The 144,179-nt window shown below is 44.0% G+C and overlaps 1 protein-coding gene across 1 annotated transcript; it reads left to right on the top strand.

Annotated features, from left to right (window-relative positions):
* The first annotated feature begins 42,377 nt into the window (after positions 1-42,377).
* On the top strand, positions 42,378-126,351 carry cib2 (calcium and integrin binding family member 2). The gene is made up of 5 exons (XM_060853907.1): positions 42,378-42,421; positions 77,876-77,987; positions 106,006-106,153; positions 118,446-118,641; positions 126,322-126,351. Exons 2-5 carry the CDS (start codon positions 77,898-77,900, stop codon positions 126,341-126,343), a joined length of 456 nt encoding a protein of 151 aa, XP_060709890.1. The 5' UTR covers positions 42,378-42,421; positions 77,876-77,897; the 3' UTR covers positions 126,344-126,351.
* The last annotated feature ends 17,828 nt before the right edge of the window (positions 126,352-144,179 follow it).

Below are 144,179 nucleotides of genomic sequence, written 5' to 3'. Positions count from 1 at the left end.
ATTCTGCCAAGCTTCCCTCTGTCATTACTTTCTGTGGATTCTTCGCTGAGTCAGCTCTTGATAGCAACACTATTGCAGCTATAATCAAACATTTTGCCAGCTGCTCTTTCACCATTGGATAGGTATTGCAGTCCTGTGGTGTTTAACATCATTTCCTTCCCAACACATATACTTGTTTGGATAAATTCAGAATGAAGCTGTAAAGAAGATATATAGCTCCGATTAAATTCAGTTGTCTGGTTTAATGAGATGTTTTCGGGCATTAACTTTTAACAGACTCCACGTGATGCGTTTACTCTCAAAGCTGAGGGTTTATGTGACTTAATCTGTTTTAGTCAGTATTCAACTGTATTTAAGGAGGTTGTTTAGTAATCATTCCTGCCCATTGCACAAAGTCCAAGGGAGAAGGCTACTGTAAATCCGTGCGTTCAAGTCAGGGTCTGCCATGCGATGCCAATTTTCTGTTTGACAGGGCACTTAGTTTCATTGTTCTTGTCCAGAGTTGGGTCTTTGTTCTCAGTGATGTAAACCATCCCAGCCTCTGAAATCTGTAAAACTGGCATGACATAATGCCAGCATTCCACTCCATCCAATTAGATTCTGCGAGTAGAGTTATAATCATTCAGTATGCCATCAACAGCACCTCTCAACTACCCACAGATGGCACAGATTGGTGGATTTAAAAAAAAATCCAGTGACACCTAGTCACCAATTTCTGGCATTTTATTTACTGCTTCACTTCAAATTCTCTCTTGCTCGGTGAAGGCAGTGTCTTACATTCGTGTAGTGACTTTTGTATCCTTGCTACCTTAGTTAATGAGTGCTTTCTTTTCTGGCATGTTGTAGACGATAGGTCATAGGACTTAGGAGAAAGCCATTTATATGATCATGGCTATCAACTGATCTTTCCTGTCTGTTTCCCAGAACCTTTGACTCACTTAATCTGTCAAAAATCTATCTAACTCAGCCTCAAATAAATTCAATGATCTAGTGTCTGGTCTTCTTTGGGGAAGAGAAATCTGCAGACTCATGTCTCTTGGAAAGAAAGAATTTCTTCCTGTCTCCATGTAATAAGGGAGACTTTATGCTCTGAAACTGTAGTACTGCCCTATTGTTCCAGTCCCTCCCACAAGAGGAAGCCTCCTCCCAGAATTCACCCTGTCATGTCCTCTTGGACATGTTCGATAAGATCACCTCTCATTCTTCTAAACCTAATCGGTAAAGACTCACTGTTTTCAACCTTTCTTCTTGAATTAAGGCGTTCATTCTACAAATAAGTCATGGCTGCCAATTGAAGCACAAAAGGAACCTCAAATATCAACTTATTTTTCGATGATGTTGATTGAGAATGGGGGAATCAATCCCTTCCTCTTCTTCAAATAAGTTATTATGCCACTTACACAAGATGGTAGATGGACGTCGATGTAAACTGTCAGAAAGGCAACATCACTGATAGCGCAGTGCATCCTCAGTTTTGCTTTGACAGAGTTGGCCAAGATTTGTGAACAGATTGTGACTTTAACCTGGAATCCTGTTAATCACAGAGAAGAGTGTTTCCAACTGAGTATACTTGAACCAGGCAGTATGACATAAACTCATTCTTCCATTTGTCAAAAGCATGTTTGAAATTGGCTTCAGCTGATGTGAGGAATTCAACAATAAAGAACAAAGAACAATACAGCACAGAAACATGCCCTTTGGCCCTCCAAGCATGCGCTAACACATTTTGCCCTTCACCTACAGGATCCGTATTGCTCTATTCCCTTCCTATACATGTATTCATCCAGGTGCTTCTTGAATGCTGCTCTTGTGGCTGCTTCCACCACCTCCTCTTGCAGCATGTTTCAGAAACTCATCACCCTTTGTGTGAAAAACATGCCTTACACATCTCTCGAAAACTCCTCCACACCTGGAATATTGTGCACAGTTTTGGTCCCATTATTTGAGGAAAGATGTAGTGGCATTGGTAGCAGTTCAGAGGAGGTTCGCTAGACCGATCCCAGAGATGAGGGGTTTGTCATATGAAGAGAGATTGAACAGTTTAGGCCTATACTGTCTGGAATTTAGGAGAATGAGGAAAGATCAAATTGAGGTATTCAAGATTATTAAATGTGTTGATAAAATAGACGTAGAGCAGATGCTTCCTCTTGTGGGGCATTCTTGACCGAGAGGTCACGTCATAGTCTTAGGATAATGGGGAGCAAATTTAAAACAGAGTTGAGGAGAAACTACTTCTCCCAAAGATACGTGAATCAGTGGAATTCACTACCCCAAAGTGTGGTGGATACTGAGACAGTGAATAAATTTAAAGAGGCTTTAGACAGATTTTTAATTGGTAATGGATTGAAGGCTTATGGGGAGAGGGCAGGAAAATGGGGGTGAGGAACATATGATCGAATGGTAGAGCAGCCTCGATGGGCCAAATGGCTTAATTCTGCTCCTATATCCAATGAACTTATGAACTCCCCCACTCCTCCCCACTTGCATCTTGAATCTGTGTTCCCTCATAATTGACCCCTCCACCCTGGGTAAAAAGCCTCATACTTTCCACTCTATCCATGCCATTCACAATCTTGTAAACTTCTATCAGGCCACCCTCAAACTCCTGCATTCCAATGGAAACAAAGCCAGTTTATCCAACTCTTCTTCATAGCTAAACTCTCCCATATCAGGCAACATCCTGGTCAACCTTTTCTGTACCGTCTCCAAAGCATCCACATCCTTCTAGTAATGTGGTTCACAATATTCCAAATGTGGCCTAACTAAAGTTCAATAAAGCTACAGCATAACTTGTTTATTTTTTTACTTAATGCCCCTCTCAATGAAGGCAAGCATGCCATCAGCTTTTTCTACTACCTTACCCACCAGCACTGCCACCTTCAATGATCTATGGACTTATACACCCAAATCTCTCCGCATATCAATACTCCTAAATGTTCTGCCATTCACTATAATTTTAACCTGGACTTGACCTTCCAAATGCATCACCTCACATTTGTCTGGATTAAACTCCACCTGCCATTTTTCTACCCATGCCTCCAACTGATCTATATTTTACTGTATCCTCTGACAATCCTCTTCACTATCTGCAAGTCAACCAATCTTTGTATCATCCACAAATTTACAAATTAGGACAGCTACATTTTCCTCCAAATCATTTATGCAGACCATGAACAACAGACCACGAGTCACAAACCTCCGTTCCGAAAAGCATCCTTCCACTGCTATCCTCTGTCTCCTATGAATAAGATAGTTCTGTATCCATCTTGCCAATTGCCTCAGTCTATTTTTGCCAGAGCCTGTCTACTGATATTGAAATTGGCTTTTCCCTAATTGAGAGACAACTTCTGTATTATCCGTATCCCTTTCCATAATGACTTTGAAACTTTGTTCTGTTTCTGATCAGATGGTGCAGGATCAGTGGATTCATGACTGCTGTCAGTGAGGTTGCTTTTGGGGAGCAGAGACCCTGATTATACCTGTGAAAACGTCAGCAGATCTCTGGGTTCTCCTGGCCTTCCAAAAATACTCTTCCGGAGCAGGAAGGGGAAACTCCTTGATAAAACATCCTGATTCTCAAAGAGCAATAGGGCAATGGGCATTGTGCCCTTGACTGCTTGGTGATAGATCCCTATCGTATTAACGGCATGATTTGGAGATGCCGGTGTTGGACTGGGGTGTATAAAGTTAAAAATCACACAACACCAGGTTATAATCAAACAGGTTTAATTGGAAGCACTAGCTTTTGGAGTGCCACTCGTTCATCAGGTGGTTGATAACCTCCTGATGAAGGACTATAACCTGGTGTTGTATGACTTTTAACTGAGTATTAACAACAGTATGACTACGAGACAAAACTGGGAGTATTCATGGTACGTGTGTCTTGCCTTGAAGTGAATGCACCTTTAAAGACTCCATGTAGTGTATGTATATAATGTTGGCAAGCCTCACATACATAAATCAGTTAAGACCATAAGACCATAAGACATAGGAGTGGAAGTAAGGCCATTCGGCCCATTGAGTCCACTCTGCCATGCAATCATGGCTGATGGGCATTTCAACTCCACTTATCCGCATTCTCCCTGTAGCCCTTAATTCCTTGTGACATCAAGAATTTATCAATCTCTGCCTTGAAGACATTTAGCATCCCGGCCTCCACTGCACTCTGCGGCAATGAATTCCACAGGCCCACCTCTCTCTGGCTGAAGAAATGTCTCCGCATTTCTGTTCTGAATTTACTCCCTTTAATTCTAAGGCTGTGTCCACGGGTCTTAGTCTCCTCACCTAACGGAAACAATTTCCTAGCATCCACCCTTTCCAAGCCATGTATTATCTTGTAAGTTTCTATTAGATCCCCCCTTAATCTTCTAAATTCCAATGAATACAATCCCAGGATCCTCAGCCGTTCCTAGTATGTTAGACCTACCATTCCAGGGATCATCCGTGTGAATCTCCCCTGGACACGCTCCTGTGCAAGTATGTCCTTCCTGAGGTGTAGGGACCAAAACTGGACACAGTACTCCAAATGGGGCCTAACCAGAGCTTTATAAAGTCTCAGTGGCACAACGGTGCTTTTATATTCCAACCCTCTTGAGATAAATGACAAAATTGCATTTGCTTTCTTAATCACGGACTCAACCTGCATGTTTACCTTTAGAGAATCCTCGACTAGCACTCCCAGATCCCTTTGTACTTTGGCTTTAGAAATTTTCTCACCGTTTAGAAAGTAGTCCATGCTTGTATTCTTTTTTCCAAAGTGCAAGACCTCGCATTTGCTCACATTGAATTCCATCAGCCATTTCCTGGACCACTCTCCCAAACTGTCTAGATCCTTCTGCAGCCTCCCCACTTCCTCAGTACTACCTGCCTGTCCACCTAACTTTGTATCATGGGCAAACTTCGCTAGAATGCCCCCAGTCCCTTCATCCAGATCATTAATATATAACATGAACAGCTGCGGCTCCAATACTGAACCCTGTTGTTACCAGCTGCCATTCCAAAAAAGAACCTTTTATGCCAACTCTCTGCCTTCTGTCAGACAGCCAATCCTCAATCCATCCCAGTAGCTCACCTCGAACACCATGGGCCCTCACCTTGCTCAGCAGCATCCCATGTGGCACCTTATCAAAGGCCTTTTGGAAGTCTAGATAGACCACATCCACTGGGTTTCCCTGGTCTAACCTACTTGTCACCTCTTCAAAGAATTCCAACAGGTTTGTCAGTTACGACAAAATCCATGTTGACTTGTTCTAGTCCGACCCTGCTCTTCCAAGAATTTAGAAACTTCATACTTAATGATGGATTCTAGAATTTTACCAACAACCGAGGTTAGGCTAATTGGCCTATAATTTTCCATCTTTTGTCTTGATCCTTTCTTGAACAAGGAGGTTACAACAGCGGTCTTCCAATCAGCTGGGACTTTCCCTGACTCCAGTGACTTTTGAAAGATCTCAACCAACGCCTCCGCTATTTCCTCAGCCACCTCTCTCAGAACTCTACGACAGGGAGTTTGCTAGTGCTCTTTGGGAGGGTTTAAACTAACTCCGCTGGGGCATGGGAACCTGGACTGTAGCTTTAGGGTACAGGACCTTGAGTGTAGGGAGGTTATGAATAATGCAGCGATCTCGAAGGAGGGTGCCTGTAAACAGAAGGGTGGATTGAAGTGTGTATACTTCAATGCCAGAAGTATAAGAAATAAGGTAGGTGAACTTGCAGCGTGGGTTGGTACCTGGGACTTCGATGTTGTGGCCATTACAGAGACGTGGTTAGAACAGGGACAAGAATGGCTGTTGCAGGTTCCAGGGTTTAAATGTTTTAGTAGGATCAGACATGGGGGTAAAAAAGGGGGAGGTGTGGCATTACTTGTCAAAGATAGTATTACGGCAGTGGAATGGACGATGGAAGAGGACTTGCCATCTGAGGTAGTTTGGGCTGAGGTTAGAAATAGGAAAGGTGAGGTCACCCTGTTAGGTGTTTTCTACAGGCCTCCTAATAGTCCTAGAGAAGTAGAGGATAATATTGCGAGGATGATTCAGGAAAAGAGTGAAGGTAGCAGGGTGGTTGTTATGGGGGACTTTAACTTCCCAGATATTGACTGGGAGAGCTATAGCTCGAGTTCATTAGATGGGTCGGTGTTTGTCCAATGTGTGCAGGAGGGTTTCCTGACACAATATGTAGACAGGCCAACAAGAGGTGAGGCTATACTGGATTTGGTTCTAGGTAATGAACCAGGCCAGGTGTTAGACTTGGAGGTAGGTGAGCACTTCGGGGACAGTGACCACAACTCGGTGACTTTTACTTTAGTGATGGAGAGGGATAAGTGTGCACTGCATGGCAAGAGTTATAGCTGGGGGCAGGGAAATTATGATGCAGTGAGGCATGACTTAGGATGTGTGGATTGGAAAAACAGGCTTCAAGAGAAGAACACTAATGAGATGTGGGGATTGTTCAAGGAGCAGCTACTACGTGTCCTCGATAAGTATGTACCAGTCAGGCATGGTGTAAAGGGCCTTGTGAGGCAGCCGTGGTTTAGTAAGGAATTGGAATCCCTTGTGAAAGGGAAGAAGGCGGCCTATGTAAAGATGAGGCGTGAAGGTTCAGTTGGGGCGATAGAGAGTTATAAGGTAGCCAGGAAGGATCTAAAGAGAGAGCTAAGAGAAGCGAGAAGGGGACATGAAAAGTCTTTAGCTGGTAGGATTAGGGAAAACCCAAAGGCTTTCTATAGGTATGTCAGGAATAAAAGGATGACTAGGGTAGGTATCGGTCCAGTCAAGGATAGTAGTGGGAAGTTGTGTGTGGAGGCGGAGGAGATTGGAGAGACACTAAATCAATACTTTTCATCAGTATTCACTCAGGAACAGGACACTGTTGCTGATGTGAATATGGAGTCACAAATGATTAGAATGGATGGCCTGGAAATATGCAGGGAAGAGGTTCTGGGAATATTGGAGAGGATGAAAATAGATAAGTCTCCTGGGCCTGATGGCATTTACCCTAGGATCCTATGGGAAGCTAGGGAGGAAATAGCAGAGCCATTGGCCTGGATTTTTATGTCGTCATTGTCAACGGGAATAGTACCAGAGGACTGGAGGATAGCGAATGTGGTCCCCTTGTTCAAGAAAGGGAGTAGGGATAGCCCTAGTAACTATAGGCCAGTGAGTCTGACTTCAGTGGTGGGCAAAGTCTTAGAGAGAATGGTAAGGGATAAGATTTATGAACATCTGGATAGGAATAACGTGATCAAGGATAGCCAGCATGGTTTTGTGAAGGGCAGGTCGTGCCTCACAAACCTTATTGAGTTCTTTGAGAAGGTGATTAAGGAAGTGGACGAGGGTAAAGCAGTAGATGTTGTGTATATGGATTTTAGTAAGGCGTTCGATAAGGTTCCCCATGGTAGGCTAATGCTAAAACTACGGAGGTATGGCATTGAGGATACATTAGAGGTTTGGATTAGGAATTGGCTGGCTGGAAGGAGACAGAGGGTAGTAGTTGATGGACTATGTTCATCTTGGAGTGCAGTTACTAGCGGTGTACCACAAGGATCTGTTTTGGGACCATTGCTTTTTGTTATCTTTATAAATGATCTAGAGGAAGGGCTTGAAAGCTGGGTCAGCAAGTTTGCAGATGACACAAAAGTCGGTGGAGTTGTGGATAGTGAGGAAGGAAATGGTAGGTTACAGCGGGATATAGATAAGTTGCAGAGCTGGGCAGAAATGTGGCAAATGGAATTCAATGTAGCTAAGTGTGAAGTCATTCACTTTGGCAGGAGTAACAAGAAGATGGATTACTGGGCTAATGGTAGGCTACTTGGTAGTGTGGATGAGCAGAGGGATCTTGGTGTCCGTGTACACAGATCTCTGAAAGTTGCCACCCAGGTAAAAAGTGCTGTGAGGAAGGCATATGGTGTACTGGGCTTTATTGGTAGAGGAATTGAGTTCCGGAGTCCTGAGGTCATGTTGCAACTGTATAAGACTCTGGTGCGGCCTCATCTGGAGTATTGTGTGCAGTTTTGGTCGCCATACTATAGGAAGGATGTGGAGGCATTGGAACGAGTGCAGAGGAGGTTCACCAGGATGTTGCCTGGAATGGTAGGAAAATCTTATGAGGAAAGGCTGAGGCACTTGGGGCTGTTCTCATTGGAGAAGAGAAGGTTTAGGGGAGATTTGATAGAGGTGTATAAGATGATTAGGGGTTTAGATAGGGTCAACACTGAGAACCTTTTACCGCTAATGGAGTCAGGTGTTACTAGGGGACACAGCTTTAAATTAAGGGGTGGTAGGTATAGGACAGATGTTAGGGGTAGATTCTTTACACAGCGGGTTGTGAGTTCATGGAATGCCCTGCCAGTAGCAGTGGTGAACTCTCCTTTATGGTCATTTAAGCAGGCATTGGATAGGCATTTGGAAGTTATTGGGCTAGTGTAGGTTAGGTAGGATTCGGTCGGCGCAACATCGAGGGCCGAAGGGCCTGTACTGCGCTGTATCTTTCTATATTATGTTCTAAGTTGGTTTACTGTCATGCCTGTTTCACAATTTGTAATGTGTTTTATTATGTTAAATTAACTAACTTGCAGAGCTAATCAATCACTGACAAACAGTTAAGTATTCTACCCTTATTGTCAATGTGATCGTAGGTATGTCATCATAATTTTATCAGCTGTTTTGTACCAGTTAGAACTAGTTATAATCACTTCCCTTGGATTCTTATGCAATAAGGCACAAGAAATCGAAATTAATAATTAATACATTAGCCTTAAAATAACCACTGGTGTTTAAATCCTGAGGATCAGATCTCTCCCTCTGCATGGGGACAACAGAGCAATGATTCGCTTGTTGATGGACTGGCCTTTATTAATTTAGCAGAGATCAGAATGTGTACGATATCCCCAACGACAATCATGACTAATGGGAATTAATAGTGGTTTCCACTATTAATCAGGGCTGATTACTTTCCATACAGGCATTTTGACGAATTACTCAGAATCACTGGAAGCAGCTTACATGATCGTCATCACATTGCTAATGTGGGATATTGCTGTGTGCAAATCGGCTGTCTTTCTGTTGTCACAACACTGTCTGCACTTCGAAAGTACTTTTTTGATCTCAAAGTGTTTTTGGGTTATAGAGTCATAGAGATATACAGCACGGAAACAGACCCTTCGATCCAACTCGTCCATGCTGACCAGTTATCCTGACCCAATCTAGTTCCACCTGCCAGCACCTGGCCCATATCCCTCCAAACCCTTCCTATTCATATACCCATCTAGATGCATTTTAAATGTTGCAATCGTAATAGCCTCCACCACTTCCTCTGGCAGCTCATTCCATACACATGCCACCCTCTGCATGAAAAAGTTGCCCCTTAGGTCTCTTTTATATCTTTCCCGTCTCACCCAACCTATGCCCTCTAGTTCTCTCACCCCAGGGAAGAGACTTTGTCTATTTATCCTATCCATGCCCCTCATGATTTTATAACCGTCTATAAGGTCAACCCTCAGCCTCCGATGCTCCAGGGAAAACAGCTCTAGCCTATTCAACCTCTCCCTATAGCTCAAATCCTCCAACCCTGGCAACATCATTGTAAATTTTTTCTGAACCCTTTCAAGTTTCACAACATCCTTCCGATAGGAAGAAGACCAGAACTGCACACAACATTCCAAAAGTGGCCTAATCAATGTCTTGAGCAGCCACAACATGACCTCCCAACTCCTGTGATCAATTCTCTGACCAATAAAGGAAAGTATACCAAACGCCTTCTTCACTATCCTATTGATGCGCGACTCCACTTTCAAGGAGCTATGAACCTGCACTTCAAGAACTCTTTGTTCAGCAACACTGCCTAGGATTACCATTAAATGTATAAGTCCTGCTAAGATTTGCTTTCCCAAAATGCAGCACCTCGCATTTATCTAAATTAAACTCCACCTGTCATTTCTCAGCCCATTGGCCCATCTGATCAAGATCCCATTGTAATCTGAGGTAACCTTCTTTGCTGTGCACTACACCTCCAATTTTGGTGTCATCTGCAAACTTACTAACCATACCTCTTATGCTCACATCCAAATCATTTATATATATGACTAAAAGTAGTCATTGTCTCAAGCTGCTCCTGCCCCACTGAACTCATCTCTGCATACCGCGACACGGTCCTGTCCCCCTTAGTCCAAGAACTCCCCACCTACGTTCGGGACACCACCCACGCCCTCCACCTCCTCCACGATTTTCGCTTCCCCAGTCCCCAACGCCTTATCTTCACCATGGACATCCAGTCCCTGTACACCTCCATCCCCCATCATGAAGGACTCAAAGCCCTCCGCTTCTTCCTTTCCCGCCGTACCAACCAGTACACTTCCACTGACACCCCCCTTCGACTGACTGAACTGGTCCTCAACCTGAACAACTTCTCTTTCCAATCCTCCCACTTCCTCCAAACCAAAGGAGTAGCCATGGGCACCCGCATGGGCCCCAGCTATGCCTGCCTCTTCGTAGGATATGAGGAACAGTCCATCTTCCGCAACTACACTAGCACCCCACCTTTTCCTCCACTACATCAATGACTATATCGGCACTGCCTTGTGCTCCCACGAGGAGGTTGAGCAGTTCATCCACTTCACCAACACCTTCCACCCCGATCTCAAATTTACCTGGACCCTCTCAGACTCCTCCCTCCCCTTCCTAGACCTTTTCATTTCTATCTCGGGCGACCGAATCAACAAGGACATTTACTATAAACTGACCAACTCCCACAGCTACCTAGACTACACCTCCTCCCATCCTGCCCCCTGTAAAAACACCATCCCATATTCCCAATTCCTTCGTTTCTGCCGCATCTGCTCCCAGGAGGACCAGTTCCAATACAGTACAACCCAGATGGCCTACTTCTTCAAAGACCACAATTTCCCCCCAGATGTGATTGACGATGCCCTCCACCGCATCTCCTCCACTTCCCGCTCCTCCGTCCTTGAGCCCCGCCCCTCCAATCACCACCAGGACAGAACCCCACTGGTCCTCACCTACCACCCCACCAACCTCCATATACATTGTATCATCCGCTGTCATTTCCGCCACCTCCAAAGGGACCCCACCACCAGAGATATATTTCCCTCCCCTCCCCTATCAGCATTCCGAAAAGACCACTCCCTCCATGACTCCCTCCTCAGGTCCACATCACCCACCAACCCAACCTCCACTCCCAGCACGTTCCCCTGCAACCGCAAGAAATGTAAAACTTGCGCCCCCACCTTCCCCCTTACTTCCCTCCAAGGCCCCAAGGCATCCTTTCATATCCGCCACAAATTCACCTGCACCTCCACACACATCATTTACTGCATCCGCTGCACCCGATGTGGCCTCCTCTATACTGGGGAGATAGGCCGCCTACTTGCGGAACGTTTCAGAGAACACCTCTGGGACACCCGGACCAACCAACCCAACCACCACGTGGCTCATCACTTCAACTCCCCCTCCCACTCCACCAAGGACATGCAGGTCCTTGGACTCCTCCATCACCAGACCATAGCAACACGACAGCAGGAGGAAGAGCGCCTCATCTTCCAACCACAAGGGATGAACTCAGATTTCTCCAGTTTCCTCATTTCCCCTCCCCCCCACCTTGTCTTAGTCAAATCCTTCAAACTCAGGACTGCCTTCCTAACCTGCAATCTTCTTCCTGACCTCTCCGCCCCCACCCCCACTCTGGCCTATCACCCTCACCTTGACCTCCTTCCACCTATCGCATTTCCAACGCCCCTCCCCCAAGTCCCTCCTCCCTACTTTTTATCTTAGCCTGCTGGACACACTTTCCTCATTCCTGAAGAAGGGCTCATGCCCTAAATGTTGATTCTCCTGCTCCTTGGATGCTGCTGACTGCTGTGCTTTTCCAGCAACATATTTTCGGCTCTGATTTTCAGCATCTGCAGTCCTCACTTTCTCCTCCTAAAAGTAGTGGACCCAGAACCAAACCTTGTGGCACACCACTGGTCACAGGCCTCCAGTCTGAAAAACAACCCTCCACCACCACCCTCTGTCTTCGGCCTTTGAACCAGTTCTGTATCCAAATGGCTAGTTCTCCCTGTATTCCATGAGATCTAACCTTGCTAACCAGTCTCCATGGGGAACCTTGTTGAACGTCATACTAAAGTCCATATAGGTCATGTCCACTGCTCTGCCCTCATCAATCCTCTTTGTTACTTCTTTGTTACTCAATCAAGTTTGTGAAACATGATTTCCATGCTCAAAGCCATGCTGACTATCCCTAATCAGTCCTTGCCTTTCCAAATACATGTACATCCTGCCCCTTAGGATTCCCTCCAACAACCTGCCTACCCCTGACATCAGGCTCACTCATCCATAGTTCCCTGGCTTGTTCTTAACACCCTTCTTAAACAGTGGCAGCACGTCAGCCAACCTCCAGTCTTCCAGCACCTCACCTGTGACTATCGATCTGCCCCCAATCAGCTTTTGAAAGTTCTTCCCTAATACCTTCAAAATTCTCCAATTCTTCCAATTTTGAACTTCAACTTTTAGATCTGGTCTATCCTTTTCCATCACTGTTTAAAACTAATAGAATTATGGTCGCTGGCCCCCAAAATACTCTCCTACTGACATCGCAGTCACCTGCCCTGCCTTATTTCGCAAGAGTAGGTCAAGTTTTGCAATATCCGCATATTGAATCAGACAATTTTTTTATACACACTTAACAAATCCCTCTCCGTCTAAGCCTTTAACACTATGGTAGTCCCAGTCTATGTTTAGAAAGTTAAAATTCCCTACCATAACCACTCTTTTATTCTTACAGATAACTAAGATCTCCTTACAAATCTGTTTCTCAATTTCCCTCTGACTATTTGGAGGTCTATAATACAATCCCAATTAAGTGATCATCCCTTTCTTATTTCTCATTTGAACCCAAGTAACTTCCCTGGATGTATTTCCATGAATATACTCCCTCAGTACAGCTGTAATGCTATCCCTTATCAAAAATGCCACTCCCCCTCCTCTCTTGCCTCCCTTTCTGTCCTTCCTGTAGCATTTGTATCCTGGAACATTCACCTGCCAGTCCTGTCCACCCCTGAGCCATGTTTCTGTAATTGCTATGATATCCCAGTCCCATATTCCTAACCATGCCCTGATTTCATCTGTCTTTCCTTTGGGCCTCGTGCATTGAAATAAATGCAATTTAATTTTTCAGTCCTACCTTGTTCTCTGCTTTATTCCTGCCTGCCCTGACTGTTTGACTTGCTTCTTTTCTCAACTGTAACAGTCTCAGATTGATCTCTTTCCTCACTATTTCCCTTGGTCCCACAGCCCCATCTTAATTGTTTCAATCCTCTTGAGCAGCTCTAGCAAATCTCCCTGCCAGTGTATTAGTCCCCTTCCAAATTAAGGTGCAATCCATCCTTCTTGTACAGCTCACTTCTCCCCCAGAAGAGATTCCAATGATCCAAAAATGTGAACCCTTCTCCCCTGCACCAGCTCCTCAGCCATGTATTCATCTGCTCTAGCCTCCTATTCCTACCCTCACTAACTCGCAGCTCCCGGAGTAATCCAATTACTACTCTCGAAGATCTCCTTTTTAAATTCTGCCTAACTCTCTATATTCTCCCTTCAGAATCTCATCCTTTTCCCTTCCTATGTCATTAGTTCCAATGTGTACAACAACCTCCTGCTGGTCCCTCCCCCACTTGAGAACATTCTGCACCCTCTTTGAGACATCCTTGATCCTGGCACCAGATAGGCAACACACCATTCTGATTTTTCACTGCTGGCCACAGAAACGTCTGCCTGTGCCTCACACTAGAGAGTCCCCGAACACAATTGGAACCCGACATACCCCTCATTGCATTAGAGCCAGTCTTGATACGAGAAACTTGGCTGTTCTTGCTACATTCCCTAGAGAATCGATTCTCCTGCTCCTTGGATGCTGCCTGACTGACTGCAGCGGTCAGCGCCACATTCTCGACTCCGATCTCCAGCATCTGCAGTCCTCACTTTCCCTTATGAGATGTTATAGTTTAATCCTCTGTTTAGCAACCACTTTCAAATGATCGATGGGATTATGTTTGGGAGGATTATCTATACCCTGCCATGTTTCAATGGGATCTTGTAGGATAATGGAGAGCAGTTGTGATAAATTGCATTGCCTGCCACTGTTGGCTGGCATTGAAGTTGTTCACACAATTTGAGAATTCCAATTTGGGAAGAATATTGTTGCCATGCGCAATAAAATAATTGTCAAGGCTGGTAGCAAATGTCGCCCCAGAGCTTACAGAGGAAGAAGTATTCCAACAACCTGTTGTAGAAACGTGAAACCAAAGCATCAAACTGTAAATAGTTGATGGAACACACAAAAAGCTTCATTTAAATTAACAGGACAACTGAGTATCTGATTAATATTCGGATAGTGAAACCTCTGCTCCCTGTCAATGCATTTACAAAATAAAATTGTTGTGTTTCCGTGTCTGGAAAATAAGACAAGTTGGCACTTAGTGACATCTTGGGAGAAGATAGAATTTGGAATTTTCTTCCTGAGGGTTGAGGGCCTTGTTGGCTGTTATCTTTGTTCTTTAGGGATACTGTCAAAACATCCCTGAACAGGTGGAACATTATCACTGACTCATTGAAGTCTCTGGCTCGTGACCAAACAGAGTGGTTTATTTGGAAAAGTAATGAACATGTTGAGGGACTTAATCGGGAATATACAATCGGCAGACAGTATTGCCATATAAATGATAATGGTCTAACAATCAATCACTCATTAGGGATTGTTTAACACTGTTAAGCCATAGTCAATCTGAGTCTGTACAGTAACTGTTATAGCCACAGGCTGCCTTCCAACTCCATTGCAATGGGACTTTCGCAGCTGTGGTCAGTTATTTTTGCAAAAGCTTTACTCAGTGTGCTAAGAGGAAGTCTCCATCTCCCCTCCGTTTTTGTGACAATTGGCAAAGGTACATGGCCACCATTAGACTGGCTTTTATTTCAGATTTTTAAAATTTCACCTGTCAAGGTGGGATACCCAGATTATTAGTCTTGGCTTCTGGGTTACTTGCCCAGTGACATTACCACTACATCCCTCCTTCTTTACCTGACCTTCCTTGATAAATCTGTGTTTTACTTTATTTGTTCATGGGATGAAGGCTTCATTGGTTTGGCTAGTATTTACTGCCCATTCCTTAGTTGCCCATTGAGCAGTTTTTTAAAAAATAGATATTTTTATTGAAAATTTAACATGTTTTTACAAACTTACAAAATAATACACACAAATACAAATATTAATATATAATTAAATATTAAATAAATAATAGCCAAAACCTAACAGTCAAAAGGAAGAGATAAAGAAAAAAAAGGAGAAAACAAAACTCAACAACTACTAATCTAACCTATAACTAACTAGAGCATATAATAAAATATCTTACATTACTCAAGAGAAAAGAAAAGGATAACATAAGTAATTAAATAGTGAAGTAAATGCTCGGAACGAATTAACATCAAGTCAAAATAAAACCCGTATTCATGCGGGATTCCTCCCCCGAGGGCCCCTGGACCAGCCAGAACCGCTACCACAACTAGATGAAAGCCCTTGACAAAATGGCCGAAATTTCTGTATGTATATAATTCAGGAAGGGCTGCCATATCTTATAGAATAATTCAGTTTTTTGGTGCACCATATTTGTAAGGAAGTCAAGGGGAATACATTCCATGACCAACCTATACCAATTCGAAAGTCCTGGAGGGCCCTCAGCTACCCAGTTTACTAAGATAATTTTCCTTGCACAAAAGGAGAGAATGGAAAATAATTTCCTCCCGTGCACATCCAAGGAAGGCAAGCTCGAAAAGCCCAGGAGAAGAGATACTGGATCTACTCTAATTTCCGCTCCCAAGATTTCTGTCAAAGCATTTGCTACTATGATTCAGTATTTATGGATCTTATGACACGTCCATAAGCAGTGTGTAAGAGTGCCCACCTCTATTTTACATTTGGAACACATTGGAGATGCTCCTGCCCTAAATTTTGCCAATCGTTCCAGTGTTATATGAATCGTATGGAGTATCTTTAATTGAATGGTTTGGGTTCTATTACAGATGGAGATTTTTCTGGCATTTTCCCACATTCCTGATCCCATGTTCTAAGCAAATGTTCCATGTCTTCCGAAACTTCATTATGTAATAAATGATAGAGAGTGCTGACCGAGGCTAAACCATTGGCCACAACACTCTACATTCCCTATCTGATTTATAAAGGCTATCTAATAACCTAGTCTTCTTCTGTATGTAATCTCGAATTTGGAAGTATTGAAAGATGTCTCAATTAGGTAGTCCAAATTTCTTGTGCAGCTGTTCAAAAGACATCAAGACCCCCTCATCGTTTGTGAGAAGATTTGTAGCTCGGGTGCTCATTGTTGTGGTTCTATTTGCCGAGCTGGGAATTTGTGTTGCAGACATTTCGTCCCCTGTCTAGGTGACTTCCTCAGTGCTTGGGAACCTCCTGTGAAGCGCTTCTGTGATGTTTCCTCCGGCATTTATAGTGGCTTGTCTCTGCCGCTTCCTGTTGTCAGTTCCAGCTGTCTGCTGCAGTGGCCAGTATATTGGGTTCAGGTCGATGTGTTTGTTGATAGAATCTGTGGATGAGTGCCATGCCTCTAGGAATTTCCTGGCTGTTCTCTGTTTGGCTTGTCCTATAATAGTAGTTTTGTCCCAGTCAAACTCATGTTGCTTGTCCTCCACATGTGTGGCTTCTAAGGATAGCTGGTTGTGTCGAGTTTACTGGTCCTCGGATGCTGCCTGAACTGCTGTGCTCTTCCAACACCACTAATCCAGAATTTTGTACACTACGTTGGTTTTGCTCATGCTGGGTATCGCGTCCTTTGTTCTGGTGAGTTGTCTGAGAGTGGCTGTTGGTTTGTGTGCTGTTATGAGTCCTAGTGGTCGTAGTAGTCTGGCTGTCAGTTCAGAAATGTTCTTGATGTATGATAAAGTGGCTAGTCCTTTGGGTTGTGGCATGTCCTCATTCCGTTGTCTTTCCTTTAGGCATCTGTTGATGAAATTGCGGGGATATCCGTTTTTGGCGAATACATTGTCGAGGTGCTCTTCTTCCTCTTTTTGCAGTTCTGGTGTGCTGCAGTGTGTTGTGGCCCTTTTGAACAGTGTCTTGATGCAACTTCTTTTTATGTGTTGGGGTGGTTGCTTTCGTAGTTCAGAACTTGATCTGTGTGTGTGGCTTTCCTGTATACCTTTGTGGTGAATTCTCCATTCGATGTTCTCTGTATCATCATGTCTAGGAATGGGAGTTGGTTGTCCTTTTCTTCCTCTCTAGTGAATTTGATTCCTATGAGTATGGCATTGATGATCAGGTGTGTTTTCTATTTCTGTGTTTTTAATGATTACAAAGGTGTCATCCACATATCTGATCCAGAGTTTGGGTTGAATTTGTGGTAAGACTGTTCGTTCTAATCTTTGCATTACAGCTTCTGCTATGAGTCCATGATGGGTGAGCCCATGGGAGTGCCATTGATTTGTTCATATATTTGGTTGTTGAATGTGAAGTGTGTTGTGAGGCACAGGTCCAGTAGTTTGAGTATGCAATCTTTGTTGACAGGTTCCCCATTCTGTTGTCTGTTCTGTATGTCCAGAACCCGCTCATTAAACAGATCCCCTAAACAGGAGATACCCCTGGACCTTCAGATTTAAATGTGGCATCTGTGAGTCCTGGTTGAAAACCCCATGCCCCCACTATAGGAGTACCAGGGAAGGTTTTGTATGAATTACCCTCGTTTTGCTGCATTATCTTCCAGGCTTTAATTGTGTTTTTAATACTATAGGGTTTTTACAATGGTCCATAATGACTTTCATCTTATCTAAAAATAAGAGGTTGATAAGAAGACACTTTGCTTGAGAAGCCTTGATGTCCAACCAGATTGATTGCCGGTCAGACGAGACCCAATTGGCTATGTAGCTTGATAGGGAACTCAGCTGATACTTCCTAAAGTCTGGAAAATCCAGCCCTCCCCTTGCTTGTGGAAGCTGTAGCTTCTTTAACTTAATGAGGGGCCTTCTATGACTCCAGATGAAAGAACCAAGCCAACCATACAATTTGCGCAGTGTCAGCTTCGGCAGCATCACCGGGAGCATTCTCATAGGGTATTCATAGGGCAGAACATGCATTTTAATTAGAGCTATTCTACCTAGCCAGGAAATTGGAAGATCCCCCCAACATTGAAGGTCCTGTCTTATCCTTTCCAGTAGATGCACGAAATTGACCTTGTACAGCTGACCAAATACTGGGGTGATAAAAATACCTAAATATAAAAAACCCTCCAGAGACCACCAAAGGGGAAAATGAGATCCGTCCAATAAGTGGGACAAACTAGCGAGACCACCCATCGGCATGGCCTCTGATTTTGAGAAATTAATTTTGTAACCTGAGAATGCACTAAATAAATTAATAACTTGGATCAGGCAGGGCATGGATATCAAAGGATTACTAAGAAAAAGGAGAACATCATCTGCATAAAGGGTAATTTTATGTTTACCCCTGCCAACCCTCAGAGCCATTATATTAGAATCAGCCTGTATAGCTTCCGCTAATGGCTCAATTGTTAGTGTGAATAGTAATGATGAGAGAGGACAACTCTGATGGCAGCCCCTACGCACACTGAAGCTATCCAAGCCTAAACCATTGGTGATCACAACTGCTTTGGGATCATTATACAATGTTCAGTCCCATTTAGCAAATACCTTTCCAACGCCAAACCTTTCTAATGTATAGAACCCTGTCGAATGCCTTCTCCGCGTCCAATGAGACTACTATTCCCGGTATTCTTTCCTGATGACAGACTTGAATCACATTCAAAACCCTTCTAATATTAATAGATGATCTACGTCCCTTGATAAACCCCATCTGGTCCTCTTTTATGATATATGGCAATATCCTCTCCAGCCTCAATGCTAATGTTTTAGAAAGAATTTTAAAATCTACATTTAGCAAAGACATTGGTCTGTATGGGTCCTTTCCTTTTTTGAGAATGAGAGAGATATTCGCTTCTCTCAATGAAGGTGGGAGGCAGCCCCAACTATATGAGTAGTTGTACATGTCCATAAGTGGACCAGCTAATACTCCTGTAAACTCTTTGTAGAATTCAACCTGAAATCCACCTGGGCCAGGTGCCTTACTGCTCTGAAATTGCCTGATTGCGTCAGGTATTTCCTGGGTTGTTAGGGGAGCATTCAGGACCGATACCTGTTCTGGGGTTAAGTCCGCAAAGGCCAGGCTTTTAATAAAGAACTCCATCTTCCTGGCTCTATCTTCACAATCCTGCAATTTATACAAATCAAAGTAAAACTTTCTGAAGATTGTGTTGATCCTTTTATGATTATGAGTCAGAGTATCAGCACTTTCCCTAATGAACGTGGTAGCTTGAGGGGCCTTTTTTCCCTTGCGAGAAATGCTAGGTTTCTACCAGGCTTATTGCCATATTCATATAATCTTTGCTTTGCAAATAATATTTCTGTCTTTGCCGTTTGGGTAAGCGTGGTATTCAGGGCTGTCCTAAGGGCCGTAATCCTTTGTAATTTAGCAACAGAGGGCCTATCGACGTACACTGTCTCAGCTGCCTTTAAGTGAGCCTTGAGTAGACGCTGTTGTTCTCCCTTTTGTTTTTTCTGGGTTGCCGAGTATGAAATGATCAGACCTCACGCATAAGCCTTAATGGTCTCCCACATCATCAATGGGTTACTAGCCGTGCCTGAATTAATTTCCAAAAAAGTTTTGAATTCGAAAAAAATATTTTACGAATTTACTATCCTTCATTAAGAAAGAATCCATACGCCAATGTCGGGGGACCATCTCATTGTTCTTAGTCTTGATTTCCATATACACTGCAGCATGATCAGAAATTATTATATTACCTATTTTGCAGGATAATATGGAGGGGGCAAAAAACATCAATTCTAGTGTGCCACTTATGTGGATTAGAATAAAAAGAGAAACCTCTGCCTTGCGGGTGGAGGCACCTCCACACACCTACTAATCCTGTCTCTTTATTCAAATCCACCAATTGCCTGAATCTGGGGGATATACCCACAGTACTCTTGGGTATCCTGTCTATCTCTGGATCCATAATGCAATTAAAATCTCCCGGAGAGCCATCAGTTTGGAGAATGCTTCCATTATAAATTTGAAAGGATTTGCTGGGGGACAATAATAAGATTCAAAATCCCATATTCCTTTCCATTTATAAGGGCTTTAATCAGTATGTACTGTACAGATTCATCTTTTATCTGACTTAACATTTTGAAAGGGAGATTCTTCCGAATGAGAATGACTACCCCCCTACTTTTTAAACTGAAAGATGAAAAGAAGGCCTGATCAAATCCATTCTCAATTTCAAATGCTCTTTATCCAGTAAATGTGTCTCCAGTAAGAGAGCTATATCAACCTCTCTTTTTTGAGGTTTGATAGTATTTTCTTCCTTTTGATTGGCGAATTACTCCCCTTGACATTCCAGGTGCACCATTTAATTGAATGACTAACCATAATCATCCAGGCAAGTCTGAGACACCCCGGGAGGAAGAACCTCATCCAAAGCACCCCGAGCATAGACCATAGAAAATTCACAAAAATCGAAATTCTTTAATACACTCACACCAATATAGTAAAAAAACTATTTCTAAATAAAAACATATATATTTAAAAGGAGATTTTCCCCCTTGCTTGCAGGGGGCATCACTTCCTATCTCTGAAAACCCATCGTATCCTCTCCCAACTAGTGCCCCACCCTCGACCCAGGCACCCCATAATGAAATAGAAAAATTCAAGCGTACTATAAAACTAAAGTTAACAGTGAGTACCTTACCCCCCCCCACCCATACCAACACCTAGATGCATTTAGTAATGATAATATCACATATAAACAAATAAAAGTATAAAGTTACAGTCTCAGCAGGTAATAATTAAGTATAATAACACAAAAAAGGGAAAAAAAACCCTGCTGTAAAAGAAAGAAATAAGGTAGGACAAAGCAAACGTTCCCCCCACCCTCACCTGAATCAACTAAACCAGCTGGCCTATATAAGGAAAAAGGAGATTGCATAGTGGAGAACATATAAGCCCCCCTCCCCAACCTCCAGAGATGATATTTAACAATAAAGGAAATAAGGGAATAAAAAAGGGTAAACCGGAGGGGGAGTGCAGAGCAACATCATTAACCACATGATTAATTCTTACAATCTATTTAAGAAAATCCAAAAATTCCTTGACCTTCTCCGACGATCCGAAATTATAGATTTCAGATTATATGGTTAAAACGCAGCATCGCTGGGTAGCACAAGGAGTACTGAATGTTTAAGTCCCTTAGATGCTTCTTCGTTTCATCAAATGCCCTTCTCTTGCGGACCAAAACTGGGGAAAAATCCTGAAACAGCATAATCCTAGATCCCTTATATGTCCATTGCGCAGTTTAAGAATCAACCACATTGGCTATGGCTCTGGAGTTACATGTAGGCCAGACCAGGTCAGGACTGCAGTTTCTTTCCCTAAAGGACATTAGTGAATGAGGTAAGCTTTTCCTGACAATTGATAATGGATTCACGGTCATCATTAGATTTTTAATTCCCCATTTTTATTGAATTCAAATTCCATCATTTGGCAAGGTAAGACTCAAACCCAGGTCTCCAAGGATGTTATCTAGGTGTCTGGATTAGTAGTCTAGTGATAATACTGCCAGGCCATCACCTCCCCGAGGTGTGAAGACACCAATTGGCATTTTCTTGGAAAATTATGTTGTATTCCAACCCGGTGCAAGATTAGAACATGGGTTTGACCCCCAATTTGAGAATCCAACCCAGAGAATATGTTTACTTGTAGCGAAGGCTATAAGAATAAAAGGCAATTAATGAGATAGTCACCTAGAAACCCAATATAAAATTTAGGAAAACCTCTTTATCTAAAGAGTCACAGGAATATGGAACTTGGTCCCAAAGAGAATGTTTGAAGCAAATAATTTGGATATATTGAAGAGGAAGTTCAACAAATGAAAGGGTGAAGGGAATCATGGGTTACAATAACTGATTTAGATGAGAAAGAATGGGAGGAGTTTCACGTGGAGCGTAAGCATCCACAGGGAGAGCTTGGGCTGAATGGCCTATTGCTGTGTCATATAGGAAAAACTGCAGCCATCTTGTCTACAACAAGATTCCACAATCTGGAACACAGTCAATTAGTTTTTCCTGACCTTGTGTGAGGTATAGAATATCAACCAGGATTCTGGAGAGAATCCCCCTGTTTGTTCCAAAACAATGCCCCCACCCAAGAGGGCAGTTTAGCATTGCACTTGCAGGTGACCCTTGCAATGGTGCAGATCAAAAGATTTCTATGGCTGGTTAATGGGAACTTGTATTGTCCTATAACTTAGTAACTTTCCAGTAATGACCTGTTTCTCACTGACTGTGAGAGTGGTGGAGGCAAAGTCAGTCAATGATTTCAAAAAGAAATTGGATAGACAACTGTGGGAAATAAGCTCGCAGGGATGGAAGAGGGGAATGGGACTGACTAGATTGCACCACAGAGAACTACTATGGATTCAATGGGATGAATGACCATCATCTGAATCTTTATGACCATGGATCTAGAGGCTGTTTTTGGATATCAGAAGGACCAAAACCTGCTGCGATAGAATGGTGCATCCATTAGTAATGAAACAGAGAAAATGTGTCTCTAGAAACAAAAATTCAATGGAGCAAAGCAAAGAATGGGCATTGTGATAATTGGTGTAATGTTAACTTTATCAACTGATCAGAAAGCACAGAACTACTTATTCACTCAAGGCATGCTAAAAATGTTCTTATTTTCAACAGCTCATGCTGACTTATATTAACAAGGGGGACAGAGGGAAGGAACATCATGTTCTGAATAATCTACACACTGAACAACCTCTGAGGGAACCAAGACAGGATCCGAACCTTAGATCATTTACTGATAACTTACGGCCAGAGCCTAAAACACAACATTTGAAACACAACAAGAGACTTTAAAGAGACCTTGTTAAGGCTTTGCTGACACTGTTTTCAACATTTATCTGGAAATGTTTGAAGGAGGGTTACGGTGCAGTCTTGCTGCGCAGAGTTTCTATGCAGCATTATTTATGTGGTCTTTCTGTGCAGCATTACAATGTAGTGTTCCAAGAGACAGAATCTTAGGAGGGTGAGGGTGACATGGGCAATGCTAGATGTGTGGTTGAATCAAGTGACAGCGAGGCCCATCTCAATGTCAAGATAACTTGTTTTCCCAAAACAGATTCTCACTAGGCACCTATGAGGTACATTTTGGCAATTATTACTTATAGTTAAATCCCTCAATGTTGCGCCAACCTGTGAATTATTCTCAGCTCGTCCCCCTACGATATCCCATCATCATCCATGTGCTTATCCAAGGATTGTTTAAATCTCCCTAATGTGGCTGAGTTAACTACATTGGCAGGCAGGGCATTCCATGCCCTTACCACTCTCTGAGTAAAGAACCTGCCTCTGACATCTGTCTTAAATCTATTACCCCTCAACTTGTAGTTATGCCCCCTCATATGAGCTGATGTCATCATCCTAGGAAAAAGACTTTCACTGTCTACCCTTTCTAATCCTCTGATCATCTTGTATATCTCTACCAAATCCTCTCTTAGCCTTCTTCTTTCCAATGAGAACAGACTCAAGCTTCTTAGCCTTTCCTCATAAGACCTTCCCTCCAGACCAGGTAACATCCTGGTAAACCTCCTCTGTACCTTTTCCAATGCTTCCACATCCTTCCCGAAATATGACGACCAGAACTGTACACAATATTCGCGTTATGTATAGTTGCAGCATGATATTGTGGCTCCAGAACTCAATCCCTCTACCAATGAAACCTAACACACCATATGCCTTCTTAACAGCACTAACAACCTGGGTGACATCTTTCAGGGATCTATGCAGATGGACTCCAACATCCCTCTGCACATCCACACTACCAAGCATCTTTCCATTGACCCAGTACTCTGCCTTCCTGTTTTTCTTTCCAAAGTGAATCACCTCACATTTAGCTGCATTGAACTCTATTTACCACCTCTCAGCCCAATTCTGCAGTTTATCCAAGTCCCCCTGTAACCTGTAACATTCTTCCAAACTGTCCACTACTCCACCAACTTTAATGTTATCTGCAAATTTACTAATCCATCCACATACTCCTGCGTCTAAGGTATTTATAAAAATGACAAACAGCAGAGGTCCCAAAACAGATCCTTGTGGCACAACACTAGTAACTGGACTCAGGCTGAATATTTCCCATCAACCACCACTCGCTGCCTTCTTTCAGAAAGCCAATTTCTAATCCAAACTGCTAAATCACCCTCAATTCCATGCCTCTGCATTTACTCCAACAGCCTAACATGTGGAATCTTATCAAAGGCATTACTGAAGTCCATGCATACCACGTCAACTGCCCTAAACTCATCTATATGCTGTCACCTTCTCAAAAAACTCAATGAGATTTGTAAGACACAACCTGCCCTTGTTGAAACCATGTTGACTATCTGAAATCAAATTGTTGCTTGCTAGATGATTATAAATCTTATCTCTTATAATCCTTTCCAAAACCTTTCCTACAACAGAAGTAAGGCTCACTGGTCTATAATTATCTGGGTCATCTCTACTGTCCTTCTTGAACAAGGGCACAACATTTGCAAACCTCCAGTCCTCTGGTACTAAACCTGTGGACAATGACAACTCAAAGATCAAAGCCAAAGGCTCCACTATCTCCTCCCTAGCCTCCCAGACAATCTTCGGATAAATCCCATCCGGCCCAGGGGACTTGTCAACTTTCAACCCTTCCAGAATTGGTAACACCTCTTTATAACTAACCTCAATCCTTTCTAGTCTAATATCTCGTATCTCATTCTTCTCCTCTGTAATATTCTCCTTTTCCTGAGTGAAAACCAATGAGAAATGTTCATTTAGCACCTCTCTGATCTCCACAGGGTCCACACTCAATTTCCCACTTCTGTCTTTGACTGGCCCTATTCCTATCCTAATCATCCTTTTATTCCTCACATACCTGCAGAAGGATTTAGGGTTCTCCTTTATTCTATTTGCTAAAGACTGCTCATGTCCTCTCTTTGCTCTTCTTAACTCTGTCTTTAAATCCTTCCTAACTGATCTGTAACTCTCCGTCGCCTCATCTGAACCATCTTGTCTCATCAACACATAAGCATCCTTCTTCCGTTTAATAAGAGATGCAATTTCTGTAGTAACCACGGTTTCCTTACCTTATCACTTCCTCCCTGCCTGACAGGGACATACCTATCAAGGACACGCAATATCTGTTCCTTATATCAGCTCCCCATTTCCATTGTCTGCATCCCCTGCATTTTGTTACCCCATTCTCTGCATCCTAATTCTTGCCCAATCGCATTACAATTGCCCTTGCCCCAACGATAACTCTTGACCTATCCTATCCTTTTCCTTTGCTAAACTAAACGTAACTGAATTATGGTCACTCTGTCCAAAGTGTTCACCTACAATGGGCGGCACAGTGGTTAGCACTGCTGCCTCACAGCGCCAGAGACCCGGGTTCAATTCTTGCCTCAGGCGACTCTCTGTGTGGAGTTTGCACATTCTCCCCATGGGTGTGGGTTTTCTCTGGGTGCTCCGGTTTCCTCCCACAATCCAAAAACGTGCAGGTTAGGTGAATTGGCCATGTTAGGTGAAGGGATAAATGTAGGGGAATGGGTCTGGGTGGGTTACACTTTGGCGGGTTGGTGTGGACTTGTTGGGTCGAAGGGCCTATTTCCACACTGTAAGTAATCTAATGTAATTAAATCAAACACCTGGCCTGGTTCATTACCAAGCACCAAATCCAGTGTGGCTTCCCCTCTTGTTGGCTCTTTGACATATTGTGTCAGGAAACCCTCCTGTACACATTGGACAAAAACTGATCCATCCGACTTACTAGATTTATAACATTTCCAATCAATGTTAGGTAAATTAAAGGCCCCCATAATGACCACCCTGTTCCTTTCATTCCTACCCAGAATAATTTTGCCAATCCTCTCGTCCATCTCCCTGGAACTTTGCAGAAGTCTATAAAAAACTCCAAGCAGCGTGACCTCTTCTCCCCTGCTTCTAACCTCAGCCCACACTACCTCAGTAGATGAGTCCTCATCAAGAGTTCTTTCAGCCACCGTTATACTATCCTTGACTAACAAGGCCACACCTCTCCCTCTTTTACTGCCTTGCCTGTTCTAAATGAAAGATCTAAACCCTGGAACCTACAACATCCATTCCTCTCCCTGCTCTGTCCATATCTCTGAAATGGCCACAACATCGAAGTCCCAGGTACCTATCCATACTGCAAGCTTGCCTACCTTATTTCGGATACTTCTGGCATTGAAGTAGACACACTTCAAACTAGTTTGCTGTCTCCAGCATATTCCTGTGACACTGAAATCCTGTCCATGCCCTCCCTCCTCTCATCCTCTTGTGCACTGCAACTACACCTCAGATTCCCATTCCCCTGCTGAGCTAGTTTAAACTCATCCGAATAGCACCAGCAAATTTCCCACCCAGGATACTGGAACTCCTGTGGTTCAAGTGAAGACCATCCTGTTTGTACAGGTCCCACTTTCCCCAGAATGAGCCCCAATTATCTATATATCTGAAACCCTCCCTCCTGCACCATCCTTGCAGCTACGTGTTCAGCTGATACCTCTCCCTTGCCTTGCTATCATGTGATTAGATTAGATTAGATTAGACTTACAGTGTGGAAACAGGCCCTTCGGCCCAACAAGTCCACACCGACCCGCCGAAGCGCAACCCACCCATACCCCTACATTTACCCCTTACCTAACACTACGGGCAATTTAGCTTGGCCAATTCACCTGACCCGCACATCTTTGTGACTGTGGGAGGAAACCGGAGCACCCGGAGGAAACCCACGCAGACACGGGGAGAACGTGCAAACTCCACACAGTCAGTCGCCTGAGTTGGGAATTGAACCCGGGACTACAGGCGCTGTGAGGCAGCAGTGCTAACCACTGTGCCACCGTGCCGCCCTACCAAGAAACATTCTCCAACACTTATCCCTTCACCTAACACACAGAGTCGCCAGAGGCGGGAATTGAACCGCGGCCCGCTGGTCCTGTAAAGCAGCCGTGCTAACCACTGTGCCACCGGGCCGCCCACTTGTGGTGCGGGTAACAAACCAGAGATAACAACTCTGTTTGTTCTAGCTCTCAGCTTTCACCCTAGCTCCCTGAAATCCTGCCTTACATCCCTATCCCTCTTTCTATGTCATTGGTATGTACATGGACCTCAACTTGGGCTGGTCCCCCGCTCCCATCAGGACCCCAAAGACACGATCCGAGACATTACAGACCCTGGCACCTGGGAGGCAACATACCAACCGCGAGTCTTTTCGTTCCCAACAAAGCTTTTATCTGACTCTCTAATTATTGAGTCCCCAATGACTAACACTCTCCTTTCCATCTTTGCCTTCTGTGCCAGAGACCACGGCCCCACTGCATGCCCCTGGTAAGTTGTCCCCCCAACAACATCCAAAACGGTATATATGTTTTTCAGGGGAATGACCACAGGAGATCCCTCCACTGACTGTTTTCTCCCCCTTCGAACAGTCACCCAGCTTTCTTCGTGCCGAGGAGTAACTACTTCCCTGTAACTTTTACCTATCACAGCCTCTGCCTCCTGAATGATCCGAAGGTCATCCAGCTCCTGCTCCAGTTCCCTAACACAATCTTGGAGGACCGAGAGTTGGGTGCACCTGTTGTCCAATTCCTAAGCATCTGTATCCCTCTGCTCCCCACCTCCTCATGCATCTGTCCACACGCATCTTAAGAAAATCTACTGTGCCTGCCTCTACCACCTCAGCTGGCAACGTGTTCCAGACACCCACTACCCTCTGTGTAAAATACTTGCCGCGTGTATCTCCCTTACACTTTTCACCTCTCACCTTGAATGCAATTTTCGTTATTGAATCCTTTACCCTGGGAAAAAGCTTATCTCTATCTACCCTGTGTATACCTTTCATGATTTTGTAAACCTCAATCAGGTCCTCCCCTCAATCTCCTTTTTTCTAATCAAAACAAACCTAACCTACTCAACCAATATCCTCGTAAACTTTCTCTGCACCCTTTCCATAGCCTCCACATCCTTTTGGTAATGTGGTGACCAGAACTGTACACAGTATTCTAAATGTGGCCGAACCATGAAGGGCTCTGGCCTGAAACGTCGAATTTCCTGTTCCTTGGATGCTGCCTAACCTGCTGTGCTTTAACCAGCAACACATTTTCAGCTCTGATCTCCAGCAGCTGCAGACCTCACTTTTTACTCAAACCAATGTCTTGTACAATTTTAGCATGACCTGCCAACTCTTATACTCAATACCCCGTCCGATGCAGGCAAGCATACCATATGCCTTCTTGACCACTCTATCCACCTGTGCAGCAACCTTCAGGGTACAATGGACCTGAATTTCCAGATCTCTCTGCTCATCAACTTTTCCTAAAGCTCTTCGATTTACTGTATAATTCGCTCTAGAATGAGACTTCCCAAAATGCATCACTTCACATTTGCCTGGACTGAACTCCATCTGTGACTTCTCTGCCCAACTCTCCAGTCTATCTATAATCTGCTGTATTCTTTGACAGTCCCTTATGCTTTCTGTGACTCCACCAATCTTCATGTCATCTGAAAAGTTGCTGATCATACTAACAGTTCCCTCTTCCAGATCATTTATGTATATCACAAACAACAATGGCCCCAGCACTAATCCCTGTGGAACACACTGGTCACCTTTCTCCATTTCAAGAAGCTCCCTTCAACTACTACTCTCTGTCTCCTGTTGCTTAACCAGTTCTTTACCCAACTAGCTCGAACTCCCTGCACACCATGTGGCTTCATTTTGTCCTTTAGTTTACCATGGGGAACCTTATCAAACACCTTACTGAAGTCCATTTATATGACATCTACAGCCCTTCCTTCATCTACCAACTTGATCACTTCCTCAAAGAACTCTATTAAGTTGGTAAGGCACGATCTCCCCCGCACAAAACAATGTTGCTTATCACTGATAAGCCCATTCTTTTCCAACTACAAATAGATTTTATCCCTCAGTACCTTCTCCAGCAACTTTCCCACCACTGATGTCAGGCTCACTAGTCTGTAGTTACCTGGAATATCCTGACTACTCTTCTTGTATGGGGGAACAACATGAGCAACCCTCCAGTCCTCCGGCACCTCACCTGTGTTTAAGGATGCTACAAAGATATCTGTCAGGGCCCCAGCTATTTCCTCTCTCGGCTCCCTCAGCAACTTAGGATAGATCTCATCCAGTCCTGGGGATTTGTCCACTTTAATAACTTCTAACCTAACCAATAAATCTTCCCTACTTATGTCAAAGTGATCCAGACTAATCAAACTTCCATCTCTAATCTCAACATTCATCATGTCCCTCTCCCCAGTGAACACTGATACAAAGTAATCATTCAGATTACCCATTTCCTCAGGTTCGACACACAGCCTTCTTTCATTATCCTTTAGTGGACCAATCCTTTCTCTAGTTACCTGCTTGTTTCTTATATAAGAATAAAAGGCGATTTGGCAGGATGGCGGTGATTTTGTAGAACTGCTGTGGGCAGCTCTGCATAAAAGCCAAGACATACTGGTGTTTTTGCCATCCCTGGCCAACTTATGTGGTGGAATTATTAGTTTAAAACCTTACAGAACACATATTTGTTAATATTTGGGAGTGGGAAGGATGCCAAAGGGAAAAGGAGCGAGCAAACACCAGCAGGGAGGACACTCCCCTGCAGCACCCAGCATACCAGAGATAGAAGCATCAGCAGCCTCTCCTGAACCCCCCGGGGACCTGACAGACTCACAGGAATTGGCTGCGAAAATGGAGGGACTTACTTTGAAAGTTGCGGCTGGCGATTGAGGAGATCTGTGGGGAGATTTGTGCCCAGGTCGAACCTATTGCATCCATGCTGCAGAAGCATGAGCAGGAGATCTAGGGCCTCGGGGAGAGGCTGGAGGAGGTAGGCCTAGGAAGCTGCGATGGAGTCCTCATCCAATCGGATCCAGGTGCTGGAGCCAGAGATGCAGACCATGCGAGGTCATATCGACGACCTCGAAAATCGAGGTCAGAGGATAAATTTCCAAATTGTCGGGCCCCCTGAAGGTGAGGAAGGTGAACAGCCTGTCAGCTTCTTTGAAAGCTGGCTGCCGAAGGTTTTGGGCCCTCATGTCGAGTCCAGCAGGCTGCAGATTGAAAGGGCTTATTAGGTTACAGTGCACAGTTCAGGCCCTCGTGCACTTCCATTCATATACGGACAAGTGAAAGGTCATAGAAGCTTCCAGATCCCAGGGAAAAGATCTGCAGGTGCTGCAGGGTCGGTTTGTGATAATTAGAGAATCTATATATGGGGAAGAATATGGCATTTTAAATGTCTACTGTCCTCCGGTGCATCCTCTCAAATTTTTGATAAGTGCTTTCTCTAAGTTGAGTGCTTTTGGAACACAGCACATTATTATAAGGGGGGGATTTAATTGTTTTTTGGATCCGACAGTGGACAGGATGCCTTGTGGGCCGCCAACTATTTCTTCGCAGGCCAAGCAGATGGCTGACTTATGTGAGGAGTTGGGGCTGGTGGATATTTAGAGACGTCTTCACCCTACGGGAGAGACTTCACCTTTTTTCAAACCCACATAAATATCACACGAGGACTGACCTCTTACTGGCTCCCTCGGCCCTTCTAGATTCGATTATGGGTTGTAAAATTGGGAATATAGCTATCTCTGATCGCGCAGCAGTATATTTGGAGGTTAAGGCCAAGAGTGAAGGGCTAGGTTTGCAGCACTGGCGTTTGGACCCTTTTCTCCTTAAGGATTCCAAGATTGTGGAATACTTTTTGAAGGAGTTTCAGAAATTCTTGACTACCAGCTCAGGCACAGCCAGTAGTCTGTCCATGCTATGGGAGATTGCTAAGGCCTTTGCTAGGGGATTAGCTATTTCCTATTCGGCTAGCTGGAAAGGACAGAAGGAGAAATAGCAGCATCTACTTGAGATGCGGTTGAAAGCCGCCAAGGCAGCACATTTTGCGCGGCCTTCGGTGACTAAGCTACAGCGGATCACAGCCCTTTGGGCTGCCTTGAATTCAATTCTGACACAAAACACAAAGAAAGAACTTGCTTTTGCTAGACAAAGCTGAAAATGTGTTGCTGGTTAAAGCACAGCAGGTTAGGCAGCATCCAAGGAATAGGAAATTCGACGTTTCGGGCATAAGCCCTTCATCAGGAATGAGGAGAGTGTGCCAAGCAGGCTAAGATAAAAGGTAGGGAGGAGGGACTTGGGGGAGGGGCGATGGAGATGTGATAGGTGGAAGAAGGTCAAGGTGAGGCTGATAGGCCGGAGTGGGGTGGGGGCGGAGAGGTCAGGAAGAAGATTGCAGGTTAGGAGGGCGGTGCTGAGTTGAGGGAACCGACTGAGACAAGGTGGGGGGAGGGAAAATGAGGAAACTGGAGAAATCTGAGTTCATTCCTTGTGGTTGGAGGGTTCCCAGGCAGAAGGTGAGGCGCTCCTCCTCCAGCCATCGTGTTGTTATGTTCTGCCAGTGGAGAAGTCCAAGGACCTGCATGTCCTCGGTGGAGTGGGAGGGAGAGTTAAAGTGTTGAGCCACGGGGTGGTTGGGTTGGTTGGTCCGGGCGTCCCAGAGGTGTTCTCTGAAGCGTTTTGCAAGTAAGCGGCCCGTCTCCCCAATATAGAGGAGGCCACATCGGATGCAATAGATGATGTGTGTGGAGGTACAGGTGAATTTGTGGCGGATATGGAATGATCCCTTGGGGTCTTGGAGGGAAATGAGGGAGGAGGTGTGGGCGCAAGTTTTACATTTCCTGCGGTTGCAGGGGAAGGTGCCGGGAGTGGAGGTTGGGTTGGTGCGGGGTGTGGACCTGACGAGGGAGTCACGAAGGGAGTGGTCTTTGCGGAATGCTGATAGGGGAGGGGAGGGAAATATATCCCTGGTGGTGGGGTCTGTTTGGAGGTGGCGGAAATGACGGCGGATGATACGTTGTATACGGAAGTTGGTGGGGTGGTAGGTGAGAACCAGTGTGGTTCTGTCTTGGTGGCGGTTGGAGGAGCGGGGCTCAAGGGCGGAGGAGCGGGAAGTGGAGGAGATGCGGTGGAGGGCATCGTCGATCACGTCTGGGGAGAATCTGCGGTCCTTGAAGAAGGAGGTCATCTGGGCTGTGCGGTGTTGGAACTGGTCCTCCTGGGAGCAGATGCGGCGGAGACGAAGGAATTGGGAATATGGGATGGAGTTTTTACAGGGGGCAGGGTGGGAGGAGGTGTAGTCCAGGTAGCTGTGGGAGTCAGTCGGTTTATAGTAGATGTCTGTGTTGAGTCGGTCGCCCGAGATAGAAATGGAAAGGTCTAGGAAGGGGAGGGAGGAGTCTGAGACAGTCCAGGTGAATTTGAGGTCAGGATGGAAGGTGTTAGTAAAGTTAATGAACTGTTCAACCTCCTCGTGGGAGCACGAGGCAGCGCCGATACAGTCATCGATGTAGCGGAGGAAAAGGTGGGGGTTGGTGCCAGTGTAGTTGCGGAAGATGGACTGTTCCACATATCCTACGAAGAGACAGGCATAGCTGGGGCCCATGCGGGTGCCCATGGCAACTCCTTTAGTTTGGAGGAAGTGGGAGGATTGAAAAGAGAAATTGTTCAGGGTGAGGACCAGTTCAGTCAGTCAAAGGAGGGTGTCAGTGGAAGGGTACTGGTTGGTGCGGCGGGAAAGGAAGAAGCGGAGGGCTTTGAGTCCTTCGTGATGGGGGATGGAGGTGTACAGGGACTGGATGTCCATCGTGAAAATAAGGCGTTGGGGACCGGGGAAGAGAAAATCCTGGAGGAGGTGGAGGGCATGGGTGGTGTCCCGAACGTAGGTGGGGAGTTCTTGGACTAAAGGGGACAGAACCGTGTCGAGGTATGCGGAGATGAGTTCGGTGGGGCAGGAGCAGGCTGAGACAATGGGTCGGCCGGGGCAGTCAGGTTTGTGGATTTTGGTGGTGGGAGGTGCCAAACCGACAGACAAGGGAAGCGCGGTAGTAGTTTGGCGCACCGACCTTTATACCGCTGAGGCCAAACGCCAGCTCGCGGGCGCCTCCTCTTATCGCCCCCTTGACCACGACCCCACCTCCCACCACCAAACCATCATCTCCCAGACCATCCATAACCTCATCACCTCAGGGGATCTCCCATCCACCGCCTCCAACCTCATAGTCCCACAACCCCGCACCGCCCGTTTCTACCTCCTACCCAAAATCCACAAACCTGACTGCCCCAGCCGACCCATTGTCTCAGCCTGCTCCTGCCCCACCGAACTCATCTCCGCATACCTCGACACGGTTCTGTCCCCTTTAGTCCAAGAACTCCCCACCTACGTTCGGGACACCACCCATGCCCTCCACCTCCTCCAGGATTTTCGCTTCCCCGGTCCCCAACGCCTTATTTTCACGATGGACATCCAGTCCCTGTACACCTCCATCCCCCATCACGAAGGACTCAAAGCCCTCCGCTTCTTCCTTTCCCGCCGCACCAACCAGTACCCTTCCACTGACACCCTCCTTCGACTGACTGAACTGGTCCTCACCCTGAATAATTTCTCTTTTCAATCCTCCCACTTCCTCCAAACTAAAGGAGTTGCCATGGGCACCCGCATGGGCCCCAGCTATGCCTGTCTCTTCATAGGGTATGTGGAACAGTCCATCTTCCGCAACTACACTGGCACCACCCCCCACCTTTTCCTCCGCTACATCGATGACTGTATCGGCGCTGCCTCGTGCTCCCACGAGGAGGTTGAACAGTTCATCAACTTTACTAATGCCTTCCATCCCGACCTCAAATTCACCTGGACTGTCTCAGACTCCTCCCTCCCCTTCCTAGACCTTTCCATTTCTATCTCGGGCGACCGACTCAACACAGACATCTACTATAAACCGACTGACTCCCACAGCTACCTGGACTACACCTCCTCCCACCCTGCCCCCTGTAAAAACTCCATCCCATATTCCCAATTCCTTCGTCTCCGCCGCATCTGCTCCCAGGAGGACCAGTTCCAACACCGCACAGCCCAGATGGCCTCCTTCTTCAAGGACCGCAGATTCCCCCCAGACGTGATCGACGATGCCCTCCACCGCATCTCCTCCACTTCCCGCTCCTCCGCCCTTGAGCCCCGCTCCTCCAACCGCCACCAAGACAGAACCACACTGGTTCTCACCTACCACCCCACCAACTTCCGTATACAACGTATCATCCGCCGTCATTTCCGCCACCTCCAAACAGACCCCACCACCAGGGATATATTTCCCTCCCCTCCCCTATCAGCATTCCGCAAAGACCACTCCCTTCGTGACTCCCTTGTCAGGTCCACACCCCCCACCAACCCAACCTCCACTCCCGGCACCTTCCCCTGCAACCGCAGGAAATGTAAAACTTGCGCCCACACCTCCTCCCTCACTTCCCTCCAAGGCCCCAAGGGATCCGTCCATATCCGCCACAAGTTCACCTGCACCTCCACACACATCATCTATTGCATCCGCTGCACCCGATGTGGCCTCCTCTATATTGGGAAGACGGGCCGCTTACTTGCGGAACGCTTCAGAGAACACCTCTGGGACACCCGGACCAACCAACCCAACCACCCCGTGGCTCAACACTTTAGCTCTCCCTCCCACTCCACCGAGGACATGCAGGTCCTTGGACTCCTCCACCGGCAGAACATAACAACACGACGGTTGGAGGAGGAGCGCCTCATCTTCCGCCTGGGAACCCTCCAACCACAAGGACTGAACTCAGATTTCTCCAGTTTCCTCATTTCCCCTCCCCCCACCTTGTCTCAGTCGGTTCCCTCAACTCAGCACCGCCCTCCTAACCTGCAATCTTCTTCCTGACCTCTCCGCCCCCACCCCACTCCGGCCTATCAGCCTCACCTTGACCTTCTTCCACCTATCACATCTCCATCGCCCCTCCCCCAAGTCCCTCCTCCCTACCTTTTATCTTAGCCTGCTTGGCACACTCTCCTCATTTCTGATGAAGGGCTTATGCCCGAAACGTCGAATTTCCTATTCCTTGGATGCTGCCTAACCTGCTGTGCTTTAACCAGCAAACATTTTCAGCTGTGATCTCCAGCATCTGCAGACCTCATTTTTTGCTAGACAAAGGCTGTTTGAATATGGGGATAGGCCAGGGAAGTATTTAGTGTACCTGACTAGTTAAAAGCATGCTCCCCAATACATGACTGCAATCAGAGACAAGGCCAGGGTCCTTACATACGATGCTAAAAAGATTAATGAGGATGTTTGGAGTTTTTACTCTGAATTGTATCGGTCTGAAGGTTGCGAAGACAGGAGGGCTAAAATGGAGACCTGTTTTAAGAACTTGAACGTCCCAGGGGTAATCTTAGAACAGGCCTCTTTCTTTAATGCTCCCTTAACAGTTCAGGAAATACAGGAGGCGCTAGGCAACTTCAGAGTGGGAAAGCACCTGGCCCTGATGGTCTCCCAGGTGAGTTTTATAAGGAGTTTATAGGGATTCTGTCAGGGCCGATGTTGAGATGTACAATCACTCCTATATGCATGAGTGCCTGCCACATCTTTGAGAGAAGCTCATATATCCTTAATTCTTAAGAAGGGGAAGGTTCCTGAGGATTGTGCCTCATACAGGCCCATCTCTCTATTAAATTCAGATTTCAAGATCCTGGCGTTTGGAAAAGGTGTTGCTCCATATTATTAAAGAGGACCAGACAAGCTTTATAAGGGGCTGTAGGTCCTCTAAAAGTATTAGAAGGTTGCTGAATATGGTCCAAGTTTATCAGCAACAATTGACTCAGAGGTTGGTGATTTCCTTAGATGCAGAGAAAGCATTTGACAGGGTGGAGTGGCCGTATCTTTTTTGTGTCTTAGAACAGTTAGGGTTGGGTGGAGTCTTTGCTAGAGGTGGGTGGAGGTTTTATATTGCCACCCTCTGGCCGCGGTCATCACCAATGGTATGAAGTCTGGGAATTTTAGGATTAGTTGGGGTAGTCGGCAAAGCAGCCCCCTCTCACCATTGTTTATGTTGGTGATAGAGCTGCTGGCAGAGGCCATTCGTCAGAACGTTCACATAACCACTCCAGAAGTGGAATCGATGGCACACAAAATTACACTGTATGCGGATGATGTCCATCTGTTTTAATCAAATCTGATGACCTCCGTACCCCATTTGATACAATGTATCAATTCATTTGGGGCTACTTCAGGATATAAGATTAACTTTGCAAAATGGGAGGCTATGACTTTGGGGAATCTTAAGGATGTGCCAGAAGTTGAAGGTGACCCTAAGTTCCCTTTTAAGTGCTTACGGGCAGGGTTCCGATACCTAGGCATTTTTATAACCCCCAAGTTTGATCTGTTATTTCGGACTAAGTTTGCTCACTTGCTCGACAATATTAGGTGAGATCTACAGAGATGGGAGGCTCTTCCAATTTCATGGCTGGGCCGAATATCTCTCATTAAGATGAATGTTCTTCCTTGTTTGCGTTATCCCATGCGTATGCTCCCTATAATGTTTCCCAGGTCAACGCTGCAGAAGCTTATGGGGTGGTTTGGTTCCTTTGTCTGGCATCGTGGGCGGCCCCTCATCAAACTTACTAAATTGCAGTTGCCTCAAGGAGGGGGAGGAGTTGATTTCCCAGACATCAGAAGGTATCAATTGAATTCCCTGCTGTCCTTTGTCTGTGATTGGGTAGGTAATGATCCAAACTCAATATGGCTGGATATTGAGGCCTCCCAAGCAAAATGTCCTCTTATTAACTTGTTGTTCATGATAAGATGAGGACAGTTATGGACTACTGCCGGAACCCCATTGTCATTCGTACAGTCAGGGCTTGGAGGGCGATGCGTCAGAGCAAGGATTGTTTATCCAAGACTTTGCCACTTAAACCTATAGTTGTCATGCCAGGGTTCCGACCAGGGATGATGGACTCAGGGTTCAAACTGTGGGCAGCGGGAGGTATTTCTAGTTTGGGAGACTTGTTTGAGTGGGAGGTTATGATATCTTTTGAGCAACTGAGCCGCAAATACGGGTTGCCCAGCAGAGGCCTTTTCTGTTTTTTCAGGTTAGGGATTTCATCCAGAAGAAGGCTACACTTCTCACTAAGCCATATAAGCCCAATACAGAGAGATTGTTGCTACGTTCCACAAGCACCCTTTCAGTTAGTGCCCTCTATTGCCTGCTGGGTGCCAGGACCTGGCAGGATATTAAACTGTTATGTGAGGTTTGGGAACAAGAGCTAGGAGTGGAGATCTTTTCTGAAACATGGGAGAACATATGGGAGAATACTCGAAAGATCTCAATCTGTAATAGGACATGCGCTACGCAGTTAAAAGTTCTGCACAGGGCTCATCTGGCACCAGACCGTCTGGTGAAGTTTAAAAAAGGGGCATCTTCAGTGTGCCCAAATGTAAGATAAGTGTAGGTATTGCTTCTGGACATGCCACAGGCTCTTTGTTTATTGGAGCGCTGTGGCGGGAGAGACAGGGAGGGTATTGAGTACTGAAGTCTAAATAGACCCGATATCTCTCCTCTTAGGTCTACCAAATTTACCATCTTACACGGGCAGGGGAAGAACCTTTTTAATATTCTTACATACTGTGCTTGGAAGAATATTCTGATGAATTGGGTGTCTGAGAACCCGCCGGGCTTCCTGGGATGGCAGAAATTAGTTATGGAGCACATTCTCTTGGGCTTTTTTACAAACATGGTGCACCACACAACAGACCAGTCTTGGATATAGATTTGTCAGTTATCTTAACTCAGGCGTTTGTTTGACCAGGATGGTTAGATTTGTCGAGCCCTAGGCCCTGGAGGGGGGTCTCCTGAGCTAATACGGGAATATATACAATGCTTCCGTTCCTTTGTTTGGGAGCTTTGCACCAAGCATAGTTGTTCTGTATTTTGTGCTTTTCAATTTTTTTTTTGCTTTTTTTTTTGGTGTTGCTTTGCACAGTGTTAGGGTTTGTTTTGTGTAATAGGGTAGGTTAATACTTAGTAGACAGTAGTTGTAGTGTAACTTGTGGTTTTTTTTCTTTTTATTATACTGCTATTTGTTATTGATTTTTTTATGTTTGTAAAGTTAAAAAAATGTTGCTAATAAATATATTTACCAAAAAAAAGGCTTTGGGATTCTCCTTAATTCTGTTCGCTAAAGCTATTTCATGATGCCTTTTAGCCTGCTTGATTCCCTGTTTAAGACTGGTCCTACTTTCCCGATATTCCTCCAGGGCCCATTCTGTTCTTAGCTGCCTGGACCTTATGTACGCTTCCCTTTTTCTCTTGGCTAGTCATACAATTTCTCCTGTCATCCATGGTTCATGAATCTTGCCCTTCCTATCCTTTGTTTTCAACAGGACATGCCTATCCTACACTATCTTTAACCTCTCTTTGAAAGCCTCCCACATGTGGACTTCCCTTCAAATAACTGTGTCCAATCCACAATTCCCAGCTCCTGCCTAATTTTGATATAATTGGCCTTGGTCCAGTTTAGTATTCTTCCCTTAGGACCACTCTCATCTTTGTCTGTGAGTATTTTAAAATTTAACAGAATTGTGGTCACTATTCCCAAAGAAATCCCACACTGCAACTTCTACCACCTGGCCTGGTTCATAGAGCCCCTTCCCTCGTTGGACTATTGACATACTGCTCTAGAAAACTCTCCTGGACGCTTCTTACAAATTCTACCCCATCCAGACCTCTTACACTAAGTGTATCCCAGTCAATGTTAGAAAAAGTAAAATCTCCTATCATCATCATCACCCTGTGGCCTCTACATCTTTCCATAATCTGTTTAACTATTTGTTCAACCTCATGCTCACTGTTGGGAGGCCTGTAGTACAGTCCCAACAATGTAACTGCACCCTTCTTATTTCTCAGCTCTACCATAATACCTCACTACTCAAGCCCTCCATAGTGTCCTCCTTTAGCACAGCCATGATATCATCCCTGACCAGCAATGATACTCCTCCCCCCACTTTTACTTCCCTCCCTGTACTGTCTGAAGCGTCTATATCCTAGAATATTTAGTTGCCAATCATACCTTTTCTTCAACCAAGTCTCTGTGATTGCAATAACATCAAACCCACAGACACCAATCCAAGCCCTAAGTTCATCTGCCTTATCCACGATACTCCTTGCATTAAAGTATGTGCACTTCAGGCCACCAGTTCTCTTTGCGATCATCTGCTCTCTGCCTACTCTTCCCCTTATTAATGCTAACGTCATAATTCTCCAGTTTCCACCTCGCTGTCTACTAGTCTTCTGCTCTGGTTCGCAGCCCCCTGCCACATTAGTTTAAAACCTCCCCCAACAGCAGTAGCAAAAACTATCCAGACATTCAGTGTCTGCCACCACATATTAACCACGCTGGCAATGCTACCATGTACTCTGATAGCTCAGACAGGCATTGAAGGACACAACAGCTAATAGCATTGAAAGGCTGTAGCAGGGACAGGCACCCAGCTTGCAGACCTGATCACACTGCATCTCAGCGTGGCATGCTTGTTGTCACTCTGCATACCTGCATGCTTACAAAATCCCTATTTTGTTTTGCACTGTCACAGAAACAGGTAGCTTGGCGAGTGGTCCTAGTCTCGGGGCTACATATCCTGCTGTACAGCTGTGCATTACATCAATCAGACACCTGCACCACGTGTTAGCATATCATGTAGCAATATACTCCATATGCAGCAGGCAAGCAGCCATGTCTTTATGTCTTAATAGAGTGTCAGCACCAAAGTCAGTGGAGACACTTGTCAATCAAGGGCTCCATAGCATATGCTATGGTCAGACATTTGATCATGGGTATCTTGGAGAGGGCGTCCATGCCCCTCCAGTCCAGGGAATGGTCTATGGTCAGTCCATTGGCTTTGGTAGCAGCTGGTCATAAATCTAATCCTGTCTCCCAATCCTGTTGGTATTTGTGACAGTATGCCATAATCGTAGTTTGGTAGTCTGATGGTACCACTCCAAAGCTTCATGAGCTTGTGAATAATAGATAATTGACTTGGGCTGAGAAGTGGCAGATGGAGTTTAATTCAGATAAATGCAAAGTGCTGCATTTTGGGAAAGCAAATCTTAGCAGGACTTATGCACTTAATGGTAAGGACCTCAGGAGTGTTGCTGAACAAAGAGACCTTGGGGTGCAGGTTCATAGCTCCTTGAAAGTGGCATTGCAGGTAGATAGGATAGTGAAGAAAGCATTTGTTATGCTTTTCTTTGTTGGTCAGAACATTGAATATTGGGAGGTCATGTTGCATGTGTACAGGACATTGGTTAGGCCACTGTTGGAATATTGCGTGCAATTCTGGTCTCCTTCCTATTGGAATGATTTAATGAAACTTGAAAGGGTTCAGAAAAGATTTACAAGGATGTTGCCAGGATTGGAGGATTTGAGCTATAGGGAGAGGTTGAACAGGCTGGGGCTGTTTTCCCTGGAGTGTCAAAGGATGAGGGATGACTTTATTGAGGTTTATAAAATCATGAGGGGCATGGATAGGGTAAATAGACAAAGTCTTTTCCATGGGTGGGGGGGTCCCGAATTAGAAGGCATAAGTCTAGGGTGAGAGGGGAAAGATATAAAAGAGACCTAAGGGGCAACTTTTTCACGCAGAGGGTGGTACGTGCATGGAATGAGCTGCCAGAGGAAGTGATGGAGGCTGGTACAATTGCAACATTTACAAGGCATCTGGATGGGTATACGAATAGGAAGGGTTTGGAGGGTTATGGGCCAGGTGCTGACAGGTGGGACTAGATTGGGTTGGGATGTCTGGTCAGCATGGACGGGTTGGACTGAAGGATATGTTTCCGTGCTGTACATCTGTATGACTCTATGACTTCAATTTTTTTTATACACAAACTGGAAAATGTTAGACATAAAGTTAGAAACTTGATAAGACTGTGTCTCAATTGGCAGCCCATAAAGGGTAAAAAATGTGTTTTAACACGAGCTGTAATTGCCTTTAAAGGAATTGCTTCTGAGAATCAGGCTATCAGACCCATATACTGATGTCCTGCTTTTGCTTCTAATAATGATCATATGCCTACCAAGAGTCAACTAAATGATTCTTCAAATGCTAGAATTGGTATCAAGGGTGTCGACTTAATCATATGTTGAAGTTTTCCTACCACCTGACATATATGACATATTTTACAGATCTGTACTTATGCCTTTATGAAGTCTTGGCCCAAAAGGCATTATCTTTCCTTCAGCAACGTACCCTTCATATCTCTCATCTACCTTATAAGCTACTTCCACACTCAGATCAGTGTTTACCCCCAACCTCTTAGTTGTAGTTAAAGCTATAATCTGATCCTTGCCCTTCCTTGTGAATTTCCTTTATGGACTCAATAATCCCATCATTTTCCCTCTCAAAATCCAGTATTTGGAATGAATGTGTCCTACCTTGTTACAGCTCGGCTTCCAATTGTCACCTCCAGCCCAGGTCAATCAGCTACTTGTTGCTTGTGAATCTATATTTGTATATACCCATTAACTTCAGCTTTTTTGCAACTAGACTTCCCTACACTGCTTGGAAAAAAAAATCAGGTGGTGGTGTTCCCATGTATCTGCTGCCCGTGCCCTTTTAGATGGAAGTGATCATGGTTTAGAAAGATGCTGTCGAAAGAGTCTTGGTGACTTACTGCAGTGCATCCCAGTGGACTCTGCTGCTACTGAGCATCATGGTGGACGGAGGGAATATTTGTGACGTGGTGCCAAACAAGTTGCTGCTTTGCCCTGGATGATGTCAAATCTTTTGAGTGTTACTGGAATTGCACTCATCAAAGCAAGTGGGGAGTATGCCATCACACTCCTGACTTGTCTTGTAAATGGTACGCAGGCTTTGGGAAATCAGGAGGTGAGTTACTCACCACAGGAGTGCTAGCCACAGTATTGATGTGGCTTATCCATTTGAGTTACTAGTCAGTGGTAATCCTGATGAGTTAATTCAATGATTGTAATGCCATTTGAGTGTCAAGAAGTGATGGTTAGATTCTCTCTTATTGGAGGTGGCTATTGCATGAAACTTGTGTGACATGAATATTACATGCTACTTTTCAGCCCAAACCTGGATATTGTCCAGGCCTTGCTACATTTGGATTGCTTATTATGAAGACTGAGTATGGTTATTGTGCAAAGTCAATGAACATCTCCACTTCTGACTTTATGATGTGGTGAAGATCACTGATGTGAAGCAGCTGAAGATTTTGGGCCGAGGACATTATCTAGATGAACCCTAGCCGTGATGTTTTGAAGCTGAGATGACTGACCACCAACAATCACAATCATCTTCCTTCATGCCAGGTATAACTCCAACCAGCACAGAGTTTCCCCCTAATTCACATTGATCCAGTTTTGCTCGGGTTTCCTTATGGAATTGCAGATTTGTTACAGCACCAAAATTGGAAGTGAAGTGGACAGCGAAGAAGATTACTTCAGAATACAACAGGATCTTGATCAGATGGGCCAATGGGCTGAGAAGTGGCAGATGGAGTTTATTTTAGATAAATGTGAAGTGCTGCAGTTTGGAAAGGCCAACCAGAGCAGGACTTATACACTTAACTGGTCCTGGGGAGTGTTGCTGAACAAAGAGACATTGGAGTGCAGACTCATTGTACCTTGAAATTGGAGTTGCTGGTAGGCAGGATAGTGAAAAAGGTATTTGGTATGCTTTCCTTTATTGGTCAGTGCATTGAGTATAGGAATTGGGAGGTCATGTTGTGACTGTACATTGGCTAGGCCACTATTGGAATACTGCATGCAATTCTGATCTCCCTGCTATAGGAAAGATGTTGTGAAACTTGAAAGTGTTCAGGAAAGATTTACAAGGATGTTGCTAGGGTTGGAGGGTTTAAACTGTAGGGAGAAGTTAAGCTGACTAGGGTGATTTTCTCGTAGGGGTAGAGGCTGAGGGGTGACCTGATAGAGGTTTATAAAATCATGAAGAGCATGGATAGGGTAAATAGACAAGGTCCTTTCCCTGGGTGGTAGAGTCTAAAATTAGAGGGCATAGATTTAAGATGAGAGGTGAAAGATTTAAAAGGGACCAAAAGGGCAACCTCTTCATGCAGAGGGTGGTGTATGTACGGAAGGAGCTGTCAGTGGAAGTGGTAGAGGTTGGTACAATTACAACACTTAAAAGGCATCTGGATGGGTACACGAATAGTGGGAAAGGCTTTAGAGGGAAATGGGCCAAATGCTGGCAAATGGGACGAGATTTATTTAGGATATCTGGTCAGGATGGACGAGTTGGAACAAAGGGTCTGTTTCTGTGCTGTATCAGCAACATCCTATGACTATGACATAGAAAGAGACAATTTAGCTCATTGAGTTTGCACTGCTGTGATGGTACTGTCACTTAATCAAGGTTATTTGTCCTTGGCTATTTTTTTTAAGAAAGGTTGTAAAGGCAGAGGTGCTGAAATATCTGGAAAGACCCAAGTTTAACAATGGCACGGGAGTGGCCAGTTCAGGTTTTTTCCAGTTTGGTTTAGTTGTAACAGTGAGAAGCTGCTGCAGTTCCAAGAAATAATCACCTGCTGAAGCTTGGAACCTAACTGACTTTTCTCTCTGACAGCCTGGGTTTAAGTTTACCTTTTGCCAAGGGATGTGTTCATGGAATGTTATGGGATTTGGAACAGCTCCGTAGTTACGTTGCTGTGTCAGGTCAGTTAAGTTTTCCAAAAGTTAAGTTATTCTAAAGTCCATTTTCTTTTGTTCATGTTTCAACTGTAATGTTTAAGTAAATTCTGTTTTGCTTAAAGCTGAGTGGTTTGACCAACTGCATCACACCTGGAATATCCATTCACATCTACCTTTAAAATAAGAAAAAGTTAGGGTCTGGGCTACCTTCTTAAATAATTTGAGGACGTCTGGTTTGGTGCATTATCTACCGCCAATCTCCTACCTTTTCTCATTTTCATGCACACTATTTCTATCCAAATTTTCATTCAACACTGTCTTGAATGCCTCAATTGAACCTGCTTCCATCCCATTTCCAGACAATACATTACATATTCTAACTACCTGCTGTATGAAAATGCTTTTTCTCACCTCACCTTGGCTTCATTCCCGTTATTTCTAAATCTATGTCCTCTCATTCTCATTTTTTTTAAGAACAGTAACAACTTCACCTTATCTACTCGCTGATTTTGAAAACCCATAATAGATCTCCTTTTTGCCTTCATTCTCCAAGGAGAACAGTCCCAACTTCTTTCATCTATCCTTGTCAGTGAAGTTCCTCATCCCTGGAATGATTGTTGTATATTCCTTTTGCACTCTCTCCACTACATACATATCTTTCTATAACACAGCTCCAACAACTGTGTATAATAAATATTTGAGCTGAAGTCTAACAGGTGTCTTGTTCAAGTTCAACATCACCTCCTTGCTGGTGTATTCTATGCCCCTATTAATAAAGTGAGAACACCAAATGCTTTTAACTGTGCTATTAACTGCTTTCTTCACCTGTCCTGCCACCTTCAAGGATGTGTGCACTTATACCTGAAAATGTGTTGCTGGTTAAAGCACAGCAGGTTAGGCAGCATCCAAGGAACAGAAAATTCGACGTTTCGGGCCAGAGCCCTTTATACACCAAGGTCCCTCTACTCCTGCACTCACTTTGGAGTTGTACCCCCTATTTTATACCATCTTTCAATGTTCTTCCAATCAAAGTGCATCACCTCACATTTCTCTACATTGAACCTCATCTGCTACCTTTCCAACCCCTCCATCAACTCGTCAATGTCCTTTTGGAATTCCATACTGTTCTCACTGTTTACAATTCTTACATGTTTTGTGTCACCTGTAAATTTTGAAATTATCCTGCACTCCAGGATCTGGATCATCAATATACGTCAGGAAAACCGAAAATCCAGATACTGATCCCAACTGATCCGGGAATTACAAATCGTCCTCTAGCCTGAAGAATATCTCTTACACTCTGTTTCCTAAAACACAGCCAATTTTGCATCCATGTTTTTACTGACTCTTTCATACCATGATCTATAATTTTCCTCACAAGTCAGTGATGTGGTACTGTATCAAACTCAGAAATTGCTGGTTAAACTCCAAAATGTTTATTTGAAATCACTAGCTTTTGGAATGCTGCTCCTTCAAGTGAAGTGCACATGCACAGAAGGTTTTGCTGGTGATCAAAATTGTCAAATGGTGTGAGTAAAGTGTCAACAGTGGAGGGAGGACCTATCATCTGATTAATTAAGACAGAGAGACAATCACAAATAATTGTTTGGAATAAAATGATAGGTATAAGAGTCGAATGCTAAGAGTCTAACCAAATTAACAAGTGATCCACCTGCAAAGACTTGTTATTCAGCCTATTGACACTCCATTCAAACAGTTTGAACTTATCTTTTGACACTTTTAACTATCTGGAATTATCTTACCATTATCTCCATACCTATATTTTCTGTGCCTGTGCATTTCCCTCCACTTCACTCGAAGGAGCGGTGCTCCAAAAACCTGTGATTTCAAATATAACTGTTGTACTACAACCTGGTGTCGTGTGACATTTGACTTTGTTCACCCCAGTCCAATGCTGGCACCTCCACATCACGATACTGTAGAAAATTCCTTCTGAAAATCCATGTATACCATGGCAATTGTGTTACCGCCATCGAGCCTTTTATTTATCTCTTCAGCTAGTTATTTAAGCACAATTTCCCCCATAAATACCCATGTTGATTCTTCCTGATTAACCCAGCTTTTCCACGTGGTGTTACCCTTAGTCAAATGTAGCCTTGATATTAAGGCCTGTCACTCTCACCTCAACTGTTCGTGTGCAGTAGCAGTGTGTGGTGTTCCTGTACAGAGTTACTGTGCTTTGTTAATATGTAATCATATCCTACTGTAATACTATGCAATGTTACAGGCCAATGTTAGTGTGTGGTTTAGCAATGTGTTGTTTCAGGAATTTTTTTTGTGTGGAGTTATGTATGGTATTCCTGCTCTGTCTTTCTGTGCTATGTCATTGTGAAGTTTTACAATGTGCAGTGTTACTCTGCATCATAACTGCAGGATTACTGTTTGACCTTACTGTGTAGTGTCACTCTGTGATGTTATTTTGCCATTCTATTATAGGATATTGTGATGCAGTGTTAGTGTCCAGTGTTTATTGTACAGTATTGCTGTAGGTTATCGCTGTGCAATGTAGCTGCATGGGTTAGTGTTTGGTATCACTGTGCAGTGTTTTTCACATTCATTAATAGCATTAGGGCATTGCTGGCCGAGCCAGGACTTGTTGCTTATACTTAGGAACCCTGGAATAGATGATGATGAGCTTAGTTACTATGTGCTGACACTGTGATTTATAACCATGCACTAAAGGTGTGCACTGTTGCTGTGCTCAGTCCTTGTGCTTTGTCCGTGTGTTCTGTTCATGTATGCAGTCAATGGGGTACATCCCTGTGCACAGTCAATGGGGTACATCCCTGTGCGCAGTCAATGGGGTACATCCCTGTGCGCAGTCAATGGGGTACATCCCTGTGCGCAGTCAATGGGGTACATCCCTGCGCAATCAATGAGGTACATCCCTGTGCGCAGTCAATGGGCTACATCCCTGTGCACAGTCAATGAGGAACATCCCTGTGCGCAGTCAATGGGGTACATCCCTGTGTGCAGTCAATGGGGTACATCTCTGTGCACAGTCAATGAGGTACATCTCTGTGCACAGTCAATGGGGTACATCCCTGTGCACAGTCAATGGGGTACATCCCTGTGCGCAGTCAATGGGGTACATCCCTGTGCGCAATCAATGAGGTACATCCCTGTGCGCAGTCAATGGGCTACATCCCTGTGCACAGTCAATGAGGAACATCCCTGTGCGCAGTCAATGGGGTACATCCCTGTGTGCAGTCAATGGGGTACATCTCTGTGCACAGTCAATGAGGTACATCTCTGTGCACAGTCAATGGGGTACATCCCTGTGCACAGTCAATGGGGTGCATCCCTGTGCGCAGTCAATAGGGTACATCCCTGTACGCAGTCAATGGGGTACATCTCTGTGCACAGTCAATGAGGTACATCCCTGTGTGCAGTCAATGGGGTACATCTCTGTGCACAGTCAATGAGGTACATCTCTGTGCACAGTCAATGGAGTACATCCCTGTGTGCAGTCAATGGGGTATATCCCTGTGCGCAGTCAATGGGGTACATCCCCGTGCGCAGTCTATGAGGTACATCCCTTTGTGCAGTCAGTGGTGTATATCCCTGTGCGCAATGAAGTACATCTCTGTGCACAGTCAATGGGGTACATCCCTGTGTGCAGTCAATGGGGTACATCCCTGTGCACAGTCAATGGGGTACATCCCTATGCTATGTCAATGGGGTACATCCCTGTGCACAGTCAATGAGGTACCTCCCTGTGCACAGTCAATGAGGTACATCCCTGTGTGCAGTCAATGGGGTACATCCCTGTGCACAGTAAATGGGGTACATCCCTGTGCGTAGTCAATGGGGTACATCCCTGTGCACAGTCAATGAGGTATATCCCTGTGCACATTCAATGGGGTACATCCCTGTGCACAGTCAATGGGGTACATCCCTGTGCGCAGTCAATGGGGTACTTCCCTGTGCGCAGTCAATGAGGTACATCCCTGTACGTAGTCATTGGGTACATCCCTGTGCACAATCAATGAGGTACATCCCTGTGTGCAGTCAATGAGGTACATCCCTGTGTACAGTCAATGGGGTACTTCCCTGTGCGCAGTCAATGGGGTACATCCCTGTGCGCAGTCAATGAGTACATCCCTGTGTGCAGTCAATGAAGTACAACACTGTGCGCAGTCAGTGAGGTACATCCCTGTGCGCAGTCAATGAGATACCTCATTGCGCTGTCACTGGTGAGTGTCATCGTGCGCTGTCACTGTGGTGTGTCTCTGTGCACTATCAGTGGGGTATGTCACCGTGCGCTGTCACTGGCGTTTGTCACCGTGCGTTGTCACTGGGGAGTGTCACTGTGCACTGTGACTGGGGTGTGTCAGTGTGCACTGTCAGTGGGTAGTGTCACCGTGCACTGTCACTGGGGAGTGTCACCGTGCGCTGTCACTGGGATGTGTCACCGTGCACTGTAACTGCGGTGTATCAGCGTGCACTTTGCCTGGGGAGTGTCACCATGCACTGTCACTAGGGTGTGTCAGCGTGCACTGTCACTGGGAAGTGTCTCCATGCGCTGTCACTGGGGTGTGTCATCATGCGCTGTACCTGGGGTTTGCAATCATATACTGTATCATCATGCGCTGTACCTGGGGTGTGTAATCGTGCATTGTATCATCATGCGCTGTGCCTTGGGTGTGTCAGCGTGTGCTGTGCCTGGGTTGTGTCAGCGTGAGCTGTCACTGGGGTGTGTCAACATGAGCTGTGTGCTGTCATCATGCAGTGTCTCCGTGCGCTGTCACTGTGCAGTGTGTTGCCAAGCATTGTCACTGTGCTGAGATTAGTCACTGTGCTGTATTTTTTTGCGGTGTAATAGTGCTGTGCGGTGTGATAGTGCTGTTCGGTTTGACAGTGCTATACCCTGTGATATTGCTGTGATGTGTAATATTCCGGTGCGGTGTGATATTGCTGTACGGTGTGACAGTGCTGTATGGTGTGTTATTACTGTACGGTGTGACAGTGCTGTGCGGTGTGACAGTGGTGTATGGTGTGATAGTGCTGTGCGATGTAATATTGTTGTGCAGTGTGACAGTGCTGTACAGTGTGACAGTGTTGTACGGAGTGACAGTGGTGTATGGTGTGACAGTGTTGTGCGGTGTGATGTTGCTGTGTGGTGTGACAGTGCTCTATGGTGTGACAGTACGGTACAGAGTGACAGTGGTGTATGGTGTGACAGTGCTGTGCGGTGTGACATGTGTGTGCGGTGTTATATTGCTGTGTGGTGCAACAGTGCTGTGCGGTGTGACAGTGGTGTATGGTGTGATAGTGCTGGGCAGTGTGACAGTAATGTATGGTGTGACAGTGTTGTGCGGTGTTATATTGCTGTACGGTGTGACAGTGCTGTGCGGTGTGACAGTACTGGGCAGTGTGACAGTGCAGTGCGGTGTTATATTGCTGTGTGGTGTGACAGTGCTGTACGGAGTGACAGTGGTGTATGGTGTGACAGTGTTGTGCGGTGTGATGTTGCTGTGTGGTGTGACAGTGCTCTATGGTGTGACAGTACGGTACAGAGTGACAGTGGTGTATGGTGTGACAGTGCTGTGCGGTGTGACGTGTGTGCGGTGTTATATTGCTGTGCGGTGCAACAGTGCTGTGCGGTGTGACAGTGGTGTATGGTGTGATAGTGCTGGGCAGTGTGACAGTGATGTATGGTGTGACAGTGTTGTGCGGTGTTATATTGCTGTACGGTGTGACAGTGCTGTGCGGTGTGACAGTACTGGGCAGTGTGACAGTGCAGTGCGGTGTTATATTGCTGTGTAGTGTGACAGTGGTGTATGGTGTGATAGTATTGGGCAGTGTGACAGTGCAGTGCAGTGTTATATTGCTGTGCAGTGTGACAGTGCTGTATGGAGTGACAGTGGTGTATGGTGTGATAGCGCTGTACGGTGTGACAGAGCTGTGCAGTGCAACAGTGCTGTGCGGTGTGACGGTGGTGTATGGTGTGATAGTGCTGGGCAGTGTTATATTGCTGTACGGTGTGACAGTGCTGTGTGGTGTGACAGTACTGGGCAGTGTGACAGTGCAGTGCGGTGTTATATTGCTGTGTGGTGTGACAGTGGTGTATGGTGTGATAGTATTGGGCAGTGTGACAGTGCAGTGCGGTGTTATATTGCTGTGCGGTGTGACAGTGCTGTGCAGAGTGACAGTGCTGTGTGGTGTGACAGTACTGTGCGGTGTGACAGTGCTGTGTGGTGTGATAGTGCTGTATGGTGTAACATTTCTGTGCGGTGTGATATTGCTGTAGGGTGTAATATTGCTGTAGGGTGTAATATTGCTGTGCGGTGTGATCGTGCTGTACAGTGTAATTTCTGTACGGTGTGATATTGCTGTACGGTTTGATAGTACTGTGCAGTGTGTTATTGCTGTGCCGTGTGATCGTGCTGTATGGTATGATAGTGCTGTTCAGTGGGATCGTGCTGTAGGTTGTGATAGTGCTGTATGGTGTGATATTGCTGTAAGGTTTTATAGTGTTGTGCGGTGTGATGGTGTTGCGCAGTGTGACAGTGCTGTGCGGTGTGATATTGCTGTGTGGTGTGATAGTACGGTGTGATATTTCTGTACGGTGTGATATTGCTGTACGGTGTGATAGTGCTGTAGAGTGGGATAGTTCTATACGGTGTGATAATGCTGTGAACTGTAATATTGCTGTGAGGTGTGACAGTGCTGTGCGGTGTGACAACGCTGTGTGGTATGACAGTGCTGTGCGGTGTGATATTGCTGTGCGGTGTGACAGTGCTGTGTGGTGTGATATTGCTGTGTAGTGTGACAGTGCTGTACGGAGTGACAGTTATGTATGGTGTGACAGTGTTGTGCAGTGTTATATTGCTGTACAGTGTGACAGTGGTGTATGGTATGACAGTGCTGTGCGGTGTGACAGTGGTGTATGGTGTGATAGTGCTGTGAGCTGTGACAGTGCTGTGCGGTGTTATATACTGTGAGATAGTGCTGTACGGTGGAATCGTGTTGTAGGTTGTGATCGTGCTGTAAGGTGTAATAGTGCTGTGTGCTGTGATATTGCTGTGAGGTGTTATAGTGCTTAGAGGTATGACAGTGCTGTGGGGTATGGCAGTGCTATGAGGTGTGATAGTGCTGAGCGGTGTGATAGTGCAGTACGGTGTTCAGGGAGGTGTGATATTGCTGGGAGGTGTGATATGGCAGTGTGATGTGACTGTGCTGTGTGGTGTGACAGTGCTGTATGGTGTGACAGTGCTGTATGGTGTGACAGTGCTGTATGGTGTGACACTGTTCAGTGTGATAATGCTGTACGGTGTGACAGTGCTGTGTGGTGTGATAGTGCTGTGCGGAGTGATAGTGCTGTGTGGTGTGATAGTGCTGTGCGGTGTGATAGTGCTATACAGTGTGATATTGCTATGCACTGTGACAGTGCTGTGCAGTGTGACAGTGCTGTGAGCTGTGATATTGCTGTTCAGTGTGACAGGGCTGTATGGTGTGATATTGCTGGGCAGTCTGATATTGTTGTGTGGTGTGATAGTGCTGTGTGGTGTGATTGTGCTGTGCGGTGTGATTGTGCTGTGCAGTGTGATATTGCTGTGTGGTGTGATATCACTGTGCAGTGTGACAGTGCTTTGCGGTGTGACAGGGCTGTACTGGGTAACAGTGCTCTACAGTCTGATATTGCTGTATGGTGTGATAGTACTTTGCTGTGTGATATCGTTATGCGGTGTGATTGTGCTGTACGGTGAGATAGTGCTGTACGGTGGAATCGTGTTGTAGGTTGTGATCGTGCTGTATGGTGTGATAGTGCTGTGAGGTGTTATAGTGCTTAGAGGTATGACAGTGCTGTGGGGTATGACAGTGCTATGTGGTGTGATAGTGCTGTGCGGTGTGACAGTGCTGCACGGTGTGACAGTGCTGTGCGGTGTGATATTGCTGTGCGGTGTGATATTGCTGTGTGGTGTGACAGTGCTGTACGGTGTGATAGTGTGCAGTGTGATAATGCTATACTGTGTGCTTGGAGGTGTGATATTGCTGGGAGGTGTGATATGGCAGTGCGGTGTGACACTGCTGTGCGATGTGACAGTACTCTGTGGTGTGACAGTTCTCTTCAGTGTGATAATGCTGTACGGTGTGATAGAGCTGTGCGGTGTAATATTTCTGTGCAGTGTGATAGTGCTGTGCCGTGTGAAAGTGCTGTGCCGTGTGATATTGCTGTACGGTTTGACAGTACAGTACAGTGTGGCAGTGCTTTGCGGCGTGACCGGGCTGTGCTGTGTGACAGTGGTGTATGGGGTAATATTTCTGTGCGGTGTGATAGTGCTGTGCCGTGTGAAAGTGTTGTGCGCTGTGATATTGCTGTGTGGTGTGACAGTGCTCTGTGGTGTGATATTGTTGTATGATGTAATATTTTTGTGTGGTATGATAGTGCTGTACAGTGTGATAGTGTTGTGCGTTGTGATAGTGCTGTGCGGAGTGATCGTGCTGTGTGGTGTGACAGTGCTCTACGGTGTGGTAGTGCTGTGTGGTGTGACAGTGCTCTACGGTGTGATATTCCAGTATGGTGTGATAGTGCTGTGCGGTGTGATAGTGTTGTACGGTGTGATATTGCTGTACGGTGGGACAATGCTGTGCGGTGTGACAGTGCTTTGTGGTGTGACACTGCTGTGCAGTGTGATAGTGCTTAACAGTCTGGAAGTGCTTTGCGGTGTGACTGGGCTGTGCGGTGTGACAGTGCTGTATGGTGTGACAGTGCTCTGCTGTGTGATATTGCTGTATGGTGTAATATTTCTGTGCGGTGTGATATTGCTGTACGGTGTAATATTGCTGTTCGGTGTGATTGTGCTGTACAGTGTAATTTCTGTACAGTGTGATATTGTACAGTGTAATATTGCTGTGCGGCGTGATAGTGCTGTAGAGCGTGATATTTCTGTACGGTGTGATATTGCTGTACGGTGTGAAAGTACTGAGCAGTGTGATATCGCTGTGCGGTGTGATCGTGCTGTACGGTGGGATCATGTTGTAGGTTGTGAAAATGCTGTATGGTGAGATATTGCTGTGAGGTGTTATAGTGTTGTGGGGTCTGACAGTGCTGTGGGGTATGACAGTACTGTGCGGTGTGATAGTGTTTGAGGTGTGACAGTGCTGTACAGTGTGATAGTGTTGTGCGTTGTGATAGTGCTGTGCGTTGTGATAGTGCTGTGTGGTGTGATAGTGCTGTGTGGTGTGATATTACTGAGAGGTGTGATATGGCAGTGCGGTGTGATAGTGCTCTACGGTGTGACAGTGCTGTGTGGTGTGATATTGCTGTACGGTGTGATAGTGCTGTACGGTGTGATAGCGCTGTGCGGTGTGACAGTGCTGTGTGGTGGGATAGTGCTGTGTGGTGTGACAGTGCTGTGAGGTGTGATATTGCTGTACGGTGTGATAGTGCTGTACGGTGTGATAGCGCTGTGCGGTGTGACAGTGCTGTGTGGTGGGATAGTGCTGTGCGGTGTGATAGTGCTGTACAGTGTGATATTGCTATGCGCTGTGACAATGCTGCGCTGTGTGACAGTGCTGTGCGGTGTGACAGTGCTGTGTGGTGTGATAGTGCTGTACGATGTGATATTGCTGTGCGGTGTGATAGTGCTTTGCGGTGTGATCGGGCTGTGCGGTGGGATAGTACTGTAAGTGTGACAGTGCTGTGCGGTGTGATATTGCTGTATGGTGGGATCATGTTGTAGTTGGGATAGTGCTGTATGGTGTGATATTGCTGTGAGGTGTTATAGTGCTGTGGGGTATAACAGTGCTGTGCGGTGTGGTAGTGCTGTGCGGTGTGATATCGCTGTGTGGTGTGACAGTGCCGTACAGTGTGATAGTGTTGTGCGTTGTGATAGTGCTGTGCGGTGTGATAGTGCTGTGCGGTGTGATATTGCTGTATGGTGTGATAGTGCTGTGCGGTGTGATATTGCTGTACCATGTAATATTGCTGTGCGGTGTGATCATGCTGTATGGTGGGATCGTGTTGTAGTTGTGATAGTGCTGTATGGTGTGATATTGCTGTGAGGTGTTATAGTGCTGTGGGGTATGACAGTGCTCTGCGGTGTGGTAGTGCTGTGTGGTGTGACAATGCTGTACAGTGTGATAGTGTAGTTTGTTGTGATAGTGCTGTGCGGTGTGATAGTACTGTGCGGTGTGATATTGCTGTATGGTGTGATTGTGCTGTGCGGTGTGAAAGTGTACAGTGTGATATTCCTGTCCGGTGTGATAGTGCTGTGCGGTGTGACAATGCTGTATGGTGTGATATTGCTATGCGCTGTGACAGTGTTGTGCGGTATTACAATGCTGTGCGGTATGATATTGCTGGGCAGTGTAATATTGCTGTGCGGTGTGATATTGCTGTGAGGTGTGACAGTGCTATGCAGTGTGATAGTGCTGTACAATGTTACAGTGCTTTACGGTGTGACCGGGCTCTGCGGTGTGACAGTGCTTTGCAGTGCGACAGTGCTCTGCGGTGTGATATTGCAGTATGGTGTAATATTTCTGTAAGGTGTGTAATTTCTGTACGGTGTGATATTGCTGTATGGTGTGACAGTGCTTTGCGATGTGATAGTGCTCTGCGGTATGATATTGCAGTATGGTGTAATATTTCTGTGCGGTGTGATATTGCTGTACGGTGTAATATTGTTGTGCGGTGTGATATTGCTGTACGGTGTAATATTGCTTGCGGTGTGATCGTGCTGTACAGTGTAATTTCTGTATGGTGTGATATTGCTGTGCGGTGTGATTGTGCTATACGGTGCAATAGTGCTGTACAGTGTGACAGTGCTCTGCGGTGTGATATTGCTGTACGGTGTAATATTTCTGTGCGGTGTGATCGTGCTGTACAGTATAATTTCTGTACGGCGTGATATTGCTGTATGGTGTGATAGTACTGTGCTGCGTGATATCGTGCGGTGTGATCGTGCTGTATGGTGGGATAGTGCTGTACGGTGGAATCGTGTTGTAGGTTGTGATCGTGCTGTAAGATGTAATAGTGCTGTGCGCTGTGATATTGCTGTGAGGTGTTATAGTGCTTAGAGATATGACAGTGCTGTGGGGTATGACAATGCTGTGAGGTGTGATAGTGCTGAGCGGTGTGATAGGGCTGTGCGGTGTGATAGTGCAGTACGGTGCGATAGTGCTGTACAGTGTGACAGTGCTCTGCAGTGTGATATTGCTGTACGGTGTAATATTTCTGTGCGGTGTAATATTGCTGTGCGGTGTGATCGTGCTATACAGTGTAATTTCTGTATGGTGTGATATTGCTGTGCGGTGTGATTGTGCTATACGGTGCGATAGTGCTGTACAGTGTGACGGTGCTCTGTGGTGTGATATTGCTGTACGGTGTAATATTTCTGTGCGGTGTAATATTGCTGTGCGGTGTGATCGTGCTGTACAGTGTAATTTCTGTAGGGTGTGATATTGCTTTGCGGTGTGATTGTGCTATACGGTGCGATAGTGCTGTACAGTGTGACGGTGCTCTGCGGTGTGATATTGCTGTACGGTGTAATATTTCTGTGCGGTGTAATATTGCTGTGCGGTGTGATCGTGCTGTACAGTGTAATTTCTGTACGGTGTGATATTGCTGTATGGTGTGATAGTACTGTACAGTGTGAAATTGCTGTACGGTGTGATATTGCCGTATGGTGTGATAGTACTGTGCTGTGTGATATCGTGCGGTGTGATCGTGCTGTACGGTGGGATAGTGCTGTACGGTGGAATCGTGTTGTAGGTTGTGATCGTGCTGTAAGGTGTAATAGTGCTGTGCGCTGTGATATTGCTGTGAGGTGTTATATGACAGTGCGATGTGACAGTGCTGTGCGGTGTGACAGTGCTGTGCGGTGTGACAGTGCTGTATGGTGTGACAGTGCTGTTCAGTGTGATAATGCTGTACGGTGTGATAGGGCTGTGCGGTGTGACAGTGCTGTGTGGTATGATAGTGCTGTGCGGTGTGATAGTGCTATACAGTGTGATATTGCTATGCACTGTGACAGTGCTGTGCAGTGTGACAGTGCTGTGAGCTGTGATATTGCTGTTCAGTGTGACAGGGCTGTATGGTGTGATATTGCTGGGCAGTGTGACAATGCTTTGCAGTGTGACAGGGCTGTGCGGTGTAACAGTGCTGTGCGGTGTGATATTGCTGTATTTGTGTAATATTTCTTTGCGGTGTGATATTGCTGTGTGATGTAATTTCTGTACGGTGTGATATTGCTGTGAGGTATGACAGTGCTGTGGGGTATGACAGTGCTATGAGGTGTGATAATGCTGAGCGGTGTGATAGTGCAGTACGGTGTCCAGGGAGGTGTGATATTGGTGGGAGGTGTGATATGACAGTGCGATGTGACAGTGCTGTGCGGTGTGACAGTGCTGTGCGGTGTGACAGTGCTGTATGGTGTGACAGTGCTGTTCAGTGTGATAATGCTGTACGGTGTGATAGGGCTGTGCGGTGTGACAGTGCTGTGTGGTGTGATAGTGCTATACAGTGTGATATTGCTATGCACTGTGACAGTGCTGTGCAGTGTGACAGTGCTGTGAGCTGTGATATTGCTGTTCAGTGTGACAGGGCTGTATGGTGTGATATTGCTGGGCAGTGTGACAATGCTTTGCAGTGTGACAGGGCTGTGCGGTGTGACAGTGCTGTGCGGTGTGATATTGCTGTATTTGTGTAATATTTCTTTGCGGTGTGATATTGCTGTATGGTGTAATTTCTGTACGGTGTGATATTGCTGTGCGGTGTGGTAGTGCTGTGTGGTGTGATATTGCTGTGCGGTGTGATAGTGCTGTACAGTGTGATAGTGCTGTGCGATGTGACAGTGCTGTGTGGTGTGATATTGCTGTATGGTATAATATTTCTGTGCAGTGTGATATTGCTGTACCATGTAATATTGCTGTGCGGTGTGATCATGCTGTATGGTGGGATCATGTTGTAGTTGTGATAGTGCTGTATGGTGTAATTTCTGTACGGTGTGATATTGCTGTGAGGTGTTATAGTGCTGTGGGGTATGACAGTTCTGTGCAGTGTGGTAGTGCTGTGCGGTGTGATATTGCTGTGTGGTGTGACAGTGCTGTACAGTGTGATAGTGTTGTGCGTTGTGATAGTGCTGTGCGGTGTGATAGTGCTGTGCGGTGTGATATTGCTGTATGGTGTGATAGTGCTGTGCAGTGTGAAAGTGTACGGTGTGATATTCCTGTCCGGTGTGATAGTGCTGTGCGGTGTGACAATGCTGTATGGTGTGATATTGCTATGCGCTGTGACAGTGCTGTGCGGTGTTACAATGCTGTGTGGTATGATATTGCTGGGCAGTGTAATATTGCTGTGCGGTGTGACAGTGCTGTACGGTGTGACAATGCTTTGCAGTGTGACAGGGCTGTGCGGTGTGACAGTGCAGTGTGATATTGCTGTATTAGTGTAATATTTCTGTGCGGTGTGATATTGCTGTATGGTGTAATTTCTGTACGGTGTGATAGTACTGTGCAGTGTGACAGTGCTGTGAGGTGTGACAGTGCTATGCAGTGTGATAGTGCTGTACAATGTTACAGTGCTTTACGGTGTGACCGGGCTCTGCGGTGTGACAGTGCTTTGCAGTGCGACAGTGCTCTGCGGTGTGATATTGCAGTATGGTGTAATATTTCTGTAAGGTGTGTAATTTCTGTACGGTGTGATATTGCTGTATGGTGTGACAGTGCTTTGCAATGTGACAGTGCTCTGCGTTATGATATTGCAGTATGGTGTAATATTTCTGTGCGGTGTGATATTGCTGTACGGTGTAATATTGTTGTGCGGTGTGATATTGCTGTACGGTGTAATATTGCTTGCGGTGTGATCGTGCTGTACAGTGTAGTTTCTTACAGGGTGGTATTGCTGGGAGGTGTGATATGGCAGTGCTGCTTGGTGTGACAGTGCTCTATGGTGTGATAGTGCTGTACAGTGTGATATTGCTATGCGCTGTGACAGTGCTGTACGCTGTGATATTGCTGTTCAGTGTGACAGGGCTATATGGTGTGATATTGCTGGGCAGTGTGATATTGTTGCGCGGTGTGATAGTGCTGTGTGGTCTGACTGTGCTGTGCGGTGTGATTGTGCTTTACCTTGTGACAGTGCTTTGCGGTGGGACAGGGCTCTCTGGTATGACAGTACTCTGCGGTGTGATATTGATGTACGGTGTAATATTTCTGTGCGATTTGATATTGCTGTACTGTGTAATTTCTGTATGGTGTGATATTGCTGTGCGGTGTGATTGTGCTATACGGTGCAATAGTGCTGTACAGTGTGACAGTGCTCTGCGGTGTGATATTGCGGTACGGTGTAATATTTCTGTGCGGTGTAATATTGCTGTGCGGTGTGATCGTGCTGTACAGTGTAATTTCTGTACGGTGTGATATTGCTGTATGGTGTGATAGTACTGTACAGTGTGATATTGCTGTACGGTGTAATATTGCTGTGTGGTGTGATCATGCTGTACAGTGTAATTTCTGTACGGTGTGATATTGCCGTATGGTGTGATAGTACTGTGCTGTGTGATATCGTGCCGTGTGATCGTGCTGTACGGTGGGATAGTGCTGTACGGTGGAATCGTGTTGTAGGTTGTGATCGTGCTGTAAAGGTGTAATAGTGCTGTGCGCTGTGATATTGCTGTGAGGTGTTATAGTGCTTAGAGGTATGAGAGTGCTGTGGGGTATGACAGTGCTGTGAGGTGTGATAGTGCTGAGCGGTGTGATAGTGCAGTACGGTGTTCATGCAGGTGTGATATTGTTGGGAGGTGTGATATGGCAGTGCAATGTGACAGTGCTGTACGGTGTGATAGTGCTGTGCGGTGTGACAGTGCTGTATGGTGTGACAGTGCTGTTCAGTGTGATAATGCTGTACGGTGTGATAGGGCTGTGCGGTGTGACAGTGCTGTGTGGTGTGATAGTGCTGTGGGGTGTGATAGTGCTATGCAGTGTGATATTGCTATGCACTGTGACAGTGCTGTGCAGTGTGACAGTGCTGTGAGCTGTGATATTGCTGTTCAGTGTGACAGGGCTGTATGGTGTGATATTGCTGGGCAGTGTGATATTGTTGTGTGGTGTGATAGTGCTGTGTGGTGTGATTGTGCTGTGCGGTGTGATAGTGCTGTGAGGTGTGATTGTGCAGTGTGGTGTGATATCACTGTGCAGTGTGACACTGCTGTGCGGTGTGATAGTGCTTTACCGTGTGACACTGCTTTACAGTGTGACAGGGCTGTACTGTGTAACAGTGCTCTGCAGTGTGATATTGCTGTATGGTATAATATTGCTGTGCGGTGTGATATTGCTGTACAGTGTAATTTCTGTACAGTGTGATATTGCTGTACGCTGTGATAGTACTTTGCTGTGTGATATCGTTATGCGGTGTGATCGTGCTGTACGGTGAGATAGTGCTGTATGGTGGAATCATGTAGGTTGTGATCGTGCTGTATGGTGTGATAGTGCTGTGAGGTGTTATAGTGCTTAGAGGTATGACAGTGTTGTGGGGTATGACAGTGCTGTGCGGTGTGACAGTGCTGTGCGGTGTGACAGTGCTGCACGGTGTGACAGTGCTGTGCGGTGTGACAGTGCTGTGCGGTGTGACAGTGCTGTGTGGTGTGATATTGCTGTGTGGTGTGACAGTGCTGTACGGTGTGATAGTGTGCGGTGTGATAATGCTGTACGGTGTGCTTGGAGGTGTGATATTGCTGGGAGGTGTGATATGGCAGTGCAGTGTGACAGTGCTGTGCGGTGTGACAGTACTCTATGGTATGACAGTTCTCTTCAGTGTGATAATGCTGTACGGTGAGATAGGGCTGTTCAGTGTGAGAGGGCTGTGCGGTGTGATATTGTTGTGCGGTGTGACAGTGCTGTGTGGTGTGACTGTGCTGTGCGGTGTGATATTGCTGGGCAGGGTGGTACTGCTGGGAGGTGTGATATGGCAGTGCAGTGTGATAGTGCTGTACGGTGTGCTTGGAGGTGTGATATTGCTGGGAGGTGTGATATGGCAGCGCGGTGTGACAGTGCTGTGTGGTGTGACAGTGCTCTATGGTGTGATAGTGCTGTACAGTGTGATATTGCTATGAGCTGTGACAGCGTTGTGCGCTGTGATATTGCTGTTCAGTGTGACAGGGCTGTATGGTGTGATATTGCTGGGCAGTGTGATATTGTTGAGCGGTGTGATAGTGCTTTACCGTGTGACAGTGCTTTGCGGTGTGACAGGGGTCTCTGGTGTGACAGTACTCTGCGGTGTGATATTGCTGTATGGTGTAATATTTCTGTGCGATGTGATATTGCTGTACTGTGTAATTTCTGTATGGTGTGATAGTACTGTGCAATGTGATCGTGCTGTATGCTCCAATATTGCTGTACGGTGCAACAATGCTTTGCGGTGTGACAGTGCTGTATGGTGTGACAGGGCTGTGCGGTGTGACAGTGCTCTGCGGTGTGATATTGCTGTACGGTGTAATATTGCTGTACTGTATAATTTCTGTATTGTGTGTTATTTCTGTACGGTGTGATTTTTGTGTACAGTGTGACAGTGCAGTGTGGTGTGATATTCCTGTGTGGTGTGATAATGCTGTGCGGAGTGATATTCCTGTGCGGTGTGATGTTGCTGTGCGGTGTGATAGTGCTTTGCAGTGTGATAGTGCTGTGAGGTGTGATAGTGCTGTGCAATGTGACAGTGCTAGGCGGCGTGATATGTTGTGCGGTGTGATAGTGCTGTGCGGTGTGATTGTGCTGTGCAGTGTGACAGTGCTATGCACTGTGACAGTGCTGTGCGGCGTGATAGTGCTGTGTGGTGTGATAGTGCTGTGCGGTGTGATTGTGCTGTGCAGTGTGACAGTGCTATGCACTGTGATAGTGCTGTGCGGTGTGACAGTGCTGTGCAGTGTGATAGTGCTGTGCAGTGTGATAGTGCTGTGCCTGTGATAGTGCTGTACGGTGTGACAGTGCTGTGTGGCGTGATAGTGCTGTGCGGTGTGATAGTGCTGTATGGTGTGATTGTGGTGTGCGGTGTGACAGTGCTGTGCAGCGTGATAGTGCTGTGCAGCGTGATTGTGCTGTGCAGTGTGATACTGCTGCGTGCTGTGACAGTGCTATACAGTGTGACAGTTCTGTGCGGTGTGACAGTGCTGTGCGGCGGTCTGATATTGCTGGACGGTGTGATAGTGCTGTGCAGTGTGATAGTGCTGTGCAGTGTGATATTGCTGTGCGGCATGATAGTGCTGTGCGGTGTGATATTACTGTGCGGCGGGATAGTGCTGTGTGGTTTGACAGTGCTGTACAGTGTGACAGTGCTGTGCGGTGTGACAGTGCTGTGCGGTGTGACAGTGCTGTGCGGTGTGACAGTGCTGTGCGGTTTGACAATGCTGTGCGGTGTGACAGTGCTGTGCAGTGTGACAGTGCTTTGCCTTGCGATGGTTCTATGCCGTGTTTCCAAGGAATTTGTCTGAGATTCCTCTGTAATATAGGAAAAGATATCCAAATCGGAGTGGAATGAGAGCACTGGGTCATGGGCCTCTGGCTTTGGGTCCTTCACTCTGTGTGGAGTGATAGTGATGAGAAGATGTGACCAGGCAATGGGATAACAAGTGATGGGACTGTGTGCTGGGGGAGCTGCAGGAAGAGACGGTAAGCTGCGAGTGGTGAAGGAGTGGGATGTGCTGGGATGGTTCAAAATAATGAGGGGATGAGCAGAAGCGGAGATCAGCGGGATCTTCTCCTCTCACCACTCCAACATACAGTACTTGAGATTGCAAAATATTCTACACCATTCAGGACACATTCGATACTGAAGGAGTCCACATTCAAATGCAACAAGACCTGAACAATATCCTGGTTTGGCTGAAAAATAACATTTGTTCTGAACAAATACAGTCAAAGACCATGTCCAATAAAAGAGAATCTAACCAACTGGCCTTCACATTCAATGGTGTTACCGTCACTGATTCCTCCTCTCTCAACATTCTGGGGTATGCCATTGACTGGAAACTGTAATGTATCTGTTTTATAAATACAGTGTCTCACTGGTTTGCACTGCTGCCTTCCATGCCAGGGACCTTGGGCGACTGCCTGTGTGGAGTTTGCACATTCTCCCCATGTCTACATGGGATTCCTCCTGGTGCTCCAGTTTCCTCCCACAGTCCAAAGATGTTAGGTTCGATTAATTGGCCATGCTAAATTCCCCGTAGTATTCAGAGATGTGTAGGTTAGGTACATTAGTCCCGGATAAATGTAATAGGGTAGGGGAATGGGTTTGGGTGGGTTAGTCTTTGAAGGGTTGGTGTGGACTTGTTAGGCTGGATGGCCTGCTTCTGCAGTATAGGGATTCTATGATACTATGCCAGCAGGAGCAAGTCAGAGGCTAGGAATCTTGCAGTGTGTAGCTTACCTTCTGACTTGCCAAAGTCTGTCCACCATCTATCAAAAGGATACAAATCAGAAGTGTGATGGAATTCTCCCCACTTGCTCGAATGAGTGCAGCTCCAACAACATTTAAGATGCTTAGCACCATTCAGGACAAAGTAGCCACTGAGACAATGTTTGGTACCACACCCATAACCATTCACTCCCTCCACAACCAGTGCTCAGTGGCAGCTGTGCATTATCTACCAGGTCCTTAGGCAACATCTTCCAAACTCATACCCATTTCCATCTCCAAGGACAAGGGCAGCAGATCATGGGAACACCACCACCTGCAAGTTCCTGTCAAGCCACTTACCGTCCTGATATAGAAATATCTCACATTCCTTCAGTGTTGCTGAGTCAGATACCTGGAATTCCCTCCAGAACAGCATTGTGTGTCTACCTGCAGCATATGGATTATAGTGGCTCATGAAGGCAGCTCACCACCACCTTCTCAAGGGTGAAGCAGAATTAGGCCATTTGACCCATTGAGCTGGCTGTCCCATTCGATCATGGGTGACATGTTTCTCAACTCTCTTCCCCTGCCTCCTCCCCATAACCCTGCATCTCCTTACTAGGGATAAGCAATAAATAATGGCCTAGCCAGCGATGCCCATGTCCCCTGAATCCATTTTATAAAAAGTGATAAGCTAGTTTCTTTCTCATCTGTACAGGGTATTCCACCTTTTCCAGATTACCTCTCAAAATCTCTCTTCTTCAGTCCTTGCCCATTATAAAATGTGCCAGTATAGGCTGGGGAGCACGTTACTCATCTTCTGACAAGGGATGATTGAAGCCTGTATCAACTGCTCCTTGGACATTGTGCCAATTGGCAACTGTCTCTCTTGTCGATGTGTTTAAATTATGATAATAAACAATTCAGCCTTGGATAATGTGCTAAAGGCTGACCTATCAACAAAAATATGGTAGCATTGACTAAGATGATTTAATGGTTACACCTTGTCAGATTAACTCTGAGCAGAGCAGTCCTTAACACTAAAAGATTTCCTGAGAAGAACTGATAGGCCTCAATGTTTTGGGCAGCATTCTCTGCCCATTCCCTGGAGTAATGACTGCTGATTGGTCAGATTGGTGTTTGCAATCAGTTGATGTGTATTAATATTCTTGCTGCTAATTGGCCAACAGTGCAAAGTTGTTTTATTCAATGTTTCCACTCAAACACTCTTCAAAAACCCCCGTTACATCTGATTAACACACAGTCTTTCCATATGAGTCCATTCAAAGGGTCGGCCAAAACTAACTGCCAAGATGTTTCAATTGATGCGAGTTGGTTAGGGGTCATAAGTCACAGAAACATTGAAATTTCCTGCATGGATGGAGGCCCTGAGGCAGTCTGGCTGGCAGTCTGGGTCTCATTGTAGTACAGTGGTGGGATGATGACAACTATTGTGTTCATGAGGACTTTACATGACTTGTGGAAGTCTTTGTCAAAAAACTGCTGCTGTAGTTTGTAGAAAACTGAGCTGGCGCAACTGATTCACTGTTGGATCCTCTTGTTAATGTAGTCTTTTGAGAGAAGTGACTACCAAGGTATGGGAAATGCTGATCATAGACTGTATATTGAAGGAGAGACACTGGTGGAACTGACAAGGTGTGGGTTGATATCAGTTTTGTTCTGGCTACATTCTTAGGAAGGCCAAGTCTCTTGTATGCGCAATTGATGAGGTTGTGAGACTGGAAGATCATAAGACATTGGAGCAGAAATAGGCCCATCAAATCTGCTCTGCCATCCAATGAGGTCATGTTTGATAACTCCACTTTCCTACCTTTTCCGCCATAACCCTTGATTCCCTTATGGGTTAAGCACTTGTTTATCACAGCTTTATGCTTAATGACCCAGTCTCAGAAACCCTGTGTGATAAGAATTCCACAGATTCTTTAGCTGTGGAGAGAAGAAATTCCTCATCACCTCTATCCTAACTGGGCAATTTCTTACTCAGATTATGCCCTCTTGTCTTGGGCTCTCCCACATGGGGAAACAACCTCTCAATATCTACCCTGTCATGTCCCCTAAGAATTTCCTGAAGACCAACCATACCGGAGTTGAAAGATTGACTCTGTTTCTCTTTCCACGCATGGTGCCAGACATGCTGAGATTCTCCAGCATTCTCTGTGTTTGTTTCAAATTTCTAGCATCTGCAGTATTTTGCCTCTCACTCTTCTAAACTTCAGTGAGTAAAAGTGCAAGTTACTCTATCTCTCCTCAGCAGAGAATTCCTGCACCTCCAGAATCAGCCCTAATGAACCCTCTCTGTACTGTCTCCAATGCCACTATGTATAACCTCAGGGGACCAAAACTGTTCAGTATCTCAGCTGTGGTCTAACACGTGCCTTGTATCATTTTCACAAGATTTCCCTATTTTTGATGTGCTATGTCCTTTGAAATAAAGGCTAACATCTGCCTTCCCTGTTACCTGCTGAACTTGGATGCTAGCTTTTTGTGATTTTCCTACAAAGACTCCCAAATCTAGGTGACATCCTCAGTGCTTGGGAGCGTCCTGTGAAGTGCTTCTGTGATGTTTCCTCTGGCATTTATAGTGATTTTCCGGAGGAAACACCACAGAAGCGCTTCACAGGAGGCTCCCAGGCACTGAGGGTGTCACCTAGATAGGGGACGAAACGTCTGCAACACAAATTCCCAGCTCGGCGAACAGAACCACAACAACGAGCACCTGAGCTACAAATCTTCTCACAAACTTTGAACTCCCAAATCCCAAGACTGTGATGCAGATTTCCGCAGTCTTTGCCATTTAAATAATATTCAGATCTCTTTTTCTTCGTGCCAAAGTGCATAACCTCACCTTTCCCCACATAATATTCCATCTGCTGAGATTTTTTTCCCACTCACTTATCCTGTCTATAGCCATTCCACATTATTTATGACATCCTCACCATTTGTCTTCCCACCTATTTTTGTATCAACTACAAATGTGGCTACAGTGCAGCCGCTTCTGTCATCCAAGCTATGAATACATTATAAATAATTGTGGTCCCAGCACTGATCCCTGTAGCACTCCACTAGTTAGGGAATGGGTTGTAAATCTGTTACGGAGTGGACAATAACATTGCAGTAGGTGCATACTGTCGATTGTGTAGGTCTATGGGAGCTAGTTCAGCCTCTTCGTAGAGGCAAATTGAGTTCAATGAATTTTCACCAGGGCAGTACTTAAGCCCATCATCAAAGGGCAGTTGCTCCATGATGAGACGAAGAACCACTGTCAGGTGTAAACCTTGCTTGGATTGTGAAAGTGATGGTTTCAGATTTCCCACTCAAGACAGTTGGAGTTTTGTCATCATGAAACATTTGCAGGATTGTGATGAAGTTTATTGGACATCCAAGTCTTTGGAGCACAATTCACAGAGCCTTATGGCTCACTGAGTCACCCCTGAGATATTTAAGGGGAAACTGGATAAGCACCTGGAGAAAGGAATAGGAGGATTTGTGGATAGACTGAGATAAAGGGAACTGAGAGGGGCTCAGCAGCTGGATAGCACGTTTCTGGGCTGTAAAATTTTCTGCACGCTCCATTCAAATCGTGCTAAGATAAAGAAAGTATTAGTGGGTTATATGTAACAGCTGGAGCATGAAGATTGCATCATTCCTCTCCAGTAAAATTGTATGCACACTTCCACTTCCCATGGGACTCATATCACTATGGTAACAGCTTAGGCCACAATTGCACTGCCTTTTACCCCACCCCCATGGCATTGACACTAAATGTGCAACAAGATTTAGATGTAGTTCTTTCCCCGTGATTTATCGAGGGCTCAATTCTTGCAGTTTCGAGCAGTTGACAAATGACTTTTTGCAATTCAGGTTAAGAACAGTTGGCTCGTCCTTGTTTGGCGATGGAAATCTTCCAGTTCTAGATGCAATAAGCTTAAATCACGGGAACAGAATGCAGAAATATATCTTCTGTTGCCCAGGTGGAGAAGGTTGAGGGTGTGATTTGATCAAAGAGTGTAATATGATAAAGAATTCAATAGCGTGGATAGGGAGACAGTATTCTCTCTGATGGGAAGATGGACAATAAGTGAATGATTGTGACACTTCATAACAAGTCAGTTGAAGCATTGAGGCTGGGATTGAATGCTATTTGTAGGGATGGTGGGACAGATGTGTGCAATCAAGGATTTCAAATTTGAACCGAGTTGAGTTCATGCAATTGAGGCACAAAACAGCCAAAGATTATTTAAATTGGAAGAATAGCCTTGAGGGACTGAATGATTAGGCTCTTTTTCCATGTCCAGAGGCTACGTTAAATTATTCAGATGTATTAGAGAAAAGCAACGTTTTGGCAGTACAGTGCAGTGCCCACAATTCACCATAATGAGCTCACTCTGCATTCTGCAATTCACCATCCAATCAACAAGCCTTCAGCCTTCCTGTTCCCAGGCAGGGATCAATGCAGATTTTGGAAAAATTGATATCTGCAATGCACAGCAGAATGTACTCAGAGGTGGAGAGACCGGTGGCAGGTGGATTAGCTATGGGAAATGTGGGGTTACAGGGATAAGGTGTGGGGGTGGGTCTGGTTATAATGCTGTTAAGAAGGTCAGTGCCAACTTGATAAGCTGAAAGGCCTCTTTCCACACTGAAGGGATACTATGACTCAAATAGATCTAAACTCCCAACATTTTCAGAGCTGGATTCTGCCCCCTTCCCGCACCATCTATAATGGAACTATTTCATGTCCAAACAGATACACAGAGGTCACCTGCAGAAGACTGAGAGCGAATTCATTTGAATCAACAGCAATACAAAGCTGTAAATCTGCTTTGCTGTGACAATTCATTCATTTGTCAGGAGTAATCAATCCCCTAAACTGGTGTGAAGCCAGCCCCTTGCAATGAGATAAGGAGTGTTAAGTGTAATAATGACGATTCATTAAAAAGAATGGATGGTTCTGGTAAATGTGTCTGTGCTTGTACTTACAGAGAGCTCCATTAGGAAGCAGGTTACTGCTATCTGGAAAGGGGAGATTGCAGGACCCAGTGACACAGTGTGTTCTGAAAGTAATCACCATCTTGGCATCAGTGAGGGGGAATCTCAATAAGGCCATGATATTGTGACACACTCAGCCTCATCAGGGAAAAGGAAGTATTAGAAAATCTAGACTGTTCCTTTGAACCTCTAAACGATCAGGACTTTGCGTGGAAGGGAAAGGGCAGATTCCCTGGGGAGAACTTGCTCATGTTGGAAATGGGTTCAGGGATCTGAGGGTCTCTACAGAAAAATTCTGATCTACACCAGCCTAATTCTAGGTGTATGCTGCAAATTTACAACAACAGCTTGTATTTGTATAGCACATCTCAATAGAAATCAGAACATATGACCAAACATTTGATCAAAGAGAGAGGAGAGGTTTGACAGGAGAGATGTTCAGGTATTCAAAATCATGAAGGGTCTCGGCTGAGTAGATAGGGAGAAATTGTACACATTGGTGAAATTTAAAGGGATTAGAGAAAGAATGAGAGGTGGCTGGGTGAAAGATATTTGTATGCAGTGAGTGTTTCAGATTTGTCAAAATTTATTCATGGGATATGGGCTTCACTGGCTAGTGGTGTGCCGCCATCTTGAACAGCTGCATTTGTTTATTGATGGCTTTAAAGGACAAGAGCGGGTGCGAATATCAAATAAGCTTCCTGATCTTCAAATACACCATGAATATTCTTAACGTCTGAACAAGTATGCTGGGTGTGAATCAGCTCTTCTAACCGTGCAGAGCTCCTTCATTACTGCATTGGGAGTGAAAATTGGGTGCACGCTCATGGAGTTCAAGTGAGGGCTTGACCCCACAATCTTCTAACTACAAAGGGTGATGATATCCATTGAACTACATTGGAGCAAACTGCATTTGGAAGAAAGTCTACCAAATGCAGTTTGCTCTGCTTAACATGTCTAAAGCATTCATTAGTGGTTGATATTAACTGACTTGTTGAAGTGATCACATGTGGTCAGATTTCACAACAGCTATCACTGGACTGTGTTCTCTGTATCTCCCAACAGCAAAATTGCTGTCTCACACCATCTGGTGCAGAAAAATCCAATTGCTGAATCAGTTTTGTCACTGTTAAGAGATGGTATGAGATATACCAAAGTTTGATTTAATTTATTATTATCACATGTACCCAAGTACAGTGAAGCATTTTGTTTTGTGTGCCGTACAGGCAGATCATACCATACAAAGATCATTGGGCAATAGAACAGAGCGAGGAATACAAAGTTATGGCTGCAAAGAAGGTGCATGGAAGCAAGATCAATATTAGATTTGAAATTTGAGAGAAAAAGTGAGGACTGCAGATGCTGGAGACCAGAGTTGAAAAATGTGGTGCTGGAAAAACACAGCAGGCCGGCAGCATCCGAGGAGCAGGAGAATCAACGTTTCGGGCATAAGCCCTTCTTCAGGAATGAGGCTGGTGTGAGAACCGGAAGAGATAAAAGGTAGGGGGGAGGGAAATTGGGGAAGGGCGCTGGGAATATGATAGGTGTAAGGAGGTGAGGGTGAGGGTGATAGGCTGGAGAGGGGGTGGGGGCGGAGAGGTCGGGAAGAAGATTGCAGGTCAAGAGGACAGTGCTGAATCCGGGGGTTGGGACTGAGATAAGGTGGGGGGAGGGGAAATGAGGAAGCTGGAGAAATCTACATTCATCCCATGTGGTTGGAGGGTCCTAGGCGGAAGATGAGGGGTCTATTAACAGCAGGGAAGAAGCTGTTCATGAACCTGTTGGTACGTGTGTTTAAGCTTTTGTATCTTCTGCCTGACGGACAGGGGTCTTTGATGCTAGCTGCCTTTCTGAGGCATAGAGAAATGTAGATGGAGTCAATGGACGGAAGGTTGGCTTGCATGGTTGACTGCACTGTGTTCACAACTTTCTGTAGTTTCTTACGGTCCTGGGGAGAACAATTGTTATACCAAGCCATGATGCATCCAGATAGCATGCTTTCTATGGTGAAGTCTGAATGGGTTGAAGTCTGAATAACAGAGGTTTTAAGCACGGACACTTTAGGAAGTCTAGTCTTTTCTCTTCTTATAAACGTGCATCACTGATGTCTCAGACAAGAGAAGTGTCTGTCTTTCTCTATGACAGAAAGGGAACACATATAACAAGCTGCAGTCCATGACAGACCAGGGGCTTCTCTCCCACTCAAGAAAGACAATTGGTTCTTTTGAGCTTGAGGGCAGCAGTTCCACAAGCAATGGAGTGAGATAAGGAGATAGAGCCTTTTGAACTGTGACTGTCTGTATGATTTGGAGATGCTGGTGTTGGACTGGGGTGTACAAAATTAAAAATCACATAACACCAGGTTATAGTCCAACGGGTTTAATTAGAAGCACTAGCTTTCGGAGTGCTGCTGCTTCATCAGGTGGTTGTGGAGAATAAGATTGTAAGACGCAGAATTTATAGCAAAAGTTTACAGTGTGATGTAACTGAAATTATATGTTGAAAAAGACCTGGATTGTTTGTTAAGTCTCTCATCTGTTAGAATGACCACGTTGGTTTCAGTTCTTTCATATGTAAACCGCAAAACTTTTTTTAAAAGTTACATTCTCAAGTGAACTTTAACAATTGGAGTCTGTCAGCCCAGATAGTGGATTGAAGGTGTGAGCTCCCCTGTGTAATACTGTGTGTGCCACAATGTTTAGACTGATTCTAAACTAAAAAAATGAATTTATAAAATCTCACATAGATTCATGCAGTATTTTAGCAAAGTAAATGTAACTCTGCTAGTACAGATTCACCCCACAAACTCATATGTATATGCATGTGTGTTGGTGGGGTAGGGGAGGGAGTTGTGAGTGTGTGAGAGAGTGGGTGCATGTGTGTGAATATAAATGGGTACAAGTCTGTGAGAGTGAGGGGTGTGTGTGTGTGTGTGTGTGTGTGTGTGTGTGTGTGTGTGTGTGTGTGTGTGTGTGTGTGTGTGTGTGTGTGTGTGTGTTTAGGGTGGTTTGTGTGGTGTATAGTGCAATGGGGTCACCTGTAGCGTGACATGAACCCCAGGTCCTGGTTGAGGCCATCCCTATGAGTATGGAACTTAGCTATCAGCCTCTGCTTGGCCACTTTTCATTGCTTGTCCCGAAGTCCGCCTTGGAGGATGGTCACCCGAAGGTCCGAGGTCGAATGTCCCGGACCACTGAAGTGTTCTCCGACTGGGAGGGAATTGTTGTGCGGGTGCCCATTCATCTGTTGCCGTAGTCTCTGCTCAGTCTCACCAGTGTACCATGCCTCATGGCATACTTGCCTGTAGCGTATGAGATAGACAATGTTGGCTGAATCGCATGAGCACCTGCCACATACATGGTGGGAGGTGTGCCCACGCGTAATTGTGGTATCCATGTCCACACTCTGACACATCTTGCAGCGTCTACCTTGACAAGGTTACATGGAGTTGTCCTGAAAGCCAGGCAGTTTGCTATGAATAATGATCTTTTTGAGGTTTGGTGGTTGCTTAAATGTAAGGAGTGGAGGCGTGGGGAAGGTCTTGGCGAGGTGCTCATCCTCATTGATAATGTATTGCAGGCTGAGTAGAACATGGCGTATTTTTTCTGCTCCTGGGAAGTACTGGACAACGAAGGATACCCTGTCATTTGCAGTACGTGTCTGTCTCCTGAGGAGGTCATTACGGTTTCTCATCATGGCACATTGGAACTGGCAGTTGATGAATTGAGCATCACACCCTGTTGTAGCACAGACAGTATCACACAGGGGAGCTCACACCTTCAATACATTATCTGGGCTAACAGACACCAATTTTTAAAGTTCACTTGAGAATGTAACTTTAAAAAAATGTTTTGCAGTTTACATATGAAAGAACTGAAACCAACAAGGTCATTCTAACAGATGAGAGACTTAATAAACAATCCAGGTCTTTTTCAACATATAATTTCAGTTACATCGCACTGTTAACTTTTGCTATAAATTCTGTGTCTTACACTCCACAACCACCTGATGAAGGAGCAATGCTTGGAAAGCTAGTGTTTCCAATTAAACCTGTTGGACTCTAACCTGGTGTTGTGTGATTTTCAACTTTGCACAGTCTGTATGGAGGATTGAATCCATGGCTTTATTCTCCACTACTCTCTAGTTATCAAGCCAAATGACATAACCAATCAACCTACCTCCTCACTGTGACAGAAAAACAAACCACCAATAAAATGACATCAGTCAGCCTGGTACCAGGTAAATATACCCAGGGAACATGGTGCAGGAGAGTTAAATATTCCTCCTTTATATTTATTAAGGATATGAGGTATCACTGCTTATACAAAGGAAGGACACAAATAAGTTATCTTGGGGCTTCCCTTTTCATATCTGTTTTAAAATACGTACAGTCATAAAGTTATTTCTGGCAGCAAAGGAGGAAGGCTACAGCATTCATGTTGGCTCTCTGTCAAATGATCCAATCAGTCTCACTCTCTAACTGGATCCTGTTTATTTCCATTACGTACCCCTTCCATTACCTTTTAACATCATTCATTGTCTCTGCTCCCACCTTCCCTCTTGACTGGTGAATTCCAGGTCATTATCACGCACTATATAAGAAGGTTTACTCTTGTATTCCCCATGGGTCACTGCATATTTCATTCTCAGTTATGCGTTTTAAAATATTGGGCCTTATTTATTCTTAACTAGGAGAAAGTGAGGAGTGCAGATGCTGGGAATCAGAGCTTAAAAATGTGTTGCTGGAAGACCTGCTGTGCCTTTCCAGCAACACATTTTTAAGCCTTTATTTATTCTTGCCTGAAGTCAGTTTAATTGGTTCCTGTGAGCTGTTGTTTCTTTTAAAGCAGTATTTGTCTTCATTTCAACCTGTTAAAGTCCTTCAGTGCATGTGAGTAACTAGATCTAAGTAGTTGTTCAGCTTTACTCCTTATTCTCATGCCTCTTGAATCCTCGTGTGTGTGTGTGTGTGTGTTCCTTCAAGTCTGAACTAATGGAGTGGTAGATGAGAATATCCACTTTTCTGGTCCAACTAGAAGTGTTATGTATAATGCTGAAAATAATTTGTTGAAGTTTTTTTGTCTTCCTGTCATAGAATCATAGAGATATACACCATGGAAACAGACCCTTCGGTTCAACTCATTCCATGCCGACCAGATATCCTAAACTGATTAATGTACTCTTCCTATTTGTGCACCCATCCAGATGACTTTTAAATGTTGCAATTTGTATTTCCTCTGGCAGCTACTCCCTTATATGTACCAACCTCTGCATGAAAAAGTTACCCTCTAAGGTCCTTTTTAAATCTTCCTCCTCTCATTTTAAACTTATGCCCTCTGCCCTGGGAATCTCCTGCCCTGGGAAAAAGACTTTGGCTATTCACCCTATAAGATTTTATAAATCTTTATAAGGTCATGTCTCAGCTACCGATACTCCAGGGAAAGAAATACCCCAGTCTATTTAGCCTCTCCCTGTAGCTCAAATCCTCCAATCCTGGCAACATCCTTGTAAATCATTTTTGAATCATAGAACATAAAACATTATAGCACAGTACAGGCCCTTCAGCCCTCGATGTTGCGCCGACCTGTCATACCAATCTGAAGCCCATCTAACCTACACTATTCCACGTATGTCCATGTGCTTGTCCAATGACGACTTAAATGTACTTAAAGTTGGCGAATCTACTACCGTTGCAGGCAAAGCATTCCATACCCTTACTACTCTCTGAGGAAAGAATCCTTTCATGTTTAACAATAGCTTCACTATAGGAAGGAGACCAGAATTGAATGCAGTATTCTGAAAGTGGCCTCACCGATGCTCTGTATAGCTGCAATATGACCTCACAACTCCTTTACTCAGTGCACTGACCAATGAAGGCAAGTGTACCAACTGCCGCCTTCACTATTAGAACATAGAACATAGAACATAGAAGGATACAGCGCAGTACAGGCCCTTCGGCCCTCGATGTTGCGCCGACCGAGTCCTACCTAACCTATACTAGCCCAATAACTTCCAAATGCCTATCCAATGCCCACTTAAATGAACATAAAGAAGGAGAGTTCACCACTGATACGGGCAGGGCATTCCATGAACTCACAACCCGCTGTGTGAAGAATCTACCCCTAACATCTGTCCTATACCTACCACCCCTTAATTTAAAGCTATGTCCCCTAGTAACACCTGACTCCATTAGCGGTAAAAGGTTCTTAGTATCTACTCTATCTAAACCCCTAATCATCTTATACACTTCTATCAGATCTCCCCTAAACCTTCTCTTCTCCAATGAGAACAGCCCCAAGTGCCTCAGCCTTTCCTCATAAGATTTTCCTACCATTCCAGGCAACATCCTGGTAAACCTCCTCTGCACTCGTTCTAAAGCTTCCACATCCTTCCTATAGTATGGCGACCAAAACTGCACACAATACTCCAGATGAGGCCTCACCAGAGTCTTATACAACTGCAACATGACCTCAGGACTCCGGAACTCAATTCCTCTGCCAATAAAGCCCAGTACACCATATGCCTTCCTCACAGCACTATTTACCTGGGTGGCAACTTTCAGAGATCTGTGTACATAGACACCAAGATCCCTCTGCTCATCCACACTACCAAGTAGCCTACCATTAGCCCAGTAATCCATCATCTTGTTATTCCTACCAAAGTGAACGACTTCGCACTTAGCTACATTGAATTCCATTTGCCACATTTCCGCCCAGCTCTGCAACTTATCTATATCCCGCTGTAACCTACCACTTCCTTCCTCACTATCCACAACTCCACCGACTTTTGTGTCATCCGCAAACTTGCTTACCCAGCTTTCAAGTCCTTCCTCTAGATCATTTATAAAGATAACAAAAAGCAATGGTCCCAAAACAGATCCTTGTGGTACACCGCTAGTAACTGCGCTCCAAGATGAACATAATCCATCAACTACTACCCTCTGTCTCCTTCCAGCCAGCCAATTCCTAATCCAAACCCCTAATGTATCCTCAATGCCATACCTCCGAAGTTTTAGCATTAGCCTACCATGGGGAACCTTATCGAACGCCTTACTAAAATCCATATACACAACATCTACTGCTTTACCCTCATCCACTTCCATAGTCACCTTCTCAAAGAACTCAATAAGGTTTGTGAGGCACGACCTGCCCTTCACAAAACCATGCTGGCTATCCCTGATCACGTTATTCCTACCCAGATGTTCATAAATCTTATCCCTTACCATTCTCTCTAAGACTTTGCCCACCACTGAAGTCAGACTCACTGGCCTATAGTTACTAGGGCTATCCCTACTCCCTTTCTTGAACAATGGGACCACATTCGCTATCCTCCAGTCCTCTGGTACTATTCCCGTTGACAATGACGACATAAAAATCCAGGCCAATGGCTCTGCTATCTCCTCCCTAGCTTCCCATAGGATCCTGGGGTAAATGCCATCAGGCCCAGGAGACTTATCTATATTCATCCTTTCCAATATTCCCAAAACCTCTTCCCTGCATATTTCCAGGGCATCCATTCTAATTATTTGTGATTCCATATTCACATCAGCAACAGTGTCCTGTTCCTGAGTGAATACTGATGAAAAGTACTGATTTAATGTCTCTCCAATCTCCTCCGCCTCCACACACAACTTCCCACTACTATCCTTGACTGGACCGATACCTACCCTAGTCATCCTTTTATTCTTGACATACCTATAGAAAGCCTTTGGGTTTTCCCTAATCCTACCAGCTAAAGACTTTTCATGTCCCCTTCTCGCTTCTCTTAGCTTCCTCTTTAGCTCCTTCCTGGCTACCTTATAACTCTCAATCGCCCCTACTGAACCTTCACGCCTCATCTTTACATATGCCGCCTTCTTCCCTTTCACAAGGGACTCCAATTCCTTACTAAACCACGGCTGCCTCACAAGGCCCTTTACACCATGCCTGACTGGTACATACCTATCGAGGACACGCAGTAGCTGCTCCTTGAACAATCCCCACATCTCATTAGTGTTCTTCTCTTGAAGCCTGTTTTTCCAATCCACACAACCTAAGTCATGCCTCACTGCATCATAATTTCCCTGCCCCCAGCTATAGCTCTTGCCCTGCGGCGCACGATTATCCCTCTCCATCACTAAAGTAAAAGTCACCGAGTTGTGGTCACTGTCCCCGAAGTGCTCACCTACCTCCAAGTCTAACACCTGGCCTGGTTCATTACCTAGAACCAAATCCAATATAGCCTCCCCTCTTGTTGGCCTGTCGACATATTGTGTCAGGAAACCCTCCTGCACACATTGTACAAACACCGACCCATCTAATGAACTCGAGCTATAGCTCTCCCAGTCAATATCTGGGAAGTTAAAGTCCCCCATAACAACCACCCTGCTACCTTCACTCTTTTCCTGAATCATCCTCGCAATATTATCCTCTACTTCTCTCGGACTATTAGGAGGCCTGTAGAAAACACCTAACAGGGTGACCTCACCTTTCCTATTTCTAACCTCAGCCCAAACTACCTCAGATGGCAAGTCCTCTTCCATCGTCCATTCCACTGCTGTGATACTGTCTTTGACAAGTAATGCCACGCCTCCCCCTTTTTTACCCCCATGTCTGATCCTACTAAAACATTTGAACCCTGGAACGTGCAACAGCCATTCTTGTCTCTGTTCTACCCACGTCTCTGTAATGGCCACAACATCGAAGTCCCAGGTACCAACCCACGCTGCAAGTTCACCTACCTTATTCCTTATACTTCTGGCATTGAAGTATACACACTTCAATCCACCTTTCTGGTTACAGGCACCCTCCTTAGAGATCGCTGCATTATTCCTAACCTCCCTACACTCAAGGTCCTGTACCCTAAAGCTACAGTCCTGGTTCCCATGCCCCCGCGGAGTTAGTTTAAACCCTCCCAAAGAGCACTAGCAAACCTCCCCCCAAGGACACTGGTGCCCCTCAGGTTCAGGTGTAGCCCATCCTTTTTATAGAGGTCCCACCTTCCCCAGAAAGGACCCCAGTTGTCCAGAAACCGGAATCCCTCCCTCCTGCACCATCCCTGTAGCCACACATTTAACTGCTCTCTCTCCCTATTCCTCGACTCTCTATCACGTGGCACGGGTAACAAACCAGAGACTACAACTCTGTTTGTTCTAACTCTGAGCTTCCAACCTAGCTCCCTGAAAGCCTGTCTGACATTCTGTCTCTATTCTGTCTCTATTCTGTCAACCTGCAACTCCACTTTCAAGGAACTATGCACCTGCACCCCTCAGTCTCTTTGTTTGGCAACACTCCCAGGGCCCTACCATTAACAGTATAAATCCTGCTCAGATTTGGCTTCTCAAAATGCAATACCTTACTTTTATCTAAATTAAACTCCACCTGCCATGGACCCATCTGATCAAGGTTCCGTTGTTCTGAGATAACCTTCTTCACTTTCCACTACACCATCAATTTTGGTGTAATCTGTTAACTTATTGATCATACCACTTATATTCAATTGCAAATCATTTATGTAAATGATAAAAAGCAGTGGACCCAACTCTGATCTTTTCAGCACAATACTGGTCATAGGCCCCCAGAACAAAAACAACCCTCCACCACCACCCTCTGTCTCCTATCCTTAAGTCAATTTTGTATCCAATTGGCTAGCTACCCTGTCATCAGGACACTTCACAAGACATACTGAGATGAAGGGGGAAAACCATTTACTCTGAATGGGAAGTGTGCATTAAGTGTTTGGTAATTGGATTCTGATTTGTAGAGGTATTGCCATGGAGAGTGTACCTGTTAGGTGATGACTGGCAGTTGAGTGCCAAGTTTTGTTTCAGTTTAGGCAGGCAGGTTGACTCTGATTGCCCAGGGCATTGAGGAAGGAATCAGAAAATAGCTATCAACTATTTTATTGAGTTGATGTACATGCTCTTGGTTGTGACATTGCCATGGAGAACAATCAGAGACCACTTGCCAACCAATCAGTAGTCCCTTCTCATTCAATATGGAAATGTTGTTTCCCTTCACCATGGTATTCTTGTGAATTGTCCTGATAAGTGCAAGAAAAAGCTTCATTAAATGTATTCTTTCTCAGCAATATTCATATCTTGACTCTTAGAAGTGTTTGTTTAGTAAATGATAATGCTATTTATTGCTTTGCCACTTGAATATAATTTGTATTATTGTAGATTGTTGAGAGCAATCAAACCTTACATCTGTCTTCTAGTCCTTGTGTATAGTGGTGCACATTGCACTCAATTGGGTTTTAACCCTCTCAGAGCCATGTACAGCACCCTGGTAGGTGGTCTTGTGATGCCTCAGTTCCTGGACAATGAGATCACACCCAACTGAGATGCTTCAAAAGCTCACTGCAGAAGTATCCCTTTAAATTTGATCAACCATGAACAGAGGTGTAAACAAATTCACTTGAAAGTGAGACAAATGTCTACATATCAAACATTTCAGTGACATGTGCAATGTGGTAAAGGGGCTGAGTGTAAACATGGAAATGTAATAAAAGTCAGTACAAGCACTTGGAGATGTAAAAACACTTCCCTAAAGATTCTGATTTACTTTGTTGACACCTGCCCTGTCCTGAGGCTCAGTTATAGAAGAAAAATAAGATTAAAGACCCTGCAGAACAATGCCAGCTTCAGTGGTTATAGAGCGCGGAACAAGATGTACTGTGAATGAAATCAGGCAAGGCCTCTGAGCCAAATTGCAAATGAACACAGACATGGTCAAGGTTCTCTAAGCTTGCCTTTGGTTTCTCTGCAGGTTGCATGGTAGATACCACGAGATGGCCCCACACATAGTGCCAATGGACTATACGAACGAGCCAGATGTCAAAATTCCAATTCAACTCATAACAAACATGCCTGAGCTAAAGGTACGGGAATGGGGAGAGCTGTGTAAGCAGCTCCACTCATTGTTAAACACAGAACATATTTCACAATGGGATGTTTATGTAATTGAACAGGGTAATGTAAGCTTAGCCAAGCAAGTAATGTCTGTTGTTATTTTTTCTCATTTAACAAGGTAGAAATTATAGGCAGAATGTTGCATGTAATGGAGAAGTATATTTTTATTGATAGTAATCAGATGGATGTTGAGCACTCAGTGCAAGGCTGATGTATTAGAAAGAGTGTTGTAGGCTGAGACTGCACTGAGAAGAGGATCTAAGACAAAGTGTTGAGCTTTCATTGGTTTTAAATCAATCTGTCAAGCCACACTTTTTTTGCACACAAGTAGGGACCCTATCAATGCACCTGAAGATGCTCCCCCACACCCCCACCTCCAAGCTTCATATTGTCAGGACTGACAGATAATCATTTGGAATGATGGACCTTGGAGTGGTTCCACGTAGCTGGTGACGCTGGGTCAGGGAGATTGGGCGGATCATTCCCACCAGCTGGAAAACCATCTGCTATTTTGTCAGGTGGGAACGGACAGATACAGGGAACATGACCACAAGCTAATTAGTGGATTAATGGAGGCACTCAGAGCACACCATTGTTGAGAATACTGGAGTTTAGGGACTGTTCTCCCACACTGATATGAGTCTCTTTTTCCTGTTTCCGGAAAACTAACATTTGCTCAATTTGCCAATGGCTCCATGGGCCAGAGGCTCATTCTTCAAATGCACTCACTGCCTGTTTGAGACATTTAAGAGGGTGTCTCTGGATAAAGTTAGTATTCAAGGGTATGGGAACAAAACGTGAGATTGACATTAAGTAATAATGCTTGTTTAATATATCGGTGCAGGCAAGATGGTTTCCCCCTTATGCCGGTTTTAATATTCTGTGATTCTGACAGTCCCAGCATCAGGAAGGGTGGCACTGCACCCCGAAAGATGCTTCCTGTCCCCATCCTTGCCTTTACAATGCTCCCAACCTGCCTCACATCTCTGCAGCCCGCACACAGACCCCCTCCCTCAACACCCTAGTCCACCCTCACTACCTACAAGGATCCAGCCATAGTGGGTGGTGAAGGCCTGTGTGAATTTGAAGCACAGTAATAGTTCCTGGTGGCACACTGCTGGCATTGTACAACACATTTTAGAATAGCTGGCATTTGCTAGGTTAGCCAGTCTTGGGGATGGGATTTCTGTATGACCCAGGCATCAGTCCCCTGCAAGGCTGACACTGCCCATAGATCTGAATTTAAATTTCAACAGGTACCCCCAGGACAGAAGCATGTATTTCTCATCGATTCTCAAACCAGTGGACTGAACCCACAATACTAGCACTAAGCTCTGCCCATTGATTTAGTTAGAAAGTCTGAAGATCCAAGGCAGACTCATGTGACATGACATTAGTTGAAGAAGATGCTAATTTTTAAAAAATTGTGTCAAACAATGAGGTGCATCTAGAGAACAAGGTCCAATAAGTAGTCCATCTTATGCTCTGTCTAATTGACTGAGGAATGTGAAGGACAGCGAGAAGCTGCATTTCTTTGGAGTGTCTTCATTTAAATAGTGGTCTGTTATTTGAGTCTTCCTACCAAAGTGTATGACCTCACACTTCCCTACATTTGACTACAGTTGCTGAGATTTTGCACACTTACAACTTATCTCTCTGCTGTAGGAGATTCCTTATATCCTCCCACCTATTTTTATATAGAAGCAATCATTCAAAGACCAACCAATTCTGACTAATAGACCAAAAACTAACAGTCTTCTGTGTGTTAACCAATTCTCATGCTATTACATTACACCCAATACAGTGAGCTCCTAACATCTGCAATAACTTTTTATGTGGCACCTTATCATATACCTTCTGTAAATCCAAATACAGTACATCTACTTGTTTCCCTTTATCAACTCTGCTCGTTATAGGCTCAAAGAACCCTAGCAAATTTGCCAAATGTGAATTTCCTTTTATAAAAACTTGACTTTGTTTGATTACGATAAGTTTTTCTAGTTGTCCTGCTATTTATTCCTTAGACATGGACTCTTTTTCTTCAATTACAAATGTTCAGCTAACTGATGTGAATTTACTTTCTTTTTATTTCCTTTCCTTCTTAAATAGAATGTCACATTAGCTAGCATAGTCTGTTGGAGCCTTCCTGAAATCCAGCAGGTTTTAGAATATTTCAACCATTGCCTCCAGTATCTCTGCAGTGACTTCTTAAATATAGGCCATCAAGTCCTGGCAACTTGTCTACCTTCAGTCTCATTATTTTGTCAAATGTTTAGCCCCCCTTGATAGAGACTGTGACATAACTTTTCTGGCCATTATCCATTTGCTTTTCTGATACCTATGCGATGTTTATAATGTCCTCTACAACGAAGACAGATGCAAACTATTGGTTAAATTATTTGTCATTTCCCTGCTCCCAATGATTAATTCCCCATTTGCATCCCCAAAGGGTATAATACATAATTTAACAACCCAAACCCAGGATTCAAATCCAGGTCCTCAGAACATTATCTGGGTCTCTGGATTAGCAGTCCAGTGATCATACCACTAGGCTGTCACCTCCTATGTAATGACAGAATGCTTCTTTTTCTCCAGTACTGGTGCCACTGCCGTTTGAATTGAACCCATTTCTCCAAAAACAATTTTTAAGCCCCACTCTTACCTCTAATGTTATTAACCTTACACCTTTTTGCACCTGGCTCAGGCAGTAAAGTAGTAATTATTACCTTTGTGGTTCTACCTTTTTAATTTTGCCCCAAGATGATTATAATCCCCCAGCAAAACCACTTACCTGGTCCTACCTATGTCATTGTTGCCTATGCAGACTACAATGGCTGAATCCTTCCCCTCCCACTCCAAGCTCCCCTCCAGCCTAGAAGGGATACAATACAACCTTTGGCACTCTGTCTTTGCTGCAGAAAACAATATTTATTTCTCTAACAATCTGTTCCGTGTTACTGTCACATTTCTCTTTTCTTCTGCCACTTGAATGGTGCTCTGTGACACAATGCTGTTGACAGTTTGCTCATCTTTGCTGGAGTCTGTGGCCTCATCCACACCAGGAGGGTAGCGAATGTTATGCTCTTATTCAAAAAGGGCTGCAGAGAAAAGCCTGGGAACAATAGGCCAGTGTTATGGATCAGGCTAGACTTCCCTCCAAACATTTCAAGAAGTACCCCAGACCCTAACTTTGCTCATTGTTTTAAGCAGGTGTTGAGTGGATATTCCAGGATTGTGGCAGCTGGCCCGACCACTTTGTTTTAAACAAACTCATCTTACAATAAGATAGAACGCTGGCAAAACATCCTGGGCCAAAAGGCCTGTACTGTGCTGTACTGTTGTTTTTCTAAAACAGAATTTATTTGCAATATTACTGAGTGAAACAGAAACAAAAGAAAACAGAATATAGAATAACCTAACCTATCCGAAAACCTAACAGATTATCCCAACTTAATTATGCTGTTTCAAATACTTGCAACAAAAGCCATAAACACCCCTTGGCAAAAAAGGTAAAATCAAACACAGGTCTTACAGGGGAGAGAGAGAGAGAGAGAGAGAGAGATGGCAGGGGGATTCAGTGTGGAACACCTTTTTTCCATGCAGCTGTTTCTTGGATCAACAGCCTCACACTGAACTGATTGTTTTCAGTGAACAACCAGACTGCTAAAAACCAAACCTAACCAAACCAGAGTTAACCTGAGCTGGGAGAACTAGCCACTCCCCTTTCATTGTACAGGTGTCTTTTAAAAAAAACTTGACAGTATTCTCAAGTAAATCAACCCCAGACATTTCTGAGTCTGTGTCTTTACGAACTCCTGAAGGAAAAAACAAGGACACCCTAACCTTGTTAAAGGAGCAGCATCATCACACCAGTGAGCTTAACATCTGTGGTGGGTAAATTACTTGAGAAGATTCTGAGAGATAAGATATACATGCATTTGGAAAGACAGGGTTTGATTAGGAGTAGTCAGCATGGCTTTGGGCATGGGAGATCATGCCTTACAAATTTGTTCAAGTTCTTTGATGAAGTGATCAGGAAAATTGATGAGGGCAGAGTGGTAGATGTAGTCTACATGGATTTCAGTAAGGCTTTTGCGAAGGTTCCACATGGTAGGCTGCTCTGGAAGGTTAGATCAGGGGTCATGCTGGGCCCATTGCTGTTTGTTATCAACATCAATGATTTGGATGAGAATGTACAAAGCATGATTAGTAAGTGCAGATGACTCTAAAATAGGTGGTATCATGGACAGTGAGGAGGGCTGTCAGAAATTGCAGCAGGACCTTGATCAGCTGGGGAAGTGGGCCGAGAAAGGGCAAATGGAGTTTAATATAGACAAGTGTGAAGTCTGGCATTTTGGAAAGTCGAATGAAGGTAGAAGTTTCATGGTGAATGGTTGGGCCTTAAAGAGTGTAGTGGAACAGAGAGATCTTGGAGTTCAGGTGCATGGTTCTCTGAACGTGTAGTCACAGGTAGACAGGGCAGTGAAGGACGTTTTTGGCACACTGGCCTTTATCAGTCAGGGCATTGAGTATAGAAATTTGGAAGTTATGTTGCAGTTATACAGGACATTGGTGAGGCCACACTTGGAGTATTGTGTTCATTTTGGTCACCTAGTTGTAGGAAGGATGTTATTAAACTGGAAAGAGTGCAGAAGAAATTTAAAAGGATGTTTCCAGGACTGAATGGTTTGAGTTAAAGAGAGAGATCGGACATGCTAGGACTTTCTTTACAGCGTAGCAGACTGAGGTGGGGGGAGTGGAATCTTATAGAAGTTTATAAGATCATAAAAAGCATGGTTGGGTGAATGCACTCAGGGTTGAGGAATCAAAGACTAGACGGCATGAGTTTAAGGTTAGAGGGAAAAGAATAAAAGGGCAACTGAGGGGCTACCTTTTTTTACACAGAGGGTGGTACGCAAATAGAATGAATTGCAGCTGAAGCGGTTGAGGCAGGTACATTAACAACATTTAAAAGGCATTTGGACAAATACATTTGGATAGGAAAGGTTTAGAAGGATGTGGGCCAAGTGCAGGGAAATGGGGTTAGCATGGATAGAGATTTTGGTTGGCATGGACCAGTTTGGGCCAAAGAATCATTTGCTGCCATTTCTGCCACCTCCAGCAGGATGCCATCACTAGACATGCATTCCCCTCCCCTCCCTTGTCAGCATTACACAGGGACCATTCACTTCAGGATATCCTGGTCCATTTTCAACATCTGCCCACACTCCCATGACAACTTCCCCTGCACATGTACTTCCTCCCTCATCACTACCCAAGGCCCCAGACATACCTTCTAGGTGAAGCAGCAAATTACCTGTATTTTATGCAATCTAGCCTACTGTTTTTGCTGCTCACAACATGGTCTCCTCTACATTTGAAGGAGCGGCACTCCGAAAGCTCGTGTGCTTCCAATTAAACCTGTTGGAGTATAACCTGGTGTTGTGTGATTTTTAACTTTGTACACCCGAGTCCAACACCGGCATCTCCAAATCATGTCCTCTACATTGGAAAGACAAAGCATAGACTGGGTGACTGCTTTGCAGAATACCTACAATCTGTCGCACAAATGGCCTGAACTTTCTGTTGCCTGCCACTTCTACACACCACCATGATCCCTGGCTAACATCTGTCTCAGGCTTGCTGCTGTAGTTCAGCAAAGTTCAGTGCAAGCCGGAAGAACAGTATCTCATTTTCAGCCTGGGAACCCTTCAGCTTTTGTGACTCAGTATCAGGTTCAATAATTTTAGAGCTTGAACTCCTTCTCCCACATCCTTACCCCAATCGCCACATCGCAGGCCTTGTCATCACATGATTTGCTAGCACAACCATTCCCATTGTCAGCCACTAATGGTCCCCATTCATTCCCTCAAGCTGACCTTCATCCACTCCTTTGTCTAACTGTTTTTTCTCTCTCTCTTGGCTTAATTTCCAATTATTGTTTACTCCTACCTCTAACCCCACCCCATCTTCAGCATATGTACCAACCTTCTCCGAGCTACAATCAGTTGTGAAAAAGGGTCACTGGAGCCAAAATGTTAATTCTGTTTTCTCTCTACAGATGCTGTCAGAGCTCTCCCAGCAGTTTCTATTCTTGTTTCTGCTTCATAGTGATGCTGACTTGTTGCAAATTCCAAAGAGAATTGTGGAAATATTTGAAAAGGGAAAAGTAATACTGGCATCTGTGGAAAGAGGATGGGGACTGGGGACTAATTGAACAGTTCTTTCAAAGAACCAGCACAGACAGGATGAGCTGAATGGCCTCCTCTGTGACATATGTAGCTCCCATAGTGAGGTGTTCAACCTTGAGTGAGTCTGGTGAGAAGGGGGCGTATTGAAGCTGACCCAGGCAGGAACAGAAAAAAACTGCAAGACACTCTTGTGAATTATCCCTGTGTCTGGTCCAGGGCCAGCATTTCCATCACCTATTCATCATCATTGAAGTTTACAGCAGTGAAAGAGGTCCTTCAGCCCATCATATCTATGTTGGTTATCAAACACTAATCTACTTGAACTCCATTTCCCAGCACTTAGCCCAAAGCCTTGTATTGCTATCATGTTTCAAGTATTCGTTTAAATAGTTTTTAAATGTTGCAATGTTTCCTGCCTCTACCATTATAATAGGCAGTGAGTTCCAGATAACCAGCACCCACTGGGTGAAAATAATTATTCTCAAATCCTCTCTAAATTTCCTTCTCCTTCCCTTAAATCTATACCTTCTGCTTATTGATGAAGGGGATTTCTTTTTTCCTGTATACCCTGCATACGCCCCTCAGAATGTTGCACAGCTGAATCAAGTCCCCTCTCAGCCATTTCTTTTCTAAGGAAAACAGCTCCAGCTGACCTAGTCTCTCTTCATAGCTGAAATGCTCCAGTGCAGGTAACATCCTGGTGAATGTCCTCTGTGCTGCACTGAACTACAACTGGAGCACTATAAAACAATTCCTGAAGAATAAAAGAGAGTCTTTCTCATAAAAACAGAAACTACCTTGCTAACACAAGTCAACTGAAATGGTTTCAGGATGAGCTAAGCAAGGCTCTCGGGTGTTTTGATCTATTTGGCCAGTAAAACTTATTGATGTTAAAATACTGAGTGAAACCCAGTGAGACCTCTCGGAATGTATATGGTCCATTCAGGGACATGAGATAAAGATGTTGTAATATGAATATGGTAATGAATAGGCAGCCAGGGAGTAAATAAGCTGTTTACGAGGCCAGCTTGGTTCAAGTGAACAGGAGCAATCTATCCAGTAAACAGCCCAATTATCCTCAGTGCATCAAACAGAATCACAGTGTTGACTCAGCCTAACTCAGTCAATGTAGCTCCTTTGAATGTTATGGCATTGTTTGATCAAACAGCATTTTAGCATTCAGATCATTTGCCAACGTAAGCAATAATTTGACTCAACTAGGGGAAGTGACATGCATTATCAATCCATGTACAGCAAAACAACACTATTAACCATGACAGTCCCAAAACCAGCTTACACATCCTGGGGCTACATAAAGAATTTTGTTTTTTCAAATCATTATTTAATCTCAGGAGGAGGGTGATTTCCCATGAACTGGTTTTCCAGCACATACAGCATGCGAGTGTGAGGTTAATGTGATCTCTCAGTCACTCTGGCCCATAAGCCTAATTCCTGATGAAGGGCTTATGCTCAAAACATCGATTCTTTTGTTCCTCGGATACTGCCTGACCGGCTGTGCTTTTCCAGCACCACATTCTTGACTCTGATCTCTAGGGTCTTCAGTTCTCATTTTCTCCTCCTAATAGGCAACCACGTTGGTGTAAGACTGGAGTTACATGTAGGCTAGACCAGAAATGAATGGCAGATTGCCTTTTCTAAAGAAAGCTGGTTAAGTCAGTTGGATTTTTATGACAATCTGGTGGCCTCATGGTCTTTTGTATATTCCCTAATATGGTTAGGAATCAGCTAACTGTTTTAATGAAGATTGCAGCCTATATTCAGGCTCGTGTACACTAAGCTGAATAAAGCTACCTAGAATTTTTCTCAGTTCCACAGCAGTTTCACAGCGGTTTAGTTTCGGGAGTGCCCCTTTATTCATTCCTGGGCTATGAGTCGGGCCAACATTTAATGTCCATGTCCAGTTGCCATTGAAAAGGTAGTGAGGTGCCTCTGCTGCAGTCCATTAGGTGCAAATATACCCACAATGCCCTTAGGGAGGGTGTTCTTGGGTTTTGCCCTAGTAACACTAAAGGAACATTGATATTTTTCCGAGTCAGGTTGGTGAGTGGTGTGAAGGGGAAATTGCAGGTGTTAGTGATCCCATGTTGTTCCACTGTTATCTTTGAAAATTGCCACTCAGGTGGATAGAGCTTGTAAGAAGGCCTATGGTGTATTAGCGTTCATTAGCGGGAGGGATTGAATTCAAGAGTCGTGAAGTGATGTAGCAGCTGTACAGGACTTTGGTTAGGTCACATTTGGAGTACTGTGTGCAGTTCTGGTCGCCTCACTTTAGGAAAGATGTGAAGCTTTGGAGAGGGTGCAGAGAAGATTTACCAGGATGTTGCCTGGAATGGAGAATAGGTCGTACGAGGATAGGTTGAGAGTTCTCGGCCTTTTCTTGTTGGAATGGCGAAGGATGAGGGGTGACTTGATAGAGGTTTATAAGATGATCAGAGGAATAGATAGAGTAGACAGTCAGAAACTTTTTCCCCGGGTACAACAGAGTGTTACAAGGGGACATAAATTTAAGGTGAAGGGTGGAAGGTATAGGGGAGATGTCAGGGGTGGGTTCTTTACCCAGAGAGTGGTGGGGGCATGGAATGCGCTGCCCGTGGGAGTGGTAGACTCAGAATCATTGGCGACCTTTAAGCGGCAATTGGATAGGTACATGGATGGGTGCTTAATCTAGGATAGATGTTCGGCACAATATCGTGGGCCGAAGGGCCAGTTCTGTGCTGTATTGTTCTATGTTCTATGTTCTATGTTCTATGGTCATGTGTTTGGAATGTGTTGACTAAGGAGCCTTGGTAAATTTCTGCAGCGCATCTTTTAGATGGTACACGCTGCAGCTACTGTGCCTTGGTGGTGGAAGGGGTGAAAGTTAAAGGTGGTGGATGTGGTCTGAATATGTGTTGCTGGAAAAGCGCAGCAGGTCAGGCAGCATCCAAGGAACAGGAGATTCGACGTTTCGGGCATAAGCCCTTCTTCGGGAATCAGGTGGTGGATGTGGTGCCAATCAAGCTTTGTCTTGGATGGTGTCAAGCTTCTTGAATGTTGGTGGAACTGCCCCCTCTGGGCAAGTGGGGAATATTCTATCACAGTCCTGACACATGCCTTGTAGATGGTGCACAGGTACTTTCGAGTCAGAAGGTGTGTTATTCGCTGCAGGATTCCTTGCCTCTGACCTGTTCTTGTAGCCACAGCATTTATATATTGCTGATCCAGTTCAATTAAGATTCTGGTCAATGATAAGCACCAGAATGTTGATAGTGGAGGATTCAGTGATGGTAACATGGTAACACCTTTGAATGTCAAAGGACAATTGTTAGATTGTTTCTTATGAGAGATGGTTATTGCCTGAAACTGGTGTGGTATGAACGTTTGCTGCTACTTGTCAGCCCAAGCCTGAATTTGTGCAGGTCTTGCTGCATTTAGACATGGACTTCTTCAGTACCTGAGGAGTGACAAATGATGCTGAACATTGTACAATCATCAGAAAACATCCTCACTCTGACCTTCAGTTAAGCTTTGTAGGAAGGAGAGATCATAGCTGAAGTGAGACACTGCCAAAGTATATGAATTTGGGGATTTTGGAGCAGTGAGGGAATTCACTGCAAGGGGGGGAAGATGTGCTTTTTGCTTGCTTTTTTGGTTCCTAGATTGTAAGGTCTTTTTAACAGGATACATGGAAGTCCAGAGTTGGGGTTCAAATACAAAATAAAGAATGGCATCACTGTAAGTTCATTGGTCAGTAATAGCTACTAATTTTACTATTTATTATAGATAATTCTCAGATTGAAGGTAAATAGGATAAATATTTACAGATAACTGTTACAACATGGGGTTGTAGCCCTTCTGCTAATTAAACTAAACACACACTCACCTCATAATCTGTTAAAGTATGAGTGACAGAGAACTACCCAAATTCCATTATTTAAAGGAAAAAATAACAACGTTATTCTTTAACTCCAAAAGAGAACATTAAACAACAACTATCTGCAACTGTAAGCCTTCTTTCTCTTAAAAAAAGTTATCAACCTCCCACGCTATAACAATATACTGATCCGATTAATCCCCTATAAATTTTACAGCAAATCATTTTTTCAAAACCAGTAGTCATTTCCGGTGTCGATCTTCCTCTGTCTATAGATCTCCTTGGGTCGTCTTCTGTCTTCTACTGCAAAGATGTTTCATATGAAAAAGGTACCTTTCAGAGAGAAGAGTTGTAGGCAGTCATTCAACTGGCAAATGGTGCTCTTCCTCTAGTTAACTTTTTATACCCCAAAGCATCAGATTGTCTCATTGGTTTGATGTTGTCAAAACAGTAAAATTCAATATCGATTGGGTTTTAGTGTCTTGTGGCATAATTTAAACAGATTGGCTCAATTCAAACTGCTGTTCAAATTTACTAGTTAATATCTATGTTACAGCAAAATATTACAACTTCAAATTGTCCAATACACTTTGTGCCTGCAGTCGGTCACATGACAAGTCCCTGCATTCACTCTTTCTTAAGGATACAGTGCACGCCTTCAACTCTATAACATTATAAACAAAAATACCAGTATGAATTCTATTTAAAAACATATTTAGATGTAAGGAAATTAATGCAGGGCCATGTGATGTCTTGTAACTAAATGATGCAGGAGCCAGTGAACTCCAATATGGTTCATCATGACCACATCTCTAGCAAGTGTTGGTTATTTGAGGAACTCCAGCTCAGAATTGATGAGGTGGATTCTGAATTTCAAACACTGACACATCAGGGAGGGGGAGAGTTACCCTAGACACTGCTCCAGGAGGCAGTCTCTGCCCTTAGATTAAGTACCTCAAATTTGGTCAGTGGCTCCCATTTCACAACCAGAAATTGAAACATTAGATCCCAGTGCAGAAAGTAGTGCAGTGTTGGTCTGAGGAAACAGAAGGGCTTCTATGGGACTGTTTATAGCTGGTAGACTGATCCATATTCAAGAACTCAGCAACCAGCCTAAACAAGTATGCCACTAACTTTACAGACTTCATTATTCAGTATATAAATAGAAACCACGGATGAACCAGGAGATCCACTCCATATTGAAGTCGAGATCTAAGGTGTTCAAGTTGGACGACCCTAACCTATACAAGAAACCCAAGACTGACCTTTGCAAAGCCATCAGGCCAAGAGGCAATACCAAACTAAGCTTCTTTTGTGGTAAATTTGTGGCATAACAAACTATAAAGTGAAGTTGAACAAAATCACAGGCAACAGTACATCCCTACCTGATGAACTCAATGCATTTTATGCTTGCTTTGAAAAGAAGGCCAGTGACACAATGTCACCTATCCCAACATCCTTGAATGCTCCTGTGCTCTCAATCATTGCTGCAAACGTTAGATCAGTCACTTTAAGGGTGAACCAATGGAAAGTGACTGACTGTATTGGAATCCCCAGCTGTACATGCAGATTTTGCATGGACGTGTTTGCGGGAGTATTTGCAGACATCTTTATCCTCTCCTTACTATAATCTGAAGTCCCCATTTGCTTCAAGAACAACATCGTCATCCTGGTGTCAAAGAATAACCATGCAAAGTGCCTTAAGGACTACTGCCCAGCGGCTCTGACATCCCATAATTATGAAAAACTTGGAGAAGTTGGTCATGGCTCACATCAACTACAGCCTCCCAGATTGTCTTGATCCCTTGTAATTTGCCTACCAGCACAACAGGTCCATGGCAGAGGCCCTACACTCATCACTTGAACATCTAGACCATAAGGATATCTACATCGGGCTCCTACTAACTACCTTCTGCCTTTAGCCCCATAAACTCACTCCCACACTCTGTGACCTAGATCTCTGTTTCCCATTCTGCAATTGGATTCTTGACTCCCTGACTAAAAACTTCAGTCAGTAAAGATGGGTGCCAACACCTCCACGATAACTCTCAACTCTGGTATCCCACAGGGCTGTGTACCCAGCCCCCACTCTTACCCATTATGCGACTGTGCAGCCAAATGCCACAACAACTCCATTTACAAATTTGCTGATTACATTGTTGTAGGTCATATCTCAATTGACAATGAGACAGAATACAGGAAGGAGATTGAGTGCTTAGCAGCATTATATAAAGACAACAATCTCTCCACCAACATCATTAAAATGAAGGAGGTGGTCATTGACTTCAGGAAGCAGAGTAGAGGGCACACGTCAATGGTGCTGAGGTGGAGTTGGCAACAACATCAAGTTCCTGGAAGTGATGAGCACCACAATCAGTTCTGGTCCACCTACTTTGACACCACAGTCAAAAAGCACAGCAATATCATTACCTCCTCAGAAGGCTAAGGAAATTTGGCATACCAATAAAGATGCTTACAATTTTTTTATAGCTGCACCACAAAAAGCATTCTGCCTGGATGCGTCACAATGCAGTACGGCAACTGCTTTTCCAAGATAGCAAGAAACTGCAGAGAATTGTGAACACTGCACACTCCATCATGCAAATCAGCCTTCCATCCATTTACTCCATCTATACTTCATGCTGCATAGGGAAAGCAGCCACATAATCAAAGACTCCTCCCAGCCCAGTTATACTCTCTTCCCCCCTCTTCCATTGGGCGAGAGATATAAAAGTTTGAATACACATATGAATAGATTCAAGAAAGCTTCTTCCCCAGTGTTAGCAGACTTTTGAATAGGTTTCTTAAATTTTAGCGTTGATCTCTCTCTGCACTTTCTAGACACCTGTACACCATATCCTGCATTCTGTTTTGTACCCTGACATACTTGTATAGTACAATCTGCCTGTAAAGCAGATAAGACTTTTCACTGTATCTCAGTACACATGACAGTAATAAATCAAATCAAGTTAGTGGCCAGGGATAGGAGGGTGTGAATACCAGAGCGACAGATAGAGAGTTCCAGGATAGAGTGCTGAAGGAATTTCAACCCTTGAGCTTGTTGAACAAGTTTGAGATTCTTGCCCTCTGTGTAGGTGAGAGCAAGGTCTGTTGGGGGAAATAGGCACTGTTCTGTGTAGCCAGGGTTGAGAGTTCCAAAGGCTGTGTAGCCTGCCAGTATCCAGGTTCAGAAAATCTCATCAGGGCAGCAGAGGAACTCAGATTGGGAATGGAAAGATCCAATTGCCGTTGTCCATATAGGTACCAACAATATAGGTAGAATAAGGAGAAACGTTCCACTGAGGGAATAGGAACAATTAGGGGTCAAATTATAAAGCAAAACTAGAAATGTAATACTCTCCAGATTGCTACCTGAGCAATGAGTTAATTGGTAAAGGGTCAACAAGAGTAAAGAGGTAAGTGTGTGGTTCAGAGATTGGGGAGGAACAGGTTTGACTTCATGCGGCATTGGCACCAGTACTGGGGAAGGAAGGTATGTTTATGGGATGGACTCCATCTGAATCATGCTCAGACAAATTACATAACTAGGGCTATAGGTAGGACTTTAAATCAACTAGTTTTGGGGGAGAGGGGTGTGGTTTCAGTAGCATGAAAAATTATAACAAAGATAAAGGAGAAGGTAGGATTGCAGATTAGTAATGGGACTGATTGTTACCAGAAAATAAAAGGAAAGGACAGAATATGCGAGTGTAATTTTATACTAAGGAACCAAAGAAGTTTAGGGAAATTCAATAAAAAAGAAACAAACTTAAAGGCTGTGTATCTTCATGCACAAAGCTTTCAGAACAAGTTGAAGTGTTGGTGCTAATAGAGATAAATGAATATGATGGAGGAGAAGGTAGCAAAGAGTACAATAGGTGAATGGGGGCGGGGATGGAGGTGATAGGTCAGAGGGAAGGGTGGAGTGGATAGAGGGAAGGGAGATTGGCAGGTAGGACAGGTCATGAGGACAGTGCTGAGCTGGAAGGTTGGAACTGGGGTAAGGATGGGTGAGGGGAAATGAGGAGACTGGTGAAGTCCACATTGGTGCCCTGGGGTTGAAGTTTCCAAGGCGGAAGATGAGGCGTTCTTCCTCCAGGCGTTGGGTGGTGAGGGAGCGATGGTGGAGGAGGCTCAGGAACTGCATACCCTCAGCAGAGTGGGAGGGGGAGTTGAAATGTTGGGTCATGGGGCGGTGGGGTTGATTAGTGCGGGTGTCCCGGAAATTTTCCTGAAGTGCTCTGTGAGGAGATGTCCAGTCTCCCTAGAGTAGAGGAGACCGCATTGGGAGCAATGGATACAATAAATGATATTGGTGGATGTGCAGGTGAAACTTTGATGGATGTGGAAGTCTCCTTTGGGGCCTTGGATGGTGGTGAGGGAGGAGGTGTGGGCGCAGGTTCCATTAGAGAAGCGACTGATGGTGATTTTAACCTGATGGCCACCACACCTCAGGCGAGGGGAAATGTTGAGAAGGTGAATTCTTCATGGTAACCTCAGCCAGTAGATTGAACCCATCACACTGCTTCGCAAACCAACCATCGTGCCAATTGATCCAACCAGACTCCCGACAGTAAACAGCAATGTCAGATATGTAAGCAGGTCATTCATGACTCAGCAAAAATACATCCCAGTTGAGAATGTGGTGCTGGAAAATCACAGCATGTCAGGCAGCATCCTTCATGAAGGGCTTTTGCCCGAAATGTCGATTCTCCTGCTCCTCGGATGCTGCTTGACCTGCTGTGCTTTTCCAGCGCCACACTCTCAACTCTACACTTCAGCATCTGCAGTCCTCACTTTTGCCTAAAAATATGTCCCAGTGAGAGGAAAGATTCTAAGAGAGGAATAAGCCAACCGTGGCAAACCAAGGAAGTTAAGGGGAGGATTAATAGAATTGTATAGTACAGAAGGTGGCCATTCAACCCATTGTGTCTTTACCAGATCCAAAAGAGCTACCCAGCTAGTCTCACTTTCCAGTCCTATCTCTGTGGCCCTCTAACTTCATCACTTTGAAATATATATCCAACTCTTTTGAAACCTCCTATGGAAACCTCTTCCACAACTCTCCCAGACAGCACATTCCAAATCGTAACAATTCTAAGTAAAGAAGTTTCGCCATATGTCTTTTTTGCCCTTGCTGATTTTTTACCTCTGCCTGAATGGATTTAACGTCACCCAAGCCTAGATCCAGGTTATTCCAGTCTTTTGAGCAAAAGTTAAGTAGTTGATTTATTTGTTGTCACATGTAGCTTGTTACAGAATTCAGTGAAAAGTGTTGTATAGATTCGCCACTCACCAGCACCATCTTAAAACACAGAAAAATAAGCTAAAACATAGAATATGAAGGCAGAGAAATGACAAAATAAAGGAAGGGTCCAGCTTTACAGTCTTTCTTGTTGAGTACTCCATCATGGCCCATGGGCCTAGTGGCCAGGCACAAATCCCCTTCACTGCACCACCGCTGAAATGAATGTTGCCACTCTTTGGCTCCATCCTGCCTCCACCAACGCCTTCAGCATTATGACTTAGCCAATGCAAACACTACAAATGCTACTGGGTACCAAACTGGCCCAAACTCAACTCTGACTGTGCAGCTGCCATGAGTCTGCTTCGGGCCATCTCACCAATGTAGCAGCTCTAATGCTACCGGGTCTCATACTGGGCTCAAACCCACCTCCACTACAGCCTCCATGAAGCAGACACCGCCACGAACACAAACTCACTTCTGCAGCATCAGCCTAGAGTCAGTGCTGAGACAATCTCGAAGATGCAGAAGCTGCCAGGAACTCAAACTCACCTTCAAATCTGAGGCCGATGCTGTGACCGAGCTCTTCACCAAAAAGGTAAGTAAAATAAAGGAGAGAGAAAATAATGAGAACATAGAAAAAAACATAAAAGCAACAAAAAGGAAAGCGGATGGAGCAGATGAGCTCCAGGCTCAGAAGGCATTCTCTATCGCCATCTCATTGGAAATGGGTTTGGGACTCTAATTATTGGAGTTAAGAAAAATGAGGGATGATCTCATTAAGGGGCATGATCGGGTAAAGGCTGAGTGAAAGTTTTGTCTATGAGAGTGTCTAGGAGCAGAGGCATAGACTCAGAATAAAAAGGGTGCAAATTTAAGACTGAGATGAGGAGGAATTTCCTCTGAGGATGGTGAGTCTTTGGAACTCCTCGCCACAGAGGGCTGTAGGGACAGAGACCATGTGCATACTTAAAGCCGAGATAAATTCTTGATAATAGGGAAATCAAGGGTTATGGGGAAAAACAGGAAAGTGGATGTGAGAAATGTTGGATCAGTCATAGTCACATTGATGGAGCAGATTGAGGGGCTGAACGGTCTCCTCTGTTCCTATTTCTTATGGTCTTGTAGTTATATGATAGAGGGAAGGTCATTGACAGCAATCTCAATGTTTCAAAATTAAGTTGTGAATTATTTAATTGATTAATAAAAATGGATCACATGGGCAGTACCTCAATTAGGAATGGACTGGACCAATTTTGCCTCTCCTCAGTTTGGAGGTGGCATTACAGCTCTGCTTTAACACATTTGAGAGTATTTTAAAGGGGTAACAGGGATCACATCATTTGGAGATAGCCCTGTTACCTTTGAGGAAGGTCTCACATTGAAAGTCCTTGAGATTGTAAGGAAGCCGAGTCCCTGAGGTTGGAGATCCCACTCTGATAAATACCAACCAATTACTGTGGGAGCATTGGTTGCTACTAGCCAATCACAAGGGAAGTGATAATTACTGCCAGCTCATCACGGGGGGGTGGTGATTACTGCTAGCCAATTACAGGGGAGAAGAGATTACCGTGGTGCTGGAAAAGCACAGCAGATCAGAATCACAATGGAAAAGCCTAGGGAACCCTCGCATAGGAGAATGAGGTGAAAATGTGTTGCTGGAAAAGCGCAGCAGGTCAGACAGCATCCAAAGAGCAGGAGAATCGACGTTTCGGGCATGAGCCCTTCTTCAGGAATCCTGAAGAAGGGCTCATACCTGAAACGTCGATTCTCTTGCTCTTTGGATGCTGCCTGACCTGCTGTGCTTTTCCAGCAACATATTTTCAGCTCTGATCTCCAGCATCTGCAGTCCTCACTTTCTCCACAGGAGAATGATGGTAGAGTAGGGGTTGTGCATGGAGTCAGGATGGGGAGAATTGATACCAAGCTGAGGGACATGGCTCTGAGCATCCTTCACCCCTCCTGATGACAAATCCATGATCAGGTATTGAGTATCTTTGAATTAGGGAACCCCCATCCCAGCTTCTGGAATCCACAAGGCAAACATGAGTGGGTGGCTTTACTAGGCTGTGAGTGTCAGTTTGAGACAAAAAAAACTGCAGATGTTGGAATCCAAAGTAGGCAGGCAGGAGGCTGAAAGAACACAGCGAGCCAGGCAGCATTAGGAGGTGGAGAAGTTGACGTTTCAGGTGTAACCCTTCTTCAGAACAAGGGGTAGGTGTAGGGTGAGCTGCAGATAAACAGGGTCCTGCAGTGATAATTGTCCATGAGCCTTGGCACCCCTGACTTAACTGGGATGGAGGCAGGAATGGAGCATGCAGATACCTTGCAGAGAGTATTAATTCTGTCCACAGAGTTATCCACTGAATAAGCTAAGTGACAGATTCCAAGCACAATAACAACACAATTACAATCTTCCCTCTTACTGAGGAGCTTGCTCCAATTGATGGGAATAGTCCAATCCCCAACAGGATGTAGCCTAGTGCAGTCCACATCAAAAATTATATTGAACCATGTTAAAAAGGAAGAATCTTACAGGGGTCTGAGTGAAGCGGGCTATACTGGAAGCCCAGTGAGGTCTACCTCAACACTGTGAGCAATGCACTGCATCTTTTATGCATCTGCTGAGTGACAAGGCAAGCTTCTCACTGCATATTGGCGAGATGACAATTAAGAGAATTATGACTTGTCTAAAACCTTAATAATGGCACAACTTGCCTCAATTCATATTCAGCTTCCTATTTTACCAAACTCACCGAGATCGAGAAATTTCAACATGAGCCAATCAAGGTGAATCTTTCTCAACCAGTTTCACCCCATCAAACTTGAGCCTGAACCTTTTCTACAGTCAGTGGTAACAAGACCAGAACCAGGTTGTACCTTTTAATCAGAGAATTCCTATAGTGCGCAAATAGATAATTCAGCCTGTCAAGGCCACACTGACCCTCTGAAGGACACCCCACACAGATCCACACCAGTCTTGTAACCCTCTATTTCCCATGGCTAGTCCACCTTGCCTACAGATCCCTGGACATTATGGGTAATTTACCATAACCAATCCACCTAACTTGCACATCTTTGAACTGTGGGAGGAAACCAGAGCACTCAGAGGAAATCCATGCACAGGGAGAATATGCAAACTCCACACAGACTGTTGCCCGAGAGTGGAATCAAACCTGCGTCCCTGGCACTGTGAGGCAGCAGTGCTAACCGCTGAGCCACCATGCCACCCCAAAACAAATCTGTAAAGGTTCCTGGTATAGTTCCTCAGTCTAGCCGAGGTCTTACACAAACTTGAGGGTTGGAGTCCAGAGTGAATTTTGTTAAAGACTGTTTCCACAATCACTGATACAGCCACACCAGTATCAAACTCTATTAGAACGGGGTGACCATTTACCCAGGCACTTGATTTGGTTCTAATTTGGATGTTGCAATTTAACAAACCAGATGCAGGTGGGTCTTCCCGGGTGTGTACTCTCCTAGATACCAGCCTATGAGTTCTCTTACTCAAATTAGGTCTAATGGAACTCTTGTTGTCTTGAGTCCATATACCGGCAGCAACTGCGATGGCTTGCCAGCCCTGATCCTGAAGAAAATGCTGGCCATTTAGCCAAGGCTTGGCTTTATTTTGGGTTTAGCTGTGGGCAGACCTAGAGTTCGTCTGTTCAGGATCTGTCCTGAGTGAGGCTATGCAATTGCCCTCACGTGGTGGTCCCCAAGTTCAGTCGGCCTGGTGAGAGTTGCCACTTCCATCAGGATGCCCTATAACTCATTTGCTCCACGTTTTAGTTAGGGAGGAAATTGCAGGGTCTGTAGCAGAATTATTGCATCATCAATAAACATGGGTAAAGTACCAGAAGCGGAGGGTGGCTGTAAGGAGAAGCCTGGAAACTATAGACCTGTGAGTCTGACATTGATGATGGGTGAGTTGTTGGAAGTGACTCTGAAAGATAGGATATACATGCATTTGGAAATTCGCACAAACCTTGAATGCATTTGGAAAGTCAAGGATTAGTCAGCATGGTTTTGTGTGAGGAAAATCATTTCTCACAAACTTGAGTGAGATTTTTAATGATGTAACCAAAAAGATTGATGAGGGCAGAGCAGTGGATGTTGTTTACTTGGACTTTGCTAAAGTCTTTGACAAGTTTCCGCATGGTAGACCAATTAATAAAGTCAGATCACATGGAAGTCAGAGTGAGCTTGTCAATTAGATGCAAATTTGGCTTTCTGGTAGGTGACAGAGGATGGTAGTGCAGGGTTGCTTTTTTGGACTGGAGGCCTGTGACCACCGGTATTCCGTAGAGATTGGAACTGGGTCATCTCTTGTTTGTCATTTATAGAAATGAATTAGATGAGAATATAGGAGTCATGGTTAGTAATACTGCAGATGACATCAAAATTGGCAGTACAGTGGACAGTGAAAAAGCTTATCTAAGATCACAAAGAGGTCTTGATCAATTGGATCGATGGGCTGAAGAGTGGCAGGTGGAGTTTAAACTGGATAAATGTGAGGTATTGCATTTTGAATCATTGAACCCTGACAGTATGGAAACAGGCCCTACGGCCCAACAAAGAGTATCCCACCTGCACCCATTCCCCATTACTCTACATTTACCCTGATTAATACACCTATCTACACATCCTGAATATTACGGGCAATTTAGCATGGCCAACTCACCTAACCTGCATATCTTTGGATTGTGGGAAGGAACTGGAGCACCCAGAGGAAAGCCACACAGACATGGGGAGAATGTGCAAGCTCCATATAGACAGTCACCCGAGGCTGGAATCAAACCCGGATCCCTGGTACTGTGAGGCAACAGTGCTATCCACTGACCCACTATGCTGCCTTTGTATAGTTTGGTAATACAAGAAGGACAGATTATACAATTAATGGTAGGGCTCTGGATAGTGTATTAGAACACAGAGATCGACGAATACATTGTTCTTTGAAATTTGCATTACAGGTAGACAGGTGGTTAAGAAGATATTCAGCACACTTGCCTTCATTGCTCAGAATTTTGAGTATAGGTGTTGGGATATCATATGGAGGTTATACAGGATGTTGGTGAACCCTCCTCTGGAGTACTGTGTGCAGCTCTGGTTGTCCTGTTACAGGAAGGATATTATTAAACTGGAGAGGGTTCAGAAAAGATTTACCAGGATGCTGTTGGGAATGGAAGGTCTGAAATATAAAAATAGACTGGAAAGGCTGAGATATTTTTCACTGGTGTGTAGGGATTGAGGACTGACCATATTGAGATTTATAAATCATGAGGGGCATAGATATGGTGAATGACTGGGGTCTTTCCCTAGTAGGGGAGTTCAAAACAAGGACACATAGTTTTAAGGTGAGAGGTGAAACATTTAAAAAGGACATGAAGGCCAACTTTGTTTTAGACAGAGAATGGTTCTTGTGTGGCATGAACTGCCAGAGAAAGTGATGAACACAGGCACAGTTGCAACATTTAAAAGACATTTTGATAAGTTCATGAGTAGCAATGGTTTAGAGGGGTATCGGCCAAATGCAGTTAGGTGGGACGGGTTTAGTTTGGGATTATGATTGGCGTGGACTGGAGGATGGCTAATGTTTCATTGTTCAAGAAAAGTAGTGAAGAGAAGCTAGGGAACTACATGTCAGTGAGCCTGACATCAGTGTTAGGTATGAGCTAAAAATGTGTTGCTGGAAAAGTGCAGCAGGTCAGGGCAGCTTCCAAGGAGCAGGAGAATCGACATTTCGGGCACGAGCCCTTCTTCAGGAATGAGGAGAATGTGCCAAGCAGGCTAAGATAAAAGGTAGGGAGGAGGGACTTGGGGGAGGGGATGCGATAGGTGGAAGGAGGTTAAGGTGAGGGTGATAGGCCGGAGTGGGGGTGGGGGCGGAGAGGTCAGGAAGAAGATTCCAGGTTAGGAAGGTGGTGCTGAGTTCAAAGGTTGGGACTGAAACAAGGTGGGGGGAGGGGAAATGAGGAATCTGAGTTCATCCCTTGTGGTTGGAAGGTTCCTAGGCGGAAGATGAGGCGCTCTTCTCCAGCTGTCGTGTTGCTATGGTCTGGCGATGGAGGAGTCCAAGGACCTGCGTGTCCTTGGTGGGGTGGGAAGGGGAGTTGAAGTTTTGAGCCACGGGGTGGTTGGGTTGGTTGGTCTGTGTGTGGTGTTCTCTGAAACATTCCGCAAGTAGTGTTTGGTAAGTTGCAGAGGATATTGAAGGACAGGGTCAACCAATGTTTGGATAGTCAAGGTCTGATTATGGATAGTCAGCATGGATTTGTGTGTGGGAAGTCATGTCTGACAAATTTTTTAGAGTTTTTCAAATAGGTAACCAAGAGGATAGATGAGGGTGGGGCAGTGGATGTTGTCTATATGGACTTTAATAAGGCCTTTGACAAGGTCTCGCATGGCAGGCGAGTCATGATGGTTATGTCGCATAGGATTCAGGGAGAGCTGGCTAATTGGGTTCAAAATTGGCTCAATGGTAGGAAGCAGAGGGTGATGGTCAAAGGTTGTTTCTCAGACTGAAGGCCTGCAACTAGTGGTGTGCCTCAGGCATCAGTGCTGAGACCTTTGTTCTTTGTTATTTACATAAATGATCTGGCTGTGAATGTACAAGGCATGATTAGTAAGCTTTCTGATGATAAAAGTTGGATACCTTTATCCCACTGAGACAGGTAAGGAATGGTAAGGTGAAGGAACCTTGGATGACAAGAACAGAGCAGCTTCTCATCAAAAGGAAGAAGGAAGCTTGCTTAAGGTTGAGGAAGCAAGGATCTGGCATAGCTTTAGAGGATTACAGGGTAGCTAGGAAAGAACACAAAAACGGACTGAGGAACCTAGGAGGGGACACGAAGAAACCTTGGTGGGAAAGATTAGGGATTAAGTGAGGATTAAGAGAATGATCAAAGAGAGCGTAGGGCCGATCAGTGATAGTGGAAGGAACTTGTGCCTGGAGTCTGAAGAGATAGAGGAGTATTCACTAGAGAAAGGGACCTTGTTGAGAGTGAGAACACTGTGGACCAGGTGAATAGGCTTGAACAGATTGATATTAAGGAAATAGATATGCTGGAAACTCTGGGAAGTATCAAGATAGGATCAGAACAGATATATCCAAGGTTACTGCAGGTAGCGAGACTAACAGCCTCAATCAATGAACTCATATTCTGTAAGGTCTACCTGGTTGAGCTTGTTATACAATTACTACAGTTCCCATGTTTGCCAGGGTCATGGTGAGGCAGACAATGGACCTGAAGCTTAACCTTTCCAAATAAATTCAATTGGGGGGGGGGGGGTGTTGGGGGGTGGGGGGGCTGCTGGGACAGGTCCAGTGAGGAAACACGCACGTATTGTCTGGACAAAGTGTGCTGGCCTGGCAGGCTAAGGTGATGTGCTGGAAATTGAGTGACCAATGTTCTGAAGAGGACAATAAGGACATGGGGAGGAGGAAGCTATCCTTGTTTGTTACAGAGCTCAGCTACATTGGGCACTACAAGCCAGACAGGATCTGTTTAATACTAGTTCCAATTAATGAGAGCAGGGTGCAGTAGACCATCATGGGATGTTAAATAGTCATTGGTCATGATGCCACCATTTGGTTGGCATTGTGGGCATGATCTGCAGCTACGAATGCTTTTATTTCCTGCCAATGAAAGCTCAGATTTGGAATTGTCCAATTGCTTGCCTGTCTGTGATGTTCCTCTTCTAAACTACTAGCCCTTCATACTACAGGTGCCTAGTGAGCATTGGGGACTGGGTAGCAGGGACTTAGAAAGGCTGTTTCAATAGTTTGTAGGTAAGGACTGGTAAACTATGTGACCTGGGGGTTAAACAACGACTATGGTGAGAGAATGGGGTTGTATGTGTGAGATAATGACAGCCATGGCTATGTGCTGTGGACAAGGTGCCTTTGTGGCTGCTGTGCCATTAATGAATAGCCACACCAGATTACCAACACTTGTCGGACTGCACAGTGGCCTGTCAAAGATGATGTGGGCACAAGGGATGTTGGTCTTTTGACAGATATCACCTGAATGGCAAGTTGTTCCAGGAACAGCATGTGAGAAGGTGGGGATAGAATTGAATGTGATGGCAGGTGTGCAGTGATGCTTTTGGTGAGATATAGTGAGCAATCTCACCTGGTCTCTCAGCAAGGTGCCCTCCAAAAAACCATATATAACTAATGCTTACTCAAAAATCTGCAAGATTCAGCCCGACATATTGAAGACTACGTTTTAGTTACTTGCTGTGAAGTCAAATGGAGGAGTCGTGTCCTTTTACTTAATTTATTTCTCCTTGAACTTACATTTCTCAGTTTTACTGCTTTCATAAAACAAAATATCTGAAACAAATTGAGCTTCTAGACATGTTGGGATTTCAAGTGTATCTCACATGCTGAATGTTTCCCACCAGACTTCAAAACAGAATTAGAACATAGAACAATACAACACAGAACAGGCCCTTCAGCCCTCGATGTTGCGCCGACCTGTGAACTATTCTCAGCTCGTCCCCCTTCACTATCCCATCACCATCCATGTGCTTATCTAAGGATTGTTTAAATCTCCCTAATGTGGCTGAGTTGACTATATTAGCAGGTAGGGCATTCCACGCCCTTACCACTCTCTGCGTAAAGAACCTGCCTCTGACATCTGTCCTAAATCTATCATCCCTCAACTTGTAGTTATGCCCCCTCATACAAGCTAACATCATCATCCTAGGAAAAAGACTTTCACTGTCTACCCTTTCTAATCCTCTGCTCATCTTGTATGTCTCTAACAAATCCTCTCTTAGCCTTCTTCTTTCAAATGAGAACAGACCCAAGTCTCTCAGTGTTTCCTCATAAGATCTTTCCTCCAGACCAGGCAACATCCTGGTAAACCTCCTCTGCACCTTTCCAATGCTTCCATGTCCTTCCCGAAATATGTCGACCAGAACCGTACACAATATTCCAAGTGCAGCCGCAGCAGCGTTTTGTATAATTGCAACGTGATATTGTGGCTCCGGAACTCAATTCCTCTACGAATGAAACCTACCAAGAATCTTTCCATTGACCCAGTGCTCTGCCTTCCTGTTATTCTTCCCAAAGTGAATCACCTCACATTTAGTTGCGTTGAACTCCATTTGCCACCTCCCAGCCCAATTCTGCAGTTTATCCAAATTCCCCGCAACCTTTAACAATTCTTCCAAATTGTCGAAAACTCCATCCACTTTAGTGTCGTCTGCAAATTTACTAATCCATCTACCTATGCCTACGTCTAAGTCATTTATAAAAATGACAAACAGCAGTGGTCCCAAAACAGATCCTTGTAGCACACCACTAGCATCTGGATTCAGGCTGAACATTTCCCATCAACCACCATTCGCTGCCTTCTTTCAGAAAGCCAGTTTCTAATCCAAACTGCTAAATCACCCTCAATCCCATGCCTCTGCATTTTTTCCAACTGCCTACCATGTTGAACCTTATCAAAGGCTTTACTGAAGTCCATGTATACCACGCCAACTGCCCTACCCTCATCTACATTCTTGGTCACATTCTTAAAAACTCAATGGGTTTGTGAGACATGACCTGTCCTTGACGAAACCACGTTGACTATCTGAAATCAAATTGTTGCTTGCTAGATGATTATAAATCTTATCTCTTATAATCCTTTCCAAAACCTTTCCTACAACAGAAGTAAGGCTCACTGGTCTATAATTATCTGGGTCATCTCTGCTGCCCTTCTTGAACAAGGGCACAACATTTGCAATCATCCAGTCCTCTAGTACTAAACATATAGACAATGATGACTCAAATATCAAAGCCAAAGGCTCTGCTATCTCCTCCCTAGCTTCCCAGACAATTCCCGGATAAATCCCATCCGGCTCAGGGGAGTTGTCTACTTTCACTCCTTCAAGAATTGACAACACTTGTTCGTAACTAACCTCTATCCTTTCTAGTCTAATATCTCATACCTCATTCTTCTCTCTACAATATTCTCCTTTTCCTGAGTGAGAAATGTTCGTTTAGCACCTCTCCAATCTCCAAAAAGTCCACACTCAACTTCCTACTTCTGTCTATGACTGGCCCTATTCCTACCCCAGTCATCCTTTTATTCCTCACATACCTACGGCTTTAGGGTTCTCCTTTATTCTAATTGCTAAAGACTGCTCGTGTCCTCTCATTGCTCTTCTTAACTTTCTCTTTAAATCCTTCCTAGCTGATCTGTAACTCTCCATTGCCTCATCTGAACCATCTTGCCTCATCAACACATAAACTTCCCTCTTCTGCTTAACAAGAGATGCAATTTCTGTAGTAAACCATGGTTCCCTTACCTTATCACTTCCTCCCTGCCTGACAGGGACATACCTATCAAGGACACACAATATCTATTCCTTAAACTAGCTCAACATTTCCATTGTCTGCATCCCTTGCATTTTGCTACCCTATTCTATGCATCCTAAACTTTGCCTAATGGCATTATAATTGCCCTTGCCCCATCGATAACTCATGACCTGTGATATGTACTTATCCCTTTCCATCGCTAAACTAAATATAACTGAATTACGGTCACTCTGTCCAAAGTGACCACCTACAACTAAATCAAACACCTGGCCTGGTTCGATACCAAGCACCAGATCCAGTGTGGCCTCCCCTCTTGTCAGCCCTTCGACATACTGTGTCAGGAAACCCTCCTGTACACATTGGATAAAAACTGATCCATCTGTCGTACTAGATTTAGAGCATTTCCAGTCAATGATGGGGAAGTTAAAGTCCTTCATAATGACCACCCTGTTCCTTTCACTCCTACCCAGAATAATTTTGTCAATCCTCTCCTCCACCTCCCTGGAACTCTGCGGAGGCCTATAAAAAACTCCAATCAGTGTGACCTCTCCCACCCAGGATATTAGTACCCCTCTAGTTCAAATGAAGACCGTCCTGTTTGTACAGATCCCACCTTCTCCAAAATGAGCCCCAATTATCCAAGATGAGCAGAGGGATCTTGGTGTCTATGTACACAGATCTCTGAAAGTTGCCACCCAGGTAAATAGTGCTGTGAGGAAGGCATATGGTGTACTGGGCTTTATTGGCAGAGGAATTGAGTTCCGGAGTCCTGAGGTCATGTTGCAGTTGTATAAGACTCTGGTGAGGCCTCATTTGGAGTATTGTGTGCAGTTTTGGTCGCCATACTATAGGAAGGATGTGGAAGCTTTAGAACGAGTGCAGAGGAGGTTTACCAGGATGTTGCCTGGAATGGTAGGAAGATCGTATGAGGAAAGGCTGAGGCACTTGGGGCTGTTCTCATTGGAGAAGAGAAGGTTGAGGGGAGATCTGATAGAAGTGTATAAGATGATTAGGGGTTTAGATAGGGTAGATACTAAGAACCTTTTACCGCTAATGGAGTCAGGTGTTACTAGGGGACATAGCTTTAAATTAAGGGGTGGTAGGTATAGGACAGATGTTAGGGGTAGATTCTTCACACAGCGGGTTGTGAGTTCATGGAATGCCCTGCCCGTATCAGTGGTGAACTCTCCTTCTTTATGTTCATTTAAGCGGGCATTGGATAGGCATTTGGAAGTTATTGGGCTAGTATAGGTTAGGTAGGACTCGGTCGGCGCAACATCGAGGGCCGAAGGGCCTGTACTGCGCTGTATCCTTCTATGTTCTATGTTCTATGTTCTATGTTCTATGTACCTGAAACCCTCCCTCCTGCACCATCCCTGCAGCCATGTGTTCAGCTGATAGCTCTCCCTACTCCTTGCCTCACTATCACATGGCACAGGTAACAACCCAGAGATAACAACTCTGTTTGTTCTAGCTCTCAGCTTCCACCCTAGCTCCCTGAAATCCTGCCTTACATCTCTATCCCTTTTTCTACCTATGTCGTTGGTACCTACATGGACAATGACTTGAAGCTGGTCATCCTCTCTCTTCAGGACCCCAAAGATACGATGCGAAACATCACGGACCCTGTTATCTGGGAGGCAATACATCAACCGCGAGTCTCATTCGTTCCCAACAAACCTTCTATCTGAGCCTCTAACTATTGAATCCCCAGTGACTAACATTCTCCTCCTTTCCCTCCTTCCTTTCTGTGCAACAGGGACAGGTTCTGTGCCAGAGACCTGGGCCCCACTGCATACAATGTTTTTCACATGTTTTCAGTGGAATGACTACAGGGGATCCCTCCACTGGCTGTTTTTTCCCCCTTCAACAGTCACCCAGCTTTCTTCATACCTTGGAGTAACTACTTCCCTGTAACTTTTATCTATCACAGCCTCTGCCTCCCGAATGATCCAAAGTTCATCCAGTTCCTGCTCCAGTTCCCTAACACTGTCTTATACAGCTGGACGGAAATAAAAGTAAGAAGTCTCTCTTTTCCCAGAAACCTCTGTCTCTGACTTCAAATATAAAATCTCAAATCAGTGATTCACCACTCCTGGCAGGCCCCTGGTCCAAGCACCCACTCTTCGAGTTGCTGCTGCCACTAAAAAACCGTTGTTAGGGCATTGCTGTGGGTTTGTGAATGTAAACTGTGAAGGGTGAGAATGGGATATTAATACTTGTGAAGGATTACTGTGAGGCCAGTAGCAGAATGGAACTGGAAGCTTAACCCTTTCAGAATAAATCCAATAGGAATAAGTGGGGGGAGACAAATGCAAAGTGTTATTTTTTGTTTAAAAACCCAAGATGTTTGTTTTCACAGGAGAATCCGTTCAAGGAGCAAATAGTGAAGACCTTTTCGGAGGATGGTGCTGGGAATCTGAGCTTTAATGACTTTGTGGACATGTTCTCGGTGCTTAGTGAAATGGCTCCCAGAGAGCTGAAAGCCATTTACGCCTTCAAAATCTATGGTATAATAATCGGTTCCTTCATTTATTGAATGAAATGCATGTACAGCAGAACAAGACAGACCCAGAAACTATAAGAGCACAATCAGAAACACAAGGTCAGAAAGTTGATTCAGGAAACCTTTCTTCTAATTTAAAATACTTCGACTATCATCACACATTTTGTAACATTTATACTTAAGACTCTGATCTTATAAATAATCTCATATCAAGTCAGTCTGAGGAAGAACTGTCTTGTGTTTCCTATGGAGAATAACATCCTTCAGGCCGGCAGGAAGTCTGGTCAACTTTAACCACCTGGCCTCATTAATTGGCTGAATTTGTGACTAAAACATCTGGAGGGTTGATAGCAAGTTTATCACACTGTGTGGGGACCTGGGGCAGTCAGTATTTTGCAAAGTGAGTAACTTGGGAAAGAGCCCAGGGATGGAGGGTCTGTACTTCCCCATAAAGTACTGTGGAGGAAGCTTATGTTCTGAGTTGACAGGACAAGTCTAGAAATATGGAAACATGGAAAGCAGGAGCAGGCCAATCAGCCAAAAGACATAGGAGCAGAAATTAGGCCATTTGACCCATCGACTTTGTTCCACCATTCAATCATGGCTGATAGTTTTTTGACCTTATTTTCCCGCTTTCTCACCATAACCTTTGATGCCCGTGGGCCTGTTTTGCCATTCATTATGATCATGTCTGATCATCCATTTCAGTACCCTGTTCCATTTTCTCACTATACTCTTTGATCCCTTTTGCCCTAAGAACTATATTTAACTTCTTCTTGAAAATATTCTGTGCTTTGGCTTCAAACAGTTTCTGTCTCAGAGAATTCCACAGGCCCAACACTCTGAGTGAGGAAATATTTCCTCATCTCAGTCCTAAATGGACTATCCCATTTCCTTAGACTGTTTTCCCTTGTTCTGCACTCGCCAGTCATTGGGAAAATCTTTTCCACATTTACCCTGTCTGGTCCTTTTAGAATTTTATAGGTTTTTGAGAGAGCCTCCCCATCTCATTCTTCCAAACTCCAGTGAATACATTCTTAACTGATCCTGTCTCACCTCATTTAGTTTGTGCTTTGTTCAGATTGAATTATGGTAAAATGACTGCCTGTAGTGAGTATCTTATGGCAGAGGTCACATAACTGTGACAAGCCAGGAAACATTTTAATGTAATTTCTCTTGTTAGTGCACACAAATTCATTTTAGTTTGCACAATCATTTTATACTGTAAATTAACCATTTTGCAATCAATTATTTTCCTTTTCATTACTCCATTCCACCTCTGCAAAAGTGTTCACTTCTGTAGTTACTGTGTTTTTATCAGTCTCTACACACATGGCACACATGATCTTTAATATGACTGGGTCTTGTGATGGCACTCATCCAGGTTGTTGGCTTTCTCTCCAATATCTGCTGGTTGGAATAATGATTCAGTTTCAAAATCTTCTCAGCTGACTCTACTGATCTATGCTGTTGCCTTAAACACATCTTTTATTCAGTTGCATTTTCTGTGTCTGACAAGGCAATCAAGTCATTTTGTGACTTCAGCTTCAAGATTCCATTGTTCCTGCAGTCAGATCCTCTCTGATTTGCATAGTTTGTTTGTCAGAGACAGACAGAATGACATGCCAGTCAATCTGGCATATAAAACACTGTCAATCTCTTCTGGAGGATTAAGCTTTCAACTTGCTTCTGCTGAGTCGAGTAATAGCAATATGGATTTCTGGATTGCATATCTTGTCATAGCATTGGCTCTCTGATTAATTTATCCTCTCAGAACAAGCATCATTCCATCACAGAGCCTCAATTTTATCTTCAAAGGTTTCACTCTTCGATTGTCATCTGTTGTAACTTCACATAGTTCTTTAAAGTTCATAATGTTTCAGGAAGCACTAGTGTCTGTCTGGCACTTTGTATTAATTTGATTATCTCATGCTGCTATTTTCATTATAATTGTTTTCATTTTACTTCTCCAATAATCTCTCTGGTGCCAAAATTGATTTACCTAAATCATTGTCTTGACACCTTTGTGGCTATTACCTTTATAGGTTTGTTGGTTTGCTTCCTAGCTAAACACTTGTGTGTAAAATAGCTTTGCTTCTTGCAGTTAAACCACTGTTTTTTGATGTCTGACGTGCTTTCATTTGTCTTCTATGATGACCACAGTATTTGTAATTTGTTTTTTTTTGTTGGTCCTTCTGTGAATCATTGTTACTTTTCTCCACATTGTTGCAGTTAAAGTGTAGACACTTTTCAGCATTGTGGATTGTGAGCTGCTTATCAAGGTATGTACAGGTCTGGGCTCCACATTGTGGACAAACTCCTTTGTCCTCCTACATATATGCTGTATCTATTGATTTACAAGTATAGAGCCTCTGCACATTATTTATATCATCTTTGAGAGTTAGATACCTCTCTCTTAACAGTTGCATTGTCATAGTAGGATCTCTCATTCTGAATATAATTGTAGCTTTGATAGGATCATCTTTCAGGTGCCTAAATTCATAGAATATGTGAGCAATGCTAATACAGTCACATATCTATCGATGGGCTCTTTTTAAATTTGAGCTCTATTACCGAGCATGTACTGTTCATAAACTACATTCACTTGAGATTCAAAGCACAAGTTTTTCAAAATTTCTGCAGTGTGTTTTTCTGTTCATAGGAAATATTTAGAGTGGTATGTACTTTGTAACAGACTCCTCAACAGTGGTAAAAATATCGTATTCATAGCTACTGTTATGGACCAGACTAAATCCCTGCAAAATATTTTAAGAAGCTAGCCTAGACAATTGCCTGAGGTTTTCCTACTTTGTATGACATGTCCAGCAAAATTCAACCACATCTCTGTATAGTTCAGGCCAATAAAAATACATTTTGCATTTTGGCCTGAGTTTTCTTACTCCTAAATTATCTCCTCCTGGTACCTCATGTTCCACCTGCAACACCTTTTTATAACTCACCGATAGCATCTCTAATGAACCTCTGCACATTTTTCATCTGCCCGTGTATGTGATGGTCTCCTTTTTCTCATCAAGAATTCATTTTTAAGGTAGTAGCATTCTGGGGTACATTCAGATTCTTTTTCTGTGTATGATATGTTTGATATAACTCCTTTAGTTTTTCATCTTTCTGTTATAATTCAGCTAGCTGCTCTGAACTAAAAATATCCACTTTGTCCTCCACCTGTTGCTGTATTTTTTTCTCAACCATTTGATCAAACATAGTTTCTGGTAATTGAATTTAAACTTCCTTATCTTTACTCCTTGATCCTTCTCCTGCTTTAACCTATGATGCTGTGACCTTGCTACCATGCAGCTAAAATCCCAAGTTATACTACCCATAACACCTCAGTTGTTGGATTTTCCACTAGCTCTTCAACCAGAGTAGACATCACTCCCCTTGTGATCCAGCTGTATCATTACCAAGGTACTGTATTTCTGGAACTGACAATTTCTCTATTATTCCTATTACCACTTCACCAATTCTCACATATTACCACATTTTCTGGCAATACTCCTCAAATTGCATATCTCCTTATCTCTCATCAAAGATTGACTTTCTCCTGTATCTTTTAAAATTTTAATTTCTTTTCTTATTCCTCTTGGTCCACATGATCAGGTTATACATTCTGGTGCAGCTTTTTAGCTTCCACTTTACCATTGCAACAAAACTCATTGGCTCATCCTATTTTCCCACATCTATCTTCCCAGTGCTTTTTCTAGACTTCATGTGGTCTACTTTATCACAGTGAAAACACCAATGTTTACTATCTTCATTGAAACCCTCTTTTCTCCAACTTCTGTCTCTTACAGATTGAAATTGATATTGGAAGCCAAACATTGATTTATGAACCAACTCATAATCTTCTGCCATTTTCGCTGCTAATCTTGCAGTCTTAACTCTCTGCTCTTCCACTTGAATTATCACAACGTCAGGAAGTGAACTTCTGAACTTCTCCAACATAATTGTCTCATTGAGCATCATATGTCGGATCCATTTTCAGTGCCCTTATCCACCTATCAAAATTATTTTGTTTGATCCTTTCAAACTCAATATAAATTTGACTAGATTCCCTATTTAGATTCTTAAAATGTTGTTTGTAGGCTTCTGGCACTCACTCATGCATTTAAGATGGCATTTTTCACCACATCATACACCCTGGATATCTCCTCTGATATTGAGGCAAATAGCTTTACCTACCAATTCTTTATGAATCAACAATACCTACATGGTCACTGGCCATTCCATTTCATTTCAGAAAGTGGCAATACTAATGTAAAGGTTTCTACATTGTTCTTGTCAAGCTTAGGCAACGTTTGAACATATATAAATAGAACACCACCAGGCCTTTAGCTACAAAGGGATTGCTGTCATTAGTACTCCTACTTTCACCTCTACCTCTGCCATTTTAAGTCGACTTTGTGTTTTCAGTTCCAACCTCCAATGGTCAAAAACCCTCTCTTTCTCCACTTCTTCTACTCTCAATTTTAGTCCAAACTGTTTCATTTCCTTTACGTTTGCAAGCTCCTTTGATTTACAATTTGAATTTTAAACCATTTCCAAAGATTCCGCTGACATTTCTGGCAATCGTAAATGTTGAGCTATTGCTGTAATTTCCTCCCCTTTTTCGCACAGACAAAAGCAACCTTAACTCCAACCTGTCTGCCAATTCCAAAAGCTTTGCCTTGCTTGCTTTCTGTAAAACTCCTGAAGTGACTTCTTCCACTGCAGGAAACTCTTAGTGACTGACAGAGCCATTATTATACGAGGCACACTCTGTTTACCAACACCCAAGAACAAAAAGCAAAGAAAATTACAGCACAGGAACAGGCCCTTCAGCCTCCAAGCCTGCGCCGATCCAGATCCTCTACCTAAACTTGTTGCCTATTTTCTAAGGGTCTGTATCCTTTTGCTCCCTGCCCATCCATGTATCTGTCAGGATACATCTTAAATGCGCTACTGTGCCTGCCTTTACCACCTCCACAGGCAACATGTTCCAGGCACCCACCACCCTCTGCCTAAAGAACCTTCCATGCATATCTCCCTTAAACGTTTCCCCTCTCATGTGACCCCTAGTAATTGAGTCCCCCACTCTGGGAAATGCTTCTTGCTGTCCACCCTGTCTATACCTGTCATGATTTTGTAGACCTCAATCAGGTCCCCTCTCAACTTTCATCTTTATAATGAAAATAATCCTAATCTACTCAACCTCTAGGTTGTAAGCTTGCTCGCTGAGCTGTAGCTTTGATATCCAGACGTTTCATTACCTGGCTAGGTAACATTATCAATGGTGACCTCCAAGTGAAGCGAAGCTGTTTCTCCTGCTTTCTATTTATATGTTTGTCCTGGATGGGGTTCCTGGGATTTGTGGTGATGTCATTTCCTGTTCATTTTCTGAGGGGTTGATAGATGGTATCTAGATCTATGTGTTTGTTTATGGTGTTGTGATTGGAGTGCCAGACCTCTAGGAATTCTCTGGCATGTCTTTGCTTAGCCTATTCCCAGGATAGATGTGTTGTCCCAGTCGAAATGGTGGGTTTTTTTTTGGACAAAACCAACGTCAGCTACAAAATTCCATGCAAGGACTACCACAAACACTATGTAGGGCAAACAGGAAGAAAGTTAGCCACCAGGATACACAAACACCAGCTAGCCACAAAAAGACACGACCCTCTCTCCCTCATAGCCCTACAGACGAATTAAAAAAAACACCATTTTGACTGGGACAACACATCTATCCTGGAACAGGCTAAGCAAAGACATGCCATATGCCTCCTTGACCACTCAATCGACCTGGAGAAAATGAGGACTGCAGTTGCTGGAGATCAGAGTCGAGAGTGTGATGCTGGCAAAGCACAGCAGCTCAGGCAGGATCCAAAGAGCAGGAGAATCGACATTTGGGTATAAGCCCTTAATCAGGAGGGCTTGATGATGCAGGGCTTATGTCCAAAAAGCTGGTTCTCCTGCTCCTCAGATACTGCCTGACCTGCTGTGCTTTTCCAGCACCACACTCTCCACTCAATTGACCTACGTTGCCACCTTCCAAGAACAATAGATCTGATCACCCAGATGTCTCTGTATATCAATTTTCCCCAGAGCTTTTCCATTTACTGTATAGTTTGCTCTTGAATTGGTTCTTCCAAAATGTGTCACCTCACATTTGCCTGGATTAAACATCTGCAACTCTCCAATCTCTCTATATTCTGCTGCATTCTTTGACTATCTTCACTATCTGCTTCACTACCCCATAAGAGAAAACCAATACTCTCCACTCATTTTGTTGAGTCCTGGAATTAGAAATTTTGATCCCGACGAGCCTCCAGTTTGCTGTAGACCAGAACAAAGCCCGTCAAAATAGATTAAGAAAATAATCTAGACCCCAACTTTTTTCTTATTTTTAAAGGCAAGTGTAAGGCATTGTGTTCCAGATGCAATTCAATTGGTCAAATTATCAGGCTTGAAACAAAACAATTTATTCTTACAGCATAGTTAAAATACAAACAAAAGAAAGAAGAATTGGAATAACATAACTGTCCGGGAAAACATAACAGAATATTTGATTATTTAACTACTAAATAGCAATGGTTCCAAAATAGCAAATTAAGTAAAATAGATGGTCCGATATGTCATTCTCACATCTGGGAGGAAAGAACATCAAGAGAAAACTCAAAGAGAGAGAGAAAATTCACACATTTTGTTGTAGAAGGGTGAAATACATTGCAGCTTTCAAAGCCCAACAACTACTAAAAGGTAAGCTAAAATCCTGGTTCTCTGGGAGTTTGACCCCTGCCCTTCATGCTGCTTCTATTGTTCCAACTTTGGAAAAAAGAACCCAAGGCCTCACAACAGTTTATTTTGTTGGCTGAAAGCAGACCACTTGGTACCTCTCTCTCAACCTGTCTTCATAAAAAAAGGACAAAACATATCTCTTAAAGCCATAGTATCATCATGTTTTGTTAATTAAATCTCTTACAATTATGTAATTTTCCCATTACAAATGGAAAGCTGTCAGTTCTGCTTCATAGCATCTTTCCTTTTGACTATCACCAGGAGAGGAAATTGAATTATTTCAAGTGTGGAAATGGTCGGAGGTAGCTTCAGAAACTGGTCACCCACTCATGACTCTGACCCACCATTCACCTCTCCCTATTACCTCCATGTCCAGAAGCAGTGAGAAAACCTTCTCACTGTTTAATTCTTTGAAGACTCATCCATGACCAACAATCAGGATCCAGGAACTGCCATTCTCTGATTGGCCAGCTGCTTCTAAAGAATTCCACTTTCAAGGTCAAAGAACATTAATCAGCTTCAAGCATATCAGATAGAAGACCACTGAGCCCCTCAAACCTGCTCCACCATTTCAGAAGATCATGGCTGATCTCCTACTGCAGGTCTACTTTCCTACATGATCCCTTAATATCCTTTAATTGCCTCGATAATCTAAAATCTATTGCTTTCAGTCTTTAATACGTTCAATGTTGATGTATCCACTGCTGAATGAGGTAGAGAATTGGAAAGATTCGCAACTTTGAGTGAAGAAATTCATACTCATTGTAGTCCAAGATGACCAATGGCCCCCAATCCTAGGACAATGACCTAGTCTTTGACATCACTGCCTGGGTACAGTAAAACACCCCTTGTGAATTTTGTGTGCCTCAATCTGATCACCTCTTTGGGCTGGGCTTGTATTCCAATCAGTTTGTCTTCATGAGACAATACCCTCATCCCATAGACATAGCAGCAGAAGTTAGGCCATTTGGCCTATTCGATCATGGCTGATACATTTTTCAACCCCTTTTTCCCTCTTTGTCACCATAATCTTTGATCTCCTTGGCAATCAAGAGCTTATCTATCTCTATTTTAAATATACTCAATGGCTTGGCCTCCACAGCCTTCTGTGGCATTGAATTCCAAACATCCACCATTCGCTGACTAAAGAGGATTCTCCTTATCTCTGTTCTAAAGGGTCTTCCCTTTACTGTAAGGTTGTCCCCTCGGGTGCTTATCTTTCCTACCAAATGGAAACATCCTCCCAATACCCACTCTGTCCAAGCCATTCAGTATTCTGTAAATTTCAATCGGAACCCCCTTGATCCTTCTAAACTCCATCAAGTATAATGTTAGAGTCCTCAAATGTTCCTCATATGTTAAGCCTTTCATTCTTAGGATCATTCTATGAATCTTTACTGCACATTCTCAAGGGCCAATATATTCTTCCTGAGATATGGTTTACAAAATTGCTCACAATACTCTAAACGTGGTTTGACCAGACCCTTATAAAGCCTCAGAAGTACATTCCTGCTTTTATATCCTAGTCTTTCGAGATGAATGACAACATTATATTTGGCTTCCTAACTACTGATTCAACTTGCAAGATTACATTCAGAGAAACCTAGACTAGGACTCCCAAGTCCCTTTGCACTTCAGACTTCTGAATTTTCTCCCCATTTAGAAAACAGTCCATGCCTCTATTTGTCCTACCAAAGTGCATGACCTCACACTTTCCCACATTGTATTTCATCTGCCACTTCTTTGCCCACTCACCTAACCTGTCTAAATCTTTCAGCAGCCTTCCCACCTCCTCAATACTTTCTGCTCCTCTACCTATCTTTGTATCATCTGCAAACTTAGCCAGAATATCCTCAGTTCTTTCATCCAGATCATTATTGTATAAAGTGAAAAGTTGTGGTCCCAACACTGACCGTTATGAAACATCACTAGTCACATCTTGAGAAAGACCCTTTCATTCCCATTCTGCCTTCTGTGAGACAGCTAATCTTCTATCCATGCTAGTACCTTGCCTCTAACACCTTTGGTCCTTATCTAACTCAGCAATCTCCTGTGCTGCACCTTATCAGATGCCTTCTGGAAGTCCAGATAGATAACATCCACCGGCTCTCCTTGGTCTAACCTGCTTCTGACCTCCTCAAAGAATTCTAGCAGATTTGTCAGGCATGACCCCACCCCTTGATGAAACCATGCTGACTTTGCCCTATTTTACCATGTGCTTCCAAGTATTCAGAAATCTCATCCTTCACAATAGACTCCAAAATCTCACCGATGACTGAGGTAAGGCTAATCAGCCTATAATTTTCCATCTTTTGCGTTACTCCCTTCTTAAATAGAGGGTTGCATTAATGGTTTTCCATTCCCTGGGACCCTTCCTGACTCCAAAAATAACTGAAAGATCACTGCTAAAGCGTCCATTATCTCTTCAGCTATCTCTTTCAGAACTGTAGCCCATCTGGTCCAGCTGATTTATTCATTTTCAGACCTTTCAGTTTTTCTAGCACCTTCTCCTTGGTGATGGCTACCATACTCATCTCTGCCCCCTGACTCTCATGAATTTTTGGAATATTACTCATGTCTTAGTACCATAAAGACTGATGCAAAGTACTTATTCACTTCCTCAGCCATTTCTTTGTGAGCTATTTTACCTCTCCAGCATTGGTTTCCAGTGGCATAATGTCCACTTTTGCCTCTTTTTTGCCCTTTCTATATCTAAAGGAACTCTTGCAATTTTTCCTAATATTACCAGCTAGCTTACTTTCAAATTTAATCTTCTCCCTCCTTATTTCTTTCTTTGTTGTCCTCTGCTGATCTTCATAATCTTCCCAATCCCCTGGCTTCCCACTGCCCTTCGTCACATTATATGCCTTCTCTTTGGCTATCCCTGACTTCTCTGGCCAGCCATGGTTGCCTCACCTTCCCCTTTAGTATGCTTCCTTTTCCTGAGGATGAAGTTTTGCTGTGTCTTCCGGATTACTCCCAGAAATGTCTGCCATTGTTCCACTGTCTTTCCAGCAAGGCTCCTCTCCCAGTCAGTTCTGGTCCCCTTTTTCCCTCATGCCTCTGTAGTTGCCTTTTTTCAACTGTAATACCATTACATCTGATTCCACCCTCATAGAATCCCTACAGTGTGGAAACAGGCCCTTTGGCCAAACAAATCCACACCAACCCTCTGAAGAGTAAGCCACTCAGACCCATTTCCCTACCCTTTACTTTACATTTACCCCTGACTAATGCACCTCACCTACAACATCCCTGAATATTATGGGCAATTTAGCACGGCCAATCCACCTAACCTGCACATCTTTGGATTGTGGGAGGAAACTGGGGTACCCGAAGGAAAACCACGCAGACATGGGGAGAATGTGAAAACTCCATACAGACAGTTGACAGAGGCTGGCTTGTCTTTCACAAATTACAGAGTAAATTCTACCATATTATGGTCACGACCTCCTAAGGGTCAATTCACCTTAAGCTCCCTTGTCAAGTCTGCCTCATCGCACAGCACTAAATCCAGTATTGCCTATTCCCTAGTGGGATCCGCCACAAGCTGCTCCAAAAAGCCATCTCGTAGACATTCCACCAATTCCTTTTCTTGCAATCCTCTACCAACCTGGTATTCCCAGTCCACCTGCATATTGAAAACCCCATGACCACTGTAATGCCTTTTATGGTGTATCTTATGCCCCAAATCCTGACGATTGTTTGGAGGCCTGTACATAACTCCCATTATTGTTTTTTTTACCTTTACAGTTCCTCAACGCTACCCATACAGATTCTATATATCTGACTATACTTTTTTATTGCTATTGGTTTAGTTTAATTTTTTATTAACAAGGCAACCCCACCCCTCTGCACACCTGCCTGTCTTTACAGTAGGCTGCATATCCTTGGATATTTAGCTCCCAGTCCTGATCCCTTCGTAGCCATATTTCCGTGTTTCCCACCATGTTGTATCTGCCAATTTCAATCTGCACCACAAACTCACTTACCTTACTCCATAAACCTTCAGTCCTGTACTGACCATGCCTTTTCTCATTGTTATTCATTTATCCAGTGTGTTTGAAGTTTGAATCCTAACCCTTTCCAAACACTTTGTCCTGTTTTGTGTACTAGAGTCTTTAATAACCTCTCCTAAGTTCTCCTTTCTTTTCAATTTGTTTTTCATAATTTTTCTTGCAGTTGAATCTGGCCCCACAGATGTTAACCTGCTGCTTATACTTCTTGGAGTTTTACTCTTTGCTTCCTGTCTTCCTAGTTTAATGTCCTGTTGACCATTCTATTTACTCTTTTCGCTAGAACACTAATCCCAACTTGGTTAAGGTGGAAACCGTCCCATGATCCCTCCTCTTCCAATATCGATGCCAGTGCTCCATGAAAAGAAACCCCTCTTTCCCACACCAATCTTTTAGCCACATATTTATTTCTCTTATCCCAGGAATCAGTTCATGAAGAACAAGTGAACCTTCATTGCCATCACTCCAGGGCAAGTCTACCTTTCATTATGTAGGGAATCCAGAAAGGTGTGATTAGTATCTCAAAGAAGAAAGTGAAAGTGAATGTAAGGGTTTGTTCTGAGAGGATGTCCCCATCTGCCTGTATATCTTCCTGTTTTACCTCTTTTTGACTTTGTTGTTTCTGACATTACCGATAAATCTGTCAATGAGCACAGTGCTAAAGTATGTCACATCAGTGTAGACATTCTGGAGTGCAGCCCTGTTATGTGTATAACTGAAGGAAAAACGTTTTCACCCAGATGGTAATGGGAATCTGGAACTCATTGCTTGTAAGAGTGGTAGAGGCGAAAACCCTCATCACATTTAAGATATATTTAGATGTTCACTAGTGATGCCAAAGCATCAAATGTATGGGCTTCGTGCTGGAGCAGTTAGAACAGTTAGTTACCGTCATAGACATTTACAGCATGGAAATAAAGTCCTGAGTCTAACACTTCTGTGATGATCAAAACAACTCCTTATGACGGTAACTAAGTAGTACTGAAAGTAACTCATTCCAAACAACTAACCTCAACTATCCATACAGGCCATTCAAAAGGAATTTTAGTTTGGCTCTCCTCTCAAATGGAATTAGGTGGCTGGCCTCTCCCAGGTTACTGACTGACCAAGAGACAGTCACCGTCTAGGACAGGCTTCAATGTTGTCCTTTATCTCAAAATAAATTTAGCACTATTAGTCATAACAGTTAATTCTTCAAGAAAGATATGGACCAGTTCTTGACTAGGACAAAGGTCACTATCGAATAGAGGGAAAGTGAAATACTGTCTAAAGTGATCTCCTGGATTATGGGAATTGTAAAGCAATACTCCAGGATATTTTGCCCCTGCCAGTGTTTATCTGCCCTTGAAGGGAGGAGTGGGGAGAGCTGACCATAGCTAGTCACAATGTGACAACCATTTTTAGTGTGGAGTGGGCTTGATGGATAATTTGGTCTTTTCCTGTGCATAATTTCTGTATGTCTACACAATGTACTGCTTCTGTCTCCAAAAGATTTCAACACAGATAATTTAATCTGCAAGTCAGACCTGGAGAAGACTCTCAATAAGTTGACTCGAGAGGAGCTCGCCCCTGAAGAGGTGACCCTGGTCTGTGAGAAAGTGATTGAAGAAGCTGATTTGGATGGTGATGGGAAACTTAACTACCCGGATTTTGAGAATATGATTGGCAGAGCACCCGATTTCCTCAGGTAGGTCACAATAAGGAAAGCAACCTTCTGACACTTCAGTCAGTACTTCAAATCAGAGAAAGACCAGGAGGGAGAATAATGAGTGGTTATTACATAGCAGACTGTTTCTGAAGGCTGCAATACTTTGCATGCTTTCTATTTTCAAAAACAGGTTAAATATTGAACACAGATTACGTGGCTCAGTCTGAGCACTTCCATGTCATGTAAATGTGCTTTTGTTGAATTCACTGTGTTGTAGGTATCTCTAAACAATATAGACAGTTTAAGAAGGTGACTCAGCCTTCTCAAAGGCTGTTAGGGTAGCTCATGACTACTGGCCCAACCAGTTTGAAAGAAGTACAAAACTAGTTGACGGAAGGTAGTGCAGTAATGATGATACTGGACTATAAATCCCAATGTTTGGACTAACAGCCCAGAGACTAGGTTCAAATCCCACCATGGAACTGGTGGGAATTAAAATTTAACTTATTAATAAACATGTAATAAAAAAACTAGTCTCAATAATAACAGTAGTGAAATTATTGGATTGTCATAAGGACCCACCTGGTTCCCTAATAGATCCTTTAGAGAAGGAAATCTGCTGTCCTTACCCACACATGAGTTCAGTCCCCCAGCAATGTGACTTACTGTTAATTGCCCTCCACAGTGGCTTCATCAGTTGCTCAAGGGCAATTAGGTGGACTTACAAATTTCAAGAACAAATGTATAAATGTGGTAGAATGTAGGTGGGAGGAGTGGGATTAATACTAAGCAGCCAAGCAGGATGATAGGTTTTGTGATGGGCAGGTTGCAGGTTCAGAATATGGGGTGAGGAGCCAATGTGGGGATGGGGGGAGGGGATGGTGTGGGGATGGTGGAAGGGGGGAGCTGGTGCGGGGATGGAGGAGGGGAGGGGAGGAGCTGGTAAAAGGCATGGGGGGAGGAGCTGGTACAGGGATGGGGGGAGGAGCTGGTGCAGGGATGGAGGAGGGGATGAGCTGGTGCAGGGATCGGGGGGAAGAGCTGGTGCAGAGAGGGGGTGGGGAGGAGCTGGTACAGAAATGCGGTGGGGAGGGGCAGGTGCAGGGATGGGGCAGGGAGGAGCTGGTGCAGGGATGGAGTGGGGAGGAGCTGGTGCAGGGATGGGGCGGGGAGGGGCTGGTGCAGGGATGGGGCGGGGAGGAGCTGGTGCAGGGATGGGGCAGGGAGGAGCTGGTGCAGGGATGGGGAGGGGGGAGCTGGTGTAGGGATGGGGCGGGGAGGAGCGGGTGCAAGGATGGGGAGGGGAGGAGCTGGTGCAGGGAAGGGGGTGGGGAGGAGCTGGTGCAGGGAGGGGGTGGGGAGGAGCTGGTGCAGGATGGGGAGGGTGGAGCTGGTGCAGGGAGGGGGTGTGGAGGAGCTGGTGCAGGGATGGAGATGTAGGACGAGCAGTGGGAGGGATCGGATAGTGCAATAGGGAAGGGGTTTCTGCAGGGATTGGAGATGGGCTGGTTTGGGGATAGGGTGTGATCGGGATGGTGCAGGTATTGAGGAGGAGATCCTGCAGGGATTGAGGAGGAGATGGTGCAGGGATTGAGAAGGAAATGGTGCAGGGATTGAGGAGGGGATAGCGCAGGGATGGGTATGGGGCAGTGGATGGTGCCAGGATAGGGATCGTGCGTGGATTGAGGGGAGGGGTGGGTGCCAGATTTTAGGAGGAGATAGTGCAGGCTTGGAGTGGGGAGGGAATGGTGCAGGGATGGAGCTGGTGGAAGGGTTGGTGCAGTGGTTGGTCTAGGTGCTATTATGGGGATATTGGGGAGCAGCTGTTGTGAGGAGGGGTGGTGTGGTGATGAGGGAACAGGGAGGGACTGATGTGTGAAGGGAAGAGGGAGGAGAGGGATGGAGAGGCAATGGTGCAGTGATGGGGAAAGGGCTGGTATGGGATGGGGGAGGGGCTGGTGCAGAGGTGGGTTTTGGTGGAGGGTCTGCTGCAGGAATAGATTAGATTGGATTCCCTACATTGTGGAAACAGGCCGTTTCGCCCAACAAGTCCACACCGACCCTTGGAAGAGTAACCCATTCAGACCCATTTCCCTCTGACTAACTCACCTAACACTATGGGCAATTTAGAATGGCCAATTCACCCAACCTGCACATCTTTGGACTGTGGGAGGAACCCGGAGCACCTGGAGGAAACCCATGCAGACACGGGGAGAATATACAATCTGCGCACACAGTCGCTCAAGGATGGAATTGACCTGGGTCCCTGTGTGGGATGGAATGGGGAGTGGGTAGAGGGAGTGGAGGTCCCATCCTGTCAGAACCGCTGGTAGTTAGAAGCCAGCAGGTCTCATATTTAGTCGTGCCACCACAAAGACCATGGCTGCTGCTGGAAGGACAACCAAGATCATGAGGCCCAGGTGACAGGAAAAGAAAGTGAAGGGTGGTTCTGGTTTTGGGGTTGGACATCAGGAGAGGGGGCCACAACAAGTGCAGTAGAGTATCACTGTGGTCTATGGCCTATTTCTGCACAAATCAATGTAGATCATGGGACATTCCCTACGCCACCAGATTGACCGTCTAGTATTACTGGTTTCCGGGCTGCCACTTCCCCATCCTACCTAGAGTGAAGATAATTGTAACTGAGTTACTCAGTAATAGGCCCCGAGTTACTCAGTAATAGGCCTTGAGTTACTTAGTAACTGGTCAAGTAAGGATCATGGGAAGATCATACAGAACTGAGGATAAGGCTGTTCGCTCCCTGTCTGCTGACACCTTGTATTAGGCTCCCATTGAATTTAGGAGAAAGTGAGGACTGCAGATGCTGGAAATGAGTTGAGAGTGTGGTACCTGAAAAACACAGCAGGTCAGGTAGCATCTGACCAGCAGGAAAATCAATGTTTTGGGCAAGAACCCTCATTCCTGATAAAGTGCTCTTGCCTGAAACATCAATTCTCCTGCTCCTCGGATGCTGCCTGACCTCCTGTGCTTTTCCAGCACCACACTCTCGACTCCCATTGCATTTACCCCACTCTGATAGAATGGTGAGGTTGGCAGCTAGGAAGGTGATAGGCTGTTGCTGGAAGGACTGGGCCAAAGCTTGGGAAGATGGATCTCAGCAGGCATGTGAACCTCACATGGTAACAGCCCCCCTGCACCTGGATCAATCCCAGTGGCACCAGTTCAAGAGCTTTCAGTGCTCTCTAACTGGTCTCTTTAGGGCCCCAGTTGGTGCTGTAATGGGAAGATCAACCATGGGCCTTTCCACCTAGGATCTGATTCTTGTGGAGGTGAGTAGGGTGCTAGTGTTTGGGTAAACTACTATCCCACTGAATTAAACATCCTTCCTGCTTTTTAACTCAACATTGAGGAGAATTAGAGATTTCACCCTACAATCTTCTACCACCCTGTCTCCCTATGTTTTGCCCTGCTCCACGGTTACACCCAGCTACATCCTTCAACCGTCCAACTCTGGCTTATTATGTGCATTTATCCTTTCTGGTTAATCTATTCTGAAATGCACATATATGCAACCTGTACGAAAATAGCTCACCCATTCCAGGATATAAAAGCTAATTCCTAAATACGCCTCTCAATCAAATTATTAACAAATATTCCCATCTCCTCTCTGGTGGTTCCATCTCTGGGTTTCCACTAACCCAATTTTGTGGTGCAGATTTTGGGCTTTTCTTTACATTAATTAAGTTTTGTATAACAACCATTGTTCCCAAGTCGAGTTAATGGATCTTCCATTTACCCGAACATGTTCCATAATTTAGCCAAGGAAACACTGTGGTTCATTAATTGGGGAGACCTCCCATTATTTAGTACCTTGTTTAGCAGCTGAATCAATTGAAAGCCAAGTGAAATCTCACTCTTGCATTCCAGAAGTTCCCAAGGGCACAAATCCTCATGATAACTTTCTTTGCTTTTCTAACCCAATCCTAGCCACCTCTTCCTTCTCGAAAAGGAAGTTGTAACACATTTTGAATTCCCTCTTCACTGGAGACAATCAGATCCATTCAGGATATGGGAGCAGCTGTTAGAACCTTAATTTCTTAAATGATGGGAAGCCAAATAAGAAGCTGTTTTCTTTTCATACACAGTGGAGTTTAATCATGCCAATTTCAAATTGCAGAAATCTGTCTGAAGTGTAAAAACATTGCTGCACCCTACCTGTGCCCTGCTATTGTTTGTACAGAATGGTGTACATTACCATTCAGAGAAATACACTTGACACATTCATAATGTTTGATTGATCTACTTAGTAATGCATATTGATCCATTCATAACATATGGCTGACATATTTGTAAATATATATATATATATATATATATATAGAATCATTCATAAATAAATAATTGATCCATTCATAAATTTACACTGACCCGTTGACAATACACACTTGACCCATTTATAAATGCACATTGATTCTTTCTTAAATGTGCATTGATCCATTCAGAAATATATCACTGATCTCTTTTAACAAGTTACTTCAAATGCTTTAGTTCTAAATATAAAATAAACTTAGCTTGATTTTCCTGAATTTAGTACTGTGAGTCACACTGAGATTTCTGATGGCCATTTTAACCCCACTGTAGCCCTTTTGCTCAGTTTGGCATCAAGGCAGTAGTTGACTGAGTGAGGTGTCAAGAAACACTGGCAAAATTAATTGAGGGAAAACTCGATGCTGGTCTGGTTTCTATTTAGCAAAAAGGAAAATGGTTGAGGTTGCTGTAGGTCAGTCATCTCAGCTCCAGGACATTTCTACAGGAGTTCTGTACAGGAAATTGGGATTAGTGCACTTTTAATGGTAATTATATCAGTGCAGACTTGATGAACCAAAGATTCTGCACTGTATGAATCTATAAAAATATGCAGCGTCAATCTTATAAGACAAGAGCAAAGTACAACAGATGGTGGAAATCTGAAATATACAAGTAATCAGAAAATACTAGAAACACTCAGCAGTCTCTGTGGAGAGCAAAACAGAAGTAATGTTTCAGATCCACAGTCTCTATTATCTCTGATGAAGAGTCAATGACCTCTGTTTCTCTCCGCTGAACATTTCTAACACTTCCCATCTGAATTGACGCAAGCAATATCACTCCCTGCCCCTGCTCCCAAAAACAGTAATTAGACTTCTTCTGAGCCTTTCATTGCTCTTCTGTAAGAAATCCAGCAGCAGTGACCCTGGTTTGGCACAACATTAAACATGAATTACAAAGTAAAATGAGGGTAGGAATAACTTGCTGAATGAAACAAAAAAAAAATCCATGTTAACATAAAACATTAATTAATAAGAATCACCATTAAATAGTGCCAATTATTTTTTCAAGTTCTATTCTAAGCCTGTCATTGCCTTTTCTCAAATCTATTAAATTGGTTTCATCATCATTAGTATCTTTACCAATCAGTGTCTTAAAACTTTTTTTAATGTCACTATTACCGAGATATTCCCCTAGTCTTAATATTTTTAATAGTTCTGTTTCATATCCTATTAATAGAAACAATAACCATTGCAAGGTACCCCCCCCCCCCACCCCACATTATTCAACCCACTTTCTCCCACCTAGCCAGTAACCATACCTTCCCTCACATCTCCCAATCCTGGCCTCACTCACCTGGCAGTGTTCTGCAATCCAGCATTGATCTTGGGGTTCAGCCTCAGTGCATTACCAGAAGCAGCCCTTCACCGAATGGTACTACCAGCAATAAAGAGCTTCCATCCTCTGATAGACCAGAAGCTATCGGGGTGGAATTTCTACCCTCCAGGAGTCTTAATCATGTGTGGGCCCAATGGTGCAAGTTAAGTGTCTGATGACAGGCTGTTCCTTGGAAACAACTTGAGTTCTCATTGGTTCTTCACAGGCAGGGGCCCCATATCACTGCAACAATATCCTACACATTTCTTATTCATTTCCAAAATATATCTTCATATTTCTTCCTCCACCTCCTTCCATTGTTATATTTCCAAATCATTCAAAAAACTTGTTTGTCAGTGTAAAGCTCAACACAAATACTTTACAAATTCAATAAAATCAAAGCACTCCAGATGCTGGAAATCTGAAATGTACACAGACAGTGCTGGAGAAACTCAAAAGGCCTGGGAGGATTAATGGATAGAGAAACAGAGGTAGCATTTTAAGTCTGATATAAAATATGAAATTTGAAGCAGTCATATTCAACTTGAAATATTAATTGTTTTTCTCCGCAGATGATGCCAGACTTGTTGAGTTTTTCCAGCACTCTGTTTTTACTTCATAAATCCAAGTTATTTTTCTTAAAATACTGATTGTTCATTAAATTAGGCTCACTGAGCTCACTGAGCAAAGGGCAATGCTATTGTAGAATGTGATGTGAACAGAAAAGCTTTAGAATCCTCTGTGACTGCCAGTCATTTCATTTTAACAAGCTAAGTTATAACTCTGGGAGCCTCTGAGTAGCTTAATGGTGGCATTAACAGTGTGACTTGGCACTCTCTAATCTGCTCTGCAAGGCTGCATATATTGGATTTGTAGGAAATTGCTTTGTAAATCATTCCAGAAATTGACACTGATCCATGCTCCAAATTGGTCTGTAATGGCCTCACTGACAAGGAAATTACACAACATAGTTCTCCTGTCTGCACACTCCTGTCCTGGTACCAAGTGTGAAGGACTCATGGTCTGTAGACCTGACTCACACACCTCCCATTGCCAGGAAAGGCTTTATGCAGTTAATTAATTTCCATACTGTGGTCTCCCACTATCCATGTGTGAGGGATGTGGGGGTTGGGTAGTCACCTGCCTGAACACATTAACATTTCAAGTGAAATCTGAACACCTCATTTTAATCATTTTAACTACACTGCAAAACCTAATGCAGAAGGTGCAAACTTTATTGCAACAAATCAGAAATTGCTGGAAAAATTCAGCAGCTCAGGCAGCATCTGTGGAGAGAAAGCAGATTAACGTTTCAAGTCCAGTAATCCTTCTTTAGAACAAGGTTTATTGCAATTAGAACAAATTAAACAAATCAAATATGATTATGTTAACATCATTACATACATCCACAGTGCCAGGCCTTTAGGATCACTTCTCACTTCCCCCAAGAGTTCTCTTATATGTTATGACATCATAACATTATTTACTTTCATAGAGAAAAATCAGAGGTTTCCCACAGGCCTCTGGAAACTAGGTTTGAATTCTCCATTGCTGTAGTTAGTCTCAAATGTAGAATCTTCATTTTTCATTTTTCAAGTTTGAATACCTCAGTCCCCCTCCTGGTTACTTTTCCATCGCTGCCAAAATTATCTGTTGGTTGCTTTCTTTGGCTACAAGACTCTGTGAAGACCACCAAAGGTTCTTCCACCAGTTTCAAACTTACAGTTTCTGTTCCCTCACAAAATACAAAGTGATATTAAGTCTTACCCTAATTCGACAAGGTAAGAGATTAACTTAGTTTTTAATTCTGCTCACAGTGTAGTCTATATAACAATCATTTATTTAGGTTATCTCATAGTGAGCTGCAGTCACACCAGATCCAAATTGCAATTCCTACCTGGATTGATCTTTAGCACATTATATCTTTCAACCAATTTTTGCCTGTCTGGAATATTTTTGGGGAGGGGAGGGGAATGGAGAGACGGATGGGGAGAGGAATGGGATTATTTATTGACACATTCAAACCTGGAGTTCTTTATCTTGTTGTGTTTTCTCTGTGTCTCATTTCTATAGCACTTTCCACATTCGGATCTGAAGACAGGCAATGAGACAGCTACGTGGGAAATTGAGGCTGTTTGCCCCAATCCCATGATCTGTTGGACTCTTTGATTGGATTTGCAGCCCATTTGGCCGAAGACATGAAGCCTCTGCTCCTTGTCTGTGTGACCAGGCAATGAGCTTCCTGAATTGCAGGTGAATGGAAAACCTGTCACACTCAGCTCTCAGCGATTTGACTTTTGAAGGCCTCTGGAACAAGTGTTCATGGTTCTACACCTGGGCATGGCTATTCCAGAGCATCTAGCAATCTCCTGTCTCTTATATTTTTTGGAACTTACTACTGGAGGCCAAGGTGGATAAGAAAGTGAAAGGTGCAGTTTATACACACAGGAAGCACAGGAAAACTCCATAGGGCTAAACCTCTTTAAACAACAGTATTTTCTATCAGGACAGGCAAAGGCGCTTTATTCAGATAGCACAGAAACATTTCTATGGAGGTTTTGTAATTGCTTGCTGTCTGATGTATTAATGACAACTCAAGGTCGGTTGCTTGAAATGAGGAGACACATTCGCCTCATTCCTCCTGGTAGACATTGGTTGCCGGTGCAATCGTGCACACACTCTGCGAGCTCCCTGAGCGTTTTGATTTTATATACTTCTCCCATGAGAAAGCCAACGGCACTCGAAAACAAAAGCAATTCTTTGCAAGATCACAATGTTATTGTTTGAGGGTCAATTTGACTTGATGTTTGCATTCTGGGAGTGGATGGGGTTGAACTGCTGAAACAGTGACCAGCACTAGGAGCAAGGAGACACCGAAGACCATTTCCTGACCAGCTATGCAATCTTCAGCATCAAACTGCATGAACCTTTCCTTCTTCCCCCTCCCCTCTTGCTGCCCCTGTCGTTTTTTATATCCTGGTATCTGATTACTGGTGCACAATGACAATCATGAGACTGTGATACAGTCCAGTAGAAGGGCTCTGCTACGAAACTGCTTGGATTTATCTGCCTCTGGGATCTTCCCATGTATTGCTTAATTCTTCCAACCTCCTCCTTTTTAAAATGATTTTGCTGTTTGTTTGTTGCCCACTGATATCTCCTTTTCCAGTCTCCTGGCTCAGTGAGAGCTTCAGGATGTATTTTGAAGAGATGGCTTTTCTGTTGCTTGTTGTCTTAATAAACAATTGGAAGCAAACTGGAAGCTCCAAGTATATTCTTAGTTGGTGTTACACATTTTACTGGCATCATTAACTGTGTAGTTCACATCCAAAAACCAAGCCGAGGAATTCCAGTACCTTCAGTTCTTCACACATTGGATATCCTGATAATGTGGGTTTTAGGGTTCATTAAGGTGAAGGTAAGTTACAGCAAAACTGCAAAAAAGAATTATACCAGAACAGCGTTATAATTGGACTGTGTTATGGAATATTTTCTAATCACCAGTTCAGAGACATTATTACACACCTCCATGATAAATGGGACGTCATTTATTCAGTGAATCATATAGGATAGTATAATCACATCATATTAGAAGAGGTCCTTAACCCAATCAAGCCTATAACACCAAAGCTTCAAATGTTCCTGTCATTTATCTCAATGATTTGGATGTGAATTTAGGAGTCATGTTAGTAAGTTTGCAGGTAGCACCAAAATAGGCCATGTAGTGAACTGCAGAGAAGATTATCTCAAAGTACAATGGAGCCTTGATCAGATGGGCCAATGGGCTGAGGAGCAGCAGACCAAGTTTAATTTAGAAACTGCATTTTGATAATGCAGGACCTATACATCTATTGGTTGGGACCTGGGGGGTGTTGCCAAACAGAGAGACCTTGGAGTGCAGGTTTATAATCCCTTGGAAGTGGAGTTGCAGGTTGACAGGATAGTGAAGAAAGCATTCCTGATGGTCATTCCTGATGAAGGGCTTTTGCCCAAAACATCGATTCTCCCGTTCCTCGATGCTGCCTGACCTGCTGTGCTTTTCCAGCATCACACTCTTGACTTTATTGGTCAGTGCAGTGCACTGAGTATAGGAGTTGGGAGGTCATGGTGCAGCTGTATAAGACATTGGTGAGGCCACTTTTAGAATATCGCATTCAGCTCTGGTTGCCCTAATATAAGAAGGTTGTTTTTAAACTTGAGAGGGTTAAGAAAATATTTAACCAAAGATGTTTGCCGTCACTAGATGGTTTGAGCTAAAGGGAGAGGCTGAATTGGCCGGGGCTTTCTTCCTTAGAGTGTCAGAGGCTGAGGGTAGTGGTTATAAAATCATGCCGAGCATGGATTGGGTGAATAGACAAGGTTTTTTTCCTTAGGGTGAAGGAGTCCAAAACAAGAGGGCATAGGTTTAAAGTCAGAAGGGGAAAGATTTAAAAAGGACCTGAGGGGTAACTTTTTCATGCAGAAGGTGGTGCGTGAATGGAATGAGTTGCCAAAGGAAATGGTGGAGGCTGGTACAATTACAGCATTTAAAAGGCATCTAGTTGAATAGGAATGGTTTAGCGGGATATGGGTCAATTTCTGGCAAATGGGACAATAAGTTGGACTAAAGGGCCTGTTCCCATGCTGTATGACTCTATGACTGTATGACTCTACAGTAATCCCATCTGCCATCACCTGGCCCAAATCCTTGAGTGTTGTGACATTTCAAGACTTGACCCCTCCTAACCCAGAGGTAGGGATACTACCAGAGCACCAAACAATACCTCATTGGACTGCAATGTATCAAACAGGATTCCATACAATTGATCCAAATTATAGCTGGGCTATCTTAAAACTGGACTGCTTTATAGGAGAATTGTGGTATAACTGGATAGCAAAACCATGTTATAACTGGATGGCATTATAAGACAACTGTGATATGACTATGCTGCATTACAGCTGGATCATGTTCTAGCATTCCATATTGTATCTAGCTCAGGATTATACCAAGGAACATTGCAGACACACTGCATTATCACAACACTGCCTGTTAACTGTAACTGTTATCACTGCACCGGTTATACCTGAACCAAATCAAACCAGAATCACATTCCAGCAGGATTGCATCAGGGCGGAAATGTATAGGGCTTGACTGAAGTATAGCAGGATTGAGTTATCACTGCATCATATCACAGCAGAACTACATTATAACTGGAGCATTTAAAAGGCATCTGGATGGATATATGAATAGGAAGGGTTTGGAGGGATATGGGCTGGGTGCTGGCAGGTGGGACTAGATTGGATTGGGATATCTGGTTGGCATGGACAGGTCTGCTTCCATGCTGTACATCTCTATGACTCTATGTACCAGAGTGGAGCCGCATTACAACAGGCCCGTATCAGTGTGGAACTATATTATAACAGGCCCATGTCAGAGGGGAGCCACGTTATCATGGGTTTGTGTTACAGTGAAACAGCTGTATAATAGGACTGTGTCAGAGTGGGACCACACTATAACAGGACTGTGTCAGACTAGAAACACAGAGTTCAGGACCAGCATGTTCCTGTGAGGATGAAAGATAAGATTGGCAAGATTCAGGAACCCTAGATGATAAGATATATTGAAAGGTTAATCAAAAAGAGAAATGTAAGGTTTAATAACTGAAGTTAAACAAGGCTATTGAGGAGTATAAAGGAAGTAGAAAGGCACGTAAGTAAGAAATCAGGAGGGCTAGAGGGAACCATGAAATATTATTGGCAAGTAGAATTAAGGAGACTCTCGAGGCATTTTTCTACATAAATTACGAACAGAGGGTAACTAAGGTCCAGTCAAGGGAAAAGGATGGAATGTATGTGTGGAGCAAGAGAAAGTGGTTGAGGTCAGTATGAATACTTTACTTCAGAGAGACAGGGATGATGGTAAAATTAGGAAGGGGTAAGTTGATAATTTTGAGGCATGACATTTTTAAGAAGGGGGTGGTGTAGAGTGCCTTGAAAAAATATTGAGGTAGGTAAGTGCAGAGTGCCTGAGGGGTCTATCCCAGGCTACTGAGGGAGGTAAGGGAGGAAATTGCTGAGGACTAAACAGAGGTCTTTGTATCCTATTTAGCCATAGGCAAGATCCCAGAAGATTAACAAATAATCAATGTTGGTCCTTTATTCAAGAAGGGCAACAGGGATAATCCAGGAAATTATAGATCTTCACTGGTAGGGAAATTATTGGAGAAGATTCTTTGGGATAGGGTTTCCTCACAGTTGGAAAAGAATGATTTTGTTAAGGATAGTCAGCTTTATGTAGAGAAGGTAACTCAATTGCATTTTTTGAGGAAGTAACAAAGATGATTGATGAGGGTAGGGCAATAGATATTGTCTACATGGACTTTTACCAAAGCATTTGACAAGGTCTCTCATGGTAGGCTGGTCCAGAAAATTAAGTCACATGGGATCCATGCTGAATTGGTAGTTGGATACAAAATTACCTTAGTTATAAAAGACAGAAGGTAATTGTGGAGAGTGCTTATCTGATTGGAGGTCTGTAACTAATAATCTTCTGCAGGGATCAGTGCTGGGAACTCTGTTGTTTGTAATTTTTATAAATGGTTTGGAAGAAAATGTAGGTGACCTGATTAGTAAGTTTGCAAAAGATGTGAAAATTGGTTGAGTTGTGAATAGTGAGGAAGATTATCAAAAGTACTTTGAGGAGTAAATATTACCAATAGTAAGTCCTGGTTCTTCCACTTCGACTCTACAGTCAAGAAAGCACACCAAATTCTCTACTTTATCAGAAGGCTAAGGAAATTCGAAATGTCCACAATGACTCTTAGCAATTTCTATAGATGCACCAAGGAAAGCAGCCTATCTGATGCGTCACAGCTTGGTATTGTAACTATTTAGTTCATAGAATGCAAGAAAATACAGAGAGCTGTGAACACAGCTCAGTCCATCACGAAAACCAACCTTTCTTCCATTGACTCCGTCTATACTTCCTGCTGGTGCAGGAAAACAGCCAACATAATTAAAGATCCTTCCCAACCTGTCTACTTCTGGTATTAAATGATGAAAAATAAACTTGGTCAAAGCCATTCTGCTGTAATTTCAGATGCTCCTTGTTCTCCATCCTCTTCCATCGGGCAGAAGATACAAAAGTTTGGAAACACGTTACAACAGAACAGCTTCTTCCTCTTTATTATCATTCTTATGAACAGTCCTCTCACATTTTTGAGTTGATCTTTGTGAGAAACAAAGCTCACTCACTTCAATAATTTCAGTCTGAGACAAGATCTGAATCAGTAGTGTCATTTATTTCACACTTGCAAGTGGGTGTGATGTCCACAGGGCAGGGACAAAACACACTGAATTCAACAAATACTCGATATTTATATAATTTGGTTCCTACATTTTTTTAAATTTCATTGTTCCCCCCGTTTACATCCTCTACTTCCCTAAGACCGGTACCCATTACTCCTGTTTATCTCTTGTCTTATCCAGCTTTGTCTGTGACAAAATGCTTATTTCTGGCCTCACAAGGCCATTTGACCTCATCCCATCCTTTGCTTACCATTATCTACTCCTTCCATTTGTGCTGCCCCTCTCAGCACCTTATCATTAAGTCTCTTTTAATCGGGGTTTGTTCCTGTGTTTCTGTAAAAGTGGGAAACAGATGTTTATACCTACTGTTTATACAGGCCTGTCTTCATAGCATCTTATCTAGTGCCTGTATTATCTACCATTGTTTTGCAGTCCCGTTTCTTTCTTGCATACATTTTTAGCTAATACAAAAAAATTATGCATTTCCTCCACATAGTTTCCATTCTTGTTGACTCAGCTCTTGGCTGAAACAATTACACACTGTGAGTTCATTTACCTTGAATAATCAATTATATTGCAGAAGTAACATTAATTTACCTATATCCCACAATTTCCCCTTTTTCTTTAATTACCATTTGTTATCGTCTGCATTTTTCTTTTAAGCATCGCCTCCGAAATTTGCAAGCACCATTCCGGAGATTTCATCCATCTTGGTCTTGGTCATCCCCTCATTATTTAGTCGATAAAGTTCTTCTGTCTGATTTCCTTTTAGGGGCATCATTAAGGCTATCTCAATTAGCCTTTGGGTGAGCCCTCGTATACAGGGTATGATACAACAGCCAATGGCCACCAATACCCCGACTACTACTATCAGGATGGAAACTACCACCCCCTTCCACCTTCCAAACCAGGATTCAAGCCATCCCGTGAGAGATGTGTCTACTCCTGAATTCTCAGCCAGTTCCTCTGCTAAGGTAGTCAATCCCCTTAAGGCCCGAGTAATTGAATCATCAGTTGCAGTGTTATTAGAAATAAAGGTACAACAGCTTCCTCCTAACATCACACACACACACACACACACACACACCCCTTTTTCTGCTAAAATCATATCAAGGGCGATTCTGTTCTCCCATACCATCCTACTTGTCGCATCAAGCTGGTATGATATTTCTTTAACCGCATCCCTTGTATAATTTATAAATCGCTGTTGATTATAGAAAATGTAACTTATCCAATCTACATTTTTATTAATTGTTACACACCAAAAGAGAGCTGACTCAAAGCCTGCTGCAATCTGGTTATGAGCCTTGAACCCATCAGGTACCCCCCGGGACTCCTACCGAATTGAGATAAATCCTGTCATCGAAAGAAGTGTCTAACAGTGATCTCTTATCCCTTCCCTTTTTCCCTACTATCTTTTCCTTCTCAAATGCCAGGGTAAATGGAATTGCCAATTGTATAATTGCACATATCCCTCTCCAATCCGGAGGTAGGGTGGGTCTCAATATTTTGCCTCCACAGTACCACCACAGATCCACTCGGGGAACCTTTAGTGCTGAGTAGTTCGCTCCTTTCTCTGTTTTGGTAACATTTTTAATCTCTATACATAATTTCAGCTCCCCCAAATCTCTAGACCGACTTGTATCTCGTCTACACACACACAACGTGTGATTTCCAACTGCGGCGGAAAATGTGGGGGGAGCTTTTGCATCTTTCTTCTCCAAGGGAGGGAACATCAGAGATAGGGAGGTACAATTCCTATCATTCCATGCAGTCTCATCCTGATACAGGGCTATCATACATTTCGTGCCCTTCCTGTCTCGCTTCCACCCGAGCGGAAAGGGAACCACCTGGGCCAGCTGGCCTACCGGAGGCACATGCATAGCAATTGCTTTTGTTCAGACTTTTTACAGTATACTTTACCCATTCAACCCAGGCATTTTCATCCCTGTACCCAGTTTCTATTTCGATAGTCTGTTTCAAGTCCTTCACCTCTATAATTTTTACTACTTTAGGATCAGCGGGAGGGGTGAAAGGTTGTATCTCATTATCCAGTAATCCCGCCCAACGCTAATTCGAAAACAACAGCCCACGAAAACCTTCCCATTTGCTTTCATTTCTATCCCAAATGTTTCATTAAATTGTATCTCATAGGTGCCTCCCTCAAAATTGCTTTGTGCCATGTGGTTTTCTTTATTGTCAGGTATATTGTCAGGTATACACTTTTTATCGGGACAATCGGGAGCTGGCTGGAAGGGACGAGACCACGATACCAAGTACCATCCCCAAGGCCATCCCCATAGGACTTAAGATGTATCTCTGAGTTGCGGTACTGTCCCTGATTATCTACATCCCCACAATTCACTAAGCTGCATGCATCAGTGTCTATTACTTGTGGATTATCAGACTCAGGAACCATTAATAATACATTTGAAAATGATATTTGACAAAATCGCAATACTAAGAGGACTAGCATCATAACTCTAAGCATTCCCAGTACTTTAAACGTCATGCTGAAGCACAAAACGACTTAATATACAATCCTACAGAAATAATCCTGCGCTCGTGTCGCCACTATAATCAGTTACTCAAAGTCTCTTTAGTCTGAGTTTCAGCGGGTCTTGCGTTGATTCGGCTGTCCAGACTTCTTCCTCAGCTGGAGATTCCACTGGCCCTTTGATCCGAGTGTAGTGAGTCCAGCCTTTCTCCGTCGTCCTTATTGCCGTTTTGGTCAAAAGAGCCTGATACGGCCCTTCCCAGTCCGGCTGCAATTTAGTCTCTGTCCATGATTTTACTAAGACCCAATCTCCCGGCCAGATGGGATGAACGGTGAGTTCAAGGGGTGGAATCTGTGCCAATAAACCCTGTTTCCTGAGGAAAGACAAAGAGGAGGACAAGCCCAGTATATACTTCTTTAAGAACAAATTTTTAGTTTCGGGAATTGGCAATTCTCCACTTGTTCCCAGATAAGGTAATCCAAATAAGATTTCATAGCGGGATAGTCCAAAATCTTTCCTTGGCAGCGGCATCCCCACTATTCCCTCTATCCGTTCCGGGCTTATCTTTCGCTTTCCCTCACTAACTAAATGTCCCAAGAATTTCACTTCTCGCTCCACATATTGTAATTTGTTTTTAGACACTCGCAGGCCCCGCTGGCCCAGAAAATTCAATAATTTGTTTGTAGCTTCTACTACCCTTTCTCTTCTTTTTCCTGTTACTAAGAGGTCATCTACATACTGCAACAGGGTAGTCCCCTTGGGGCTGCTAAATTTCTCCAATATTTGTTCTAACATCTGTCCAAATAAATTCGGGGATTCTGTAAACCCCTGGGGGAGCACAGTCCACCGGTATTGCTGTTTCCGTCCTGCCTTGGGGTCTTCCCATTCAAAGGCGATCAAATTCCTACTTTCCTCTGCCAAGGGACAAGCCCAAATGGCATCCTTTAAATCTATCACACTAAACCATTTGTGGTCATGGGGAATCTTACTCAATAACGTATAGGGTTTGGCACCACTGGGTGTCTGATCTGTACTATTCGATTTAATGTTCTCAAATTCTGCACCAATCGATAGGTTCCATCAGATTTCCGCACAGGTAGGATTGGGGTATTATAAGGAGACATACATGGCTCCAACAAGCCATCTCTAATCAGTCCCTCAATTATTGGCTGCAGTCCTTGTTTACCTTCTATGGAAATGTGATATTGTCGCTCACAGACAATGTCCCCTTTCCTTTTAAATTTATTTCAAGGGTTCCTGGTGGGTCCCTGAAGGCAGGAACCCCTGACACCCTATTCTTCGTCAAAATTCATAAGAGGAATTGCCCTTTCTTCCCTTCGTAGATCAGGACACTCCCACCTAAAATGCACTATCTTTCCAGAATAATAGCATCCTTCCTGTGGAGACCTCCATCTCTGCTCCTGTCGCTCAAACTCTCTATCAATTGCTCCCCCTTGTCCTCTCCCTCTCCCCTTTCCTCTCTGTCCTACATGCTGCCACCCACCGCTCCGGTTGCTCAATATTGGTTCCATTCTTATCTTAACTACCTCATCAACCGTAGCTACCATCATTTTCACCTTCTGTTTTTGTCTCTCATCCTCTCTCTTTTACAAACACTTTCTGTGCCTCTCTTAACAATTCATTTAATGGTTTTTCACTCCACCCTTCTATCTTCTGTATCTTTCTCTGTATGTCTGGCCATGCCTTTGTCACAAAATGTACTTTCAAAAGACCCTGTGCCACTGGGTCCTCAGGGTTCATTCCAAAATATTTCCGCATTGAGTCTCTTAATCTTTGCATGAAAGCTGAAGGAGTCTCATCTTTCTCCTGTCTAACGTCAAAGGCTTTAGTCAGATACTGCGACTACGGAACTGCCTCTCTTATTCCTTTTAGAATCAGGTCTTTCAATTCCCTCATTTCTTCTCTATGTTCTGGGTTTTGATTTTCCCGCTGGGGATCTCTGAGGGGAAACTTTGTCTCTCCCTGTCCAGCATCCCCATCTCCAATCGGGTGTTCCCTGTCCCATATTTTAATGGCTGCTCCCCGTATAAGTCCCCTTTCCTCCCCAGTAAATAGTATATTCAAAGTGGACATTAACGCAGCCCACATATACAGACTGGGCCCCAAAAATTTATCAATTAGTTCAGACAACTCTACCGGATCCTCAACCAGGGCCTTCATTTCCTTTTTAAATGTTCTGACCTCCCCACTGGTGAGGGGGGCACTTACAAACCCAATCTTTTTGTCCCCTATTGGTACCTCCCAAAGGGGATAAGTCATTACGTTCTTCCCCTTTTTTCTTTCTTAAATAAATATTGCAATATTTCTAGCTCCCCATTACTTCAAACACCAATTCATCAATTCATGCTTGACTAACTTTAAAGTCTGTTCCAAACTTTTAAATATATTTATATATTTACGTTCATTTATTCAGTATTTAATATTTAAAATGTAAAATACATACAGTTCCCAATTTTGAAATCCACTGTAATCACCCAGTTTTAGTCCCTTAATTTAAATCCAAAATTAGTTTTCTTAAGTAGTCTTGACCAATCATTGTTCAATTACAATACTATTGGTCGTGAAATAATCAGAGCTGCCTTAAAAGAAGTTGTCTATTCAAGTTAAAAAAAACTTCTAATGCATGAACAATGGCCGAATCCAAGGTCACAGATATTAACCATAGAATTTTGTTTTTACTACAATCTAATGTTGAACTGAAACTTCAACCATCCTCCATAAATTGCTTTTATGTAAAGATAAAAAAGATTAGTTAGAATCTGATAGTAAGGCAGTCATGACCTGTAAAAAGAACAGGAGTTATCATCATTTTTCATAATCTCTATAGAATCCTTAATCTTAAAAGAAATCATTTTAAGGTTACATAATAAAAATCAGATTCAAAACAGTCCTGGTACTCAAGCTCCAGGGAATAAAACACAAACATTCAATCACCAACAAACAAATGTGCATTCAAACCAAATCACAAAGGGTTAAACTTTCTACCAGCTGTACAGCTCTTTTCATTCTCTCTCTCTCTCTCACACATTGACAAATAAATTCAGATATTTACAAACCCAGTCTTCGTCCGACCTGTACTTTGGCCAGAAGACGGCGGGACGAAGAATGGATTCCTTAGCCCATACAAAGCAACAATATTTAATCATCATTTTCCCTTGTACAAGTATTATTTTTCCAATTCCACAACATCCTGCCCAACAGACTTTCTGAAGGTATGTTGTAAGGGACCCCGCCTCCATTTTCATTGCCTTGTTCTTCTTTTGTTTTCCTGGAGGCTTTTTCCTTACCCACACCACAGCCCATATTGAGTTCCTTCGTTAGTCCCTTATTAACTACTAAAACTCAATCCCAGCCACCAAGGCAATACTTAAAAGTCAATTTTCTTACCTTGGTCTGTGCACAGAGTTGCCTGGCTCCTTTCTACCGTATTTTCTATTGACCTCCTTTCACTGTCTGATTCAGATGTCTCTCTTGTGGGATTTGTACCAGTCGCCCAAGGGAGCGGACCAAATCGGGACATGAGACCGCTCCTCAATTGGGAATGGGACACGTCTTCCCAGTGTCCACGCCCAGCTACTCCCCCCGGCGATGGAAGAACATCCCGGATGAGCCCCCAATTGTGAGAAACAAAGCTCACTCACTTCAATAATTTCAGTCCGAGACATGTTCTGAATCAGTAGTGTCATTTATTTCACACTTGCAAGTGGGTGTGATGTCCACAGGGCAGGGACAAAACACACTGAATTCAACAAATACTCGATATTTATATAATTTGGTTCCTACATATATTTTTTTATTTCATTGTTTCCCCCCCTGTTTACATCCTCCACTTCCCTAAGACCGGTACCCATTACTCCTGTTTATCTCTTGTCTTATCCAGCTTTGTCTGTGACAAAATGCTTATTTCTGGCCTCACAAGACCATTTGACCTCATCCCATCCTTTGCTTACCATTATCTACTCCCTCCATCTGTGCTGCCCCTCTCAGCACCTTATCATTAAGTCTCTTTTAATTGGGGTTTGTTCCTGTGTTTCTGTAAAAGTGGGAAACAGATGTTTATACCTATTGTTTATACAGGCATATTTAGTTTAACTGCCTCTCTTCACAGCATTTTATCTAGTGCCTATATTTCTACCATTGTTTTGCAGTCTCGTTCTTTCTTGCATACATTTTTAGCTAATACAAAAAAAATGCATTTCCTCCACATAGTTTCCATTCTTGTTGACTCAGCTCTTGGCTGAAACAATTACACACTGTTGTGAGTTCATTTACCTTGCATAATCAATTATATTGCAGAAGTAACAGTAATTTACCTATATCCCACAATCTTTCTCTGCATCTTCTCTGTGACCGTAACACTATATAGGTCATTCTCCTACCATGCTGTAGTTGTGTTCCAGTGAAACCTCAGTTCATAGAAAATTGCTTAGTATAAATAATAGTGTCTATGGGAAAAGTGAGGTTAGAGGCAGACCGGCAAAGAAAAAGAAAAAATATCACTCACGATTGCTCAAAAATCATCCAGAAGACTAACACACAGTATAACACAGCCTGAGGGAAGATATAAGTTATATTTATCAATGAAACGAAAGTGTTAAAAACAATTGTTAATGCAGGGGCAGAAGGTCATCATGGTGCATAGACTCCCTCATTCCTGTTAAGTGTGCTTTATCATATATTCTCTCCGGGATGGGACCATTCACCACAGCAGATTCGCCGCCGCCGATTAGCCACTGCCCTTTGACCACCGAGGACGCTTAGCCACCGCCCATTGGCCAGTGAAGACTATCCGCCACCGATCCTGATTATGCTTTAAAAGCAAAAATGATCATTGCTTTGGCTTTTGTGCCACTTACTGACCTCGATACTTGCAGATGTTTTGCCCAAAGAACTACAACCAATACTAGATTGGTTTGTATTTATTTGTATTGGACTCTACGATAGAGGTGGCAGTAGCCGAAGGGCCCTTTGTTTCCCCATGGTATGTGGTCGGTCTATGAGACAACAATAAACGATGAAGATCACACAAATAATCAGCTGAAGCCGCTCTTCGGAGAATTGCTTTTGAACTCGGAGCTCACCACCCAACCATATGGAAATTTATTGGAACGTTAATGAAAGTGCAAAAGGGGCGAGATTTATGTATAGGACAGCTGATAGCGGATTACCCATCACAAATAAAGCTAAACAAAAACGAGATGCAGACGATAGAATTTTTAAAAATTGTTCTTGAATACGGTGTAAGGGATTGTTTGGAATATCTTAGAGGAATAGCGCAAAACTGTCAAATGAACTAAAATTTCATTGTTTGATATTAATGTGAGATTTTACTGCCATTATAAAGATTTTTAAAATGTATTTCCTTTTTCTGGTTAAAGTTTGTAACTCATTTTTATATATAAACCAATAAAATGATATTTATTTTACCTCTATTTTTATCAATATGTAGTATGTAGTTGTATAAATAAAGGGGACTGACACGTATGAAAGAACAGGTGGGAGGGAAAACGATCAGTACATATATATAATATATGTATATTTCCGGTGGCAAATACTCTCCAGAGATCAAACGACCCCAGTGGAGAAACGCTGGTGGGGAACTGGCAATAGCTAATCATCGGCGGCGAATCTGTCATGGCGAATTGTCAACAACCCATTCTCTCCTTACGGTCAAAATGATTTATAACAACGAGCTTCTCTCCCAGTGTTACAGCCTTTCTTTTGTGTTCACCGTCCGTAATTGTATAACCAGGATTCTTGCTACCATTCCCCTCAATTTCTTCAAAAATAGGAATAATTTAGGTGTAGTGTACCTTTCACAGAAAACTGCTCTCTGTACTGTACCTCTCTCTGAAAGCTGCTCTCTGTACTATACCCCTCTCTGAAAGCTGCTCTCTGTACTGTACCTCTCTCTGAAAGCTGCTCTCTGTACTATACCCCTCTCTGAAAGCTGCTCTCTGTACTATACCCCTCTCTGAAAGCTGCTCTCTGTACTGTACCTCTCTCTGAAAGCTGCTCTCTGTACTATACCCCTCTCTGAAAGCTGCTCTCTGTACCGTACCTCTCTCTGAAAGCTGCACTCTGTACTATCCCTCTCTCTGAAAGCTGCTCTCTGTATCGTACCCCTCTCTGAAAGCTGCACTCTGTACTATCCCTCTCTCTGAAAGCTGCTCTCTGTACCTACCTCTCTCTGAAAGCTGCTGTCTGTACCTTACCCCTCTTTGAAAGCTCTCTGTACAGTACCAGTCTCTGAAAGCTGCTCTCTGTACTGTACCCCTCTCTGAAAGCTGCTCTCTGTACAATACCTCTCTCTGAAAACTGCTCTCTGTACCATACTCTTCTCTGAAAACTGCTCTCTGTACCGTACCTCTCTCTGAAAGCTGCTCTCTGTACAATACCTCTCTCTGAAAGCTGCTGTCTGTACCATACTCTTCTCTGAAAGCTGCTCTCTGTACCTACTTCTCTCTCTGAAAGCTGCTCTCTGTACCTACTTCTCTCTCTGAAAGATGGTCTCTGTACTGTACCCCACACTGAAAGCTGCTCCCTGTACCATACCTCTCTCTGAAAACTGCTCCCTGTACCATATCCTTCTCTGAAAGCTGCTCTCTGTACTGTACCTCTCTCTGAAAGCTGCTGTCTGTACCTTACCCCTCTCTGAAAGCTGTTCTCTGTACCATACCCCTCTCTGAAAGCTGCTTTCTGTACCTACTTCTCTCTGAAAGCTGCTCTCTGTACTGTACCTCTCTCTGAAAGCTGCTCTCTGTACCTTACCCCTCTCTGAAAGCTGTTGTCTGTACCATACCCCTCTCTGAAAGCTGCTGTCTATACCTACTTTTCTCTGAAAGCTGCTCTTTGTACTGTACTTCTCTCTGAAAGCTGCTCTCTGTACCGTACCTCTCTCTGAAAGCTGCTCTCTGTACCGTAGAGAGTAGAGGGATGGGGACGGGTGCAAGCAGAGGGCATTAGTTTCAAATGGCTTTGTGGTTAGCACACATATGGTGGGCTGAAGGGCCTGTTCCTGTGCTCTACTATTCTAATCCTATATACTGACTGCCTGTAATTATTACCCTGTAACTACTTCCTTGAACTGGTGTCCCATAACATCTGCCCCTTGCTGACTGTCCCCTAACTACAGTCAAACAAAGAATGGAAATTTGAAACAAAATCAGAAATTGCTAGCAAAACTCAGCAGGTCAGGCAGCCTGTTCATTTGATTTAGTCATTGAACTCAAATATGAACTGTGCTCTCTTCCCATAGATGTTGACAGATGTCTAGAACAACTTTTGGTTTGATTTTAGGTTTCTTAACTACAGTTCTGAACTCACTCTCCATAACAACTATCCCAAGCGGTTTCTTGCCTTATATTTGTACCTAAGTACTTTGACAGGTGATTTGAAAGAAATTTATAAAATAGTGAGATATATAGATAGAGTTAATGGCAGTTGTCTTTTCCCTAGGATGGGGGATTTTGAGACTAGGGGCACACATGTAAGGGGAGTGGAGAGAGATTTAATAAAGACATAAGAGGCAAATGTTTTGCACAGAGGGTGGTTCATGTGTGGATGAGCATACAGTTACAATGTTTAAAAGACATTTAAATAGATCCATAACAGGAAACATTTGGAAGGATATGGGCCAGGAGCAGGCAAGTGGGACTGGTTTGGTTTCGGATTGAGTTCAGCATGGATTGGTTGGACCGAAAGGTCTGTTTCCGTGCTGTTTGAATCAATGAGTCTGTGACAGTCTGGATTATTTGCATACTGATTTTACATTATCTTATGCCTAAACTGACTACACTGACTTCATTAAATAGAGAGTTATTGATTGTGAGCTGCGTGCCCTTGTGCCAGAATGATATTATCTATGTGCCTCAAAGTCCTGTCTGATTCAGAATCCATGTTATAATACAAGATTCATCACATTCACTTGCATTTTCAGCAAGTTCTGATGGGCTGAAGTTGCCGGAAGAAATCAAAACTGAGATGCACGCTGTAATGTTCTCCACTCCTAACAGACAAGGCTGACACCACCGGCCCTCAGAGATAAGCTCGCTGTTTGGATAGAGAACCACAAATGCCATCAATCAGAAAACAGAGCGTAAGTGAGTTGTGAAATCTATTAAATAAAAGATTTATGGAGGAGTTTGCAATGCTGTGGTTTTTAATAGGAACATTTCCTTGCCTGTGTTTTCAGTAGATTAACTATCTTCCAGGGCCCAGACTGAGCAGCATCAAGGACTGGCTTGTTTGGCACCAACCGAATCCAGGCTTAAAAACAAAATTACTAAAGGATCCTGAAGTCCTTAGTGACGACTTGGCCTTACATTTTAATTTCTGAGTTGACTTTGATTGGAATTGTGAATTACTCCTTTAAACTCTGGCTAGTTTGACCCATATGGACAGGAGGAGCTGAATTCAGTTCTGGGCATTGCCCCTGAAAACAAGCAAGGGCAGAACTTATACGGTTAATGATAGGCTTGGTAGTGTTGAACAGAGAGACATTTAGGTTCAGATATATAGTTTTTTGAAAGTTGCATCACAGGTAGACAGGATTGTTAAGAGTCTTGCCTTCATTGTTCGGACCATTGAGTATAGGGGTTGGGACATCGTGTTGATATTGTATTGGATGTTAGTGAGGCCACTTTTGGAGTGCTGTGTACAGGTTTAGTTGCCCTGCTATAGGAAGGATATTATTAAATTGGAGAGAGCTCAGAAAAGATTTACTAGGATGTTGTAGGGTCTGGAAGATTTGAGTTTTAAGGAGAGGCTGGATAGGCTGGGACATTTTTCACTGGAGCACAGGAGGTTGAAGGATGACCTTATAAAGTTTTATAAAATCTTGAAGGGATGAATAAGGTGAATAGCAAACGTCTTTTCCCTGGGGTGGTGAGTTAAGGTGAGAGAAGAGAGTTTTAAAAGGGACCCGAGGGACATTTTTTTCACACAGAGGGTGGTGCGTACATGGAATTAACTTCTAGAAGTGGGTGTAGTTACAACATTTAAAAGACATTTTTACAGGCACATGAATAGGAAAGATTTAGAGGGATATAAGCCAAATGCAGGACAAGTTTAGTTTGGGAAACTTGGCCAGCATGGACAAGTTGGATCAAAGTGGAAGAAAGTGAGGATGGCAGATGCTGGAGACCAGAGTTGAAAAATGGGTTGCTGAAAAACCACAGTAGGTCAGGCAGCACCCTTCTTCATGAATGAGGCATTCCTGAAGAAGGGCTTATGCCCGAAATGTCGATTCTCCTGCTCCTCGGATGCTGCCTGGCCTGCTGTGTTTTTCCAGCACTACATTTTTCAACACAAAGTTGCATCAAAGTGTCTGTTTCTGTGCTGTAAGACTCTCTGGCTCTAAGTGGATACTGTACTGGTTTTTGACAGGATGAAAAGCAATTTCACCAGAATTATTCCATTGCACTAAAAGTTGATAGGTTTCATAGACTGGTTATCTGCATATGGAGAGGATGTTCCATCCTGAAAATCTGGAACCAGAAAGTCACTGTTTGAAAATCAGTAGTCGTCATTTAAATTACATAAATTCTTTTCTCTCTGAGAGTCACAAGGTTTTGAAAATAAATCTCTGGAACTTTCTCTCTGAAATGATAGTATAAGCAGAGTCCTTGAACATTTTTCCGGCAGAGATAAACAGATTCTTGCTAAGCAAGAGAGTTGAAAGTAGTCACCAGTGTGTAGTAATCAGAACCACCATGATCTTATTGAGTGGCAGAACAGACTCAGAGGGCTGAATGGCCTTATCCGTGCTCACGTGCTCATAATCCACTGAGTGTGAAAAATTAAAGGTGATCTTGTTGAGGTTTATTTTATAATTCTTCAGGATTCGATGTGGTTGAGAGAGGAAAGTTGTTTCCTCTGGTTGAGGAGATTCCAGAACAAACAGCAGACTCCAGATTCATTGCAAGCAGCATATGGAGACAGTAGTGGTGGTGGTGTCACTGGTTTGGTGATCCAGAGCCCCAGGAGAATATTCCAGAAGCATGGGTTAAAGTCCCATGACAACAGATGGCGAAAGTTGACTTCAATAAATGTTGGAATCAAAAGTTAGTCCAATGGTGACCATGTAACTACTGCTATCTTTACTTAGTCTGACCTAGGTATGAT

This window comes from Hemiscyllium ocellatum, chromosome 42, assembly GCF_020745735.1.
Source record: "Hemiscyllium ocellatum isolate sHemOce1 chromosome 42, sHemOce1.pat.X.cur, whole genome shotgun sequence".
Classification (NCBI taxonomy): Eukaryota; Metazoa; Chordata; class Chondrichthyes; order Orectolobiformes; family Hemiscylliidae; genus Hemiscyllium; species Hemiscyllium ocellatum.
The sequence above is the reverse complement of the archived record's forward strand: the minus strand, read 5'-3'. Positions and strand labels throughout refer to the sequence as shown.

Bases quoted from the DNA above. Each gene is read 5' to 3' on its own strand.
- cib2 (XM_060853907.1), top strand. From the start codon at position 77,898: ATGGCCCCACACATAGTGCCAATGGACTATACGAACGAGCCAGATGTC. The intron at 77,988-106,005 runs GTACGGGAATGG...TTGTTTTCACAG, and splicing joins CAAACATGCCTGAGCTAAAG to GAGAATCCGTTCAAGGAGCA. The intron at 106,154-118,445 runs GTATAATAATCG...TGTCTCCAAAAG, and splicing joins TTACGCCTTCAAAATCTATG to ATTTCAACACAGATAATTTA.